Source organism: Ammodytes marinus (genome assembly GCF_949987685.1).
Source record: "Ammodytes marinus genome assembly, chromosome: 21".
Taxonomy (NCBI): Eukaryota; Metazoa; Chordata; class Actinopteri; order Uranoscopiformes; family Ammodytidae; genus Ammodytes; species Ammodytes marinus.
In genome coordinates this window covers 4,314,560-4,421,610 of record NC_137225.1, presented here as the reverse complement: position 1 = coordinate 4,421,610, position 107,051 = coordinate 4,314,560, and the positions used below count along the sequence as shown (strand labels likewise).

General features: G+C 40.3%; 2 protein-coding genes across 2 annotated transcripts; both read left to right on the top strand.

The window, feature by feature from the left end:
• Positions 1–7,735: 7,735 nt before the first annotated feature.
• On the top strand, positions 7,736–75,167 carry LOC307267520 (uncharacterized protein). Its single transcript, XM_080049856.1, has 31 exons — positions 7,736–7,823; positions 8,054–8,190; positions 8,678–8,797; positions 10,088–10,204; positions 10,486–10,672; positions 11,034–11,199; positions 11,292–11,514; positions 13,326–13,499; positions 14,691–14,768; positions 14,888–14,899; positions 15,003–15,077; positions 15,849–15,902; positions 16,015–16,068; positions 17,383–17,436; positions 17,529–17,573; positions 18,513–18,566; positions 18,949–19,002; positions 37,922–37,975; positions 44,827–44,874; positions 44,970–45,023; positions 49,569–49,622; positions 52,946–52,999; positions 56,689–56,760; positions 57,115–57,150; positions 59,839–59,883; positions 64,678–64,710; positions 65,841–65,987; positions 66,275–66,329; positions 67,766–67,960; positions 70,169–70,246; positions 72,224–75,167. Exons 1-31 carry the CDS (start codon positions 7,745–7,747, stop codon positions 72,409–72,411), a joined length of 2,796 nt encoding a protein of 931 aa, XP_079905982.1. The 5' UTR covers positions 7,736–7,744; the 3' UTR covers positions 72,412–75,167.
• A 10,318-nt stretch (positions 75,168–85,485) lies between these two features.
• LOC307267567 (C-C chemokine receptor type 3-like) lies at positions 85,486–92,358 on the top strand. The gene is made up of 3 exons (XM_080049923.1): positions 85,486–85,556; positions 85,845–86,037; positions 90,628–92,358. Exons 1-3 carry the CDS (start codon positions 85,502–85,504, stop codon positions 91,484–91,486), a joined length of 1,107 nt encoding a protein of 368 aa, XP_079906049.1. The 5' UTR covers positions 85,486–85,501; the 3' UTR covers positions 91,487–92,358.
• Positions 92,359–107,051: the final 14,693 nt, after the last annotated feature.

The following is a 107,051-nucleotide window of genomic DNA, read 5'->3' as shown; positions in this document are numbered from 1 at the left end:
TGCATGTGCTGTTGTAATGAGAAAGTTTATGGAGGATCCAAGTCAGACAGAACTATTTCATATGTCCTTCTAGGCTGGGATCATATTTTATAATTTTATAAATCACACTAATCAAAATCAGTGTTACAGAGGCAGCATTAGAAAAGCATTTTTTTTAAACAAAATATAAGTGACTTCTTGTTGTTTGTTGAATCTGCGGCTGTACATGTGCGATCCATGCATGTTATCGTCACTGTTTTTAAGCCTTGTGTCCCAACTTGATGCTGCCATGGACTGTGTTTGGTTTGGCCATGAGTGACCGGCCATCATTACAATGAGAAGACCATGCTAAATATACAACTGCATATATAAATGCACGTCTGTGATTATGGGTCAGAGAGAGTCTTCTTCTGCCTTAAGGGCAAGGCACCAGTCTCTCTCTCTCTCTCTCTCTCTCTCTCTCTCTCTCTCTCTCTCTCTCTCTCTCTCTGTGTCTCTTGGCGTTTCAGAGTTATGCTGTTTTGCTAACTCTGTAGCCTGAAATTACTTGTATTTCCATCCTAACTACCCTATGTAGGCTGGAAGAAGTAGGAATGATGTCAAAGGTGCATGGGATGTTGTTCAAGACTTTAAAGGGACGAGGCAGATATATATTTGGTTTGGTTTTAAGACATATAGTTTCACTATATAAAAATTGTTCAGTGCTGAATGTCAGAAAAGTATAGGTCTAGTGTTCAGAAGTAGCCACCAATTACAGAAGTTCAAGCGCTTTTACATGACATCTAAAATACATTTGTGGTCACTGCAGTTCATTTTTTCTTCTTTTTTTCTTTACTATGCATGGCAGTTATTCATACATTAAATACATTAAAGCAGTATATATGTAGATTTCTATAAAAAGTTATTTTCCAATCTTCCACTTTTAAATGAAAAGTGCAGTCATAACAAGCTATGAAACACTGGCTGTCTCTTTTTTTTGGTCTGGTGTGTCCAGTGGCTTATGGTGGCTCATGTTAGCAAACTTTTGATAGATATTTCTGTGAGTCTGACATTACGGAGTATGTCTCTATTTAATCTATATTTTACATTTGAGAATTCACCATTACCCTTTTAAAATGTTAGCAGGGGCTTTATAATCCTGCCATATCTCATATTTAGGTTTAAAGGTCCATGTCTGTGTTTAGTTAGCCCTATTTGTGAACTTAGCATTCCCTTTGTCATTCCGTAATTAGTAGCTACGGCAAGTTAGCCTGGTCCAACCAGACCATCGTACTTCATTTCATTTGTACAGAAGGTCTGGATGTGCTGTAATTGGCAAACGTTCACTCACTTGGAGGCGGGTGTCTGTTGAAGTTTAAAACTATTGGATCTGCCCAGTGCCACTCTGGATTAGCCAACCAATCGCATAACGTTTGGTCGTCACGTGTGTCATGAGCCGGCTTCTGACGGGGCGTTCAAGTTGGACAGGGAACTCGGAAATTTCTGACCCCTCTACATATTGTGGTCTATGGATCTACCGGTACCTGGCAACGGTAACTTGCTAGAGCCTAACGTTTAGTTATTTGGACGAGAAAGGTTGTCGGCGCCCATACTTTCGCGAGCAGATGCACTGGAACACAGACAGGTCGGAACTCGGAACTACCAAGTCGGAAATCTCCTTCTTCCGAGTATAAAGGAATGCAGCATTCAACTGAAACTCGAGCGCGACTTCAACGTCATCGTTCTCAGCCACTCGCTCTGTTCGCTGATTGGACGGCCGGAAATTTTCCAGCTAGATTCCACTAATACCACCCAGCCCCAGACTGACTACTGAAGGGAAAATGAGATTTGTCCGGAAGTAGGTAGGCGGGCGGAGCCAGGCTAACGGCAAGTCGGACAAGGCTAGAAATATTGGGTTATTGTGTATGTCAGTTTTACCCTGGACATGTTTGATTATTCTGGGTAGACAGTAGACAACCGCGAGATCACAAAAATACATTTGTAAAAAAACAACCATCTGCCAGAAAACACATTTGATTTTTCCATAAAGATTTGTCGCTACAAATTTGCAATAAGCCGATGAATCAATAACGCTGTGAATCTCTAGCCCATCCATTTTTCTCTCAACATTCAGCTCAAATCTCTACAGAAATGTACAGAAAACATTGAGAATGTAGATAAAAACACGTGGACAGAGGTTTATTGTGAATCGTTTCCCAATGGTTTTTATTGCATACATTTCTTTCAATTATAGTCAGTTACACATTGTATTATAACAAACTTGTGAGCAAGTAAGGGGCCTTATGAATCAACCAGTTCCCTTTTCATCTACATAACTATGTAATGATAATGAGCACACCGTATGAAAAATAATGTAATGATTATTTACAGGCATGTTTCAAGTCACTGCAAGTTCATTTGTTAAACCATGAAGTAATGAATGGTACGCAATTACAAGAAAAGTTGTAAAACTACATTCAAAATGTAAAATTATACAAAACATGTTCTTACTGACACTGATCTGTAGTCATGTAAAGAATATGTTAATTGCAGTAAACAGGTTTTATCTTTGTTTTCATAAAGCAATGAGAAAAAAGGCACTGAGCGATCCCAACAACATCTGTGCACAAGGAATGTTCTGTGATGCTGCAGCCAGCGGAGGCGGTTGATGTGGTCGCTGCACATGCGCTTCTGGTTTGCCCAAATGTATGTGTGAGTGAGGTCTGGTAGGAATTCAGGTTCACTGCCCACCTATCCACACCGTGTGTCTGTAATGACTAAATGAAAGAGTGAGCTACAGAGGAAAGACATATGGATGGATCTGAGGAAGGAGGGGGAAAAACAAGTCTTTTTGAGGATCCATGGTACAGACACTTTTGGAAAGTGTTATTTTTTGGTTTGTTTTCGAATATATCATCTTTTTGCCATGTATTTGCTTTAGGAGACAGTTTGGAGAGACATTGATGAAATGGGGGTAGAGAGGGGAATGACATTAGCTTTATGGGGGGGTTGGGGTGAAGGGCTCTAACCACTTCACCCACGAGAGCCCCCGAAAAAGAGTGGAATACATAGAAACATGACCATCTACAAGCTGTTTCCTCTACTCTTTCTATCAGCTATGCTTGTACTAAGTTGCCCTTTGGTAGGAAATATGTAATGGTATACATTTCTATTAGTATGATTGAATATATGATTATGTCATGGAAATCAAAGGAAATCTGAAAAATTGCACAGTTGTGCTGGTCTCAGGTCAGCTGCAGAAAAAATACACTAGGAGGCACCAGACATTAATGAGTGGGCACAAGGATTTTCAGCAGTAGAATTGGTTTGGATTTTCAAGTGTTTAGAGTGCGCTGTACAGCTGACCATCGGAGACTATTCTGGATATAAACTATAAATAGTGAGAGAAAACTTGATCCAGCCATCTGTTATGCAAATAGTAGGAGTGAGAAAGGATCAAGTCTCCTCATTGGTCCACACAGATCTGATGTTTATTTGTTGTCTCTCCGGTCCAACGGAAGTTTCCGTGGACGTTTAAGTTGCATGCTTCCTGTACATCATGGTTTATTTAGCTAAGACTGTTTCCAGTCTCTCCTAAACATCCTCAATTAGTCCAGCTGTTATAAACTAAATAACTAAAGAGAACTAAAGAGAATGCAAACATTTGAATGGTCACACCAATGTTAAACAACATAACAATGTAAAATACGTGCTGAATGGACGATCTACAGCCATCTACATACAGTTTTACCTTCCCTTTGCCTTGAACAGTTTCCTACAAAGTGGTCCAGACACACACACTTTAAAGTGCACCGTAACAGCTACCTTGACGCCCCCCCCCCCCCCCCCCCCCACCAAGTGCCCTATTAGCAGATGAAAGAGCATCACTCTATTAGCATTAGCTCCCCGCTAAGAGGTTTATACCCACCTGGGGCTGAAGATGGACACAGCTATACGCTGGAATTATGCTGGGTCAGCAAACTACATGAACCGATAAGAGTGATAAAAGTGCCACTCTCCCAACCTGACAGCTACGAGGAAAGTAAGAGGAGGGTGCGAGGGATGTTAGTCAAGTATGCGCTATACAAGCCCGCACAGGAGATAAAAGGTCTCATCAGGCAAGATAAATGAAAATACCTGTGAGGGTGAACCCAGGGCATTTAAGGTCAGACACTGCAGTCAAAAACATTGTTTTTTCAAACACTGGTCAATTTTAAGATATTTGGGCCATTTTGCCTCAAAATATGTCTGATATCATACCAGTCTAAATATAAGGATCAACATATCATGTAGGTGTTTATTTGACTAAACCTTTTCTGTTTACGTCATTTATAGTATATTCATCCTATACAAACACATTTGTTTCACTCTATAAGAGAGACAGAGTTGAAATGGGGCAAAGAGGGGAGGGTATGCAGAGAACGACCACAGGTGGGATTGGAACCGGGTCTGCTGTGAAGAGGACTGAGCCTCGGGGGGGGGGGGGGGAGGGGGGGGGGGCACTCTAACCACTACACCACGAGCGACACCCTATACAACCATCTTCAACTCAACTAAACCATAATCCTTTCAAGCATTATTATTATTACAGAAGGATTTGTCCATATGTTGTTAATGGTCTGATTACCATTTCTTATTAAAAACATAGTGAAAATACATTCTATAGATAATAATGTATGCATAATTAGTTAAATATTGCCACATTTACATACTTATTCAAACTTTTCAGATTGTTTTTATTACAAGAAATAATTTTTAATGTGAGTAATCAACTAACAAAGTTTCATGATTATATCTATAATTCAAAAATGTTTCCTTATTCACCTGGAACGGGGAACAACAGGGAACAATTCAAGAAAACAAAGAAAAAAGAACATTCAGTTGTTTTTAGCCTAACAGAAAGGTAACGGCAGAAGACTAATAGGTTTATAGAAAGCAGCCGGCAGGTTTTTGGCAAACATGAACTGTATAATAAAGTAAGAATGTGAGAATCAATTTAAACGGGCGGGCGAAGTGCCAGTCAATCCAAAGACATTGTATTAAATGAGACAGCACCGCTAAAGAGGGCCTATGAGCTTCTCCTGGATATTTATTGCAGTAACTTATCTTATAGATAGCCTGATGAAACTGGCCCTAATGGATGGGCCTGCATAAACTGGCCAGTCATTAATAAAGTTTACAATGAGCTGTTATGCTACTGGCCCACTAAAAAAAGTAATGCCTATTATAAGGGACCCTTTGGTAGGAAATTTCACTTTCCCCACATGAAACCCATGCAGTCCACTTGTGGGATCCATGTTATTGAGCACATATGGTTCTAGCATAGTGGACCCAGTCCTGATTTAGCCCGTGTGGGGGCCCGGTCGGATGCCCACAACCCACTTGATACCCATGTTGTGCCCATTTGTAATTTATATGGGGCACACATGTGCAAGTTCACTGGCCACTGTGTTGCCTTTATTCGGTAACCTTATTTGTCAGTGTTGTAGATTACTTCTTAATAAAGCTTTATTAGATAAACAGTATAATATTGGCATATTATAATGCATGTTTTAAAGCAGGAAACTGTACTGGACTGATTTACATTTCATTTCATTTTTAAGTAATATTAATTGAACATTGAAATGTTTATTTTAGGCGAGACACTGCAGGTGAATAGGATCAACTGTTTAACCTGTAGATATCATTATTAAACTTTGTCAGTTGATTACTTACAGAAAAGATTACAGATTATTTACAGCATATTAGTATCCAAAGTACAGAACATATTTTGTATACAGCCTTTATTCATTTCATGCATCATAAATTAATGTTCAGGTCTTAAACATGCATTTTCAAAATGTTTTTTGAGAAGAAAATGTATGATAAATCAGACATATGAACAAATTCTTCTTGGTTGAATAATGATCATGGAAAGTCAAGTTGATGCAAGTGCTTTAGAAGTTGAGATGTTCGGTTCAGAGTATTAAAAAATCCAGTGTTGAGCTAATGACCGTATGAGAAATACACAGATGCAAACAGACAAGGTTTGGTCAAATATACACCTAAATATACATGTTGCACCTTTTTATTTATGTCTCACCTTAAATTGTCAACCAACTGTTTCGTGGAAGTACCTTGGCTTAGTTGCACAGTAGACTGTCAAACAAGACAGAGAGAAAGAGAGAAGCAGAATGAGGGCTACAGGAGCTGGGAGGGGACTTTGTAAAATAAGGGTTTTGGTAGCCGACTGATCCTCCCCTGTCTTTAAAGCCTGTGCCAGCACTCTGCAGACCTCTCTGCCATGTTGGTTTTCCTCTCTTCCCATCCCAAGCAAAGGGCTCCTAGTGTTATTTTCTCAATCACATTTGACAGGGAAGAGGAGGAGGAAGAGGAGGAGGAGGAGGGAGGAAGAACAGTGAGGAAAAGAGACATATGGTGATTTCACAAGGCAGACAAAAACGCTCAAGCCATACACGTGCCAACTCAACATTACAACACAGTCTATAAATTGGACTTTGTAATGGACTGTTGGAAAGAGCCCTACTAATTCCTGGAAACACATACACCTACAGTATGTAGTATTACGCTGTGCATTATGATGAAACGTGACGGAGGGTTTAAATCACACCCAAGTGATGAAAAGTGAACGGTAACCACTGAGCTGTTGAGACTACTGTGCATGTTGTAATTAGTAGCCTACGTAGGATGCCACGTCTTTATGGGAACAAGTTACAACAATTAAAGAGTGACTTAAAACCAGCGGGAAATGTTTTCGGCTTGACCTCAAGTTGTTGAAAGATGTGCACCATGTTACACATTATGCAGAGGTGTATATATAGTGTGTTGTTAACAGCAAGGAGAGGTATCAAGTGCATCCTAACACAGCATCATTTAGAGCAAAATAAATGTAATAGCAAAGAAAAGGAAAACTAAGGAACTAAGGATGTAAGAACCGAACGTAAAAACTAAACTCAACTACTAGTCCCTCTGATGGATTCCTGTTTGCATTTCCACATCCGAATCAGAATGCAATCAAATCATGGATTAAAACACGACAGCGGCATTGAAATGAAACATTTACACGTGAAGACAAACACAGTGTTTTTTTCTGTATTAACTGTGGAGTGTTTATACAGGAGCTTCAAAGCAGCATTTGCGAGATGAAGAAATGAGACGGAAAACCAAGTAGCAAACATTGGCGGATTGATTCCTGCATATTTATTTTGGTGTACTGTGTAACTAAGGATATGATACATCTTTGTTTTGATATGCTCTTATAGTGACTTTATCTCTCACTCACTTTCTCATTGGCTCTGGCTGGTTCCTGTTCCCGCCCTTCTCTCATTGGCTCAATCCTTTTACACACACAGTGAGACAACAAACAAGGTTCCCGGGTTTTCCTAGAATCATTCCAATGGTGGAAATATGTTCAATTCATTGCATTAGGTATTCTCTGTGTGATGCAGACATTGTGTTCTAGGACTGTGCTATGCGTCAATATGCGGATTTGGTTGTATTTTCGGTGGACATGTTGCTGATGGTTGTGCTAGATAAAAAGGTCAGGGGGTTAACAAACAGTAAGAGTGATCATCATTGGGTGTCAAAATTACCTGCAGCAATTGTCATTCAATTCTGGCCATTATTTCAAGATATATGGTCAGGGACTGAAGTTTAGGTTGTTTCAGAAAGTGTGCCTGATAGTGGCTATAGGTAGGGAGGTCAGAAAAATCAATTGTCATCATTGTTGAAATATTTCCCCCCCCCCCTTTCTTTTAACACTAATTTAACCAGGTTGGAAGTGACCATGTTGCTGTGGTCAGTATGGAGTGCAATGTTGCTACTGACCCCGCTGGAGGCTGCAGAAGAGACCGATGTCCGAGCAGGTTTGGAATGACTCCATTAAACAGAGCACTTGCATATACCAGCAGCCAGCACTCTAGTGTCACACTCTCAATTGGTTAGGGATCTACTTGACATTAAAGCAGCATTAGATACTGAGAAGCTCCTGAGTCTAAAATGTCATGGGAAATGTAGATTTAGTTTCTGTGTTTAGGATATTTGCCTTTGATTACTGTTTTTGTGTGGTTGTGTGTGTGTGTGTGTGTGTGTGTAGGCTGCAGCACAGCTGTAAATGACCTGGTGTATATCGTCGATGGATCGTGGAGTGTCGGCTTCCGTGACTTCGACACAGCCAAGCAGTGGCTCATCAACATCACCAGCCAATTTGACATCAGTTCCACCTACACACAGGTAATGAAGAACACATCATACTCTATGTGCTGAGCATGAATTGAGATACAGACATTTTAATTTCCATTCACATTTAGCAGCAATTTACCATTGCACTTGTAGAGTCTGCTCCTCTCATTTGATTTTTGAACACTGTATACAGCTCCGGAAATAATTAAGAGACCACTCCAAATGTTCAGTGCCTCTTGCTTTACTCTTTTGAGGCATGTGCTTAGGTAAAATGAACATTTTGGTTTTGTAATATAAACTACTGACAACATTTCTACCAAATTCCCAATAACAATATTGTCATTAGGAGCATTTTCAATAAATTACGTAGAGATAAAGATCTAAGAAAAATCCAGACTCGTCTCCTATTTTTTTCCCACGGCTGTCAGCTGCCAGCTTTGAAAAAAATACATTTTATTCCAGCATTTTTGGTGGGACAGAGCATCAGTAAATACACAGCTCTACACCTGCATTGGGTTTTTGCTTGTGTCTGCTGTAGGTGGCTGTGATCCAGTACAGCGACACTCCCCGTCTGGAGATTGCTCTGGGGAAGCACCAGGCTGGTGCAGACCTCATCCAGGCCATCAAGAGCATCACCTACATGGGAGGAAACACACAGGCAGGACAACCCTCTTCTCTCCTTCTCTCCTGTCACTCTCATTTGCATGCAAGGAGTATTGTGTTTTACCCCAATATATGAGCGCAATGAATGTTTAGATGCACATAACACATCAAGAAACACATAATGTGTACATTAAAGGTTACATATTATGCTCACTTTCAGGTTCAAAATTGTAATAAGGGTTTTTACCAGAGCATTCAAAAATCCCTTTATATTGCTGAATCTAAACTTCTCAGCCTCTGTCTGAAACACTTCTTTCTTTATGACATCATAAGGGGAGATAAGGTGGAGGCGTAGAAAAAGAGAGGGTGGTTTTTTCTCATACTTTAGAATGACCAGGGACCTATATTAATGTTGAAAAAACATGAACAATTGCAAATTGCATAAAGAGTGATCTTTAATCTGAAGCTAATTCCATTAAATTAAAACAATTATTAAATGTTTCTGTTTTTAACAATCACTACATTTGTTTTGTAGTGACTAGCCTACTCTTGACAGTAAAAAACCAGACATGGTAGCGAAACGTGTATTCATCTTAGAAGTCTGTGCACGCTCTGTGCTGGGCACCACAATTTCACACAGACGGCCAAAGCTGAAAGGTCAGGAAATTCAGTAACCGTTGGAATGCTGTTTGCCCCGGTCCTTGTGTTGCCACAAAAAATATGGAAGACAGATGTGACTTAATTATTTCAATAACAGTGGGACAGCCACTGCTCCAGATTGTATCCAGCACCGGTGAGCTCGAACAACAACATTGACAAAGTAATTCAATTACAAGATAAAGTTTCTAAAAGTTATACATAGTATAAACTAAAATTTTATTTGGTTTAATTAGCTTAAAAAAGCTTGCTTGTGGGCTAACTAGCTTGCTGGGGTTGTGAGCTTTGTTTATTTCTTAACATAAAAGGAAAGAGACAGGAACTTGATAGTCCAAGAAACTCTCCTCGCTATTTGTTTTACTTGATTCTTATTTCATTGTATTCTACCAAACTATTTGATCTGTTATAAAACTAGTGCCTGCCATTACAGATATAGCTAGTGAACGTCATAGCATGCTTTGCTTTATTTCCCATGCTCTTTGAAAAATAGAAAAACACATCCAACCTATTTTAGCTTTGTCTTTATCATGCTGTTATAATAAGCACCTTTGTACGTTTTTTCTATAATTAATTTTGCATTCTGATTCCCTCACTGGTTGTGTGCTGCTGAAATCCCATGTTCCCTCACTGCATCATGGCGATCATTCCCATCCCCAGTTCATCATTGTTTTCTGACATTTTCTTGCAGACTGGCAGGGCCATCAGGTTTGCAGTGGACCATGTCTTCGCCTCAACCCAAAGAACCAGCCAGGTCAAAAACCGCATCGCTGTGGTGGTGACTGATGGCAAGTCTCAGGATGACGTGGTAAATGTCACTTTATGCTTGAGTGAATCCAAGTCAAGATGAGTTGGTCGCACTAAACCCTATTGGCAGTGTAAAGGGGGCTCAGAAGTAATACGGTGTGACAAAAATAATAGAATAAACAGTATTTGGCATACGGTATCCACACTAAGGTGCTTACCTGGAAGCTGTTTGATGTGATAATGTTTATTGGATTTTTGTTATACAATTTTGTCGAAGGCCTTAAATGGAAAGCCTCTTATCCATGGAAGGCTCATGTTCAACAGACCACCATGTTTCTTTAGGTGGATGCCAGTATGGAGGCTCGAGTTCAGGGTATTAAGATATTCGCCGTTGGAGTTGGCAGTGAGATCACCACCTCGGAGCTGGTATCCATCGCCAATAAACCTTCATCCACCTACGTCTTGTACGCCGAAGATTACACCACCATCGACCGCATCCGAGACTCCATGGAGCAGAAGCTCTGTGAAGGTCAGGATACCTGCTTTAATCTGTATCTTATTGGCTTGTTCATCAGACATTTTCCTGGCTGTGGTATAGGGTTGCAAAGCGGTAGGAACTGTTGGTTCTTTTTCATCTGTTTCTATTTATTTTTTCATTTAAGTATTGGATTTATTGGATTGCTGTAATAAAGAGATCCAGTGAGTTATACTTTCCCATTTTCAATTAAATAAGAAAAAGATGTATCTTTTTGGTTGACAAAATGAGTTGTCAAAAAAGAAAATCCAATCAACACACCATTAATTAACACAGTGTACCCAAAAATACATATATTTTCATATAATTTTACATGTTAGCCTAAATGTGTGAATAAATATCCCTTACTCTCTAGAGTCCGTGTGTCCAACACGTATCCCGGTGGCATCTCGTGATGAGAAAGGCTTTGAGCTGCTATTGGGCATGAACATACACAAGAAGGCCAAGAAGATCAATGGCTCCCTGAGCTCCGAGACAGCCTATGCTCTGACTGCCTCCTCCGACATAACTGAGAATACCAGGTAGAATGCGGTATTAAGAGTTTAGTAAAGTTTACATTTTGTGTATTCATTTGATCAACTATTTCGTTTATTCCTCTTCATCCTCATACTAGGGAGATTTTCCCAGAGGGCCTTCCTCCATCCTATGTCTTCGTAGCCACTGTGCGTCTGAAGGGGTCGTCTAACAAGCTGACCTTTGACCTTTGGAGGGTGCTGTCGAAGGACAAGGACATCCAGGCTGCGGTGACGCTGAGCGGGAAGGACAACAGTGTCATCTTCACCACCACCAGTGTCACAGAAACTGAGCAGCGAGTCGTCTTTAAGGCCGGCTTTCAGGTTGGTATCAGGTTTGAGGTTCATGTCTATACCAGATCAATATGGGAGGAATCCTCACTTGGCTACTTGGCTTTTACCTGGGCTTTGGTATCAAAGTACAGAAAAATACGTTTTTCCCGATATGCCAAGGTTTGAAAATGCTAGATATCTCTCGGTCTGTTGGTAAATCCATTATGGTTCAAGAACCATTAATCTACCCTCGCCTCTGGAGAGAGCTACAAAGACTACTGCATCACTTTGGGTCAGCTACTGGGTTGCTGCACAGATTTTTGGGTGACTTACTTGATTTCATTACAAAGTACAAAAACTGTTGGACAGGTTAAGAAAGGGGTAAAGCCCCACAAGGACAAATCTTTACGTTGACCATCCCCAATAAACTGTATGAAAACAGAAGTGAAGTGAAGGATTTGGAAGAAATGGAGAGACGACTGGATGCCTCTGTGGAGGCCCAATTTGACCAAAACTAATTAAAAATACAAGGCGTGATGAATAATAGTAACATGAAAAAATTTGGATATTCTTAACAAAAAATAATTGAATTCAGCTCATGATTATGAAATATTATTTATATTTAATATATTAATGCTGTTCATTCTCGTGCAAAGCTTTTGCCTCCAAATGTTCCAATTTGTCTCCATTTCACAACAGAATTTCCCCCAAATATTAATTATGGAATAATGCTGCTCTCCATTTAAACCCTTCTTCTTCTATGAATAATGTGATTGTTTGTACTCTTATTGGTACTGTGTTTTGGGGTGTCAGTTTTCCAATAATTGTCTCTAAATCCCCTGCACTTGTGTGATGTATGGATGACAAAAAAAATTGGAAAGACTTTTATTTGGAACAAATTTGGTGGTTTATTTTGGTGTTCTATAATGGTTAATATAAAGAGTGTTCTGTGCTGTGCTTCCGTTCCCTGCCCCTGAAAGAACATATTGTGTCTCTTCCAATCTGGGCTTTCCCTTCATTTTGGTTGTTTCGAGTCAACCTGACTAGGACGACTTGCAGGGAGCCAAAACTAGCAGTTCTGTAAATACCGTTGCCTGTTCACTTCAATTGACAGCTGAAGCGCTGAAGATGTAATGTGACGGAAGCCAGGAGGAGGCTCAAAGAAAAATATTTCCTGCTCTCAAACCCACTGTGTTTCCCCCAGTGGAAACTAGTTGTTGGACATGTAGTTCTTGGAGCGCATGCCTCAGTTTCCATGGCAGCAACAAGGTAATAATACATCCTTTTGGACACGCCAGGCTGTGTTTTCCAAATGGCACCAGCCGCCTTCCATCCCAAAACACACACCTAGACTTTAGCGTGGAGTGTTGAACAGGGTGGTAATTATGTTTCTATTTGTGTTTGCACATGTTGGATTTGATTTGGTTTTGAAGTCGGAAGCCTGTGATTCGTCATTTGGAAAAGGATAGCGGTGGCTAAATAAATGCAACAATACTGCTCTGTTTCTCTCTCTCTCCGTCTGTGTAGTTTGAGCCAATACGAAGATTGTGAATGTAAAAAAGGAAGGAGTTCTTGAGCATGTTACCTTGTTGGTCATGTGGAGCGTTCAGGGTACCCACATTTATGGCCTTAACTGACAACATTAGATTAGATGAAACGTATGCACACATAGGACTGCCAAGAGAAAAGGAAGGCTGAGTGAAAGAGGGTTTTGAAAGTGATTTATTGTTTTCAAATTCATGTTTCGAAGCTTGGACAAAGACAGTTTAAATAATGAACAAACTCTCAGTCGATGTGTCTTTTATAGTTGAGATAACCTTTAGGTATTAATGAAATTCATACTTTTGGCTGCCTCCTCTCAGGCTCTGTATGATGGAAAGTGGCATCAGCTCAAACTCCTGGTGAGGCCACGCCAGGTCACCGGCTTTCTAGACGATGAACAGATCCAAGAAGTGAAGCTGGACCCGGCGGAGCCCATTTACATCAATGGAGAGACACAGGTGGCTAAGAGGCGAGGGACCGACGTCACTGTGCCTGTGAGTAATAACATCGCAAACTGAGAGCTCCATGCACACTTTGAAAAAAGAAAAGACGTTGACTGATTGTATTTTGACACAAAGTGCACGCGGTTCATAAAGTGAAAAATAAAAACAGACTACGGCGGGGAGACATATTGAATAACTGATGTAAGGATAACTCTGCAATAGTGAGATGCCACTTGTAAGTAGAGATTGTGCAGCGCTTTGCTTTTGTTGTAACACACACACAAGCTATTGAAATGAATTGCATAATAGACATGGATGTGAAGGGAGAAACAATCTTTTAAAATTCCTGCTTTAGATTATTTATTGATCACGTCTCTTCCACAAAGTAACATAGGTATAACAGTCTTCATGAAATCTATACAGTATGCATATACTGTATATGCAATACATATGATGCCATTGTACTACTATTACTACTACTACTACTACTACTACTACTACTACTAATATTTATATTGATGACAACTATATTTATATAGCACATTTTTTAAACAAAATGCAGCTCAAATATTCCAGCACTTGTACTCAACTTCATAAACCATCCTCGTTCATATAAACTATGCAGGACAAACAATGGTATCTTTGCATTTATTTTAGAAGAGTAAGAAAACCTCCCTTTTTATTTGTTAACATAAAATAAATCGACACACAATACAATAGGTAAGGGTCGGGGCACCGCAACTGGCACAATGTAGTAGTAGTTAAACACACAAATGAAAAAATAGAACTGAATACATCAATGAATTATCCTGTCAGTATTGCTCACTGTACCCTTTCCCTTGACCTGCAGTCAGTTAGTAAACACATTTTATTTATCTTTCAATAGCATATTTTACTTTTCATCTCCTTGGTTCCTATATTTTTGGCGTCTTTACATTACATTACATGTCATTCAGCAGACGCTTTTATCCAAAGCGACTTACAACTGGAACACACATTCATATACCGAGCAGCTACCACACAGGGTGCAAGCTAACTATCGGGAGCCATTTGGGGTTCAGTGTCTTGCCCAGGGACACTTGGACATGTGGCGGGGAGACGGGGGATCGAAGCAACAACCCTGCAGTTGTGTGTTGAACACCCTACCCACTGAGCTACATCCCCCATACATTTAATTTATTTGTCTATTCACTTGTATTCCCTCCGAGCAACATTTGACTTTTCCATTTGCTTTCTGTTCAGGTGGAGATTCAGAAGCTGCGTCTATACTGTGATCCTCATCAGAGTGAGAGAGAAACAGCTTGTGAGATCTACTCCGTGGTAAGAGCTCTCAATGGTATCTCCACTGCAAAGGTCACACTTTGTACCTCTGTATAAAGCTGCAAGTAGCAGGCTAGAATTATAATCACTATCATTTTTTTCTCTTGTCTTCTACACAGGATGACGAAAGGGTGAGTGCTGTTTCTGTTCTCTGCACTTTGACTTTGCTTTTTTAAAGTATTGAGCCCCTTTTGAATGACTAAACCACATTAATAAGTTTGTCTGTTTCGTCAGTGTCCTTTGGATCGAATAGCCACTGCAGAGGAAGAGGGATGTGTGGTCGGACCACCTGGACTGCCAGGACGCATGGTAACACACACACACACACACGCATGCACGCACGCACGCACACACACACAGCTTTGTCCAATTGGATTCAACACTATTTATTATATCAGAGGTTATCGCACATTTGTAGCTATTTACGCATTGAAGCACAGTGGCATTTATTACCTGTAAAGGTTAAAACCTAGAAATTAGAACATAATTTAAATGTATTTGACCTGGAATCATACCAGAAATATAATTTTCCAGTCCTCAATCTCAGCTATCTACTATGACCTCTCATGACTTCTAGTTGCAATGACTTAGTTCTGACGAGTCACAGTAATCTTTACCCAGGGTGAATTTTAGAAAATCTCTGTGTTATTGGAGAGCTGCCTAACCATGCAGTACTTTTGACAAAAGGGGCGGCCGTAAAACTTAACTAAGTCTGAGATTTTAACAAAATACCGCAAATGGTTGTCTCTCTGCAACAACATAACATGTTAGGAAAGTAAGCTTCAGCTGTTCGACTTAGGATATCTCATATTACAGGTTTTGGTAAAAATAGTTTGGAGTGGAAAAGATCACGGGGCAATGTGCTGCTTTTGAAAGAAGTAATAAAAAAGGATTTCCTTAATATGAAAAAAGACTTCTGAGTAATAAAATGCAACTTTTCTAAATTGAACACATTCGTAAGTTCTGGCTTTAAAATATAGGTATTTATTAAAGCCAATTTACTTGAAATAGCGGTACTGATTTCCAGCTGTACAATGCAATGTGTCAAAGGGACATATCTCATTTTTTTTAATGCTGCAGGGATTCAGAGGCGAGAAAGGGGGGGAAGGACCACCAGGACCTGATGGTAAGCCTGTAAGTGCTAAAGAGTTTCTTCATCAGTGTCTTCATGCTGTTGTCAGCAGTCTTTAGTAAACATGTCGTCTCTAGGTGAAAGAATCAGCTCGGATTGTGTCTCTTTCCCCAGGGTGAAGATGGGAAACCTGGGGGATTGGGCTCTCCTGGATTACCAGGGTTGAAGGTAAACCATCTCTTGCATTACAAAGCTTTAAAGGTGTTATACACCAAACCACATGATATATGATGGTGGTCCATCATAATATCATTTGGTATCTAATCTCATACACAGCATTTAATATACCCATCAGAACAATATCTGTAAGTGGTGCTCTATTCAAAGATCACAACCTATATGTGGTCATCAAGATTTTGCTGACCTGGAAGTGTTTGATTCCCTGTGTCAACAGATTAAAGTGCTCTACTGACCAGGGCCAGCTGGACATTAGTGAAATAGTGCTTTAAAATTTCACAGACATGTATTACAAGTAGGGTTGCAAAATTCCTTGAATTTTCAAAGTTGGAAACTTTCCATGGGAATTAACGGGAATTTATGGGAATTAACGGGAATTTTGGGAATTAACGGGAATAAACGGGAATTTACTAAATTTAAAGCAAACCAAATGCACTAAATTCTCCTAACTATTTTATTTCAGTCCAGGCAAACGTTCTAGACTGTAAAAAGCAGTTTTTTCAACCAAGTTTTAATATATTTATGAACATTTATTTTCAAATCAGATTTTTTTTTAAAGTTTATTGAGATACCGAACTTGATATCATAAATTGATTTTTACTAGACCAGGTTTACAGAGGCTTAAGCTTTGATTTTAAATATAATAGTTGGGGACAATAAATTTTAGCATAATCTTGACTAAAACAACCAGATTTTATGCAAGTACACTTCGCAAATTGCACATAGCACACATCCTACTGCAGGGGTACTGAGGCCACGTCCCCTACATGCTCTGTGCATTCCTCCATCACATGGTGGGGGGACATTTGACTTTATTTATTGAGTGTGTGGGGTCAGACAGATGAGTAATAATTTACTCAACATTCATCTTTTTGTTGTTCAGTGAAATTATTGATTGTTCATAAAATAATCAAAACTTGATAAAGTTCTTCTTACAAATAAATCTGTTCAAATGTAATGTTTTTTGATTGTATTATTTTGCATGGATGTCTGCCTATGACCAAACATAGTGTTTAAAAGTTTGGTTGATTATGAAAAAAAATTATTTAAATTACCGCCATTTTGTTAATTCCTATAATTTCCAATTTTGAATATTCCCAAAATTCCCGAGCGAAAGTTCCCGTGGAAAGTTTCTGGAAACTTTCCGGTAATTTACCGGAAACTTTCCACCCCTTTGCAACCCTAATTACAAGCCAAATGCGATAATGGGCTTTAAAAAAAATGTTTATTCCGTTTTTGACTTCAGTGACTGTGTTTCTGACTTTGATTACATGCGTTTACCTAATGTCTTCCTTGGCCGGGCAGGGTGAAGGTGGCCCAGCAGGATTAAGAGGGGAGCCTGGTCTAGGAGGTATCAAGGTAAGTCTTTAAAGAAGCTGTTGTATCAGTGTTGTGACTTTTCTCATCTGCTGCCAGTACTGATAGTGTCCGATTCTTCTGATACCGCCCAGGGAGAAGGAGGGGAGCCAGGAGAACCAGGACTCCAAGGACCCAAGGTACGATTATGATACCAGTAGTCTTATCGACATCCAAGGGTTATATAGGAGTGTGAATATACAAGTCAAGCTGAACACAACAAGGCTTTTAACACGCTTCCTTCTCTCCAGGGAGCAGCACAGACACAAAGGTGTTTAGTGTACAGGTTTATTGACAGTTTTTGGTTTGACAGTTTCAAGCCCGCCCTTTTTGGCCCTGCTAACCAGCGGAATAGTACAAAAGTTATAGGCTTTTGCTAAAGACTCTTCCTCCAACATACACAACCCAGTGGTTGCCAGTTGTCTACCTCTGTTGGGGATGATGATGGACTTGTTTTACCCAGGGAGTTCTGTGTCCCTGAAATTTTAAGTACATCTTTATGTACAGTATGTATTCATATATTGTACAGTATATGAAAGTGGAAATTACCCTGCCACTACCCATATATACATGGGGAACTTGAACTTTACCAGTAGTTAGAACTATTGGTCGAATCACCGGGCACTGTGGTCAACTTGTTCCAAGGATGAATCAATTTGTTTTCTTGTTGGTAATAAATCTTCCTGGAGGGTAAGGCTTCCTTGGCTTTACACCTGACTACCGAGCCAGCTGGATGCTCATGTGAAAGTCTGAACTGGTCGTTCAAGGAGTTCTTCTATGTGTCCCTTCAACAGAATACCATGATGAATGATGGCCAATATACTGTATGGATGTTCTAGTCTAATTCAACTATTTACCTTTGTATAAAATGTTAAGCAGTTCACCGGTTTGTCATTTTAGTTTGACATATTATTACTAAAATGAGATTTTATTCTGGGTGTGCAGTGATGAGGTTTAGTGTAATGAATTTTTTTTAAACTATGACTTGGAATAATGGGATATGTATACTATATAGCACATTAAAACAATTATAATATTAAATGTCATTCCAAAATAATTGCAGATTTTGTTTCATACAGGGTCTCTCTGGTGAGAGAGGCGAGTTGGGACCTCCAGGAAAAGCTGGACCAATGGTAAGATCCAGTTCTGTTCAACAGTCAAGTGAATACGACATGCATTTAACCAGCTTAACTGAGTAACGGGATGTTAAAGTATGAAATCTGAGGTGTCAGTTCATGCAATGGAAACATTATGATTATGCCAGATGTAAAAACCTAAGCGTGTCAAGCCAGATGTATACAGCACATGACTCTACTATAAATAGACGGGAAGAACATTTCCCTAATTCTGGAGGCTTAGTCTACTCTGTGCATGTGTGTAGGGATTTCCTCCTGTCACAGCAGTCTCTGCAAAGTTAGTGCAGTGTTTGAACTGGGACAGATAATTACTGTAATAGGGTTGAATTTGGCTGCTGCTGCTGCTCCACTTTACAGAGTGTGTTCATTGTCCAACCAGGGGGAGCCAGGACTACCAGGCAATGGCGGACTTGTTGGGCCACCAGGACTAAAGGTTGGTGCAGACTGTAGCTACTTGGATACATCTCTATGTACGAAAATAGACATCGAAAATCTTACTTCGAAAATTGTTAGCAGTGAATGCAGAGCATACAGTATATGATTTGCAGTAAAAGTTTTACAACTTGAAATGCCCTTGGGAGGGGTCTGTAAAATTTAAGCTACTTTTCACATGGCCTGTCTGTAAGAATCTAAATTTGTGCACTCAAGACAATGGAGCAATTACACGCCACATGTAAATCTTAATGCGAGAACACATTCTAGCCTTGATGCAGCAACATGTCACTGCCTGACTGTACTGTATAATGTGGCCTTTAGACCCTTTGAAAGGAGCCATAACGGTGCTCAAGATATCCATCTCTTCTCTTTATTGTTTTTTTTCTTTTCTTTTTTAACAAAGACTAGTAGTTTCTTCTGTGCAAGTGAAACTGACAACCTCAATATACTATACTTTCCTGTGTCGGGGTTTAAACATTTCATATATCAACAGAAAGATTGAACACAACATCATACAGTACATCTAGAAACACTCTCTCTTCTTGCAGTTAATTAAATTAACACCCATGCTGGAGCACAGGCCACATAGGACTACTGTATTTTGGGATGTTCCCCTTGCGGTAACTTGAAAAGAGCAAGGGGCTAAATGAAAGAGCACATGCACACATCTGCAAGCAAGTGAACACGCCTGCGGGCAACAAGTGTGCAATGCTATTTTGAGTCTTCTTTGAGTTTGACTGGCATCCAACCTACTCAGTAATTTGGGAGGCTTCCCGTTATCACAATAAACAACTCTACCCAAGATATCTGGAAGTGCTCCACACCAACTAGAGGGTGGTGGTACAGGGAGCTGAAACAGCACACAGTTGGTGTCCATGTGTGGATGTCTGGGCTGGTGGTGTGTGGTAAATGTGTTTAGGAAAAACAGCAAGTTAGTTTGAATGACACAAACTCACACCAACTGCTAACCAGTGTGTAACCCTGATGATTTTTTACCCATGCCAACCAGGCACGTGCACAAATAATTCCAAAGGGGGGCTTGGGCCCATGCACCTGTACCCCCAGAGTTCAAAAGTGCCCTTGATAAAAGAAAAAATGTAATACAAAAGTATGTAATTTGTCAATTCTATTAAATATGAAGACAGAATGTAAAGCAGTATCCCAGAAAAATATTCCTTATCAATTTAAAAAGTACTCTGCTGCTAGAAATCCCTCTCCCTCTTCCGTACAGTATTTTAAAAAATGCAGGGCGCTCATTGTGTAGGGAGAAGCTACACTAAGGGTGTATTCACACATGCCGTGTTTAGTTCAGTTGAAACGAACTCAGATGCACTTCCGCCTTCGGTGCGCATCTTTCAGACAGGTGTGAATACAGCAATCGCACTCGGGGGCGGACCAAACAAACGCTCCGAGACCCAGTTGAAGAGGTGGTCTCGATGCGCTTCAAAACGTACTCTGCTGCAGTTCGTTTGTGGTGTGAATTTGGCCGGACTCGATCCGACCCAATTGCAGGAAGCACTGTGCCTTTTCTTTTTTAATAAATCGCTGTCAGCTTCACATTATAGGAAAGTGTTGTTGTCGCCATTGTTAGGAAGATTAGTTGTGGTTTGACCGGGAGCCCCGAGCGAATATATTACATTTGATAGACAGGACGCGTAAACATGCTGATGTGTTCAGCGATCAGATGAAGGAGAGGGGAGCGTCTCCCGCACAGTGACAACAGGTTCACGCTGCGCTTTGTATGAAGTGCGTGTTTTTACTTTGCATCCCATGTTACGGTACCGTCAATATCTACCCCTGTGTCAGTTTGGAGCTGAGCCGCGCCGAACTCACACCCAGCTGACACACCCACGGCTAATTCAGCTGTGTCAGCTTGAGCCTATTCCTCGCGAGCCGCGCGTCCAGCAGCAAAAACACAGTAAATATTATGTTTCACATCGTATAGGCTACAAGCCACACATTGACACAGGCCTACATATTATAACCATATGAAACAACACTAATTTGATGTTTTTTTAAATTTTATTTATAGGCTAGATGTTGGCCTATTTATTTATTTATTTATTATTTTTAACCCCATATCGTATCAGTTATATATTTCGCAGTTTTTACTTCGTTTTACCTGCTTCTCTCCACCCCAGAATGTCTGTCCAATGAATGAATGACCTCAGATCACGTGTGGTTTTGCTTCGTGATGCTGGTTCACTTGCAAAAGGGGCAATATGAAAGTGGACCACACCAAACAAAAAAAATCTAAACTCTATTTGGTCTGGACCAAAGCAAGTGAACTAGCGGACTTTCCCAGTGTGAATACACCCTAAGGGTGTATTCACACCTGCCGTGTTTAGTTCGGTTGAAACTAACTCAGGTGCACTTCCGCCTTCGGTGCGCATCTTTCAGGCAGGTGTGAATACAGCAATCGCACTAGGGGGCGGACCAAACAAACGCTCTCTGCTGCAGTTCGTTTGTGGTGTGAATTTGGCCGGACTCGACCCGACCCAAATGCAGGAAGCTCTGCGGCTTTTCTTTCTTTTCTTTTTGATAAATTGCCGTCAGCTTCACATTACAGGAAAGTGTTTTCGTCGCCATTGTTAGGAAGATTAGTTGTGGTTTGACCTGGAGCCCCGAGCGAATATATTACATCTGATAGAGGACGCGTAAAATGCTGATGTGTTCAGCGATCAGATGAAGGAGAGGAGAGCGTCTCCCGCACAGTGCCAACAGGTTCATGCTGTGCTTTGCATGACGTGTGTGTTTTTATTTAGCTTACCGTGTTAACAGGACCGTCAATATTACCCCGTGTCAGTTTGGAGCTGAGCTGCGCCGAACTGACACCCAGCAGACACAGCGTGAGTCTATTCTTCTCGCGAGCCGCGCGTCCAGCTGCATGAATACAGTAAAAATTATGTTTCACATCGTAGGCTACAAGCCACATAATGTGGCATTGACATACTGTAGTTCTACATATTTCAACCATATGACAAAACAATCAGTTTATGTTTTTCTTCTTTATTTATAGATGTAGGCCTATTTATTTATAATTTTTAACCCTATATTATATCGAACTGTAGATCAGGCAGTAGCCCACCGCCTCCCTCTCTCTACAACGTAAATGACTCGCAGTCTACCCTTCAGATTTTAATGATGCACAGTTGTTATTTGCTGATGGCACAAAATAAACACGATCGCAGTATGTATCTCCATGATTGTTAACAATTTCGCAGTTTTCACTTTGTGCTTCCTGCTTCTCTCAACCCCAGAGCAGTGTTGCCAACTTAGCGATTTTGTCGCTAGATTTAGCGACTTTTCAGACCCCTTTGGCGACTTTTTTTCAAAAAAGCAACAAATCTAGCTTCTTTTCTGGAGTTATTGGTGACTTTTTCGCCGAAGCAAATATCACTTTTAACGCTTCTCAACGAGCAGCGGGAGCCTCCCGGCCCGTCCCCCGTCACAGAGCATTGACAGACGGCCCGGTCCTTGCGCAGCAGCCCCTCCCAGCTGTGGTCAGAGCAGGAGATACACCTCTCCGCTCGTGTTCCGTTAGCATCATTATTAGCAGTTAGCAGCTTTTCCCACCTCTTCTACAGTCTACGAGTAGTGCAATTCAAAATGTTATGCAGTGCTTTTTTAAACCATGAGCATGTAGGATTACTGCTAGACTTAACATTACCACGTTGGTTGTTTATGCGATTGTCACGTTCATAACACTAGAACCTCATCTATTCAAATATTACTGTATAAAACCCCTGTCTACAAATATGCAAATTAGGCGATGACGTCATCTACACATATGCAAATTAGGTGATGACGTCATCTGGCGACTTCTAGCGACTTTTTGGACAGCCAATAGCTACTTTCCTTACTGAAGAGTTGGCAACACTGCCCCAGAGTGTCTGTCCAATGAATGAATGACCTCAGCTGGTTCACTTGCAAAAGGGGCAATATGAAAGTGGACCACAACAAACAAAAAAAATCTAAATTCTATTTGGTCTGGACCAAAGCAAGTGAACTAGCGGACTTTCCCAGTGTGAATACACCCTTAGACTCTGTCTCTACTGAAAAGACAGTGGGTTTGCTGGAGCTTGACAGCCACTTGAAGCTAATGTATTGCCTTTGAGAGTGTCACTGTGTGGGTAACTGTGTTGTGGCTGAGCTAGCAGCTCTTCTATAAGAGCCTCTCAGGTGTGTTTGTGTATAGAGGATGTTAGAACCATAGCTGTAGCGGTTTAGTGACGTTCAAACTACTGTTTATCAGCCCTAGATATCTGGGTAAGCTCTCTATATAGAACAGTTATTGTTGGGCCATGTGTAGTTTTTACTGCCACTGCAAAGGAACAAATTGTGTTCACTTACGTAGTTGTTTCCCTTGCTGGTGGTTATCAGGCTTGCTAATGCTAACACAACCAAAGGCACAAACTGGGACTGTGGTTAGCCAGCGTTCTGCTTTTTATTCTTGGTTTGGCAGCTGCTACCACAGTAAAGGAGGTTGAAGATACGTAAAAAAAGGACCAATTTGGTCACAGTTAGAGAGGGGGAAGAGAATTTGGTTGAACCAAACTTTCAATTATAAGCAGAAATATACAAACAAATGTTTAGTAGACCTGCATATGGCAACCTGCTGGATATTGCCCTGTGCATTGCTTTAGAAATGTAGTTTCTCGCAAATAAGAGATGGGCTAGAAAAATAATGAGGATAAATTAATATGCATTATTTTGGGTCTTAATGGGTCAGGGGAGCCTGTTAGCCAAGCCTCAGTGTGAGGTGACTGTTGAAAGGTCACATTTCAAGGTCAAGTGTATATCAAAAAATCTTAAATACAAATCAAATAAATGCCTTAAAGCAGCTTTAAACTTTTATATCTAGTTATTTTATTACTTTAAGGACAGGCTGAAAACATATTCGAATGTTATCAGCTTATAGAAGTGTTATGGCAAATGTGTTAGCCAACAGTTGCCTATTTGCTTTTTTAAATTTAATTTAGTTTAATTCCTTAAAGCTTCAGTCTTCCTAGGGAAACAATATTTGGCTCTTTAGATGCTAAATGCTCCATTAAGTACAACAGCTAGCCACTAAGTTTGTCTGTTTGCTGTTGGTTGTGTTGTGTACAGTGGGTTAATCATCGGCTTTAACAGAGATCATATCACTGTAAACATCTGCGGCTGCTGGGAACAGTGCTGATGAGAGTGATAAGAGTGAACCAAACCAGCAAAGGTTGTGGTCCGTAAAAACCAGAACACACCGTGAAAGATACTTAAACAATTTGGCGAGCTGACGGGAACTAGGCCTACGTAGTTTAATGATGGTTCTTTGTGAGCGAAACCTCATGTTTCACCAAGTTATCTGATCTGTTGTTAGCTTAAAAATACTGTATTAGTGCAGCTTGACCTGATTTGTCAAAAAAAAGCCCTCAGATTCTGCATGAAGAGATACAACCTTAGATTGTACGATCAACCCTTGAACCACCAAAGGGTTGGTTCAGTGTGTAGGCTTTTTCCAGATCATTGCCGATAATCACCTTTCTTCTCTAACAAATGCATTAGGCCTATGTGAATACACAGCTAAACAAAAGTGCATATACAGTAAGACTGGCTACACTGCCAGATGCCTACATTTATCTCAAATTCCAATCTGGTGTTGACATGACTTGAGTGGCATCACAGATGTCACGAGACCAACAACGCAATGTCAGGGAACATTGCACATCCTAATGATTAACAGGAAACAGCAACGTGTGCTGGAAAGTAGTTGTTGGTTGAAAGGGCAGAGTTTAAATGCAGAGGTTTGCCTACAATGTCAAGAGTTGATGTCTAAGTGTTGTTATTGACATTTAGTTTTAGATGTACAGCGGGCACTTCATAAAAAGCTGGGTGATTCATTTCAATCATATGGCATGAGATCCAATGTTTGGCATAAATAGTTTTGAAGTTTTCCCTGGTTATGCCAACTTGCCCGCTCATGAATCACTGAAGCAAACACATGAAGTCTTCTGGCTGTATACTTGTTTGAAGTATTCTGGGTTCACATGTTAGTTCTTCTCTAATATTTGTTGACAAGGACATTTATTCTGGAGCAGTCCAAATACAAATGCACCACAGGTGAGCTGAGGGCTTCACAGAGGATCTAACAAGGTTTCAGTTCAGCTCTAGCACAAGAAATCAATTGAGCAGAGCAGTTAGTTGCGTCTTTCTCTGGCCACAGTGAGGAAAAAGGTGGACTACGGTAGGCTAATTTCACAAACGTATCACAGGGAGGGCTCCATCAGAAGGCGACAAAATGCAAAACAAATAGCTCTAGTGAAAGAATAACTGGGCTTTTGAATGTGAGTCTTTGTCTGCTCATTTTTCTTCTCCTGTTTTTTTTTTCAAAACAAAAGTAATTGTGCAGTATGAATATTTGTTATGTTTGATAGTTTGTGTATCAGGTAGTGCAACAGAAAAACAAAACAATGTGAATCATGTGTGACTGGCGGAGTAGCCAATCAAGGCCTCACACTATCAAATATCTACTTGTAGTTACTGTTAGAGAAGCAAAAAAGTTATTTTCGACTAAATACGTATTAAATAGTATTAAAAGTATTAAACTGCTCTAATATCAATGCAGTTTTGAGTTTATTCAGCACCACTGGTCCGGTCAATCCAATGGCAACAACGTAAAAAGAAAAACTATAGAAAGCTGTTATGGTAGGCTAAACAGGCCTTTTTCGTTATGCAGTAAAGTATAATATGACAACCATTCTCCATTCGCTGACCTTTATTACCATTTAATTTTCTTCACCACAGAGCCTGTGACTATATGACCAGTGAGGCTGGGCCACTGAGGTCATGTCCTCAGTATTATTTCTGGGAATATGGGGAATTTAATGGCCCGAAGAGGAGTTTACATTGTACTGTTAACACATGGTGGCTGATTATTTGAAACAGCATTAAGTTCATCACGTATTGAGGTACGTACATTACAAACAGAACATACCCCCTACTTTTTTTCTATAAATGATCAAAATCATGTAATCTAAGAAAAGTGTCTTTTTAAACATGTTCTTTTAGGGAGATAGGGTTCATTGGGAGAGTTTTGACTTACAACTTCCAGTATTTCCACAATCCTGGCTACAGCCGTGCAACTAGTAAATTATTTTAAAATCACAGATGTCTTTTAACAGAGTTGTGAAAAATGTTCTCGTCGGAGTATGGCCTGTAAATACTGCTGTGTAAGCCCAGCATTATAACAGCTCCTATTCAACTGCCAGGGGGGTGAACAGCCAATGATAGTAAAAAAGAAGTAAAGAAAAAAGAAAATCCAGATGTGATCCGTGCAGAACCAAATTAGCTCCCAGTGTGGTCGCCCGCCTGCGGACAAATCTTCCATCAACTGTGAAGAATTTCTGTCCACCCACCCATCCATGACAGCTCCATTGAATGTTAATGAGGCCTAAACTTAGATATGCTGTATAAGGCTTAAGGGCTGTCAGCATGCTCTTTAATCACACACTCCAACACACACATACATACAGTATGAACCTGCCTTCTATCGGCAACTAGTGTACATCCAATTTCAAACAATGTTGGGTTTGATGTTTCACACTCAAGTCAAGCAAGTGCATTGATGAGCTTTGTGGCAGTTGTATGTCTATCATTATCACACATTCTGTCCTCTACTTCTCAAAATGATGGGTTTTGATAAAGGGCTTTCGTGTCACAGGGAGATAAAGATACACATTCCTTCCCTCTAGTCACTAATTGTCTAACGATTACCTTTAAGAAAAAACATTTGGAATAATTGCCATAGTGTTTAAAATGGGGGACTTTCTTATTCATAATTTTCGGAAAATCCAACAGTAAAGAACATAAAGACTTTAGCATCATCATTAGCAGCAAGTGAACTATCAAGGTCCTAAGAATCTGTATGATGCTATAAATTAAGTTACTTAAATAAGAAAATGTTAACAATAGTGCCCCTCTACTTATCAGAGGGAAGCAGCTGGGTTTCAGTGGGGTTTACTTTTAACCCCTGTGCTTGTAATTTAGCAGTGAGTTCAGAGACTTTCCTAATTACATACTGTATGTAAGTTACGATGTATCCATCCTGCAGGCTGTAAGTTCTCCAAATCATCAGTGGTTCACCTCAAGTACAACATGTACAGAGCTTCCTGGGTGTCACCATGGCTCGAGAAGTGGGTCTAAACAGATTAATAAACTGCTGCTCACGTAAACAATAGATTAGAAAAATTGCAAGGCTGGACCATATTCATTTGGAAACATTTAGCTACATGAGGTATGCCTTCTGTGATCATGCATGGATTTGATACTTTCTCCTATACGTCTCTAAGCAGTAGAATAAAAAACATTCTGTCTGCACTTTTTTCTAGATTTTTCTGAGCTACTGCGCCAGTTTGTAAACGCTGCCATACTCAGAAGAATTAAAGAGAGAGTTTTGTGGAGCTGATCAGGCTTAATCAAGTTTGTGTCAACTCATTTGACGATGGCTTGAATGTAACCGGCATTCCATTTTTACGAAAAAGTTACGCACTATAGCTTTAAGTTGGATCTTGACCAGTCCAGCTGTCCACCAAACATTATCGATGAAGAAAATATTGAGGCCTTTTTGTTTATGAACCCTGGACGTCCATAATAACCCCTCCCACTTCGCTACCCATTGAAATATCTCTAGAACAATAAATTATACTAAAGACGTATAATAGCTGTACCATCACACATTAAGCTTTTTAATGTGGTGATTCATCATGGTGATTAGGAAGGCACATTAGGTGCTGCTTTACTCACGTAAATGCTCTGAGCGAGGCAAATGAGGCACGTCCCTCGACACGTACTGACCCCCCTCACCCCTAAACACACACACACACACACACACACACACACACACACACACACACACACACACACACACACACACACACCCAGAATATGCTATTTATTTATAATGGCAGAGTGCAAAGACATGCTTCATGGGCTAGTGACATAGTTTGAGGTGGCAATTAATCAGCCAAGCCTGCACTTGCTGACAGTACGCTGTTTTTCCTTCTATTTTTGTTATGGAGGGTGGACAGTTGCTTCTGTAGCAGTTGGCAGGTTTAATAAAGGTCCTATATAGTAGGAAAGGCACTTTGTAATTATGGGGTTGAAAAATATATGCTATGTATGCTCTGTTGATATTAGCTTTTTCACAATTATAATTTCTGAAAGAGACACCAAAATTGACCATTTATTGAAAATGATTCCATAGATTTGGTGGAGAAAGTTGTGGGCTATGAGCAGTTATAAGTTACATTCATAATACTAAACTCCTGTATAAGCACATTAGGAGAAAGGGCGATGGAAGCTGCAGCAGGTTAATGGTTATTATGACCGCCTTGTGCACCTGCATGAATATGTTTGGATCGTACCAGTCAGCTGGCTGCCAAACAGCCAATGAATGGCTACTGAAGAACGAGTGGAGCGGCATCAAATGTGCGAGTGCACCGTTAGTGTTCTGAACAATCACTTTACTCTATTCATTTCATTTCTGCTTGTGTAACTAATTATGGAGACATTGGTTTTATTTATCCTGACCCACTAAAATGTAGATGAATGGAATTTTGATGGTTTGCTCTTAGCATTAAAAATGGCATGTTAAAACGTTAATGGCAGGGTCTCCTTCCAGAAATGATGTCCCGGTTACTCTGGAAAATGCGAGATTCTTGTCTTCTAGCTGTTTTTTCTTTTGTTGGGATCAGAGAATGTCTTCTTATGCCCCAATACCTGTCCATGATGTGTGTGTACTAAGGGGTTTACTGTTTACATGCCAGTCTGCAGAGCCTTGACCGTGTACTGACATTTGATTTATTATAATCTCTTTTAACATATATTATGTTTCTTCTACGGAAACATCTACGGTGTGAATCTGAATAACACATCGGGAAGATCTGTATGTACAGTATCTCACAAAAGTGAGTACACCCCTCACATTTCTTCACATTTTTCTTTATATCTTTCCATGGGACAACACTGAAGAAATGACATTTTGATACAATGTAAAGTAGTCAGTGTACAGCTTGTATAACAGTGTAAATTTACTGTCCCCTCAAAATAACTCGACACACAGCCATTAATGTCTAAACTGCTGGCAACAAAAGTGAGTACACCCCTTAGAAAAAATTTACAAATTGGGCCCAAAGTGTAAATATTTTGTGTGGCCACCATTATTTTCCAGCACTGCCTTAACCCTCTTGGGTATGTAGTTCACTAGAGCTTCACAGGTTGCAACTGGAACCCTCTTCCACCCATTTATGACAGCATCACAGAGCTGGTGGATATTAGAGACCTTGCGCTCCTCCACCTTCCGTTTGAGGATGCCCCAAAGATGCTCAATAGGGGTTAGGTCTGGAGACATGCTTGGCCAGGCCATAACCTTTACCCTCAGCTTTTTTAGCAAGCCACTGGTCGTCTTGGAGGTGTGTTTGGGGTCGTTATCATGTTGCAATACCACCCTGCGGCCCAGTTTACGAAGGTTGAGTGCACATGGTCAGCGTCGTACATAGAGGTTGGCTTTGGAAAATAGACGTATGAGTGCTGCCAGCATTGCTGAAGGGCTTGAAGGGGTGGGGGGTCAACCTGTCAGTGCTCAGACCATACGCCGCACTCTGCATCATACTAGTCTGCATGGCTGTCATCCCAGAAGGAAGCCTATTCTAAAGATGATGCACAAGAAACCCCACAAAAAGTTTGCTGAAGACAAACAGACTACGGACATGGATTACTGCAACCATGTCCTGTGGTCTGATGAGACCAAAATACATTTATTTGGTTCAGATGGTGTTAAGAGTGTGGGGCGGCAACCAGGTGAGGAGTACAAAGACAAGTGTGTCTTGCCTAGAGTCAAGCATGGTGGTTGGAGTGTCATGGTCTGGGGCTGCATGAGTGCTGCCAGCACTGGGGATCTACAGTTCATTGAATTCTAACATGTACTGTGACATACTGAAGCAGAGCATGATCCCCTCCCTTCATAAACTGGGCCGCAGGGCAGTACTGCAACATGATAACGACCCCAAACACCCCTCCAAACGACCACTGGCTTGCTAAAGAAGCTGAGGGTAAAGGTTATGGACTGGCCAAGCATGTCACCAGTCTTAAACCCTATTGAGCATCTTTGGGGCATCCTAAAACGGGAGATGGAGGAGCGCAAGGACTCTAATATCCACCAGCTCCTTGATGTCGTCATGAATGGGTGGAAGAGGGTTCCAGTTGCAACCTCTGAAGCTCTAGCGAACTACATGCCCAAGAGGGTTAAGGCAGCGCTAGAAAATAATGATGGCAAAACAAAAAATTTACACTTTGGGCCCAATTTGGAAATTTTTTCTTAGGGGTGTACTCACTTTTGTTGCCAACAGTTTAGACATTAATGGCTGTGTATCGAGTTATTTTGAGGGGACAGTAAATTAACACTGTTGTACAAGCATTACACTGACTACTTTACATTGTATCAAAGTATCATTTATTCAGTGTTGTCGCATGGAAAGATATAATGAAATATTTGAAGAAATGTTAGGGGTGTACTCACTTTTGTGAGATACTGTATGTGGACATGTGTGGATATATGTATGTATGGATATGTATATGTATGGATATGTATGTGTATATATATATATATATGTAGGTATATAAATGTGTATGTGTATAGGTGTGTATGCATGTAGTTATGTGTAGATATACTGTATACTGAGTGTATGCAACGATTCCCCCTTTGGGTGTTATAAATTGCCCTGTGACAATAAAAAATATATTATAAAAAAAAAAAAAAAAAAAAATGGAAAATGCGAAGGAAAGGCTTCTAGAGCCTCGTTTCCATGAGCGGTGCAGTTCGGTTTGGTACAGCACACATTTATTTGCATTTCCACTGTCAAAAGTGGGGAAAGGTAACAAAATCTGCTAACTGTTCCGAACATATTTGTGTCACCCTTTCCTTGGGGTACTAAGCCTCAGTGCTCGGTGGAAACGACCCATAACAGTTTGTTTTGGGACAATTTATTTTGTGGAAAGTAGTAATTAGACACACTTGATCAAACCAACCCGTTGCCCTCCTCCAGGACTATGATGTAGTGTTTTGTATGTGATTTGCTGATCGACACATCATCAGCAACAACATTTGGAGAGCAAAGATTTCTGCCAACATGTTGTAATGTCATGTGTTCCTGGTGGTTTCATACCATGTATGCAAACTCGGGACATGTACAATGAATATCCCTTCTTTGTGTATGCAGAGAGACTTCTAAGAATAAACCCTGTCAAGCCACATCTTCCGTCTCCTTCCAACTGAACACATTATTATTGTGTACTGAACATTGGGCAAATTGCATTTTGATACATTGGCAAAATTGTTTTCAAGACCTTTTGGCCAATGAGGACACTTGATTTTGAATTTGATGGAATAAAGTTACACAGATGTCTTTCTGAGATGAATTCATGTTGGTGATTAAATGAATAAGGGCTCTAGCTACATGGTGCAATTGAAGTATAGGCTTTACCAGGCCCATGGAAAAACAGCTTTAGTTGAAATCTTAATCCATTCTAAAGTTTGACTACACACTGAAACCTCTCTTGAACTGTCAGCTTCTGCTTTTCTGGCAGCAACTGACTCCTAACCCACCGAGAGCAGTACGCAGTTTACTTTAATCCTCTGTTGTAAAAGGATCTGGTCAGACAAAGACTTTTTTCTTTTATTGTATCGTTTTGCTTGCTGTCTTTATCTTTTATTGACTTTTCGGATCCCTCACTAGAATTCATTCAAGTGTATTCCAGCAGCGCGGGGATGTCGAGCACTCTGTCTCTTCCGTCTAGTCTCTTTTCCCTTGTTCTAGACACCCAGAGATTTATGTCATCTTGTCATTTATTGGGCCATGGTGGGCGTCTTGGCTGTATAATTATGAGGTCTGCTGCTCCCATGGGTTTATGTGCGTAGTGCGGCTAGACTCTTCAAAAGGGAAACAGACAGTGTTGAGCTAATTCAGTTGTTTCCTCCTCACTGCCAACATGCAGAGCTCTGCACTTTAAAATATACGTTGGTGGGACCTTGTAACCTGTGTCTGCCGAGACAAAGAAAGTGCTTCAAACCAGGCAGTGGTATACTTAAAGCCCTGCAGAGCAATGAACGAGGGCTATAGTTAGACCATAGCTTAATCCAGGTTAATGGAAAGACCAGGTTCACGTCAAGACCAGGTCCATATGGGGTGAACACCAAGTCAAGAGCCAGACAATTTCAAAATACTTCAGTGGAGTTTGTTTGAGATTAACCAGTTAAAAGACATGATCTATATTGAGAAATTCATGGAATTGACTTTATGTAAGTCTACACCATTCCGGAGCTTTGTTTTTGGTCCTGTCACACTTTTACCCACTTTGGGCTCATTCTTACTCTCATTTGCAAGTCTTGCATCTCAAAGTCACAGCAACACCACGCCCACAAACAGGAATAGCTCAAACAATCAATTTATATTTAGAAAGGACCAGCACCTTTCATCTATTTGGCCTAAGGATGAAGTTCTGTTTTTCTGCTGTAACGTTTTAACTAATCTACTTGATGAATATTACGGTGTTTTCAGCTTCTAGGGTACGTTTTTTTTGTTGGGGTAATTGTTTTACAAAACATGCTTTTTTCAAATCTGACGCTGGGTTTGCTAGTTTTTGTGTTAGCAGGGTTGGGTAGCTGTGAAGTGGCATTTATTGCAATATCAGAAGATGAGAGTGAGAAAAGAGTTTGGTTTGAATATTCTTCAGCTAAAATGATCCTAGGGTGATAGGAAACGCTATGAGATCCCTTGATAATAGTTGAGAGATGGAGCCTCATTAATCTTGACAAAATAGGTCAACAGTTTTCTCTCTACTTGAACTTTATCTAGACAGAACAATGCTTTAGGCTAATTGTTAATGTCAGTGTATTAAAAAGCTTGTAATGGCAACATGTTGATGATTTGCAGAGATTGTACACCAGTGGTATCGTTTGACAAATTTTGGCCTGAGGATGGTGCTAGATTACACCTAAGAGGATCATCAAAAGTCAATAGTTTGTCCTGTCGGGATTGTGTACCAAAATTCAAGACAATTTATCCAGTAGTGGCTGAGAAATTTCCCTCTGAACAAAAATAAATATATACACGCTGTTGGCTCTTGATGGAAAGTCAAGCGATCTCCAACATTATTACACCTTGACCTTTAGGGGTCTTGAATGTATCCACACCAAGTTTCATTGCAATCCATCCTACTGAAATATGTCAGTCTGCTCTGAAGTGTGGAACCGACGAACCATTCATCCACCACTGTTATCCTAAAAGCCATCACACCAGCATGGGCCATTTGGAGAAAACATCTTTATCGACAAACATCTTGATGCTGATGACAGTTAAATGGTCTCTTCCCAGTGAGACTTCTGGTTATGACGTAGTAAACTCTCTTGACCAATAAACATGGACTAGTTTCATCCCCTTCAAACACAAGGCTAGAATAAATGTATTTTTGTCTCGGACCTATAGAGATTTCAGATAAATATACAGGACTCTGATAAGTGCCTGGAACACCTTCCTAGGGAGGCACCCAGGGAGGCATCCTTACCAGATGCCCCAACCACCTCAACTTGCTCCTTTCTTGCAAAGGAGCATCGACTCTACTCCGAGTTCCTAAGCTTTTCACCCTATCTCTAAGTGAGACGCCAGCCACCCTCCTTTGAAAACCCATTTCCACGCAATCTTATTTGGGTCATGACCCAGCTTTCATGGCTATACATAGGTGAGGGTAGGAACCAAGGAACCAGGAGCTCCTTTGTTTGTGGGAACTCCAATATCAAATTGGACCTGAACAATCTTTATCAAGTCATGTCACTATCTCAGCCACATGTCTACCTGTAGTGTTATTCAATATGCAGCGCTTCAGGCCCCATTTTGTCCGTAGTCATAAAACGACAGGAACAGATGGTCCTAAGCCAGTTTTTAACCTTCCCCGCCTCTCCTTCCACTTGGGCACATGATGACTCACATGTACTTTTTGACATGGAACATAATAATAATAAAAATAATAATATCTTTATTTATATAGCACTTTTAAAAACATTGGTTTACAAAGTGCTTTAACAAAATACATAAGAGCAAGTACAATCAAATGAATACATAAAAAACACACATACAAAAAGATAAATACACATACTCATATATACACACACACACAACAAACCAAACAAGATTAAAAGGTGCTAGGATAAAAAGACATTGAGGAAGAGAATAAAAAGAATAAATAGACGGCATCACGTAAAAGTAAGTCTATAGAAATGTGTTTTAAGAAGTGATTTAAAAGAGGTTACTGATTCAGCCAGCCTTATCTCCGCAGGCAGGTCGTTCCAAAGCCGAGGCGCCCTTGTGGAGAAGGCCCGATCACCTCTAGTCTTGAGCCTCGACCTTGGGACAGTAAGGAGGGCCTCGCCCGCGGATCTAAAGGCCTTTGCACACCAGGCGCGTTTTATTTGTGCGATTAATCCGTTAATTAACGAACGTATACAGAGTCAATACAAGCCTCCACACCAGCGCCGTCATTTCGCATCGCGAATTTGCGTTTTTTATTTTTTCGAACTGAGTTCGATTTTTCTAGGACGTCGCTTCTAAAGTGGGACGCGACAAAATTCACATTTCAAAACATTCGCTTTTACGTTGCGTTTATTCGCGTCGCGCCCGGTGTGCAAAGGCCTTAAGGCTGCGAGCAGGCTCGTACGGGGTCAGCATGTCTGTGACGTACTCGGGGGCAAGACCCCGACAAGCCTTAAAAGTGATCAATAAAATCTTAAAATCGATTCTAAAACGGACAGGGAGCCAGTGCAAAGAAGCAAAAACAGGAGTGATGTGATGCCGTCTGTTAAAACCAGTGAGAAGCCTAGCTGCTGAGTTCTGAACCAACTGGTGGTGGGTGAGTTATTTGTGGTTGATGCCAGTTAACAGAGAGTTGCAGTAATCTAGACAGGATAATATTAGTGCATGGATGACTTTTTCAAGGTCGGGTTGTGATAGAAAATGTTTAATTTTGGAGATGGTTCTGATGAACATGTTTAGCATAGCCCTCAATAAGCATTTAACCAAGAGGTCAGGTCATATCTGAATACATGTTGTCCCTGCAAGCCCCTTGAAGTTGCGATGGGGACTGCTACTATCATCAATGATCTCCTATGATAGTCCGTCTAATCTATTCAAATTAAAGGTCGAAGGCCTGATATGTAGGTGTGATTTTCAATTCCCCAAATTATTTTTCTCCTCAACTGATGAATTATGGGCCATCATGTTTTCCGCAGCTGAGACAAATTGATGAAACTAAGTCCTTTTTATGAGTTGAAAATCTTGAAAAGGTCATTTGTGTTTGGATTTGCTCCATTGTCGATTGTTGTAATCCCATTCATTCTGATGAGGAGCGATGTGTCCTGTCTGCAGTATGTGTGAAAAGCTGCTGCCAGGCTTGAGCAAACCCTTAACATGGACAATCGCATTACACTAATCTTTGCTGCCCCTCACTGTTTCCCTCTGAGTTCTAATTGATTTTTAGATTTTATGGATAATTTTTCTTTGAAGTCGGTCCTTCATTGCCCCCTGGCAACAAAGCTGTATAATTTATCTGTCGCAGGCTTGCAGGGCTGAGAGAGTGTCCACTTTAAAATCCATTGTTCACAACCCATTACTTAAAATATCTTCATTTGTAATTTTATTTTTTCAAAATTGCTCCATAGACAATGTTGTTTCTGTGATTATAATACATAAAAGGACAGACTTGAAAGCATACTGACAGCTGTTCTAATTATTCATTCAATTTACAAAAGAGAACTGCCACATTTGATCCTTTTCAGAGGAGCTGTTTATTTGACTGTTTTAATCAGGCACTTTTTAAAGAAGTGTATACCACAATGTTACATACTCTTTTCACTTTTTACCTTTTAAGATTGTCCTTGTTTTGTATGTTTAGGGAATTCACTTTAATTGTATAGTTTAGACTCAAATTGAAAGGAGAAGGAGTGGTATGTGCCAAAGGCCCCAGACTGGAATTTGAAGGGGATGTTGCGGTTACTGTTAAGGTTATGGGCTTTATAGGATCATAATAATTCCTTATTGTCAACCAATCCCATGAGCAGACCCACTATAGCAATAACTTGATCCCTCTAACAGGTATTGTGTGTGTATCCTAAGCCTGTTAAAACTATTCCTCTGGGCCACAGAGCTCCATTGTGGTCTAAAACTATTAAAAACACATTATTGGGTGACACTGTTGAGCTAGGTGACATGATTATTTGGTCTATATCCCACTTACACTGTCCTGCTGCCCCAAATACTCACTAGAGCATCACATGTGGATTAATTTGCCACTGAAAATAGTCCCAATTATTTATAAATCTATCAAAGATGTATACCTTCAGGACAAACCATTTAACAATTTAAACATTTAAAAGTGGAGTCAGCGATTCTAGCTAGAATGTTACTAGCTACGGTGGTACCTCCTTTGTTTACATACCAGTTTACAGAACCTAGGCTGTGCATTAACATTAAAAAATGTTCAAGCATGCTCACAGTACAGACAGGTAGCGGGTTGTGAGGAGATATTCACAGATTTTGACAAAAAGTGATTTTGACAACAAACGCTCTACAGAATCGCTGACTCCACCTTTAACTGACTCATGCAAATTTTAAAGGTAAAGTTTACGTTGATGATTATTTTTATGATCCCACAAAACCCAGATTATATATCAAGTGGTTTGTACAACTTTGGGATGAGCGTGCAACTTCACAAATGAATGGCTTGAAGCCCCACAGTATATTTAACAGCTTGTTTCACATATTCATTGCCAGCGCCACTGTATCGCAGCTGTACACACTGGAATCTATTCACATACCACTTAACAAATTAAAAAAGTATATAGAGGTCTGGGAGCAAAACCATACAGTGGTGTTTTTGGTGTCCTCGTGACGGTATAAACTTTATTTGCATATCAAGTCGTGGCTTGAAATATTGTTAGTTGGTTGCTTTTCATTTTTTATATTTAACAAGCGGCCCGACTCCGTACAACCCTCTGACCCTAGGAGTATAGCCACATAAGATGCAGCTTGTGCGCCAGTGACATGCACGGTCGCAGATAAACTCATGTCACGCGAAATTCAAACAATGCCCTTGGATTCCCTTGGACTCCAAACTGTTCCCACATTTAATGTCCCAGATCAGATGAAGTTCAAAGTGCTTTATATTGATTACAACTTAGGGAGAAAGCAAAAAAATGGATGCGGAGGTTCAAGCTAAAGTAGCAAAGTGTGTGTTGCAGTGTATGAATCTAAACCAGCTCATCCACTGCATAGTTCTACTTATGTGCATATTGTCCTTTTGTTTAAACCACTGGTCTTAACAGGTTTAAGGACAAATATGTTGTATAGTATATTATATTAGCATCTCACTGTTGAGCAATGTGCAAAAAATCAGACTGCAGAAGCAACACACATACCTTGTTATGTTGTGTGATGACTATGGTATGATTTTGCATCAGATGAGAATGGAGGAGCTTTTACATTAGACACTAGCTGGGAATTACTATATTGGTAAGAATCAACCATGAATTTTTTTAACCAGAACAGACTTAAAAGGTATTGATGGGTTTTTAAATCTACACTTGAATGGGTGAAAATATTTATCAGTGAGGCAAAACTCAACATTACCTGAGGGGCCCCCTAGTATACCAATAGGCTACTGTTTACGCTTGCAGCCAGACCTTAGTCATCTTATAAGCTTTTTTTCTGAACTTTCAACTACATCTCACAGCCTTCATCAGCAAATTGAAAGAAATGTAGATAATCAGATGCCGTCCAAAAAATGCTTAACTCGCCAATAACAACAGTTTTCTAAAATGGTGTATGTTTTGTCCACAGGGAGAGAGTGGAGACCCAGGGCCTGTCGGCGCTGATGGAACTCAAGGTGCTCCGGTAAGTTGATAGTGATTTAATGTGATATCTCTCAACTGTTTGAAGGGGTTAGGTTGTTTAATATTGAAGTTCAAACACTTCTCTGTAATGAAACCAGTCAGAATAATGTCTTAATAGAGTTTATTAGAGCAGAATTAACAAAGTGTTATGGCTGCTGCTGGTGAATGCAGGGAGAGCACCGTTCCTGTTAACTCAGCAGTCTGTGGACAGAACAAGCGGCTACTTTTTTTTACAAGGTCCCATAAAGGTTTGAAGGAAAGAGCAATCAGGATATAAACATGAGAACTCGGATTCATTGGCGCTTTTTACACACTGCTGCTGTGTGCTAGTAAACCCGTTGCCCACACACACTCACACTGCAGATGTATAAGTGAACTCAATAGGACACATTGAATGTACAAAACTGTCGACTCATCGTTGTGTCTGCACATTGGCAATGAGGTAACAAGCTAGATAGAAAATGAAATGATCTGGCAACATGTAGACAATATTTCTTTTGGCACACTTTTCTTTTTATGGAAACGATTACAGTAATTCAACACAAAAAAAGTCAATTAAACTAAATAGAAATAACTCTAATAGACTAAGTGATTATCCTGGTTTGACTGTTTTTAAAATATTATAAAAACTTTTGAAAGGCCATGACAGGCCATCTGAAACGACCTCATATTATAAAGAGGCCCTCCACTAATTTCAAATGTCAAAATCAATTTGCTCGTCACTGCTAAGTACTACTCAGCCTGAGATAACCGCTGTATAATGTCTTCTGCCACAATAACCCTGATTATGTCCTTGGAGACCACACATTTACACAGAACACTGCACAACACACTTCACACTTTGCTCGTTCCAGAGCTCCCGAGCGCTCAACACGCCAAACTATTTAATTATTTTGCCTATGCTTTGAACAGGCTTTGGCTAAGGGATACACTATACATGCACACACATACGTGCACACACCACGCACGCACGCACGCACGCACGCACGCACACACACACACACACACACACACAGACTGCTTCAAAACCAACAGGAGAATACTCTGTTTAACATTGCTAGAGAAATTTGACCAATTTCACTGGGACCCCAGCTAAAATCTGCTGTGCTGCTCATCCAACAATCTCTTTACGTTGCATTTGGCCTCAGTTAACTTTGCCCCCTTCCATTTAGCAAATGTTGTATGTACACAAGGGAAGAAAACATAATCTGCATAGGGTACCTTTTACCCTCAGGATTCTGAAAAATGTCCTTCTTTTCATCCCCCTGGACTTTTGTAAAGCGTCCTTGGGTTTCTTGAAAGGCGCTACATAAAACTAAGATATTATTATTATTACAAATGAGACACCTCTGTAAAGGGAAATGAAAAAGGCTTTGTTATATGGGACAAATAACCAAGATATGATCAACCAAACACAAATCTCCATAACCTTTTTGACGATTTATTTCTCCCATCAAAACAAAAATATTGCATATTGCATTATGTGAATGTAAGCAGTTAGGAATGTTCCAGTAGAAGCTACCCAGTTATGCTTTGAAATGTGCCACGCTATTCCATACTCTGGCACTGTGTATGTCTGGCACATATTGCAGGAATTGACAGTAAAGTTTGGCTTGACTTGACTACTCTTCACACACAGCCTGTGGACTAAGTGATTGGCCATAATTTTGGGCGCTTTTACTTTTACACTAAGGGGAAAAGAAAAGACTAGAAGAGAGCGCAGGTCCAGCTGAAAGGCTGCCAACAGAATGGTTGAATGTTATGGCGTGTTTATGTTCACTAAATGTTCACACTTTAACATCCTGTCTGTCCGCGCGCGTCAGGCTGGTAAACTCATCACCGTCACACCCCGCAACCTCACACTCAATCTTTTAGGAGGCGGTGTGTGAAGCAAAGCACACGCACACACACACACACACACACACACACACACACACACACACACACACACACACACACACACACACACACACACACACACACACACACACACATTTCGACTTATGTACACATAAAAAAACACACTCTTGAAGATTGTTATTCCTGTCTTTGTTAATTACACTGCCTCGAGTGTTGATATCCAGACACACAGTGACACTGCTAAATACATTGGACAGCTATGTTAACATAAGCGCGTGAACCCCCACACCCTCACACACACACACCCTCACACACACACACACACACACACACACACACACACACACACACACACACACACACACACACACACACACACACACACACAGACAATAATACACACACACAAACACACTTCCGCAGAGCCACAGCATTGCGTGCAGAGCAGCTCCCCACTTCATCCCAGACCCAAACCCTCCCTTCCTAATCAGACTGCAGTTTACATGGAACACTTGGAAACAAACACAGTGTATGCAAGCGTTTTTATTATTGCAAATAGTTTTACTATACTAAATTGTCCCAGTTGTTATTGCCTTGTAACAGAGGCTGTATTAAACCGTCTCCACATCTATTGTATGCTGTTGGATTGGCAGACTAACACAAACAGGCAAACAATGCTTAAATACATATATTTCAATATATCCCTGAATGAGGGTTGGTGAGCAAAGCTGAAATGCTGCAGAAAATATTATGAATGAATTATAATAACCTGAAAATGTTGCCCTTTCCTCCAGCTGGGTCAGAGGTGATGTTCTTTTGTGTCGGATGGGATTTTCGGGCGTTTTGTGCCTCTACAGAAACGTAATGCAATTAGAATCTACACAGATCTTCATTGGCATATTTATACGTAATATTTTGGGTGGACAGGTTTTTTTTAGTTTGTTTGTACTCTGTGCTAAGCTAGGCTAAACATGTTATACCAGTCAATGACAGCTGAGAAACCAGCTCCTGCACATGTCTGTAATGTCCAGATCAACTCTTTTCCTGTTCAATCGCACACACTTTTGGAAAACAGTTATTTTATATTCCATTACCTGGGGCTGACTTATGAGATAATACAAGTCAAATTGATTCTGGCTTTCTAATGTATTGCATTAGATTTGTTTTACAAGTTGAACATGCAGACAAATTGCATCGGTGTGTGGCCGCATTTCTGCAACAGGAGGCAGAAGGCAATGACGAGAGCGTGCTTGACCCTCTACACACATGCGACTGCTCAACGGTTGCTTTGTTGTCAGACTATACGTGCACTGTCAGTTTATGCGCATGCGATGTCCGTCGCTTGACAAATTGACTTTCGAGACATCGGAGGCGGAGTTAAAGTAGAGTGTGGCTGATTCCGCCCTCCTCTGATTGGTCGATTGAATGCACTGACCATGACCTTCTGATTGGCTATGAAGTTTGTCCACTGCCACAGGTAGCCCCCAGAAGAAACTGACACAGACAAAGACTTCATTTTCATTGGGACATCATGTCGGAGCAACTAATTATATTCTTAAAATGATTGATTTAGTTTTCTCTATCCATTAGCCTTTGTAACCTGTGCTGTGCTGTACTGTACAGATACATTATTTATATTTTAAAATGTCTCTGAAAGATGCTTATAGTGTAAGTTACTGTATAAGCCCCATACTTGACATTGATTGGGTTGTAGAAGTGCATGCGTCTGACGTTGTCAATAAGGTGGTCGAAACAACCTGTAATTGGTCCGAAGGTTTGAACCATGCAAAAACAAATTTCACACGGGATACCTGGTCTGGGAGAGGTTAACTTTAGTTTTTGTTTGTCTCAAATGGAAAAGTCACAGAGTTGGGACCAACCAAAGTAGGTGTAAAAGGGCAATTATAGTCAAGAATTTAGAGCACTTGGTCTTATTGGTTATTTTCTCCCCTGGTCTCATAGTGCGTCTGTCGTCCCACCCTTCCCCTCTCTGCCCTCTGCTCACCTCAGGGTGAAGGTATGATGGTGTGTGTTTAACCCCAATGCGCCAAGAACAGATCTCATATCCTCCTTAGTCCACAGGCTTGCGGGTACGCTGATGAGGGACGGATGAGTGAGATGAATGGTATGATGCAGGGCCCGCTTCGCCCTAATGTGATTTTTCCCAGGTGAAATATTTGTTATCGCCCTTAATGGAGCTCATGTTTTCAAAGGAAAAAGTGATGCATCTCATACTCTAAACATCCGACGAGGAACTTTTGAATGTTGACGAAAGAGTCACAATGTTCCTCTGATGGTCATAGATGACCTGTAACAGCAAACAACCCCATACATGTACATTTGTACATCGAATTTATTACGTGAAAATAATGCAATTTTCATATAATAAATGTATATAGTCGAATCTGTCTGCTCAAATTTTGTCTAGTCAACTAATCGTCAAATCATTTTTTTCTGTTCATGGATCCAGATTCTACTTTGCGACATTAACAACCATTTGTGTAAGCTAATGAACAGTATTATAAACTGATATGTATACAATACGCGATGTATCATTATTTATTGGAAGAAACCAGGCAATTCCATTCAAAATCTGACATTCAATACCCCCATATAGCCAGTATAGAACAATGCTTGTTTCACAACCACAATTTGTGACTATTCTGTGATGATGACATGAATCTGACATCACCTTCCTCCATGGTCTGGCGAACCATTTCAATTAAATTAGTGCCGTCTATAAGGAATTGCTAACATCGAAAACACACAGGAAGTCTTCTATCTGTTAGAAAATGAAAAGCCCCGATGTTGTTACTGAAGTAAAGCCACCATGTCAGACACCCGCTGACATCCGGATCTATCAGACTTATTTAAACCCCGAGGATTATACTCCATTGACTTTATCACACACACACACACACACACACACACACACACACACACACACACACACACACACACACACACACACACACACACACACACACACACACACACACACACACACACACACACACACACACACACACACACACACACACACACACACACACACACACAGTCAACTTATCTGCAGTGGAATCATCAGTGCAGGTTCACATAGTCTGAATCCAAAAGCACTTTGATCCTTCAGTATGATGCATTTGTATTGGCACGGCAGGTAGGGACTATTGAACAGAGCCTTTTAACCATTCCTTGATCATAGGCTAACATCTGACTGATGGTGCATAACGACATGACAGGGCATCACTTAATGTGACCCGTATTTACATTGACTTAATATATCAGTATACCCTCTCCAGAGGTTACGAGAGGTTATTGCGAGGATCTACTTGTCGAGACACAGTAATGGCAGCAGAGACAGGCTTTTCTCTTCATATAAATTGGAGTGGCATTTCAATCAGTCTGTTTTGTATTTCAAAAGAAACAAAATTTGAAAAACCTGTCTAGATACCCCCCCCCCCCCCAAAATGACCAAAATTTTGCAACCTGCTTTGCATCCATTATTTCCTGTGGCAGAAAGCACAAAAAGCAGTGCTGTCACACAAAGTGGTGTGGCAATGTTCCATGCAAGCAGCATCATACCGTTGGGTTTTTACTGACCTCTTCAGTTTTCAGGAGTGTTTAAACTCCGAAAGTGTTGACTTGGAATGGAGAGGTGCATATCATTTATCTGTTGGCTAAACAACAACACTAACCGTTGGAGTGTTTGATCTACTTATGTGGGCAGTGCAGCAACAACATTAGCACAACATAAACACGACATTAACATTTTATCACCTTGATATGCCAAATGCTTAAGTGAACTGTTGCTTATTAAAACATCCGGCAGTCACAGGCCAACATTAGTATTCATGTATCTGGTTCTTCAGCTGTTAAATGTTTCACTTTCTTCACTAGCTAGTCGCTAACTGTGTTGGGGTCTTCCAAATGATCCCAGGGCTCAATGTTCCAAGATTTTATACGGCACCAAATGGGGCGTTTTATTATTGTCATATTCCAGTGGAACGGAAAGTGAAATAGGATTTTGTGGATTAAATACAGTTGTACAGTAAAGAACACTGACTTGATTTTCATGATACATTCATGATGTGTTAACTTTACCTGATTGATAGATCTCTATACCCTCGGTTGAGATTTGATACAGAAGAGTAAGTAGACCTAGTTTTTTGCATGACTTATTATCCCATTGGGCACAGGGAAGGTTTATACACTACCACTGTCTGTATGTCTGCAGTTTCGTGCTGAGCAGGTTGTGCAAAGTGGACTTATCAGAGATAATTTGCTGAAAAAAAACAATGGCTTCTTCAGTTGGCTATTAGTTAAAGCAGTGTACAAGTGTCACAAGGTTACAGTAGTATGCATCCAAGAGTACTGAACCTGAAGCAGTTGCAGCTGACAACTGGTTAGAATTGCCAGAATACGGGAGCTTGACGGCCCATTCTTGACCACGGAAAACATCAGTTTACAAAAACAATCTCCATCCAAGGTCTTTTTCCGATGATATGCCATATTCTTCATTTTCAAAATGATGCCAGTAAGTGGACCTTGAGGCGAGTTTGGTTCTGTCGTAGTAAATAAGCTGTCAGGCTCAACGTTAAGGCCAACATTGATGACAAGTCCAAGAAGAGCTCAGAATAATGGGGGAATCAGTACACAGTACAGCACAGTGCCATGCCATCTAAACAGACATGAATGGAGACTGTGTTATACGGTCAAAAAGTGAGTGAGTGGACCTTGGGTGGAAGGATATTCTGTTCTATTACACCATAGAAATCATGGCTAAGTGCTTCCAGTGTGGACAATATGTGCATAAGAGAGCGAACACACATGGTCACAGAGATGCCAGAATGATTATGGATTCTATCCTTTGTGTATTAGAATGACAAAGGTCACACATTATGGTGGATTTGAATGTTAAAAATGAGATACTTCAAATCCCCATTGAAACTGTGTTGAATACTTGACATTACATAACTCTGTCTTCCATAGGGTGTCCAGGGACCTCCTGGCATGGAGGCGGGCCCAAAGGGACAACAGGTAACAAGTGACTGGAAAATAACTTGTTAGAAATCGTTTTTCACTTCATTATCCCATCGGTTGTTTTTATCCTGCATTCTTGGTTGTCTTCCCAGGGAGAGAGAGGGTTACCTGGGCCCCCAGGACCATCTGGAATAAGCCAAACACCGGTTGGTAAAACATCCTACTCTTTCAGTTTTCTTAAGCATGCTGACATTTGTGTACCTCCAGTCAACGTTCTGCATGACAATAATTATTGAAAATAATCAAAAATGTTCTCACTTATTGACAGGGTTACAAGTGAGATATCATCCAAGCGTGCATTTTTGAATGATTGATTACTCACATGAGTCAATTTGTGGTCCAACACAACTCCATTAACAACCCATCTGGGGCCAAAATAGACTTAATAGGTCAGGGAAAGGGTCTGTTTGATCCATATTATAGCTTTTTACTGTCCCATATTCACCAAAACATACTTTTGAATTATAATGGGGGTTTCTTAAATGACCTGGTACTCAATACATGTAGAACACTGCCATAGCTATAGACGTAACTTAACATGAGCCTTGTAGTTATGGTAACAGCTTCTGAACCTCCCGGTCAGAATGAGGAATCAATCATTTTCTGTAACTTTCTATAGAGGACAGTCACGCCTGCTTTAAGGAACAGTTGGCCAAGTTTACAAATGCGTGAAACGTCTCTTTCAACCCTTTCTCTTACAATACAATGACACATGATTCTTGTACAAAGACTGGGTAGAGAGATGCAGTCAAACGAAGGCAATGAGGCTGGAATTTTCAATTGAGACCCTTTGGAACAGTTGGAAAACAATCTTGCCCTCGGACATGATCAAATGTCCTGTGAACTAATTTGTTTGAAGAATATGAAGGCCTTTACTTCAAGCTCTATGCTGGATGGTGAAAAGAAGCAGCTGGCAACATAGAGGTAGCTATGTGTAACTCTGTTCGACCAAGGAACATGCTGTAGGGAATTTGGCATTACAAACTGGGAGTCAACAGTAAAACAAAATCAACGTCCAAAAGAATGTCCTAATTGGCGATGTGGGTAGGAACATTGGTCAAATGTAACCTTGTCCACAAGAAACCTAGCAGGTAGCCACATGGGCTTTCCATGAGGCACCTCGTTTCTGATCATTGTAAGTAGTCACAACAAGCACACAGGACCGTGAAGGTGTAATGTTTATCTTCTGACTGTTGGCGGAGAGAGGCTACGCATCCCATTGACTACCAGTATTTCAGCTAAGCTAACTAAAAGATTGGTGTCCTTTGCCCATTTTTTCTTCAAAATCACACAAACAGTTAATTGAACGGTTTCGCTGGCCTTGTCTTTAACCAGAGATTGAGGCTAAAAAATAAATAATTCAACTCTTCCTTTAAATACATTGTTCGTATTGTTACCTCTGGGACAAGTGTGTAACAGAGGCCATCTGTTTACACATGTGTCTTTGAGCAATGCAGTCTTATCTCCTACTCTACAATTCCAATCATTAAAGCGCTCACATTACCCTCTCTGCAGTGGGCTCATAATGAGATCATTAATTTTGCTAAGGCACCATATGAGTCCTTTTGGTTTATTTAGCAATGCCATTAAGGTGGGGGAGTGGTTGTTAATTTAGAGCCAAAGTCAGATGAGTGTGTGTGGGGCTACGGCCGTAAAACACAGTAAGGGCACTCCCCTCTGGTAAATAAGATCACACATGGCCAGATGCAATTACAGCAAAGCATTGTGACACACACAGTCCTCCTCCATGTTGCTCATTGGAGAGTGCTTTTGTAGCTATGCCGCCCTCTTGTGGTCATAGACAGACACTGTAGATAGAGTAGAGCGGAATACAGTGTATAATTAATGGATAGCCATTAAACAAGGACACATTTGTAATGTGGAAACCTGTTTAGATTAATTGTATATGCATGATTCAACATTTTAAACTGTAAATAAGTCATTATATTTAGCTAATCCTGAGCCTAAATCAATTTCAAACTTAAGGCGAGACCCTGAAGGTGAATAGAGTAAATATTTAAAAATGATGAATATCATCATGAAACTTTGCTAGTTAATTGCTTACACTATGACAATTTTTCAGAAATGTTTGAGTTAATATAAAGTATGTATGAAAACAAAACAAACATTGAGACGTAGGATAAAGCCAGGATTAAAATCTTTATTACATTTTTTACAAGATATTAATGTCCAAAGTTTTTATTGAACAGCTTTTGGAAACAGCCTTTTTTATTTTATAAATAAGAACAAAATACATGTAAAGTTCCTAAAAAAAAAAATGTTGGCATGTTTTTCAGATTTTTTTTTATCATGAATCTGACAATTAACAACATATGAAGAGATCCTTCTGTAATAACCATCAGGGTATAGTGCTAATAATGATTATGTAACGTATTGTTGACATAAGTGCTAAGAAGTTGAGATCTAAGGTTCAGAGTATTGAAAAAAACACATGTTGAGATTATTGCCGTTAAAGATGGTTGCATAGGAGAAATATACAGACGCAAAAAGACAAAGGTTAAGTCAATGAACACCAAAATGTACCTTTTGGACCTTATATTTATACTAGTATGAAAGAAGACATGCTATGGAAGCACAATAGCATGAAATCTCAAAATTGAGCAATGCTTGAAAAAAACAATGTTTTTGCCTGCCTGTGTCTCGCCTCAAATTGGACTGAATGAAAATAAAAAATATTGTTTGAATTTAAATGCGGCCCCTTTTTAGACTGCATCCTGCTTTCTCTTCTGGTTAACGTCAGTGTGGCTTGCTGCAATGATCTAAGTGGACAGAGGTCACCTTTCCACAAACACAAGCTTCATCTTCATCCCCTTCTTTCTATTCTTGTCAGTGGAACAGAGCACTGATATGACATTATGCCTGCAATGGGCCGCTGACCGCTGAACACACACACACACATACAGGCACACACACACACACACACACACACACACACACACACACACACACACACACACACACACACACACACACATATATACAAACACAGAGTCAGGGGGAATAGGCAGGATGAGCCACGACTTGTATCCAGGCAACCGCATACAATCGCGGGATAATAAATATACATAGAAGTCAAACTAATTGTCAGTTGACCTGCCGACACCAATCAAATTTGGCATTTCAAATGTGCACACTCCTCGCCTGCCTCCTTGTTAATCAATAGACAGGAAATTATGTATTTTTTTTATGTCCCTGGCTTTATTGTCACGACTACTGCTTTTCACTTATCACATTTAGTATGGGGTTCTCCAACTGGTACTACGGGCTCCCATACACTGAGTAAACACTCTCAATCAATGCCATACTAAAATAGTGATGTAATATTTTTCCGAAATCAAACACACAATTGAGTTAGCCTGGTCCTACCAGACCATCGTATTGCGTTTAATCTGTACAGAAGGTCTGGAATCGCTCAATTGACAAATGTAAACTCACTTAAAGGCGGGTGTCTGTTGAAGTTTAAAACTATTGGATTTGCCAAGTGCCACTCTGGATCTGCCAACCAATCGCATAACGTTTGGTCGTGACGTATTTCATGCGCCGGCTTCTGAGCCACTCCCTCTGTTCGCTGATTGGACTGGCAGAAATCTGGCTGAGAAAACCTAAAAATATACCGCAGACCCAGACTGACTGCTGAAGGGAAATGAAAATTGAGCAGAAGTACATAGGCGGGCGGTGCCATGCTACAATTGAGTATGTAATGGATTAAGTCTTTTCTCTGATGTAAACTGTTATCATTAGCCCTTAATAACTCCTCTCTAGCTTGCCTACAGTAGAACTTGAAAGTTGCTCCCAATGCCAAAGCGCACATCATTATTTCTGTATTTAGGTTACAGGCTAAACTCAAAATAGACCAACTTACAATTGGAATATCCATTGTTTCCACAGTATTTACAGCTGGTGGAAATTTGGTAATGTTTTTTTCCTGGTATGTATTTGATTCTAAAATGAAGAAGTGCAGAAAAATATTGACCGAACATAACTTGGTAAATAAAAGAGTCAAAGCAAGCACACATGACCATTAAGTGACGTTGTATAGATTATCTTCTGATTGTCAGCAGAGGCAGGCTAACGCTACTCATCGACTACCAATATTGAGCTAAGCCGAACTAGCGATTAGCGTCCGTTGCCCATTTCTTCTTCAAAAATGATGCGCAATTAAATAAATGGTTTCTCTCGCCTTGTCTTGAACACGAGAGTGAGGCAACAAGCAAAAATAAATAAAAATGTTTAGGTTATATTTAGGTTAACGTCAGCAACCTCAGCAACATTACCACAGACGTTAAGAACTATCTACATCAACTCCTCTGTTACTTTTATTTCCATGTTATTTCCATGATATCTACATCTGATTCAGCCTGGCTAAAAATCACAAGCCCGGCTTTTTGTCTGTAATCAAGGGGGGGAGGGGGGGGGTCGTTGTTTGGAACATTTGTGTAAAAATGTGGCTGCCGTGGATGAGTTTGTATGTGAATGTGAATGTGTGTGAGTGGACCTGAGCCATCTCATTTCTCCCCCAGTGCCTCCTGACTAAGCCGTCACGCAGCCTGTCTCATTGGGGCCCAGAGCACTGTGTCTGTCTCTTTCATCTCATCCATTCTCTCTCTCCCTCCCTCTCTCTCTCTCACTCCCTTCCTCCCCACCTCTTCCTCCTATCTCTCTCTGTCCAGGGAATCCATGGGCCCCAGGGTCCACCAGGAGAGACCGGCCGAGATGGTCCCAAGGTCTGTGTGTTGAACGTTATAATTACTTATTATGCTAATGGCCCGCTGCTCCCTAGCCACTCGGGCTATTCTGAGCCCGGACTAACGTCGGACCATCCCTCCCTGTTCTCTTGATGTTCCCTTGGAGAAAAGTGAATTATTTTTGTTGCGAAAGAGGGAGTCAACTTGTTTGGTATAAAAGTGTTTTGAATATGTTAGTAGGCCATTCGGTTCATATTTGGACTGTTGGCGTGTGTGAATGTAGATTTGCGGCTGGAGTCAGCAATTCTGGCGAAATCACGTTATGTCAAATGATCGATTCTCTCCTCACGATCCCTCACCTCAAACCCTGTGTGTGCGCTGAAAGAAATCTGGTGTTCATACACAGCCTACCCTCTGTAAAGAAAGGGTATGTAAACAAAGGGGGCCCATCATACTGTATAGCAACATGCCTGTTTACAGAGCCTATGTATTAATACCAGATTGTTTTCATTGCACTAACAGTTCCTACAGGTAGCAGATCATGAGGAGATATTCACTGATTCTAACTTAAAGTGATTTTGACAACAAGCGTTCTCCAGAATCGCTGACTCCACCTTTAAGTTTTTCCTTTTTTTAAACAGTCATGCAAAGTGAGGTTCAAAGATACTAAACTTCATTAGATGGATTATTTAAGATTGAGTAAGTTAAAATAAGAACAGTGGAAATGAAAGCAACAGACACCGCTATCTCGACCTTAAGCCCCAAAACTGAGAGGTAAGCTAACCTTCACCTTTAAATCACCCATTTAAAGGTGAAGGTTAGCTTACCTCTCAGTTTTGGGACTGCTCTGTTTTTTTCTTTGCAAAGACAAGAGCACGAGGACATATTCATGACCTTGAGATGCGTTTTTCTTGTCCCCCTTTGGAATTTGTATACTCAGCGCGACACACGAGATGGAAGGAGACGGGGAGTAAATGAGTTTCATGCATATGAAAATTGGCTCCACGACTGTGTGTGCCGGGAGCGAGGAGCAGGGGGCCTATTTTCAGCACAATGGCACCTTTGCACAATTTGGGTGATTTGATCCGTCAGGACACGCACACATAAATAAATAAAAACATACCCATAAATAAGCACTTGTAATTACCCTAGCATTTGTTACATGAATTTAAAATAAGCAGTCTTGTACGGAGCTAAGGATTCTATGGATGAGTCTCACCCAACGTGTTTTAATCTGCACCTGCTTTTTACACCTGCATGGAATGGAAAGCTCCGTGTCAGCTGATTTAAGTCTTGAAGGCCGCGCCAGCTCCATCTGCAGCTGTAATTACAGTTGGGAACAAACAACGTATGAGAGGGAAGAGCGCTGTGACACACAATGATCCACCGTGGTTACATTGATTCAACCAAGCATGACCAACATCAGGCTGATGCAAAATGAACCCAAAACAACTGTCATTCTGCCATACGTCACATTCTTTCTTTCCTGCCAATCTTTAGCTCCTTACATTTGAGCTGTTACAAACAGGATCATTATGAAGAAGTGTTGTACAGCGTATATGAGACTGAGTAACCTTTGCTATACTGTGGCCAATGTGGCCTTAATATACAAAATGGCGCTGTGTGTACATCCTTTACTCCTGCGATAAAACCGCCGACATGTTTAAGTGTGATATGTAATACAATCATGAATTAAGTAGTGTCATAATGTCGGTAACACAGTATCATCCATCTAACGTTTCCTAATATAAGCTATTATTAGTCACCCTAAGTGGCCATAATACTCATAGTTGACCAGTGCTTGATTTTTTTTTCATTTGTAATAGAGACAATGTGTTGTTTCTCTTTTGATTGTACCAGATTCACATGTAACCTTATCAATCACTATCAGTCAAAGTTACTCAAAAATGATACAAAAGTGCACTTATCAAGGCTTTGACATTGTGGTATGGATCATTTTACTGAAGAAAAGGATCCCTTTTTTTAGTACTTTAAAAACATACTCACTAACTAACATATAACAACTACAGTGTGCACAATTTAGTTGCAAATAAGAAAAAAAAGTGTATTACAGTACACGCTCAGACTCCCTACATTGTCAATTTTGCTTGCGGCAGCACTGTATTCGATCTGCTTCGAAATCTGCACCCCCCCCTCCCCCCCTAACCTCTGCGGTGTCTGGTATCCACACAGCAGCAGTCTCATTTTGGTGCTTAGAAAAAGGCTACCTCTCCCCCTTAAATGTGTTGTGTGCGCGTGCTGCACCACTGTCATACCTATAGTGCGGGGTTTGGCACAGCTGTTTAACAGGGAGGAGAGCTGCAGCAGAACTGGCGGAGAGGATAATGATTAATCACCACACACTGTGATTTATATTCCACTTCAGTCGACCCTCTTTGTGAATGCCCGCGCGCGCCGGCACCTATATGAATTCAAATACCAGGCCGGGCTCTGATAATACCCGGGGTTTTTGACCTGTGTGCTGCTGCTCTTTTGTGATGGTTATTGTAAAGGCCCTGCAATGTAGGATTAGGAGTGGGAAGGTCCCTCAGACGAAGGCTATTGTCAGACTAAGGTGCTGTTTATACGAAAACACGAAACGGTGCATGAAGCAAACGCAGGCATGAAACCACAAAGTTATCAGATCAACTCCCAGGGAGGAAACTTTTTTGGTATCTTGTAAACTGCGAAACCATTTCCCCTGGTAACGCTGACGTCACGGCTCCACTTCACACATGCGTAGTCTATAACATTTGCTTTCAAAACACACGAGTTATAAAGTTAGAAGACACCATAACATGCACGGTGTCTCCGCGGCACCATCACTGTAATCAGCGGAGAGTGTTGTGCAGGGCTCAACTATAACACTCGCCAATTTAGTTTAAGCGATTAGTAAGTTGTTATTGAGACCACCCGTCACTTTGGCTGGGGAAAGATTTGTGCTCTGCCGGCTTTTCTAGCAAAATAAACATGTGTCACCACCTATATGCCAGGGACACGGCTCTCTTTACATTAAACAACACTATCTATGGATCAGCGTGCAGCGGTTAAGTTACTGTTCAAACAAAAGGAGCATTAAAGCTACGGCTTCACAGTAAAAGCATTTCACTGGCTAAATATCAATAGCATTTCACTGGACAAATGTGAGTTGACTTTTATTTAGAAGTACGCCTAACAGGAAGGTAGCCGGCGATTTCGTCCCGTTTCCTCTGAAAACATGTGTACGAGTGAAGATTTCAAATAAATTGCGTCTGAACGGGTTAACTTTTGAAACCAAAAACGGGAAAACTGTCACGTTTTCACCGTGTAAAGGGCGGTGCTGATGTGTGTGTGTGTGTGTGTGTGTGTGTGTGTTTCTTTAGGGGGAGAGTGGAGATCCAGGGGTTGCGGGTCCTCTTGGTCCACCAGGCCAGAAGGTGAGTGGAGCAGCGGATTAAAGTGTGTCCTTTAACCTTAAAGGTGCTGTAAGCGGAATGGTTCTTTTAGCTAACTACCTGTCAGTTGCTGCAGTTAGCAGTCCCCTTGCTCGTCCCTACGGCACCACATTAATGCACTGCGGTCTTCAAGCAGCAAGTTATCTAGCATCATCTCAGATCTATAAGTGTGATGAAACATGACAAAAACCATCCAAACAGACATTGGGAAGGATTTTCACCTACTCCGCCGTTGTAGGCGCATCCACATTCACCCATCTGTTGCTCTGGCGTGCACCGGCAGTGAGACCATGGAGTGTATATACTATATATGAGTGAGATGAGTGTTGGTTTGTAGCGTTCTCTCTTCTGATTGGATAAAAATTTCGGGATACTAAAATAAGTTTATTTGCCGATTACATGCAAAGCAGCTGCCTGAGAGATCGGATTTCTGAAACGCGCACATTATGTAAGTGATCACTGTATGAATAAAGTCCGACTAACCCATTTTACACTTATATTAACATAAATAAACCACTTACTTCACCTTTAAGCTTTCACTGCTGTCCAACACTGCATCTTCCTTTCCAGTATGTAGTATACATAGCCTATTTTCTTTCCTTCTGCCTTGGTCTATTTTCTAAAATGCCACATTTATTTTTTAATTATACCTCCTATAGCTTCGGCAGTACCTGAGATCTTGTGAGCAAAACAATTTAGAATGCTTTGAGGGATTTTTTCAAAGCATCAAAGCACAAAGCACAAACTTACTCTTGGATTTAAAGTTGAACTCATCAGATTTTGGAGGTCAAAGGATACTGCGACTTAGCATATTGTTAGTTGGCAGTGACATTGTTCCATATTGTAGCTTCTCAGGAGCGTCACCCTCTCTGAAGCATTGCCTAGCACTTCTGTACTTTCACTGTTCAGCTACTGTATGCTTAGCTTAGGCATATAACCACCAGGCGGTATTTCTAGTTTATTCTGACATCACGGGCCGTATTCACAAAACATTTTAAGGCTAAGAGTAGGTCCTAACGTGCTGATTTAGGAGTAACTCTCAAAAATAAGGGGCGTTTCACTCCTAATTTTAGGAATCCTAACTTTTTAAGATAAGTGTAATTCACAAAGCATTTTAGCGCTAAAACTAGCTCCTAAATCTATGAAGAGCTCGAGGAGTCCTCGAGAAGCTTAGGAGTCCTCTCGAGGACTCCTAAGTCACTAAGAGTAAATCACTGATAACCATTTGATGGCATTTTGGAGAGATTTAATGCTATTGAGCTTTACAAAAGGTACCTTTAATAGCTGTAAGGGTTTAATGATCTTAGTAAAGCTATATTTAGAAAGTATAGGCACATTTATATTTATTATATTTATATAAAAAAAATATTTATTAAGTTCCTTTTCCTGTAGTTGCTTTGGGTTTACGATGCACTGAAAGTTACTGTTGGTGTCACGTTTGGGTTTAATTTGTTACTAGAGTAGGCCTAGGCGCTACTGTATAGTTGTGCGTCTCGCCTTTTTCCTTCCGAATGCACTTTACGATTTTGACGGCTGTTGTTTCTAAATTCTGAATTTCCTGGTTTGTCGCTGTCTGACTATTGCTACATAGTCCACCGTAGCGAGAAATACAGTGAGAGCGCACAGCGTGCAGCTGTTCAATGAGGATATTTTTTCCGATTCAAATCATTGTAACATTTTAAATTAATAGACCTATGTGGCGCTATTGTAGGTTAATTGTGAACAAATGTGTGGGAAACCCTGCAGTATTTTGGTTTCATGTTAAATCAGTGTCACTTGTCATTAATTGTATATAAAAACTCTTTAATTTAATACAGCGACACGATATGGATATCTCCCACAGTGTTTCCATCATAAATTCACTCTTAGCTCTCATTCCCTCTCAGCCACTGTGGGCATAGAAGGTATGAACATGCCATCATCCATAGCAACAGGGTCAACACCGCCCTCTAGTCTTAGCTTAGGAGTCCCTCCCATTCCTTAGTAAAAGTTGGTCATAGCAGCTTTGTGAATAGGTTTTAAGAAATTACTCCTTACTAAGAACTGTTAGTGCTCCTTAGGAGTACTCTTAGCGCTACGATAGAATGTTTTGTGAATACGGCCCCAGATAATTACAGGCATTTACAGACCAAGTTTTGCTAGATGATAAAAGTGTGTGGTTTTCAGAGTTAGCTAGTTATCTCAGTTAGTTAGTTATCTCAGATACAGGTAGATGATCAAACACTTTGGTTTATTTAGGGCTGGACAGAGACCCAAACAGTCTACTAGCACGTAACTCCACCATACATGTTGGAGACTTTTGGCAAAAGAGCAAATCTGTTGCATTCCAAAAATGCGGTAGTATTCAAAACCAATACGAATGTATGTTGTATGACGTTTTTATTAGTCTTCTGCACAATACCTTTATTACAGCTTCACTCAACATCAAGAGACACTCCAAAAGACTACTCATTGCCCTCTTTCTCCTCTCCTTAGCTGAACAGTTTGTGTGCTCACATGACTCTCCACGCCTCTGCCCTGCTACCATCCACTTTGCCTCAAGCATGTAGCACTTGTTTTTTGCACTTTTTTTTTCTCCGCCCAGTTCATCTGTACTAATCGACACATAAAAAAAGAGAGAGAGCTTTTTAAACATTCAATATGGCGGAGGGATTCGTGTGAGCACCACACTGATTCCTGCAGGGGATCTAGTTGCCATCAGGGCCACGGCTTTTTTCCCTTTTCCTCCAAAGCGACCTCATTCTGCCTCTTCCCCTCTCCCAGCCACTTCCACCAAGCCCCGGCAGCGTGGATAATGCTTCTTGACTGGCAGCTCCACCACTTAGAATGCCACTTCTTTTTTCTAATTGACTTTTTTTTTCGGAGCAATTACGCCCCATAAATGTCAGCCATTGCAGCGTTTCAAAAAAATAAAGATGAGTTGTCACCGCCTGCTACTTAATTATAAAATAACCTTGCCGTATTTTTGAAGGGGCCCCATCCTTCAAAGACGAAATTACTTATTTTGTTTTTTTTTCCGTCATTATGATTTCATGATTCTGAAAAGGAAAAAAAAGCTTGAAAAGTTTACACTCGAACACATCTTCACAACCCATATTGAACTAGCCTTGATTACTACAGCGGAACATGTTTTCCTCTTCGCTGTAACATGGGATAAAATAGAAGGTAACATGCGCACACGCACACACACACACACACACACACACACACACACACACACACACACACACCTGGAAACTGCTCAAGTTTCATATTTTTGACAACTTGTTAAATATTTAACAATTTGTAGTTTTTTCCTTTTATCTGCTAGACTAGAGTCCCTTGTTGGATTTCAAACAAAGCCATGGCGGTTACTTCCCTGTTTTCTATCTCAGTGTGCAATAAATGGCCAGTTTGAAAAATATATATATAGGCTACCACATAATTTTGAAAATGTTTCTTTCTCAAGTCTCTGAGTTGAGACCTCATCCAGAATGTTGCTAATAAACTCTGTTTAAATAAATGAAACAAGAAAAGATTAGAGAAAGAAGTCCAGATCTTTTGTTGTCTTTGTATGTGGAATAGAGGATTGTTTACATCCTGTATTAGACAATTTCAATGATTTTCAATACATTTCAATTGCCATCCACTTATTGCATAAAACATCCACTACTCCTTCACGTTTTTTCCAGGGCGAGGCAGGAGAGTCCGGTTTCCCAGGGCTGCCTGGTTCCATGGGGCTGCCAGGGTTCAAAGGTCACTGGGTGAGCGTCAATTCATATAACCTGATACTACTGTAGAAGAAACAATGACCCAAATGGTTTTGTTTGGTTTTAATGAAGTCTATGATTAGCAATGGAAGCGGCCCATTATGAATGATTTATAGCTTTGGCGGTCAACAGTTTGTACATTTACATGTTGTACCATAGAAATGTTGACGGATACATACACACTTGTTCATGTTTAATTCATTTATCTGGCTCCGATGGCAGGCGTGATTCATTTTAATGGCACTGAAAGTTGTCCTTCATACTTCAAAAGAAGTAGAACACATCCTAAACCGGATTAGTCTGTCTGACATGCTGTATTTGTCTTATGTTGTCTCTTTGTATCTTTAGGGGGAGAGAGGAGACAAAGGCTCCAGAGGACAGGAGGTATTGTCCTTTTTTCACATTTGAACACATTAATATCCACAACAACAACAACTATCTGGAATTTTATATATTTTTAGGGCTGTCAAAACTAACGCGTTAACGCAGGGTGATTAATTTCTGGAATTAACGCATTAATTTTTTTATCGCAATTAATGTTTTAATCTGCTAACGGTCACATCTGTGTCGGGGGCATAGATAGTATATAAAATCAACTGCCGCGGGTGACAGTTGATGTCGGGAGCAATAGGAGGAGAAACATTGTCCGCTCTGTTCAGAGCCCGCGAGGACACAAACGTCTGCAGTTTTCAGAGGTGTGTGTGAGTAGACATCAACATAACGTCGGCTTCCTGGCACAAATGAACAGTCCCCTAGGACGTGTTCACACGTACAAACAAACACACACACACACACACACACACACACACACACACACACACACCGCGGACTGTAATCAAGTTGCATTCAAGAATGCACAACCTATAGATTCACCAAATACATGCCATAATATAGCCTATATTTGCCCAAAGACATAGTAAAGAGACAGACCAATTGAATTATGGTGTGGTAGGTATATATTTTAGTTTGATTTAAACTTATTTTCAGTATTAAAACCATCATTTGGATAATTCAATTAATGAAAATACTAATTTTAAATGTACATATCCACCTTCTGTCCTTTATTTTTCCGTTCATACAACAATACACAGAGAAAATTTGAATTTTCCGGGCATATTTCGAATGGTAAAATTAATCGTGATTAATCCACAGAACCCTGTGATTAATCTGATTAAAAATTGTAATCGTTTGACAGCCCTCATTTTTTTGCAATTCTCAAAGTACTAAATGAGCTGAGATTTATGACATTGGACAAAGTGTAAAGCCCAGTTCAGACCAACGATTCGCCTTGCAACTGCTTGCGACGAGACGGTTTTAGAACGTTGCGGGGGATAAATCGCAGCGGTGTGAACTGCTCGTTGCAGCGCGTTGCAAGGCGTCGCAGAAGATTCAACATGTCAAATCGCAAGGTCCAGTTTTAGAACGTCTCAGCCGTCTCGACGCAAGGAGTTGCATCTTTGGTCTGAACTGGGCTTAAGCCTCCAGGTGAAGTTTTGAACATTCTATTTTGAGTGGTTTTTCACAAGGGTTTACTTGTTTTGTAATTTTTTCCCCTACAATTTTGCTAGTGAAAATACAGGTTCCTTTAATCACATATTCAAAAATGATATTCATCTTAAGGACCAGATAGACTGAAAAAAAAAAGATTTCCCAGTGCACTTCTAGGAAGAGATAATGATGAGGTATGATACAGAAAGTTATATGAAAATGTTGGGTACCAAGGTATTCAGAAGAACTTCATACATTACATTTTGCGGAAAAAATAATAATAATTTTTTTCATATTGTTATCTCGCCACATGTTTTCATTTTCTCTTTCTATCTCCAATGCAAAAAAATCTGCAGCCTTCAATTTATGGGTTAACTGTACACTGTACATGAGTCCATAGTTTAGTCACACAATATCAAACTTAGTTGAGAATGAATCCACAGGTGGAAACTATGTTATGCCTGATATTAAAGCTAACGTGCGTAACTTTTACTCATAAATGAATGTACATTACTTTAAAGCCATTGCCAAGTTTGGCAGCGTTTACAAACTGGTGTCTAACAGTAGACACAACCAGATATAAGAAAACCTGAAATATAACCTTGATAATATAAAACATTTCCCATATAAAGGACACTCACTGTAACTGTAACCCAACCATTGCAGCATATCACTGCTTTGGTTATCTACTTGATTCTCCTTCACTATGAATAGCGATTTTGCAATATTGTTTTTTCCCCTTCAGCTCATATATTTTACGTTGCACTGACTTACATCAGCCTCTTAGTGGTAATTAGGATATGTGGGACATTTAAGCGGGCTTCAATATCCTCAAATTAGTGTAATTGTAAGAAAACCAATCCAAACTAATGCAGCATTCATTCACTGTGAATAGACTCACTACATCTACATGTGGAAATTGTGAATGCAATTTATTCATTTGTTTTTGAGTATCCATCCCCTTAGCTGCGTACCTGCTCTTCCACTCTTTCTAGCCTAGCATGAGCACATTTTGCTCTTTCGTAATTTCTGCCATTGTGAACACATTATCGGTCACAAATTGAACAAGCAAAGCATGTGATGAGGGCATCTGATTCAGCTGCTTCCTTTTTACATTGCACTAATGGAAAACATGAGAGCGAAAGAGAGCGAGAGGGAGAGCTCAGAGGAGCAGGGAAACAGGCAGAGCGGTGTGTCACCCGTGCTACTGGATGCAGTTAGTAAAAGCCACACGAGATAAAAAGTCAAGTTTGTTAAAGGTCACCGCTAGCCAATTCCTATCCCTTCTCTCCCTGGGTTTCTCTTATTGGCTGCTAGTGGTAATCATGACCTTTTCTTCTCCACTTGTTTCTCACACACGCACACGCACACGCACGCACACACACACACACACTCATGGAATGAAGACATGGACCAGCACACAGTAATACTACACACTACTAACCCACACTACAGTAACGCACTAGTTGTTGCACACAATTCAATCCCACCCTCGCATGCACACACCACAGGAAGCCGTGCCAGGGCCCGTGTGTAAACAAACTCACACAAACCTTCAGTTAATCAAGATGTATCTCTTTGCAGGGGGGCAGAGGCACGGACGGAGAGCCAGGGACGCCCGGTGTACCTGTGAGTGTAGAGCTATTGTGTTTCCACTGGGGGGCAGCCAAGCTTATCTTTCTATAGGTCTAGCAGGACAACTGGGTCTAAATATGTGTGTTTGGTTGCATGTACTGTACGTGTGCTAATGCAGTGACAAAATGTCCCCACCATGGTATGAAGATTAATAGTGATTTTATCTTTGGCCAATGCTCACTAGCAAGGAGCTACTTTTGGGTTAGATTTCGAGTTTACATTTTTAGTTCTATTTTTTGCAAAGTCCGTATGTCGGCATAAACCCCCCTGATACAAGATACCCTAACAATTCTGTCACAATATAAAAATGAAGAGAATAGACTTAACCAATATAACACCTTTTATGAAAGTGACTTTACAAGTTGCTTTACAAGATTAAAATCAGACGGCGTATAAAAACACATACAAATGCAATAGAAGACCAAAAGGAGCAAGCTGACAGCAGTGTAGAGCAGGATCTAAATAGAGATGAAAACAACCAAATGAGAGAAAGACAAGCATAGAAGCTCCTGACAGTCATGTCAAATCAAATCAAATGTAGTCTTAAAAAGTAGCTTTCAGCAGGGACAGGGAGGAAGGTAACTGTTTTAGCCGAGCTAATCTGTAGGCTACAGGGCGATTGTTCCTCAGGACAAAGCTTTGGTGTTAAAGCTCAACTTCAATGAAACCAAAGCATCACTATTCAGATCCATGGCAGCAGTGTGAAGGACACTACAGTAAAGGGTAATGCAAACATTTCACTTCAGATCAGTGGTCAGATTACAGACTAACATTTGGCAACTGCAAGGCATTCTGACCAGGCAAACTACAGTAATCTGACAGGTCAGAGACAGCAAGTCTAAGAGAGCACTCACAGCATCTTTAGAAAAAATCTATTATTTCCAAAGAATCAGCACGATCAGTGGGTGTCCTCTTTGCTCCACAAGGGAGGCATGGTTGAGTGCCATGCTGTAAGTTTGATTATTTATTTGTTATTCCAACAGCTCAACAGTCGGAAATGAAGTGTTACCCATGTTCTCCCTTGCTTCTGTGATATATCTTCAGAACGAGTGTCGCAAAAGTATTTTGAGCCAGTTCGTCAGAGGGCATCGCAAATTCTGGGCTAGCATTCAGCTAGGACAGACTGACAGACAGACAGACAGACAGACAGACAGACAGACAGGGAACAACCTTTCTTGTTACACCACACTATTGTATGTGAAGGGTTCATCTTCATCTTTTGCCTGTGGTAAAAATAAGTTTTTTTCTCAAAATATCAAACAATTCCTTTAATATGAAAGGCAAATGACAGGAGTGGCTTTTCTGAGCGAATTATAATCCTGGGACCTGTGGAATGAAGAAGAGTTCTATTATTAATGAGAAAGTCATGAGAAGATGGGCTCTGTGAACAGAATGTGCTCCCATAGGGAAGACATCAGTAAAATCTTAGATGCGAATGTGAAACACTCCAGTAGCCAACAGAATTAAGCAAAGGTCAATATTTTCCAAATAGTCAGCAGAGACCATTGGCTCTTGGCTACAAGATGAAATAAGGTTTCGTAAGGTGAGAGAAGCAGATTTACATAATTGATTTAACATGTTTATCCACGCTGGGATAATCCTCCTCGTCAATAATTGGTAATGAACAAACATAATGGTGTGAATTACTGTGTGATCGGAAATTTCCAGCTTTCCAAGCCACACTTTTTTAATTGATACTTTTTTATAGATACAATTCCAAATGAGTAGCATTTAAGAATCAATCGGTCCGTATTGATCGCAGAGGCATCGATCGGGCAGATCCGTGGATGGAGTTAAGACAATGAATTCAGTCGGAGGTGTGTACGTGCTTGTGAGTGTGTGTGTGTGTGTGTGTGCAAAGCAGAAGCTGCATTGCATCATGTGAAGACAGTTGTTTAGTGTTGCCTGTGTCACTGTAAACGGATGGAGCCATTGTGTTCCTCAGTATGCACTTAAAATGTTCACACGACCCCATGCGACACGCTCTCAAGGCTAAATGCATCGGCGGTGAATCACCAGTGTGTCACCTGCGGAGCTATATATGACATTTTTGTCTTAAGACAGACTTCCTAATTCCTAGCGGGTAAAATAAATAGGACTGGAGACAGCGTGTTCTCTTTTCCTTCCCTATTACCAATTGTCTCCTACGGGGAAGTAATGTGGTTGTTCAGATCCCAATGCAAAAGAAAGATTTGTTGTGTATGTAAGCTCGTATAGGCGCATAACTCAGTTTGTTTTAATGTGAGACACTGCAGGCAAAAATCGTTGTTTTTTGTCAAGCACTGGTCAATTATTTTATTTTTGGCTGTTTTTCCTCCATTAAACGTCTGCTTTCATACAAGTATAAATAAACGGTCCAAAATGTACATGAAGGCCTTTATATGAATAAACCTTGTTTGTTTGCGTCTGTATACAACCATCTTATATGGCATTTATCTCAACATTAGTTTTTTTCAATACTCCAAAAACCTCAACTTCTAAAGTACTTACATCAACTAAAGTTCCCATTATCATGTTTAACACTACTTTGAAGGTTATTATATCATATATCCTTACAAACAGACATCTTCAAATTGGCCAGTTCTTGATAAAACAATGTTTTTGTCTGCAGTCTCTCACGTTACTCTTTGACGTCTTTACAAGCTTTCCTGAAATAAAACCATGCTACGTACACAATAATTCAGGACGCAAGTACAAAGGTGCTTTCTTGCAGTTATGTGAGACGAACTGAACAATGCAGAGATTTTAGAGAGAAACGGAGGGCGGGGTTAGAGAAGGAGGCAGAAGTGAACTGGATTGCGAGAGTTGTTGTTCATGTCCATTACAGGTAAAGTGACCCTTTTACCACCTTCCATATAATGCATTTCCTTCACCGGATGTGCGGACGTAAGCAGCATGTCAGCAGCAGCTTCCGTCCCCTGTTACTGTCTGCACTGGATGGATTAGGCTACAGTGGTGCTAAAGCTTTTAGACAGTGTTTACACGTAGAACTTAGAAAGGGAAAATAAACTTGTTGTGCGTGCACAGCAGAAAAGAAATGAGTGAAGCAGAAGGCATTACATGGTCTGTGCTTACCAGTGTATCGATCCAATTGCGTTGAAGTGCATGTGTTCTTTTTAGATACATGTGGGATTGAGACCTTAGCTGAGAGGCATCTGGCAACAGGAAAAAAGGGTCACTGAAGTTCTAGACTGTTCGTTATCTCTGTTTGAATGTAACATATTGTGTAACAGAGCAACTGAAGGCCCAAAACAGACAATTGGGCCATCAAAGACACATTAGAACGTGCCCACCAATGCTGCTATAGGTGATCAGTGTGGATAATATATTCCACTTTACAATGTGTGTACACGTGGTCAAACAGTCTTCGGACGTGCATGCAATTTAAATTCTGATTTCAAAACAGCCAGGTATTCTCTGATGTTGCCAAAGTGCCTCCCCCCTTATGTGTATCCATGTGTCATTTTTTTTTTTTGGTATGCAAGTCCCGGGAGCTTGTTGAGGTTTTTCATCAAAGAGAATTGGGAAGTAGTGAAAGAGAAAAAACATGAATTGTCTTTCTTTTCGTTTGAAGTTATTTAGTGAATCAAAATGGCGATGTTCAGTGCTGTGCATCAACGGACAATTGCATAAAATTTAACCTGTTTAAACTTTACTCACATTGCACTGGGCCACAAGGTGTCTTTTGAGTCTCTGAGTAGTGCTGGACCATGCCTGACAATAAATAGCATATCGTTATGTCGTCCCACGTTTGAGTCGGTATGTGTATATGGGGCCTTCAAGAATGCTAGCTGGGCCGAGCAGGGTATTTGTTTTGGACGTTATTAGGCTTTATCAAGTACTCTGAAGTACTCAAGTATGTATCATTTGGAATCACATGTAGCAGTTTATAGTTAAACATATTTGAAGCAATATATTACATGTCATTCAGCAGACGCTTTTATCTAAAGCGACTTACAGCTAGAGCACACATTCATACAGCGATAGCAGCAGCTACAACGCAGGGTGCAAGCTAACTATCGGGAGCAATTTAGGGTTCAGTGTCTTGGCCAGGGACACTTGGAGAGGTGGCGGGGAGACGGGGGATCGAACCGCCGACCCTACATTTGCGGGTCGACCACCCTACCACAGAGAAACATCCCTCTTATACTCACAAGATTCTTGCTGCTCTAAAATGTCTTACCCTCATGGTTAAAAGCACCTATTGGAAGTCACTTTGGATAAAAGCATCAAGTAAAGAAAATGTCATGTATAAAATGTAGCTTTCAATAAAACCTAGACAAGGCTTCTTCTCAGCAGACTGAGGAAATTCTGTTTTATTTGTTTCCTCAAGCACTTGGATGGCTGAAATCACTTATCAGGAAAGGAGAAGTTGTGCATTGAAAAACAATGAAACATTGCAAAGGAAACAGAACTCAACCACAGCTTCAGATATACAGTATGTGCTTACAGAATGTGTTTTACCACTGGATGTGTTTTTTTTATGGACTAACAAATCCACCGGTGCATTTTTCATCACTTTACAAGTAGCAAAGAAACTAAATGGATAAAAGACTTTAGAGAGTACATTTCAATAACCTAATATCTGAAATGTTTTGTAAGCCAGCCGTTTCGACAGAAAAGAGAGTGGTTCTGCATCAGCAATGCAGAGCAGTGAGCCTGGCTCCTCTGACATACTAACTCAGCCTTTGATATGTAAGCAGAAGTTTCTAACTGTCTCTCTCTATTTCTCCTACTTCTCTTTACCTCCCCACCCCATACCCGCTTTCTTTTCTTTTCTTCCGTCAGGGCGAAGTGGGACCCAGGGGATGGAAAGGAGAGGTTTGTCGAATTAGACTGTGCGGTATTAGATATAATCCATTCGGTCTTATTCTGCACCACATTGGGAAGCCCTGTCAAGCCTGCACGCCCGCTATAGAAGACTTACAGACCTTACCTCCAGGCCTAGGGGAAATCTGGCTCCCTGGGCAATAATATACATCACAAAAGCCCCTCTTTTCTAAAGGCACACACATCTGAAATATCAAACACACCATGTACTGTCTACAGAATCACAATTTATGGAGATATAGCCTCCCCTCAGTTGTCCAACTGCTGTTCCATTTGTAGACTATCATTTGATACATGCCCATACTGTATACACATGCTTTTTGATGGCTCACAAAAGAAACTGTGGAAGCTTTAGAATGTGGTGTATAGATTACATTGATTGAATTAATTTGCATCAACCCCCTGACCCTGACAGGGTCTGAAGCTACATGTGTCACACATGAAGTCAGCAGGCTCACTAGTTGATAATCCGTGTAGATCACATGGGAATACGGATACAGCCATGTTCTGTATAACAAACCTAATATGCTAAATGCACTTTTTCAGGGTTTGTCAACATTTATATGGGTCTAAACCACGCCCCCTCATTACCAACCTAATTTAGCACTACCTCCACTTGTGAAAAGCCACACCCCCAGATCCCCCTCAATCTAACTGGAAGTTAAATTAAAACATGCAGATAGATTCAGGGCCAATCACCGCAGACTGGGCTATTTTTGGAAGGCAGGGCGTAAAGAGAGGCTCTTAAACTGAGTGTTTCAGACAGAGGCTGAAAAAACGGGTATTCAGCAATGGCAAAACCATCCGAATAGTTTCAATTAAAATCCCAAATTGCAATTTTGAACGTTATTAGCATAATATGTGATCTTTAAAATAATAACCTGCACCCCCTCAAACAAAAATAACCTAGTCAGTAAATGCTATGCCCCTTAAAGTTGGTACAAAATTGACACAACTTTACAATGAGCAGTAAGCTACTTTGACGGACAGGCCTGCCGTACCGAGTTATATTTGTTCAGCAATGTAAATCTCATGTACTGTATGAGATACAGTAGCATCAATTGGTAAATTAATGTAAAATAAACCCTTTTTCTAATCTGGGATTTTCTGTCCTTTTCCAGAAAGGAGTGACAGGTGACGTAGGCCCCAGGGGGTCTGAAGGAAAGAAAGGGGACTTGGGTCATACGGGGACTGTTGGTCCCAGGGGATCTCGTGGACAGGATGGGTTGCCAGGACAACCGGGACAACCAGGATACCCCGGGAAACCTGTAAGTGAACCCTCCACCTAACCATCACCTCAGAGGGAAAATAGAGAAAGGGAAAATGGACTGATAGAAAACAGTCAGTGATTTCCTGTCTGGGTTGGGGAGTGATGTCTGGGAGTAATGGGGAGGGCGGCTGTCAGTGTGTGTGGGCCACGTGAAGACGGATAATGGGGGCATTGAGAGGATCCTGTAAATCCGCAGGCACACTCAATCACAGGTTGAGCCAGCATGCTTTACCCTGCGTACCTGAGTTGTTTCAGCTGAATTCAAAGTGTAATTGTGTGTTGCAGGGCAAGCCTCCCTCAGATGAACATCTTCTAAAGCTCTGCACTGATGTCCTGCGTAGTAAGTATCTTGTTTGTTTTGATGCTAGAGAGCGTTTGAGAAGGAAGAGTAGGATAGCCAGGGTGTGAGTCTCCCCACACAACTAAAACGGATGTTATCAGATGTTGAGTTGCATAAATCAAACCAGTGGCAAACTAGATTATCTGGTGAACATCTTAAGTGATTACTCGTCTTGTAAAAGAAAAAAACAATCAATATATAATAATGGATAGTTTGAGTTGATACACTGTAAATGTAAATGATCTACCAAGTCATTAACTGTGTACGTGCTAAAGATGTTTTTAGATGTCTGAAGCTAAACTACGGTATGGGCGCTTTCTATTTTTACTTTCCTCACTCACGTCTATTCTAGATGTCATAGCTCCTCCCAACAGTGATTCAATGCAAAAGAAGCAACGATGGAGAAATAACTATTTTTTTTTTCTTCTAGTTTTTTGGACTTAATGGTATTGACATGGTCTTTATTTTGTTTTATGGAATGACCATACATACATTTTCCAATAATGTTTTCTATATACAGTACACATTTATAAGACACAGACTGAATTAATGAATAGAATGTATGTATAAATGCAGATTTTAACAAAAACATCTGATTTCTGACTGACACATTTATCATGTTGGTGGTGATCAGAGCCTTTTCTCAACATCAGTGACCTGATAGACATAACAGAAATATGCCGTGCAAATCTATAATTGGTTCATGGATGGCTACATGTATAATGAGTATGGATTTTTTTTACAAGACTGATAATAGCTGCGACTATGCTGCTATGAATGATAAATGTGTGGAGCCCATCACTTTCTCTAAATTAGCAAAAGTGAACTTATTAAAGCAAGTCTTTTGTATAATTTATGTCTGTCTTATTTCTACTTTATGTAGAAGAAGAAGAAAAAAACAGTAACACATGAATACCATGAATTTGGGGTGAGGTTATTTCTGTCTCCGCAGGTAGTGGTCTCAATTTGAAGTGATGCTCCAAATATATGCAAATATATTGGCCAATTTCTCAGTGTAGCTGTAATTGGGACACCCTCCATTATGGTCGACCTTGATCGATTTCTAGGTCATGGGCTGGATGAACAAGGATTTGAAGGTGCATAATTAGCTGAATGGAAAAGCGCCAAATGAAGCACCATATGGGTTGCAGATTCCCTGTCATCTAACAGGAGAACTCCGTAGAGGTTTGAAATCCTGAATATATCACTGAAATGGTCATTTTTAAATAAAGATAGACAGATAATAGCATTTTGAGATCATTGCCATTGCCTGGCACCTGCACTCACGAGGCCTAAACAAATTAACAAATAATGTTTATAGACACTGCAGACAGCCTATGTGTGGCATCGGTATTTGAAAACCCATATCGTACTATAAAACTATAAAACTAGTTTTGGATAGGGATTACCCAGCACCTTCTATCTTTGCCCTGCAGATCAACTTCCAGCACTGCTCCAGAGCCTGGCCCCCCCGGCTCGATGTGAACCCTGCCAGACTGTGAAGGGCCCCCCAGGGGAGCCGGGAACACCAGGACACAAAGGATCCATGGGAACTCAGGGCTACCCCGGCAGGAGGGGCACCCAAGGTTACCCAGGGTCTCCTGGAATTCAGGGTCCCGCGGGGCTTAAAGGTGATGTGACCCATTGTGTTGGATTTTTAAAGGAAAAACATCAAAACCTATTTTATGCTCACTTTTAAAGGTCAACTAGAATGCACAATGCACATTTTCATGATTGTCAATATCAATCTAGAGACTCCTAAAGTACCAGTAAAAAACAAATGTCTTTTTTTCTCTACCGCCACCTTTCTGAAAACCACTTCCTCCACCTGTGATTAGCACTCCCTCAGTTATCCTTAAACTAACTGGCAGGTAGATACAAACCGGAAGTTCGATTCAGGGCCAACCAAGTAGCCTGGGCTTTTTAGCAGCTGGGGCTGAGACCGGCTTTTAAAGAGACAGGTTCACAGATGGCGCGTTTCAGACAAGCCCCAACCTCAGCGATTTTTACCGGCATCCAATAAGGAAGCGACCTACAACTGTAGTAACCAGAAAGTGCCACTGGGGGTGGCGCCAAGAAGAGCAGTTTTTCTTTGACTCACTTGTTAGATAGGCCGTTTTCAAAGTCTTATTAAACCTATTTACAGCCTGGGCCACAAAACCATTTTAGTCTGTACGTTTAGGTCATATCTCCATGACAACACTGAGGGGGGTGAATTTTTTTGGCCCACGCTAGTTTTTATTCTTTTGGAGGTTAAAATGTATTGGCGCGATTTCTTGAGTGACAGCTCTCCGCCCGTTGTCCCTCACTTTGCCTCGGAGGTATATGTCAGCTATCTCCCTCCCCCCAACGTGACGTCGATTCCCCTTTTCGGCAAGAGGAGTGAGGCGGAGTAAAAATCTCACAAGATGGCGACGCGCACAAACCAGGATTATTGGATGCCGTGTGAATAACTGAGGTCAGCCCGGATGCTACATCCATATTATTTACTATCTATGGTTTCAGACAGAGGCTGAACAAAGGCAATTCAGCAATGGCACCACGAGAAATAAAAATCCATGAAAACATTTTCTATTAGAAACCCAAATTAAATTTTTTGACACTGAAAATGAGTATAATATATGTCCTTTAAGAAAGTGGTGTCTGATCTACTGTCTGACGCGATGAACAGAACCTCTCATTCTGTTTCTTTACCCTCCATGAAAACACAACAATAGATAAAATCACTTCATGAACAAGAGCTAGGACACAGTGTATCGCTGCTTCCATCAACGATTAAAATCAAAACAGTGTCGACGAGTAACGAATTGGATGTTTCGATGTTCACTGTACCCAATAAAACAATATCATTAAACAAGTGAACATCAGCAAAAGTCAGCAGAGCAAAAGACAACAAATACAAAATGCAAAGCCATCTCATTGAGCTCTCTTTTGTTTATCATCACTTCGAGACAGGAAGTGGCTAATCAGCTGTGAAATATGCCAAACTGTACCACTCAATCTCTATATACAGTTTCCACTTGTTATGTCAGGGTTTTTTACGGCTAAAAGACTGAAAGCTGGACTGGAGTTTTATCAGAAAAGATGCGTCTCAAACTGGGGAAATGGCGTTTTAAAGAGAAGTGGAAATTTGCCAGACAGAGACGGTGTAATGAACAACTCTATCAAGTTAGATTGTTGGTAGTGTAGGATCCAGCATTTTGGAGCTTTTATAGTCACATTAAAATAAAATCCAAATATTTAAATGAATACCACCGATTCAACTCGTTTTAAAAGGACTTTTAAGCTATCTGATCAGTTTTATTATACAGCCCAATATCACAAATAGCCATTTGCCTGAGTTGGTTTTACAATCTGTATTTGTTTGTTTCTGTTTTCACATGAGAACAAACCTCTTTGGGGTAATGTGGGAACCCTCTCATGTTGGAATAGAGTGTTTTTCTTGTCCTACCAATTTCTGCGGATATTACTGAATGCAGCATTAGCATTTATTTTACTGTAGTTCACCGTTGTTTACGAAGAGGATATATAATTAATTAGAATGAAGGACGATTGAACTTGATTCTTGGTCACCGAGGCCAGGCTATATGGAAATTTTTGAAAATAGATATGATAATAAAGGAGATACACACAGTTAAAAAATTATCCAGGCTAAAATATTAGTGACATAAACTGCTGCAGTATTACTGTGTAAGATACTGCTGCGTACTCTTCCACGAAACTGGACATAGCTTAGAGGGAACAATAACCTTTAGGTTCCCACAGATTTTCAATCTGACAGTTCATTTATAGGAGCTACAGGATAATGGCTTTTTAAAGCAGACATATGATGTCCCCAGGTGACATGGGAACAAGAGGGCTCAAAGGAAGCAAAGGAGAAGGTTACAGTGGACCTCCAGGACCAGCTGGACTGCCAGGTATGTAAAGAGCCCGCCTCACAGCCTTTTCTGAAACGTCTTCATCCATTCCGCCATTTTGTGAAGTTAGCACTATTTAAACATCCTAACCACGGTATTCCAACATCTCAGCTTTCAGATCTTTGCACGAGTGCATCTTTAACCAAAATGCTGTTCCATTTGTAGACTATCATTTGATACAAGAGTGTTTTAGTGCGTCATTTCTAATAGATATGTTGGAGGACCCTGTTTGGACCAAATGCTCATGGAGTAATTAGCAGAAGACTTACCCTGCATTCCAATACCCGTTCAACATGCTCTCGTTCACTTGCCCTCGGGGGAATCCCCGCCGCCATCATAAGTGTCGTTCCAATTGTCTGGAAACTGAAGTGAACTTGGTGAGATAGACCCTCGGAGGGCTGAGTGATCGAGTGAACATCCATGGTCACTCCGAGGTGGATATCACCCACAGTGCATTGCAGTTCGTCTTCTTCTTCTCCTTTTATTTTCCGGTAGACTGTATGCTTTTAGGGACATCGCGGCCACCCACAGGACAAATATATATATAAATATAGTCCAAAACGCCTCAATTAGCCTATCCTATTCCCATAGGAACAATCCAGTGGATGTATTGCAGTTTACACATTGCTGATATAACACCTACTAACTAACAGAAATAAGAAAATACGTCGGAGCAAACCATTTACATGTGTAAGTAACAATATCTTGATAATCTGAGTTACCATGTCGAAATTCAATGTTTGTTATGCTATGGAAATGGCTTTCTGCAATATAGGCTACCTTAGCAGAATGTTATAATTCTGTATTATTTGCATTCAGAACTACCTATGTAGACTGACGGTCCATTGCGACTACAAGGGCAAGTGGGTTCCATTTAAATCCCCTGCTCCTCCTCCCCCCCAATCTCCCTCCGCGCTCCAAGTTCCCTCTGTGCAACATATGCTGGTACGTCATACCAAGGGCTGAGGGTAAATGAACGAGGGGAATGCAGCTTGTGTCATAGTTTGGTAGTTGGGGTGAAGGAGAAGAAAGGGCGAGATAAAGAGTGCTGTATTCATCTGTGGAAGCGAAAATATAATATATCTAGCATGTGCTATTTTTAGGTCATGGAGCATGAGCCATGATCACATGTAATGGAACCTTGAACTTTATTTCTATACATGAGGGAGACATACGACTAAAGCTGTGCAAACACTGTACGATTGTATCCCATTATTGACCTGATTTCAGTGCCTTTTTTCTCACTGCCCTGTGCTATGTGGCAAACAGAGCGCCTGAAAATGCCATAGTGATAAGATAAATAAAGGATCTGTACATTTTTAAGAGCATAGCTGACGTAAGATATCAAGTAAACAACAGTAGAAGTGGCTAGCTGTCCTCCAATTCTAGCTGCAACTTCTTTCTTGATGTTAGCATTGTTGCTAGTAAGCGAACTTGACTTTGAGCTATCAAACCAAGCCTCCAGGATCAGCACCAGCTTCCTATGCAACCACGGGCTTAGCAGCTAAAACAGCCGTAGTGAAACAGACTTTGAGCAGTTTAGATTCTGCCTCCGAAAGGGCCCCGTTCATGGCTCCGTCAATGAAACATGCTTGACTTTAATAGGTGCTCCGACTTTTCGTTCTATGTCCAAGGTTTTTTAATTACATTTTTTTCAGGTTTTTACTCGGACGAAACATGCACGTTAGTATGCTCATGTTCAAACATCACAATTTGCCACTGAGCAACTTTCCATATAAATAAAAGTTTCCAGTATAGACTTCGAGTCCTTCTTATTATAATATGTCCATGTTTCAAACAAATCTTGTCAGTTGCTAGGAAGGCTCCAGGGGCCTATACGGGCCATTTTTACACGTACAGTGTGAGTGCTCAGGTCGTGGCTGACGATGTGAGCACCTACATATTTACATTGCTGGAGATTAAATCGCACAGTTTATGCTCAGCTGAGTTTTTCCTTATCTGTCATCATCACTGCAGGGATTCAGGGTCCTCGGGGGTTCGATGGACTCGGTCACCCAGGCAACGAGGGAGTTCCCGGAAAACCAGGACCAGCAGGATATCCTGGTAAACGGGGCAGCCCTGGGTTGCCGGGTGTTTGTGATGCCTCCATGTGTTATCAGACCTACAACCTGAGGGAACATTACAGCAAAGGACCCAACATCTGAGGACAGAGCAGCATGGGGGAGGCTGCTTTTGACCTAAACACCCAAGGGTTTTGTGGAAGCGATTTACTGTATCACTGATTTACAGAAATTTGTGGGACTGTCGACTCCTTTAAGTCAACGTGTGTGTGTGTGTGTGTGTGTGTGTGTGTGTGTGTGTGTGTGTGGAGAGCAGCTGCACTAGAGGCAGAGACAACCTCATTAGTTGAGTTAAACTGGAATAGGCAGGGCATTGATTCATGACTATGGAATTCATGATCTAAGCAGTCAGCAGGCTAGCGACCTAGCTTACTGAGATACCAGACTAACAATGCTACTTTACACTTCAAACTTGCAGCGTTAGTAAGTCATATTCATACCAAGGTGGTTGTAACTGAGTTGTGTTATTTTGTGGTACTGGCAAGAAATCTAGGATTTGAAATAACATTAAAAATAGCTACCTCCTCTTTTACCTGAGTTACCCCTTATGTTTAATGTAACCAAAGACTTTGCTAACAAGACAAGGTGCTAACAGGCTAACCTCACCAGCAGTTGTATAAAATCTCAACGCAACACAAACATGCACAGTTAACTGAAAAATCTCTTCAACAAAATGTAGATAATATGAGTAAAAATTCAAGACATTTTTATAAAAACCTAATTATACGCTGGGCAAAAAAAGATAGGCCCAGTCGTTTCATTTATTTCGGACCATGATAACAAACGCATAAACCAGCACATTCTTAACAGAAGTGGACAAGCATCGGGCCCCATGCTGTGCCCTTGGCTTCACCAAATGAGATCTCTATTAAACACTAAGATTATTTCTGCCTTCAGTGCAGCTCGGCCTCAGAGAAATGATTGTATCTACAAAATGATGTGAAAAGTGTACAGTACATTCCTCACAATGGAAGAGCAGGACACACCATGTTCACATGATTATGTTGTGAAAGGTTAGCTATCAGGAAGCTTGTGCTAGATAAGATAAGAACCTTGAAAAGTTCAAAAGTTCAACAAAGGGCCTGAATGAGAGAGAGTCACTGTTCAAATGATTGACTATTGCAACTTTCACAGTTTGCAGTGCATTCTTTTACTCTTGCCCTTCTTCAAGTGTATCCAACACATAACCCCTTCTGCTGGAAAAAAACACATATTCCTATCACCTATTGTGTACACAGAGCATAAAAGGTTGTGCTAATCCATCACTGTGACACACAGGGTTGAAAGATTCTGTCACTGTCTTTTGACTTGTCACATTTATTTTCTTGTTTACCAGTATCAAATATACTTATTTTGTATTGCTTCGCCTCCGCGTGTCTGTGAGTGGATTTCCAGAAATTCTCAAATTGTGGCCTTTATTTACCTCAACTGCAGATTTATTATGCAGGCTTAGATCACTGACAGGCATTTATTTTGCGAGTCCTTCCATTTTTATAAGTATATCTGATCAAGTAAGTTATCTGATGATTAAGTAATATCTTCTGGTTTCTTGCTCTGCTCCCATTTTAATTTGCTGTTGATGCTCTTTCAGGCAGATTTCCTCATTACCTGTCCTCATAAATTCAACAGCACTAATTCCATCAATCTCTAGCAGAAAAATACTGTTTCATTCAATACATTTTTTTCAGTTTTTGTTCACTTGTCAATTCTATTCGATTTAACTTCTTTTTTTCCAGACACACATATCAGTATAAGTATAAAAACACAAAATATAACAAACAAAGTTATATTAATTGCAGTGCACAAGTTCACATTAAACTCAAACACATATAAACAAGTTACGGTCATTGAAACAATGAGATATCCTGCAATGATGTTTTACAGTAAAGGTCACCATTATGAAATCCACTTTTACATGGTTTATCAACAGTAACTTGTGTCCCCGGTTTGACTAGAGACTCCCACAGTATAAGAAAAAAACACTCTCTCTTCTTTTCTCCAGTTCTCTGAAATCCTTTAGTCATTAGGAGCCCCTCACCCCCCCCCCCTCCCACAAGCATCACATGAGACAAAAACACATGCAATAATAAGCAGTAAAACAATGCAGTGACAAGCAGAAAGACAAAAATTATATTTCGTTTACCATTTTCTTAAAGTATTGGTTCGATAATGGGAAATGTCCCAATTTTCCAAGAAGAGAGCCTTAAAAAAGCTGTGTATGGTTAAATATGATAAGAGGAAAACAAAAGTCTTGGAACCCATCCCATAAGTCCTTGTTGTGTAGCAAACGGGCAAGCAACTCTTTCTGGGGCACAGACTTTGATACCAGTTTCCAAAAATGTTTTTTGTTGCTCTAAAATGTAGTTTGACCTGTCAAAGCAAGGGTAAACTTAGAAGGTTCCAAAGTATCACTGTTGTGAGTGAGTAGTGGTGTATAAAGTCTCAAGAAGAGGGAAGATTTCAGGTGCAAATTAAACCAATAGTCCTGCTGTGTTAGTGGTGCTTTTAGAGGGACTATAGGCTACTTTGTAATACTGTTGTTATTTTTTTTTACAGTGCATTTATTTCCAGATATTACTGTATGAAGACATCACACAACGTTGCTGTATGTTGTAAAATGATGTGAATAGCTTCCAGCTTTTTCACTTTCTTTGTTTTCTACCTTTATGTTATTTAAATCACATGTTTAAACAAAATTGGAAAATTGTGAAGTGATAGGTAGCAGCCTAAATAAGAAATGTATACATGTATGGTTACTGTCCTATAGTGTCTTGTAATTTTCCTCGATTTACTCCTGAAAGACATCAAAATACCATAATAAAGGTCTATCATCTTCTGACCATTAATGTGCTAAATGAATTAGTTTAGAATAAAAAGCAAAACATACAATGAACTAACGTTAGTTTATAAAGTTGCTATTTTGATTCTCAGACTGGGTTCATGGATTCATCATGCTCGTCACAGTATTCTAATAAGCCTGTGAAACCAGTTGTAAAATGCTATATATATATATATTTTTTTTTTGCTTTGTATTCAGATATACTATTAGATGCAGTATGGGAAATGTAGGCTCCAACCAGAGGTTGGTCAACACCATACCACATCTTTACTTTGAGTATGTATTTCTAACTGGAATCCTGCCTGTAACTTTTGGAAGCGCCCCTTTAGTTTAGTTAGTTTTGTTAGTTTAATCCTAACAACACATGGGACAAATTGAACCAAAGCCTTTGAGTTAAACATTTTTTTGTCCTCTACATAGTTTTGTTTCTAGAAATAAGGCTACACTCCAAATGTGCAGTAGTCATGAGTGACATTTACAACTATCATAATGTCTTTTTTAACAATGATGATGACCATATAAAAAATACATTTAACGACAAATCCTCAAACCCAAATGACAAACAGTGGCCTGTTAGTACACTGACTGTTGGTAGTAGATGGGACAAGGTCTCAGGCATCAAAGTCAACTGTTTGGTAAACCCATCCACCCACTCCCCACCTATAAGGCTCTTTGCAGCACTATATCAATGTCATGCTACTTCCGCTTTTTGCTACTGGGTAAGGCCCTGTTTCTGCTGAGTTCTATCTCACATTTAATGCTGAGACTGAGAAGGAAAAGTGTAGCTGTGGTTGGTTTTAACACAGTATCACCGGTATGCTGAAAATGCTTTTACAAAAAAAAAATTCACAAGCTATCTTATGTAAGATCTGTCATGTCTGAGTGTACCGACAACACCTACTATAAAAGGTGTTAGCTTGTCTCTAACCATTTGCGGAAAAAAGTCCATGCTGTATAAAATCTTTATACAGCATGATTTTTCCACTGAAAATGGTGACGTCATTCCTGGCATTCTGAGTTCATCTATGTAAGCGTCTTATTCTTTGAGATTACTTGGGGTTGAATTCTGGACACTTCATGAAACACAACACTTGGTTTTAGTTGCCTTATGTCTATTCTCTGTATTTGTAGTGTATTCAATTCATAACCTTATCAAAGTCTAACATCTGTAAATGCTGGAAAAAAAGGCAATGTTTACAATGTTTTTTTTTTTAAGATATTTTTTGGGCATTTTTAAGCTTTTTATTGATAGTGTAGAGACAGAGTTGAAATGGGGCAGAGAGGGGAGTGACATGCAGAGAACGACCGCGGGCTGGAATGGAACCCGAGTCCGCTGCTGGCCGAGGCCCATGGGGGGGGACGCCCTACCAACTGAGCTAAAGGCGCCCCTACTACAATGGTATTTTTATATAAATATGTTTTGTACAATTTGCAAAAACATTGCATTATTTTTTCGGTTGTAATATAATTTTATATTAAAATAAACCTTAATTATGTACCGCTGACTACTTGCTTCTTGGGCCAAGTTTTCAAGGTTGCAAACTTTATTATGATGGCCCCAATTTTTTTTTGCGTTTGTGTTGAAATCGTTACAGTGTTAACAGGCCCTCGTCATATTTTTGTGAGTACACGTTTTGGATAAATGGTACAGCTTTATTTAAACTGAGCTGTCGTACAGATCCACACTGTGTTTTGACATTGCTCTTTCTTCTTGGATCCTGTCTGGATGTTACAATGATACACCATTGGGTTCTGCGCTCTCACACATTATAATGTTAGATCTGCTTTCATACATTGGTTCGTTTAGAAACAGCTGGCTAGAAAGTTTGCAACCAAACAGGGTTTTGATTGTGGACAACACAAGCAATCGTTTCACGCGATCACTTTTGGTTTGGTTTCAAAAAGCAACTGTGCCAACCACAAATTGTATGATATTAGATACATTCCTAAGATTTCAAAAGCTCAAATTACTATTAAATCCATGAGCTGGTTGTGGACTGTTCAGGTTCAAGTTATCTTGTAAGAGATATGTTTTTATACAAGCGGTGTACATGTTTGTGCATATTATTCATGGACACATACAGTATACACACACATCAGTATGTGAGTGTGGTAGAAGTCAAACATCTTTTTAATGATTAGTCACTTCGATCAGATACAAACTGTGGTCTGCTGTGTTTGCATTGCACACATCATGGCGTTAAAAGACATGTCCTTATCATAATGTGTTGACAAATACACAGTTGATTTGCAGTCAGATAATACCAATAAGATAAATACTGTTTATATGATCTGTTCACACATAAGAAGCATTCAAGACCTGCGGTCACTCACAGGATTTTAATAGCGGTGATCCACAAAGAGTGTATGGTAGTGCTCTTTTTATGATATTGGGCGACAATATCAAAACATATATAGAATAACACCCCTTTCCTTAAGTTTATTTTTTCTTTCTTGCACTGCCGCTCCCAGATTGTTAAATGATCCCGAGTCACTATAGCAGTAAAGTGAACACACAGTGCGCACTGAGTAATTCCATCATGTGCAAGCTAATGTTCATCTCTTAGCGCGTGGACGAAGAATGGAGGGAGAAGGGTTTGCTTGTCCAAATCCCCCAGAGGCCTGTTTCAGGTAGCTGGTTTTACATACTCTGAGTTTAATCCTGCGCTCTGAGTTGGTCAACTCAGAGCGCAGGGTTGACAAGCAACTCTGGGTTTTCGGTTTCAGAACAGTGGATCAGCGTTGGGTTAATCAACTCTGAGCGTGTTCACTCTGGGTGGAGCGTGTGCATAAAAGCCATCGTCAATGGATCGCAGATAACATGATTCACCATGGAAACAGAAGAAACAAATGCTTGATCCTCCCACTTCTCCACTTCTCAAAAAAGAAAAAAAAAGAAAACTTCTCCGCTCCTCCCACTAGAGTAAGAAATATTAACGAATGAGCTTATGGAGAATAATGAACGGGGATATTGTCTCATAACTCTGATCTAATCACCTAGGCAATTCAGAAAAAACGGTGCAAAAGTTTTTTGTCAAGAGCATCATTGCTTCCGTATGAGAAGCAAGTCTATTTTAAGAATTAAGTTACGCATATCAGCAGCAACAAAATTATTAAGCTGCCGCTGCACAGCATTGCTGACAGTGTTTTATATTCGCTGTAGCCTATTATGTAGGCAAGCTATAATAGGCCTACTGTGCAGTAAACACTGTCGCTTCTTTTAAATGGGGAGTGAAAGATATTAACGTTTGACACATAAGGTGACAGTTTCCATTGTAGAGCCTGATTGTTTTATTACCAGATCCCTTGTCCTCTAGTGATCACAGTTTAAATTATTATATTATTTCTATATTCATATTGGGCTATTTAACGAGGCTTGTCTGTGACTTTGGGATGACACAAGTGAACAGTAACGATCGCGTGCAGCTGCAGAATTACATTTCAACCTGACATAAATAGCCTATGTTCAGTGGCACAGATGTTAAAAAACTCATGATGATAATAAAAATAAATAACGAGATACATACAATACAATAGGTTTATTAATCTGAATGTAGAGCATGTTCACGATGTGTAAGGTGGCCGCATATGAATGGCACGAGGGCTGAGAACAAGGCTACTGATCAGATAAATGATCGATCAAACGTAAAATCATCAGGAAATGATAAAAACATCCCGATGGAGATTTCTATGGAGTGATTTTGCTTTAAACTGTACAGGGTTGCGTTGTGACAGTGACTCTTTCTTCAGTCGGAGCTGCAGCGTAAAGTGAAAACAAACTCAGGGTAGGTCTAACCACCTCCCGAGCAGGTTAGACCCACGGCGTATGTTACCGCAGTAACTGACTCTCGGTTGCGCTGAACCTGCTTCTTGAAACGGAAAACCGAGAGTTTCCACTAACTCAGAGCGAACAAACTCTGGGTTGCCTCAAAACCAGCTACCTGAAACAGGCCTCTGACGTAGATCATTTAAGATTGTTAACGTGCCTTTTAGAACCACATTTAATATGCAAATCCCCCCACCAATTCGTGAACCTGCCACACACACACACACACACACGCTCCAGCACACAAAGACCACACACATAGACTCCTGATACCAATGTGTTTCCCAATAAACCTTGCTCTTGAAGGGATCGCTAATAATGCTCACTAGAGGGAGGCATTCAAGTTCAATCATCGACATGATTGTACCCCTTTTTCATGGCACTTTTTTTGTTTGTGGAGTGTAGAGACAGAGACATTTTGTCCATACTAAATCCCTGGCTCTGTGCACCCACTAAACATTCACCACATTCAACTTTAAATCATTCTAGGAGCTTGACTGCTGATGCTGATTAACCATTGTTTTCCTAATGCCGCCACATTAACTGGATCACGCAGTGCTCTTGAGAGATGGAGGTTAGGCTGCTAGGCTAGATTTCTTCAGAAGGGAATGGTTTCCAGAAATAGAATTTCTCTTTATAAAATCAGCAGGGAACACAATTGTATTTTGATAAATCTTTATATACTATAAATGTGATATATAATATTAATAATGTGATATACAGTTTATTCAGATTTCAGACAGAATCCCAGATGGCAGTAGCATTACTGTTAAAAGCAAAGTCAACTCGGCGAGACCACTGCATTGGGTATCATTTTAAACTTATACATTCCATCAAGAAACTTTGAAAAATTGACTACCTATTTAAACAGTGATCTTCAAGAAGTGTGCAAATTTGGCAATATCTAACTAATAAATGTACTCATTGCACATTTGCATCTCCTTAAAAACCAAAAACCTAGATGTTGGATAAAGTCATAGTTAAAATCTTCATTTAATGTTAACAAAATATTAGTGTACTAAGAATGATTATGGAAAGTTAAGTCTATGTACGTGCTTTAGAAGTTGAGATCTTTAGTCCCAAGAATTGAACGTTGAGATAATAGCCGTTAAAGATGGTTGTGAAGGAAAATACACAAAAACAAACGGACAGAGTTTAGTCAAATAAACGCCTAAATGCACATTTTGTACATTTTTATTGATACTTATATGAAATAAGATATGTTATTGAGGCAAAAATAGATTACATTTATTTTGCTTTCAGTGTCCTAACCTTAAACTATCAACACTATCTTATTTTCTCTTTTGTGATTATTTATTATTTAGGTCTCATGAGGCTCTCTTTCCTAAAGCTGCGACTGTACTGGCCGCGCGGCGAGATTACATACAAAGTCAATGTACAATGTACTAGCGCGTGGCCGCCCGTCCACCAAAGAATCGGAGTCCAACGGCGGGCAGCAGGCATTTCCGCGGTGCGTGGCCACGCCTCATTGAAGCGTGTGAATCGAAGGCGCGACCATTTGCGGTAGCCAATCAGCGTTGAGATTGCCCGGTGGCCTGCAAGACGAGGTGGGCGTGTGGAGTGAGGACATTGTGCTTCCAATACATTCTGCAAATATGTGTATTTTGCATCTGTTTAGCTGTTGGTTGTACTTTAGCAAGGTAAAGCAACCCAGCTGTGTGCTGTTCCGGAGGATAATATGAACCCAAACTCGACGGCAGTGTCCGTGTAGAATTCCAATATAGTACAGTGAAGCACCGGTGTTGTCCTCCGTCAGCCGGCACACTTTCACTTTCAGGTAGGCTGATGTCTGCCTTTATTTTTGCCGCTGAGCGAGCACACACTGCTGTTGTTAATGTATTTAGTATGTTGCTGAATTGCTGTTAATGTGTGTGTATTTGCGATTTTACAACCAGGACTAATGCTGGTAAGAGTAAAAATAAATAAATACACAGCCCATGAACTGCATGTCAGAGCCAGGTACAAACCCATAGGAACATCATGTTCAGTGCAACAGAAACACCAATAGAGAGTTGTTTAGTGCTGAAAGCTCTAACAACACACCGGAGAGAGGAAGCTGGCCTTTCCCTCACCTGCACCAAATAGGGTCAAACACAACCAGAACTACTCTGTACTTTCATTTGTGCTGCTCTGCAATATTGTTCCACACCCAGTGCCCTCTCACTGTGAACAGTTAAAAAAGAATTGCTCCAATTTTCCTCCTCTAGTCCTTTGTATTGGGTCCGCCAACCTTAACTGGCACATGTGTCATAGCCTCCAACAGTGAACCATAAAAGGCTGCAAACAACTGTTTTCTTTATTTAACAACACATCAAGCTTATGTTGATGTCCAACAGTGCCATCAGCTCAGAACTGGTAGAAACCAGTAGGGCCAAGGTACACCTATTTACTGTCCGGACAAGTCTGGCCAGAAGTGGTCTTCATGGAAGAGTTGGAAGAGTACGGCGAGGTTCAGAATGAATTTAATCAAGAAAAATAAATAAATGGATGAATAAAAATGGCTTCAGGAAAAAAACTAGATTGGACTCCTTACATTTTTTCTGTAATTTGTGTACCATTTTTCAATGTAGTTTCAAAGACTTGATTCAAAACTGCCCTGGGTATCAATTTCAGTGTACAGTTCAATTTCAGCCATTTTTGTCAGGTTCAGTGCAGATGTGTCTCAAGCTGAAAACCTTTCTTGATTTTCTTCAAAATGTTATTAAAAAAAGACGAACATAAAAAAGGTTATCCACTTCAGGTAAGCTGACCTTAAAGTGGACATATTATACTTTTTCGACTTTTATGACCTATAAACGTTGCTATAATGATTTATAGTCATATTTAACCATACTAAAGTATCAAATAATGACTTACTGTACATGCATTTAGACGTATTCCCTGCTGACCGTCTGGGATGGCTGTGCAGAGCGCTAAACAACAGGGCAGCCGGTAGAGAATTCACTTGTTCAAATCGGTTCAAATTTCCTGCAATCGTGTCGTCACGATTCCGGATTTTTCCAATTATGGTAATGCTGCAACGTGGTGGTGCGCTCCGGCCATGCCCCCACCTTCCTGCTCTAATCTGCCCGCGCGCTGCTGAAAATGTTCCGGAAGGAAGGTAACCAATCACAACAGAGGGGGGTTTGCAGGAGGGAGGGGGGGGGGGGGGGGAATGATGGCCGAAGCGCAGTGTTGACAGAGCATACTGAATTGCCCAGATGAGAGGAAGCGTTTCCCGAAAATCTATATTGTTTTTTGTGATGTGATTCGTGTCAGGTTGCTCTATAGCAGTTTTTAACAAGAAATTAAGACCAGAAAAGTAGTATAATAGGAGATCTTTAACAGTATCTTTCAAACCTCTAAATGTGTCATTTCTTACAGTAAACGCAATGTGGGAAATATGAAGTATGAACAGGGGAGTGAAGTGAGCCAGTGAGTAAGCTGTCTAGCTCAGATGTGATGAGATCACCAAATACCAAGTAAACGCTGCACCACCCTTGCGGTTTAATGACACAGTAGTGGTTACTCCTACCCATTTGGGTGCTGTGAATGAATGAATGTATTATGCGTTGGTAGTGGCCTATCATCAGTGACAATTCATTTTTTGTGGGGGAAATGAATGCCCTCCTTTTCATTTGGTTAACCACAGACAGTGATATATTCATTTCCTATGATATTAAACGTGAAACCATGCAAAGAATAAAAACCTTTTCAGTGAGGATACCAAAAGGTGAGATTACTGTGTAACACAAGATAATATAAAGGAAAGAGGTTAAAGTTTGATGCGGTAGCTGGGTTTATATGCACTACTGAGTGAAAGAGGAACAGAATGAGTAATGTTTTAGTTCATGTTACGCTGGCTATACAGAAACATAAAAGAAGCCCAGATGTGTATGTTTAAGTCACTGTAAAATCAATATATCCTCATCAGACATATAGCATTTACAGTATAATATATAAAACCTCTTGACAAACTGAAAGGAAAATGCCACCATTATTTTTGACAATAATCTATACAGTAGCTTACTCATAGTGGGTAATACTATGTATGTTCAAGCCGTCTCATGCTGCATTCATGAGAAACAATTGTGAGTTTCAGGCTTACCTAACATTCACCTACCTAAACACATCTCAAAACATTTGATACCAAATCATTCAGATTAAAATACTATGGATTAGCATATGTTTACAGTACATGATATTAATGTATAAATTATTATAATATTTATATGAGATTACTTCATGTGACAACAAGGCTGGTAAACTTGGCCAACTTTACTCGTGTCAGGGGGCGCCCTTAGCTCAGTTGGTAGGGCGTCCCCCCCATGGGCCTCGGCCAGCAGCAGACCCGGGTTCGATTCCAGCCCACGGTCGTTCTCTGCATGTCACTCCCCTCTCTGCCCCATTTCACCTCTGTCTCTAAAACTAAAAATATCTTTTAAAAAAAATGCCCTTTATGTAGCAAATCAAGTCCAATGGTGGTAGCAGGGGCGTAGCACCAAATTCTGGGCCCCTATACAAAAAGTCCTGATGGGCCCCCTGAAAGGCGGTCTTACAATACACATGGCTCTCTGAGCCAGACAACTCCACAATACATTTATTTGAGGAATGACCAAATCATTACTTTTACCGGTGTTTCCCCCAGAAAATGTCTTAGTCAAGGTGGTCACTGGCCAGGGTCACAGGAGGCGAAAATGTTGGGGTATTTTGCTCAAAGATGCCAATGCGTACTATAGAAATAAACAACTGTTTATTTGAATACAAAAATACAACAGACACTGACCTTACAGTTGTGCAATTTTGTTTGCTATGTGCAGGTAAAATTTTACGGACAGTTCAAAACACAATTAAAGAAAACTTCTACAGTTTTGGTGCAACAAGTGCAAATTCAACTGTTTAAAGTTCCTTTATGGATGGGGGGCTGTGATTATTGTGGACAATAAGCCTACTGTGATGTGATAGCCTATAATTCATTAATGGTTATTATACTTGCTACCTACTTGCTTGATTTATTTTTAAATACAAAGGTTATTGGTCGTTTTGGAACATGTCTTTCCCAATTTAAAACGTAAAAATAAAGCAGCATTGAAAATTCATAAAATAAATCTTGTTGGCCTACACTAGCATGCTGTTCTACAAATAACTCAATAGTTGAAATAATAAATACAATGTGTTTTCCCCTTAAAATGTCTAAATGCATTTCAATGACAGTAACAGTGTCTTTAAACTTACTGAAACTTGCCTAGCCCATCACTCTCATGTATTTATCAGACTTTTCTCTGCGCTGTCTGAGCTGATAGATAGGTTGTGTTGCCACAGTGATGTGGAGTCTTAAAACTGTTCTAGCTTTGCCAGCACTTATTTCTGTACAGCTAAATATCCCCATAGAAACATCGCTGCGTTTATTTTCGCCACCAGTTCAATTCAATGTCGGCTTGCTCCTGCTAACTCTCCCGCACACATGCCTTAGTCATGCGCAGGCCCCACATTCAGCTTAAAAAAAAAAAAAAAAAAATCTTTCTGATGGGCCCCCCTCTGCCTTGCTTAATTTGACACAAAATAACAGTGGCCTTGAACTTTGACGAATGATCTCCAGAAAAAAAAAAAAATCTGAGCAAACTTTGAAAAGGATCCCTCAAAGCGTTCTTGAGACATTGGGCTCAAAATATGTGAGTTCACGGTGACCTCGCCCTCTGACCTATGACTTCCAAAATCAGATAATAAATTAATCTGTGAGTTAGAGTTGACATGCAAAGTTTGAAGAAACCCTTAACCATAGTTAGCTGTTACAATAATCTTTCCCCTTAGCCTGCAGTGCTATTTTAGGTCTGAACAACTGATTAGGCTTAGTTCAGACTATACAAAGGTGTGCTGCTTAGCCTTTTAGAATACTAATGCTAGCTAAAGTGTGTCTACTCAGCACTCTGCTGTGTTCCCAAGGTCACACCGTTGTCTGGGACCCACTGGGCCTTGTCTTTATCAAACATGCTTTATAATTCTGTCTGTAATCTTCTGCAGTCGTTTGCCGTTTCGTGGCGTTGACTCGTTTAATTCTCAGCACTGTTCCAACATCCAGATGGTCATTACATTGAGAAGGATGTGATTTGAATGCCGTATTAACATGCGATGTACGCAGACGTACTTGCCCTGTCTGTGCAAATGTAAACTTCGGAACCTCAACTAAAACAGTCCAGGGAGGAGACTGTGATTAAGAGGGTGTGTTGCAGTATGTTGTGCTGTCAGGCCATCCCTCCCCCCTCCTACACATACACCAAACAGACACACACAGGAAGCACGCACGCACGCACGCACGCACACGCACACACACACACACACACACACACACACACACACACACACACACACACACACTTTTGCTGTACTTCCTCTCTGACTTATCATGGACTGACTTGAACTCAATGTGAGTCAGACAGCTGTGGCCCTCAGAGTCAGACAACAGGCAGAAGCATCTCAACCGGCCAGGTGGTAAGTCAGCTCTACTTTGCATGATCCTCCTTCCCAAGAACATCTTGATTTCCTTTGCTCCTCCAAGGTTCTCAGGTAAATTGTCTCTCTCACTCAAAGCATTTTTGGTTAATTTGTTGTCCCACACAACAGGCTCAAAACTAAGGGGCTTTTGAGCCAATGGCACCGAAAATGTTGGAACGTTCTCCTACTGGATTTAAGATCCCTAGAGTCTCTGGAAATGTTTAAGAAAAAGCTAAATTCCCACCTTTTTAGACTTGCTTCTACCTTAGGAGTATTATAATTATCACTTTATTTCCTCAAATTCATACTGCAACATGTTGTAAAAATCACGTTTGATGGCTGCATTTCTATTCCCGACAGATTTTGTCCGGCTAACATTTGAGATGGAAACCTCGACTTACGACTACGATTACAGTGATGGGCCGTTCACGCCCGTCTCGCCATGCAACAGGGACAGTGACAACGACCTGGGGGCTCATCTATCCATCTTCTACTACTTTATGTTCCTCTTTAGTTTTTGTGGCAACGGGCTGGTCCTGGTCATCATCCACCGGTGAGTTGACCAAAACAACTACCTTTTAAGCAAAAGGAAGCAAGTATATGCCTTGCCCTCATTTGATTTTACCATAGGAAATTGTTTAACCAATTAGGAATTTACCTTTACCTACTGTAGAAAATACCCATGTATTACATTTGAATTATAGCAACTCTTTGCCTATTTACGGCAAGAAACTGCAGGTGATTAGGGTAACATTTCTTACTATAGATATCACCATGAAACCTTTCCAGTTGATTAAAGAACCTTCTTTGAAAACCAAAAATAAAGATGTTGGATGAAGCAATGCGTATATCTTTATTTAAAGAGGACCTATTATACTACTTTTCTGGTCTTAATTTCTTGTTTTACACTGCTATAGAGCAACCTGACACAAATCACATCACAAAAAACTATGTAGATTTTCGGGAAGCTCTTTCTCTTATTTTGGCGATCCAGCACGTCCTGTCAACACTTGAGTGTGTGTGCATCGGCCATCTCCGCTCCCTCCGCCTGTGCTTCGGCAATCTCCGCTCCCCTCCCCCCCCTCCTGCAAACCCCACTCCGTTGTGATTGGTTACCTTCGTTCTGGAACACTTTCAGTGGCGGGAAGCGCGAGCATGGACCTACAGTCAAGTGCGAAAGTTTGTGAACCCCTTGAGCCTTTTGGAATTTTATTTATTTTAACCATTATTAATTCATTTTTATCAATACCAGTATTTTTTATATGAAATAACAGATGTTTGTTTATCAATTCAACATTTTTCTTTTCCAGAAATCAATTGTTAAAACAGATAAAACTAAGTATTTGACGAATGTTGTATGTGCAAAAGTTTGTGAACCCTGAGCTGCATTGCTTAAATCGAGCAGGTTGACACAATCAGGTGGGCCAAATTGGTTGATGAAATAGACCAATGTAATGAGAGATCTTTAGGAAAGAAATTGGGCGGCACTAGATAAAACAGAGATAAAACCAGGTCAGTTTAGGCTCACCAAACTGAACCCATACAGGTCAGACATGCTAAAAGGGAAACAAATCTCAGAGGATCTCAGGAATAGAGTTTTGATGTTGCACATTTGTCTGGGGACAGTTATAAATTCATAAAAAAAAATTTGAGCTCAATCGGTCCACCGTGAGGCAAATCATCTACAAATGGAGAGCTTTAAGAGTGACTTAACATCTGCCTAGAAGTGGACTTCCTTCAAAAATATCCTCAAGCGCCACAAGAAAAGTGATTTTTCAGGTAAAAGCCAACCCAAACATTACATCTGGAGATTTGCAGACAATTTGAAACCACCATTATTCACTTGGGAGAAGGTTCTGTAGGTGGTAGGCAGAATTGCGTTTTTGCCCAAACATGGCGGTTTTGGTTATGACCAAACAGTTCAATTTTGGACTAATCTGTCCACAGAATAAGACTTCAGGTATCTCCAGGTGCTCTCTGGCAAAGTTGTGACAAGCAGTTTTGTTCTTTTTTGAGAGCAGAGGCTTCTTCAGCAACCATCCCATGAAAGCCATGTTGACTGAGTTTTCTTCTTATTGTGGAACCATGCACATCTGTCCCAGATGCTGCAAGAGAGGTCTGCAAATCACTAGATGTAATGTTTGGGTTGGCTTTTACCTGAAAAATCACTTATCTTGTGGCGCTTGTGGATATTTTTGAAGGAAGTCCACTTCTAGGCAGATGTTCAGGCACTCTTAAAGCTCTCCATTTGTAGATGATTTGCCTCACGGTGGACCGATGGAGCTCAAACTTTTTTTTAAATAATTTATAGCTGTCCCCAGACAAATGTGCAGCATCACAACTCTATTCCTGAGATCCTCAGAGATTGGTTTCCCTTTTAGCATGTCTGACCTGTATGGGTTCACTTTGGTGAGCCTAAACTGACCTGGTTTGATCTCTGTTGTATCTAGTGCCACCCAATTTCTTCCCTAAAGATCTCTCACTACATTGGTCCATTTCATGACTCAATTTGGCCCATCTGATTGTGTTTACTTGCTCGATTTAAGCAATGCAGCTTAGGGTTCACAAACTTTTGATCATACAACATTTGTCAAATAATTTGTTTTATCTGTTTTAACAATTTATTTCTGGGAAAGAAAAATGTTGAATTGATAAACAAACATCTGTTATTTCATATAAAAAATACTGGTATTGATAAAAATGAATTATTAATGGTAAAAATAAATAAAATTCCAAAATGTTCAAGGGGTTCACAAACTTTCGCACTTGACTGTATAAGGGCGCGAGGCAGACGCGAACAGGGAAGTGACAGCATTACCATACATGGAAACATCCGCGTGGTGACTTCACAAAGTTACAAAGGGTAGACCGCTTTGAACACGTGACTTCTCGACTGGCTAGAATAGTGTTTAGTGCTCTGCACAGACACCCCAGATGGTCAGCAGGGAATACGTCGAAATGCATGTAAGTCATTATTTGATAATTTAGTATGGTTAAGCATGACTATGAATCATCATAACAACGTTTATAGGTCATAAAAGTCAAAAAGCATCATAGGTCCTCTTTAAATGTTTACAACTTATTGGTGTCAAAGGATTTTACAGAACAGGTTTTGGATACATCTGTGTTTAGGTCTTGCATTTTCTGCATGTTTTTAAGAACATAATGTATCATAAATCAGACAATTGACAACATACGAATAAGTCCTCCTGTTAAAACATTAAGAATGGTGCCAATAATGATTATGGAAAGTTTAGTTGATGTAAGTGCTTTATAAATTGAGATTTTTGGTTCTGTGCATTAAAAAAAACTAATGTTAAAAAGGAAAACATGAACTAGTCACTACCTACACCTATTAAAGCAAAGTAAACTTTGTCACAGGGCACTCAGCGAGTTTCTTACGTCGTTCAAGGTTATAATGCTTCCATTCACATGGCTGGCTGTAAGACTGGAAACATAAAAGCAGAGAAGGCGCACAAAGGCGAAGGATTTTGTCATTGATGGACATTCGCAGAGGCCTTTACATTGGCTAAGAAAGTCTATTACTACTATGGACCGTGCAGTTTTATAAAAGGCATCAGGTCTAGAACCTTTGGGCCACTGGTTTGGCTGGAGATATCAGGTTGTCACACCATGGACAGTATAAGATGAAGTCATACTAGGTGCTGCTTATTCTTGGACCCGCACAGGGGGGAATACAGTATATTTTCAATATGTAAACGTCCTCTCTCTAAGCCCCTCTCCAAGAGTTACCTCTGCTCTGTCACTGTCTACAGACTTTCCTTCCCCTACCCTTGTCGCCACCACTGCTCTGTACCTTTGTGAGTGAGAGAAATGTGAAAATACTTCTGTTGTTTATGGAAAAACAAATGACAGTGTCAGAGATGGAACTCAGCAAGTTTCCCTGGGCCTTTGACTGGAAGGAGTGTTTATAATGCAGCAGGCACAGCATTATAGAGGGCTGAAGAAATGCAATGTAAGCTGCATGCTGACAGGATGAGAGCTCAAGGAAAGTAAAGCCCAATTTCTATGGCACCATTCATACCTTGAGAAATAACCACAGTATCTCACACAAACTTAGTTACAATTCAAATGAACATTTCTACACGTTCTAAAAGCCAATCAACAAAAATCAACACTGCTTCATTGCTGCTTTTTCAACCATAGACAAAATAGAAATCGTATCAAATCAATATCATTATTACTCCTTTGATGCATTAACCTCTGAGAATAGGGGTTACGATTCATTAAAGCTGGGCATGTTTTCATCCTGCTTCTGTTCGTTGGCTTCCACTTCAGATCTTAAATTTGCAGCTCCTCAGGGCTAAACAATAATGAGAGAAGTGTTGCTCTGTAACAAAAATGTGATGATAATCCCCCACTCGTAACACCCCTTCAGGGTTCTCAACACAGTGTAATGCTTAGGATTTAGGAGTTTATAAATGTTTGACTTTAGGGAGTTCTAGTGGTTGTATAACATGTTTTTTCCAGCCATCACAACACACTGCTTGGCCAACAGATAGAGACTGGTGTTTTTTTTTTTTTTTACCAGGGATGTAAATATTATTGATTTAAAATAAATCAGGACATTGTGGTCCTAAGGTGCAATATACTGTAAGGACATGATGACAATTGACGGTATCCTCAATTTTAAAGTACAGCAACCACCAAGTGTTAATAAACGGATTTCAATTTACTTAGCTTAAGATCTGAATGTTGACTTGACTCCCACCAACTTTTAGCCTGGAGAGACCAGCTTGATCTTTTGTCAATCTCTGTGGGGAGGGAACCCGGCCCCATCCATTAGTAGATGGCAGCCCCTGATTGGTTCATGTAGTCGTTGACTTCAATATAGATCGAACGAATAAGCTTGTTAGATATGGCTGTAGTTGATTGATGACAAGATGAACCAATCAGAAGCTGCATTCATTTATAATGGACAAACATTCGCTCAGAACGTGGGTCCTTATTTGCCAGGGCATTTTTGGACCAGACTCCTCCCCATGGAGATTAGAGAAAAAGTTCTAACTGATATGCGGGTGTGAAATGAATGTGAAGATCACAAGATCATGCTTGTGCGACCCATAAGCATTTCTGTCCATTTTGTCTCTCCACCTAACGGTTGAAATGACCACTCTCCTAGGTTTGAGAAGCTGACCACTGTGACCAACATCTTGCTTCTGAACCTGGTGGTGTCTTCCCTGATCTTCATGAGCAGCCTTCCCTTCCTGGGAGTCTACATGCAGCTCTCCAACTGGATCTTTGGAAAGGTCATGTGCAAGATGGTAGGCAGCGTCTACTACCTGGGCTTCTACAGCTCGGTCCTCTTCCTGACTCTCTTGACCTTCGACCGGCACCTCGCAGTCGTGTACTCCTTGGGCTCGTCGCGAGTGAGGAATCGAAAGTACGCCGCCATCTCCTGTGCCGTGGTGTGGCTGGTCAGTGTCATGGCGTGCGCCAAGCAGATGATCCTCCATACCACTTTTATTAGTTTAATGGACAACAAAACATACTGTCAGGACTACGGGGGCGACTTACCTTTTATTGATGTGCACAAGCTGAGAGCCTTTGGATTTTACATTCAGCTTCTCCTTTTCCTGATCTTTCCTCTGGCTGTTGTTATCTACTGCTACGTTAGGATCGCTATCACTGTCATATCATCCAAGATAGCTAGCAAGTTCAAGACAGTCAGGCTGATTTTCATCATTGTATTGTTGTTTTTTGTGTGCTGGACCCCATTCAACATTGCACTGCTGATGCATGACGATGCTGCGACCTGTGCGGAGAAGAAGAAATGGGCTTACGCTCTTCACGTCACCGGTAACTTTGCCTATGTTTACTTTTGCATCAGTCCCATCTTCTACACCTTTGTCGGAAAGAAGTTCCAGAATCATTTCCGACAGATGCTGGTGAAACGTTTCCCAGGTTTAAAAAAGTATGTTTCTGTGAGTCAACCAAGCAGAACCAATAACTCCACAAAAACTACACCGAATACACTTTAGAGAAGGGGTATTTGCACCCTACCAACCAAGCCCCTTTACAATCTAAACTATAGTTTACCCTTCACACTTTTTATGGGTAACAAGTGTTTTGTTATAAACCCATTGTGTAAAAGCCTAGAAGAAAAATACTGAGGAGCTAAAAACACAAAGGGGTGGTTTCACAGACATGGATTAAGCCTAGTTCTGGACTAACTTGTACTTTCAATGGATAATCTCCATTCAAAATTCTGTTTAGTCCAGGAATAGGCTAAATCCATGTCTGTGAAACTGGCCCAAAGAGTCCTCTCACCTCAAATTCAGCAGTCTAACTCCAAGGAAGACTATGTAGGTGACCTCTGATCACAATTCTGGATATTTACATACGAAAATGTCACAGACAGCGCCTTCTGGTTCCGAGATAACGATTGTGACAACCAACCCGTGCGACATATAACCCCGTTCTCCCCTACTAGGCTCTGCGGGCAACATTCTTTTTTCTTCTAGGGGAAAACTGGGTCAATGGCAAATTACCTAAATACCTACCTACTAAGTACCTTGTATTACCTACCTTCAAATATACAGTAAGTAAAGAGGGATGTATAGTTCTGCGGTAGCTAGCCGATGTTCACCTCCACATAAATGTAACTACACATTGATTGCTATCGTTTTACCACACCAGATAAACTCACTTTATCATGTTGCACATGTTGCTGTAAAAGGCTTTGCCACGTTTCTTAAAGTGGTTTGTGTTTAACACAGCCTTAACTGAAATATAAAGAATTTACTGATTACACTTAGTTTTGATTTTCCAAAACTCATATCTTCTCTTTTACTTCTTACTGAATTGTTTGCAAAATAATAAAAATATTAACAAGTCTGGCTTGTTTGTTGGCACCTGCCTCAGTTGAGCAGCTGATAATAATCCTACTGTAGTGTGCTTCTGCAAATGAATGACTCAAGCGTGCACACTCATTTTCCAGTCATTTTCCGCTGCCTATGACTAAATATTTTTGTCCATGTTCAATCTTTATGTTTTTAAAGTTTATTTTCTAAAATGGTTTATTGTGAATCATGTTCTTTGTAAAAGTGCTTTGAAGTAATATTAAAAAAGACCCCCCCCCCCCGACACACACACACACACACACACACACACACACACTCACTCATGTCATTCATTCAACCTTTATTCATACTGACCCTCATTTTTAATGATGTAGAGTCAAACAAAACAATGCAACGCAAAAACAACAACACTAACACAATTTTCTATGCAAATACATCACACACACACACACACACACACACACACACCAATATTTTCTGTATATTGGAGCGGCTCATTATTTTAAGCCTAAAGAACAGATATAACCTGACATATCAATAATAGTACTAATCATAACTTAGCTTATCCTTTCACCACCCTTGCTTGTAAACACCTATTATTCATACTTTAATCCATTCTCCAAGTGCGGACCGTAGGGTTCTGTGTTAAAGCTCTGGCAGATCACTTCTTGCCAAAGTGTCATTCCACCCCCCCCCCCCTCTATGGCACTTCTACATTTCACCCTGCTCGCTGCTTGGTGATAAATTGTAACCCAGGTTTCAATTTTTGCCATTCTTTCCACCGGAGGAGAGAGGGAGGGGGAGAGAAAAAAAAATCAAGCTGTCAAGAATGAATAGGGGCTTCAGCAGAAAATAATGCTTTCAGATAAGAGTTCCTTCCTTCCATTTCTCTCCTATGTCATGAGAAAAGTCAAGGCCAGAGGAAAGTTAGAAGAGTCTGACGCTGTTGCCGTGAAGATTATCCGATCAAACAGGTTTTGCAAACGCAATGGGAAGAGGAAGTGGAGTCTTGTGCAATAGAAATTCAGCATAAGATTTGTGTGTGATAAAGAGTGTGCACACACAAACACACACACACACACACACACACACACACACACACACACACACACACACACACACACACACACACACACACACACACACACACACACACACACAAATCAATTTTGTTAGCCTGTTAACTGCAAACTATTCCCATATATTCACAGATAATAAAGAAGCTTGCAATTTGAATAAAAAAATGCCTTAAACTACAGGTCAGCTACTATGTGTGACCTGTGTGTTAATAACAAGCTATCAGCCTTCTGTTACTGCATGCAGCTTCTCACTAGCAGCCAGGGAAGCTCTTTATATGATTAATGATAGAAAACTCACACATCCAGGAGGCCTAGTGTGCTGTGTAGCTGCCGAAGCACAACATACAACAACGGTATCTCATGGGTAAAAGTGCAGAAATAAAAGCTGTAGTGAAATGGTCCCAGTGAGTCCCTGTTTAATAATATTTTTTGGTTTGGTCTCATCTATTTGTCCTCTGTTTTTCTTTTGTAATTCTGATATTTCATGAAATCTGCAGAAAAAGGAACTTGGGTAATTATAACTTCCACTTCTAGGGAAATTGCAAAACCAGAGACACACACAAAATTAAAATGAAAAAAGGCTGTGGGTGTCAGCAGCTTTCCTGACCCTTTAAATGGATAGTTCAGTTTTCTGTATGTAGGGTTGTATGAGGTACTTGGATATGTTTAGTCTTTTACCTTATGGAGATGGCTATCAGACCAGTTACTATAGGGAGTTTGGGGGAGACACCTCTGTATTAGAAGTCAGCCCTGTGCTGTTGCTGAAGAGGCCAGTAGAAAAACGTTTTTTTTTGCCACATAAATAAATTATTCCCTAAGGAATGAATATCCATGCTATTGTACACCAAATGTAGGAATATTTCACTGAAATTATAAATGTAGTGCACACTTTAACGGATATAGTCAAGATCAAGTTTTTTTTTAGGTGACCATTTATATATGTTGTGGAAAAAAAAGTGTTCTGCTGCCCCCCTCTGCAACAGCACAAGGCTGCTACAGCAACGTCTCCCCCAGACTCCTTATAGTGACTGCACTGATTGCCATCTTCATTAAGTAACAGACTAAATATGAACTAGTACCTTATGCAACAAACTATTAGTGTTCAGGGCAACATTATCTACCATGAGGCCTTACACCCGGCCAGTCAAGACTCACACCCGGCGGGCAGCCAGCTCTCCAGTGCAGCAGCCAGTGTAAACCCCAGTGGGGACCTTCACGTATACCACAGCCAGCTCCTCCTGCCACCACATCAATCAGGATGAGGTATAAAGCCCAGAAGCTCAATGATATGTGCCAATTAAAAAAACATATTTAATCTTCACGCTCACTCACTCTAGGCTCTAGTGCTTCGGCAAGGCACGGATGGGCATGTATGAGCAGGAACACGAGTAAAGTAGACAGCAGTCCTGCCGTCAATCTATATGCGACTATTCCCGTTGACAGACATGAAAAGAATGCTTTTGCTTACGTGTTGGTCTGATGCAGAGTTGGAATTTTAGCTGCAGATAAAAAAAAATTTAAATTCAACTTTAGTTTCATGACATCAGCATTTAACGAGCTTGAGACTTTTACAACAACTTCTTTTGACGGGTTTCCTCAGGAGCGTGTTTCCTTAACATCAGTGTGTTTGTAATAATTGCAAGCATTAATCGCTGACATCAAGGACACAGATTTCTGACAGAAAACTAAATTGCTCACTTGTTTTTTGTTACCCTCCCGGTACCGCAGAGGATACTTTGTGTTCCGAAATACCAGCCCACCCCCGTAAACCTTTTCCCAAGAAAAAGAAATAGGTAACTGTTGGCCAAAAGCTGTTGTTAAACTTTGCTCTCCATGGAGATGGGCAGAAGAAAGAGATCTCTCTTACTTCACCTTCATGCTGTGTTTCATTTTTACTTTTTAATAGAAATGTCAAGAAAGCTCTCTGGGGTCCTCCACTTGTGGGGAATGAGAATTAATTGGAGGATTAGAGCTACATGCACCCTCCACCCTGGCTTGACTTATAACATTGCTTTAGGGTCTGTAGTACTGCCTCTTCCGATTGCTGACTGTGCGCATATGTGTGTGTGTGTGTGTGTGTGTGTGTGTGTGTGTGTGTGTGTGTGAAAGAGAGCGAGAGAGAGTGTGATAGAGAGAGAGAGAGAGAGAGAGAGAGAGAGCAATTCTTCATGTGTATTTGCAGGGATTAAGAGTTTCTTCTGATTAGGTATCACTCTGGTGTCAACTTATTTTAAGAATGTGACACAGGTAAGTCTTTGTCCACAATGACTTCAGATGCAATATATTTTGTACCTGCCCGGGATGGAAGTAACCAATTAGATTTCCTTGTTTTACTGTAACAAATACATTTTGTGTTTGTATTGTCTGTCATTACTATTAGTTAAAAAATGAATTACCCATTGTGGTGGAAATACCTTGATCACATCTGTTGAAATAAACGACACCATTATTAGTCAAAATGAACGAGCTATAGGCTACATCAGCCAAAATGTTATGTATTATTTGATGCTTTGGCAATTTTATTTTAATATATGCATGCCAATAAAGCTTGTTGAATTTAAACAAATATAAGGAGAAGAGAGTGAAAGGGAAATCTTTATTTTATGGGTTTGCTTTTAAGACTGATCATCAGTTTATTAGGCTGACTATATCTCACCCCCTTTATAGACCGCCAGTGCAGTGTTTTTACTTGCTCATATCACCAACAGAAGCGCTCTCGTTCAGTCAGCTGACGGCTCCATGAGCGTGCGTAAATGCGACCTGATGCGAATATGAAAGCCTTAATAACCGCACTGATAACTTAGCCTAATAGAAAAGCTCTCTCTCATGTGAAATTGTTTGAATCATTTCAAGGTGATTTAGATTTTTCGCTTCGTCTGCTTATGTTGGGCACTCCCGAAAGGTGGAGGAAAAGATGGTCATGATGAGCACACTCATGATGGTCATGACCGACCAGCGGAAAGCGCTAAATCCAACTGTTTATTCCTTTTACCAGCGCCGAGGTATGAGCAGCCCTTTATGTTGGTAGGCGGTTTCTTTTTGATTAAGTGCATTTTCAAATTTGATTTTCACTTTCCCCGAATGGGCAACTATATGTCACATTTTAGTTGCCGGTACACAGAGTTCACCTGCCCCGGCCAAGCAGGCAACCATTAATCTGGAGCCCTGTGGCTGGTGTCACGAGGTTAGACTGATGACTACATGGAACAGACAGAAGCTGCCTTCCACTATAAGGGATGAACGTTAGGTTAGGAGGGGGGTTCTGATTGGCCCTTTTTGACCAGACTCCTCCCAATGGAGATTGGAGAACGTCCATACTGATCTGCGGGAGAGAAACACATTGTTTTCTCAGCAAAGCACTTCATATCATTATGATAGGATTTCTTCGGATGTTGAAGTAGGGTTTGAGATGAAACATCTGGCATCTAGGTGGCAATAGTTATTCTTACATTATTTGTTCTAAAATAAACAATTACCGATTTTATTTGATGAGGATTTTAAGCAAAGAGAACATCCACTTGTATACAATTAGTTATTGAAATGGAAGGGGCTGGAACTTCCTATGAAAGCAAATGTGTAGTATAAGTTCTGTTCCATCGCACCCTTTCTTTTGATTGGTGGCCTGAACATTGCCTTGTATTTTAGTTTTGTATACATTGGCATATCATGCTTATTCTAATGCGGCTCGCAGGGTCAGGCAGATACTGCATATAAAGAAGGGGAAAATCCTTGGAATGCTAAGTCTGGAGGGAATACCGGACTGTGTTCGCTTATTGTGTTATATCTCATGTAGCATCCCGCATTGGTGAGATATTTTGTATTTGAAAAGAACAATTTTTCTATGTTTCAGTTCCATTTTGTTTGACTAAATATGATGCAATTACACTTCATTTCCTATTGATTTTAGTGGACATTTGAGCTGTGAGGTCTTAATATCAGCGCGCAGCAGCACCATATACCATTTCGTCATTCAAAAGCACTAAGCCTCAGATAGCAATCTCTTCACATCAGTGGGATATTCATGCAATGGGACTCGATTTTATCTGCTTTGGAAAGCTCACAGGCCGCGATAAATTGCCATGATTTGTTTATGTGCACTGCATTCATCTCTGTGTGAACACGTTGAAAAAAAAACCCTTCCCTCTGCTCTGCTGTGTCCTATTTCGTGAGCCACCTCCCTTCAAGTATAATGAAAGTGGTGCCATGGTTTTCAATTTTTTTTATGAATAAAAAACTGAAAAATGTAGTGTGCAAAAGTATTCAGCCCCCCTGAGTCAATATGTTGTAGAACCACCTCTCGCTGCAATAACAGCTCCAAGTCTATTTGGTTATGTCTCTACCAGCTTTGTACATCTACAGACTAACATGTTTGCCCATTCTTCTTTGCAAAATAGCTTGAGCTTCAGATTCAGCGTCAGATTGGATGGAACGCGTCTTTGAACAGCAATTTTCAAGTCTTTCCAGATATTCTCAATTGTATTTAGGTCTGGACTTTGACTGGGCCATTCTAACACATGACTATGCTTTAATCTAAACCATTGCATCGTAGATATGGGTTAGGGTTGATATGTCTCCAAATTTGAACATTATTTCCCAAAAAAGTGTAAGGCAAATGAATGCCTGTTCAACCCACTTCTGTGTAGGGAGAGTATGCAACCACATGATGTTATTAAAGAGCACAGTCTAAAAGGGTATATTTCTGATTGTAACTTTTGTCAAATGAGCTGTTTTTTGTCATTTAAAGTCTCAGTAACGTTAAAGTCGCTTAAGTCTGTTTTAATTGCACTTTGTCACCTCAGCCAATAAGTAAGACGTTAAGGCAATGTTTAAAAGAAGGTAAAGTTCCTAAAAAGCTACAATATGGTACAAGGTCACTGCAACCTGACAATATGTAAGGTCGGAGTAACCTTTGACCTCCAAAATCTTATCAGTACATCATTGAATTAGAGTCGACATGTGTGCAAAGTTTGATGAAAATCCCTCAAAAGGTTCTTGATATATTCCATTCATTGGGAATGAGGTCACAGTGACCTTGACCTTTACCATCCAAAATGTATTCAGTTCATCTTTGAGTAGACATTTGTGCAAACTGTAGATGGATGGGAACTCCCTTACTGAAAATGATTATTTGAACACATCCAAACTGATTGAAAACTGACATAACCATATCACCAGGAGACTACAGTCCAATACAGGCACTGAGTAAGTGCATTGAACAAATCAATGATTGGATGTGCCAAAATTTCCTTCAATTAAACAACGATAAAACTGAAGTAATTGTCTTTGGTGCCAAAGATGAACAATTAAAAGTCAGCGCACAGCTTACATCCATTATGTTAGAAACTACACCCCAAGCCAGAAATCTTGGTGTTGTTGTAGACTCCGACTTGAATTTCAAGAAACACATAAAATCAATCAATAAATCGGCCTACTACCACCTAAAAAACATATCAATAATTAAAGGGCTTATGTCTCAGCAAGATTTAGAAAAACTTGTCCATGCATTTATCTTTAGTAGACTTGACTACTGTAACAGTGTCCTTGCTGGCCTTCCAAAAAAATCAATCGGACAGCTTCAGCTAATTCAGAACGCTGCTGCTCGAGTCCTCACTTGGACCAAAAAGGTGGATCACATTACCCCAGTTCTGAGGTCTTTACATTGGCTTCCAGTCACTCAAAGAATTGATTTCAAAATTCTGATGTTGGTTTATAAAGCACTAAATGGTTTAGGGCCAAAATACATTACTGATATGCTGATAAGTTATGAACCGTACAGAGCCCTTAGGTCGTCTGGGACAGGTCTACTTACAGTCCCTAGAGTTAGGACTGAACGAGGAGAAGCAGCTTTTAGTTTTTATGCACCAACAATCTGGAACAAACTCCCAGAGAACTTGAGGTCTGCTGCAACTCTCAGTTCTTTTAAATCGAGTCTGAAGACTTTTTTGTTTCCTTTTTAACTTGCAATTTTCATTTTATTTGCTTCTTTTATTATGTTTTTAAATCGAGTTTTAATTTTAATTTTATTTTTATTTGCTTCTTTTATTCGCTTTTAAATGTTTTATAATGTGTTTTATGTATTCTAATCTTGCCCCTGTAAAGCACTTTGAGTGGCCTTGTGTCTGAATTGTGCTATATAAATAAACTTGCCTTGCCTTGCCTTGAAAGCAACAACACATTTCGTGATCTCCACTTCTTAAGACAACAACACTACAACCGGTTTCATTGTTACAAACGTCCAAATTAGTAGAAGGAACAATAAGGGAAAAAGAAGGCAAAACTATGGTCAAAGAAAGGCTATAGCCTATCCCATCATGGTAACTTCAAGCTTCGGACTTTCTACAGACTTCCAGAGAGTCTCAATGCTTTCCTCTGTCCTTTGGTCAAGGTCTGCCATCATTGAGGATGTTCTAATCCCTGAAATGCGTCTCGCAGGAGAAGCGAATAATATTGCATGATTTGTAATATTGTAGATAACACTTTATATGTGGATACAGGAATAACAGCACCAACTGAGGCCCCAAACCACATTCACATGTATTCATAAAACCAAACAAAATGACATGTGTGTGGAAATCTATATCACGGTGAGATTAATTATTTTTTATTTTTTTTCCAGGAAAAAAAGCCAAGAAGCAGCACAAGGCTGCAGTGGTTGGCAAAAGTTCATAGAAGAAGAAAAAACATTGGCAAAGTTGCAGTCATTATTATTGCTTCTATCATATCAGCCTGAGCCTGCAAAAGCACATCAGACTTTCCCGAACCTGTGGACTAATAAAATGATTAATAACTGTCTTATTGCCTCCTCAGTATACATATAATCACTCGGGCAGCAAGTCAGACGACAGGTGTTCTATCTTTTAAACGGTTAGTGATGAGCTGATGTGCACCATAGTTACGTCTACTCAAAATAACGCAGATGCTAATGAATTAACCAGTGTGATCTCCAATCCTCTCATATTCATGGTTTGCGGTCCCATGTCATAATGCACTTCATGCCCTTATATAGCTGAGCGCCCTGTGATAAAGAGGCCAGCCATATTGGTGGTTTTTGGAGTAGAAAAAATATATTGATGTCTACTTTGCATCCAATAAATCATTACTGAAGATGCAACAACAATAGTTCCACAATAGGAAAACCCATAGAGTGAGTAATTTATGGCAATTTCACATGCTGTCCAATACAAGCCTGTATAACGACTGCAGTTTGCGGCGTTGCATCAGTCTTAACACAAGGAAGAATTTGTCATTTTAAAGAGACCTTTCTGTTGACTTACTCCTCCAGTTCTCCTTTATTAGTCTTGGTGCATCGACTCCAGGCCTTCTGCCGTTTGTGTTCCTTTAAAAACAAAATGGAAAACACTTTATGGTAGCGCTGGATTTATTTCGAGCCCCGGCAGTTATTCTATTGACTCGGTTGAGGTAAAGAGTGCTACATTTTTTGCACTCCTCTACTTTATGGAAGTTACCTTGAAATCCTGTCCTTTTCTAATGAGTGATTTTATAGAATGTAGGAGGGGGGCAAATGTTTAACACCTGACTGGAACTCGCAAAGAACTGTAAACAACGAGGTCCCTATACTTCATATTGTCTTGTAAAAGTCAAGACACCAAAATAATTTATTGTATTCTACTTTTGCCACAACTACTGCTGCTTGGTCCAGGAAACATACTGAAGCATAGGCTGGGATATAATGTGTATCTTCATGATTCAAAGACATTTAAGATGAAGGCAGTTCTATGCATAAGCTCTCCAGTGCTTAGCTAGCAGTCACCATTTTATTCAAGCCTGTGGATCTTCTGTTTAACAATGAATTACTGGATGATGGTAAATGCTAAAACAGTAAATGCTAACTGTAGCACATGGGGGTCGCCGTTCTCTGTCCGTGGTGCTGAAACACGGTGTCAGAATGAAGTGAAGCGCTGTCACTTTTCTCTCCAATATGCATTGTGAATGTGATATGTAGGCCTAGGTTGTATGTTGGTGATCAGTGTGAGAGAGAGAAAGAGAGAGCCAGAGAGAACGACATATAAAACTCTTTATATGTATATATACTCTTTGTATTTTAGTGTGAGAGAGAGAAAGAGAGAGCCAGAGAGAACGACATATAAAACTCTTTATATGTATATATACTCTTTGTATTTTCGGAATATTGGACCGTCGGCCTAATGCGCCTCTTGTTTGACTATTCGGACAAATGGCATTGCACCAATGGGTTCCGTTTTCGTAATATTGAACCTTCGGCATAGTGGCATGGCGATCAAATGGGAAATATTTCGGAACATTGAAATGTAGGAATAATGAGGCGTCAGAATTACGGCATGGCACCAGCACATGTACAATGAAGTCTCTCTACAGTTGGCTAACACTAGCTAACGTTAGCCACCATGGGAGTTAAAAAAAGGCTTTAAATAATAACAATAGTGATGCTTTAAAAATGATCAGAACTTCACATACAGCATTCCATTTTGTCTGTATGGTTTAGAAAGCCAAACTTGCTATACTTAATGTTACACCTTGCTAACATTTCTTCTATTGGTATGTTAATGTTAGCAGCGAGCGCTAGAGACTAAAGGTTATTTTCGGGGGTATGTACCCCAGTAATTGTGGAGTTGGAGTTGCACCATGTTGCCATCGATTCCACGCACAGGCTTTAATGGCCCAGAAGCAGCACAAGGCTGCGGCGGAAGGCTATTGAATGGAGTACGGCTGAGTCATATTGCGCATGATTTCAACTTGCCATTTGTCAGAAAATGAATGTGCTCTTTCTGTGTTCAGAAGATATACTGTAGTCTTGCTTGAACTTTTATGACGCTGCGTCCACGCACACCTCCGCACAAGAGGCAGCAGCCAAAGCTCACAATAGGAGAAATCATTAAAAAAAATTCTCTATTTTCCTCCTTCCTCGTTATCATCAGCTCCAGGATGAACTGCCTTCCACTGCACACCGACTTATACTTGAAACGGTAAACGCCGACCTCCATTTTAACTTTGTCTGTGCAACAAAAGTAAACATGGATGCGATTTACTTGGTATTGCTCTTTTGGTATTATTGCTCATATTTAAAGAATCATTTCAAAAGTCAAACAAGAAATGGAATCAGAGCATTACATCTGAAATGAGCACCCAAGCTCGCAGTGGGAACATAGCGTAAATGTTTCCATATGGTTATTTGTGCTGTTTAATGGTAGATACAGCACATGTATATTCATATAAATATGTAATTATACCATGTTCTCAAACTTTTTAAGGGATCCTTCTCTTACTGGAATTTGAAAAGTCAAGTCCTAAACACCATGTGGAATTGCATATACTGTATATTTTGTCCTTTATGCTTTAATTGATTCTATGCATTGTCCATACGGATTAGTGGCTCATTATGACTAAGCCAATAAACCAGACGATTGGATTGACATCTGAGCTTGTTGCAACATAGCTTGTTATTTAGCACATAGGCCTACAGGCGAAAATAGCATGGCTATGTTAAATCCTATTATAGCTCAACATGCCACATTAGAAACACAACACAGGTCTCAGACTGAAAGGGATTTGCATTATTAGGACCGATACATCTTTATTCTTTGTATTGTTTTTTTTCAATAAAGAAAACCCTTCCATTAATTGAAATGCTTATTATCTTCTTCTTCAAATACAATTAATAATTCGACATGGATTCTCAAATACACATACAATCTCAATAGCATTATTAATTGTCCTTCCTTGTGTAAACACATGGCCAATTACTTACAGAGTTGCATGACGTTCATTTCAGGGAGATGTGCCGGGAACAACACAACAAGCAGTTAAATGTTGTTTAAAAGTTTAATACGTTTCAACTAGTAACAATTTACATTTTCCTAAAAACTTATTTGACATATTTATTAGGTAGGCCTATATACTGGGTTGATACAGTATACTGTGGTCGCTGACATTTCACTATTAATATCTCAACACGGTAAATTTTCACTATGGGATGCATGTGTGTGCTGAACAAACAAGCCATGCAGATAATCCTGTGCTCATCCCAGGATTGTAATTTAAAGACAGTTTGACATTTGGAAAATGTGCACCTATTTGTATTCTCACCAAGAGTTAGATTGATACAATTCTCATGTTTCTTATGTTCAATATAATACAGTGTGTGGAGTATGTGTGCGACCAAGTAGGTTGGAGCAAAACTGGACAGTGCAGGTAAAAGAAGATAAAAATAGTGCAAAATGAGGGGCACCGGGGGCGCCTTTAGCTCAGTTGGTAAGGCGTCCCCTCAATGGGCCTCGGCCAGCAACGGATCCGGGTTCGATTCCAGCCCGCGGTCGTTCTCTGCATGTCACTCCTCTCTCTGCCCCATTTCAACTCTGTCTCTACACTATCAATAAAGCATAAAAATGCTAGAAAAATATCTAAAAAAAAAAAAAATTAGGGGCACCCACAGCACATAACATTGGGACATCTTCCCTTCCTGAGTTGATTTTATGTTTTAAAAATCCCATAAATTATATAGAAAAATTAAGAGATGTATCGTCTATTATTTAACAAACCGTAAAAAGGTCGACAATCATCATAGGAAGATTTTTTCAAATAACATCAAGGCGATACACTGAATGAATGAACATTGTTTTTTCAGGCACTGGTCAAATTTGAGATTTTTGCCTATTTTTCTTCCAATGTCTTCTTTCATGCTGGTATAAATGCAAGCTCTAAAATGTACAGTTACGTGTTTATGTGACTAAACCTTGTCTGTTTGTGTTTGTATATTTCTCCTATACAACCATCTTTAACGACAATTATCCATGCATTAATTTATTTCAAAGCTCTGACCCAAAAATTCACACATCAACAACTTTTCATTCCTGGCACTATCTGAAGGTTACTACAGAAGCACTTGCTCATACAGTACGTTGTTAATTGTCTGATTTATGATACATTTTGTTCTCAAAAAAGTGCAGAAAATACATGTCTAAAACCTACATATTATTTTTTTGATTAATAAAATTAAAAAAGGCTGTATCCTGTTAATCCTAAATCTGTTCTGTTAAAACCATAGATAGTATATAATATGGATGTATCATCTGTGCTGACCTCAGTTATTCACACGGCATCCAATAATCCTGGTTTATGCGCGTCGCCATCTTGTGAGATTTGTACTCCGCCAGACGTTGGGGGGAGGGAGATGCGCCCAGCTGACGTATACCTCCGAGGCAAAGGCTGTGTTCGGAAAGCCATACTAGCGTCCTACATCCTACATACTCACCATCTATATACTACATACTGTCTACTCAAAGATCAATTGTGTATGTGAGGTGTGTCGAAACGTTTTCAGTTGAAGTATACTCAAGCAGTAAAGAATTTTTATAAGATCTTATAAGATGCAGGCCGTTTAGAGTAGACGCTGTTTAGCGTATTACCGCCCTCCACAGGTTAGATATTGAACTAGATTTTTACAGTCCTGTGTTCATCATCTGTGTTTTAGACCTCTTCTTTTATAATCTAAGTAGGCCTATCTTTAAGAACACTAATCACGTTTCGTGGCGACTCAGTAATGAAACTGAAAGTAGGCTAGATACAATATCGCTAATAGCCTAAATGAAAACAGACGGTCAAAACAGCGTTCGAATGAGCTAAAATCATGAATACAATAAACAGTAACTTGGCACACTTATTTTTAGGTAAGCTCTGATTGATTATTTATGAATTTTTTCACACGTTTATGTTTTGAGGCGGAGGATCCCTCCGACGCTCTCTGTCCGGCTCATCAGACAGCACTCAGCTGTCTGTCAGTTGAGCTGGACGAGCGGTGTGTGGAAGACAGCGCTCAGTTCTGATCTGATTTAACATACTATCTGGTTCTGATCTATCACCAAGTATCCAATCGATCCATACCCAAAATCTTCCCGGAAGTCAGTACTCATCCGGGAATTTCTCGCATACCCAAAGTCGCATACCCAACCGTCACATACTCAAATTGAAGTCAAAATTAGTATGAATACGACGTTAGTATGGCTTTCCAAACACAGCCAAAGTGAGGGACAACGGGCAGAGAGCTGTCACTCAAGAGATCGCGCCAATACATTTTAACCTCCGAAAGAGTAAAAACTAGCCTGCTAGAAAAAAAATCACGCCCCTCAGTGTTGTCATGGAGATATGACCTAAACATACAGACTAGAATGTTTTTTTGGACCAGGCTGTAAATAGGTTTAATAAGACTGTGAAAACTGCCTGTTTAATAAGTGAGTCAAAGAAAAATTTCTCATTCCTTGCACCATCCCCAGTGGCCACCGGAAGGTACTACAATGTGTGCCACTTCCTTATTGGATGCTGGTAAAAATCGCTGAGTTTGGGGCTTGGTTAAAACTTTGTGATTAACACTCATGTGATTAAACATTTATTACAAATTTGAACTCTGACTTTATCCAACATCTAGATCTTTGGTTAAAAACATTTGACCCTACTTACCTGCATTGTCACGTCTTAAGGTGCCAACACACTGCACATCGCCGCGCGGCGAGTTTACATAGAAAGTCAATGTATTTCGAGCGCCGCCGCGCGAATTGGCGGCCAGCGGCGAGCGGATCACGCGGCGCGGCGCGAATGCTGCGGCCGCCGCAGAAGTTGAAAATATTGAACTTTTCGCCGCCGGCCGCGCCGCGATAGCCAATCAGCGTTGAGCTCCTCCCGACATCACTCGGGTGAGTCTGCTGAGCTACAAGACACGTGAAACCTGGCTGGCGGTGCAGTCGGGAAAGGAAGGATGAAGGGAAAAAAGAAGGAAAAGACAGAGAGAGAGAGACAGAGAGAGAGAGAGAGAGAAAGTTCCAACACATCGATAAAATGTATGACAGCAGTTTAATGAGACACCTTTTAGTAAAAGGAGCAAGGAATAGACTCACATTATAGAAGAGAGAAGGAGAGAAAGCCAGGGAAGATGTACTGCAGATGAGTGAATATGCAGAGACAATAAAAACTAAATACGACAACTGACACTTCCAAACATTTCCCTAAACATCTGAAAATCTGTTTGGGTTTTCTCTACATGTTGATATGCCGGCGTGAATGTGTATATGCACGGCCATGGATACATATGTGCGTGTGTGTGTGTGTGTGTGTGGGCGGGTTGTGTGTGTATGTGTGTGTGGGCGCATGTGTGGGTGTGTTTACGAAGCTTGGGTGGCAGGTGGCGGGGAGAAATGTGTGAGAGGTGCAGTGAGACCAATACAAGGGCCGATGGCAGAGATGATGAAGGCAGAATAGCCTACTTCAGAGACGCTCCCAACAAAAACAAATCAGTGAGGATGACGACGATGATGAGAGAGATGTAAATAGCGGGAAGAAACTGGGCGTGCACATTCAATGAGTCATCGGGCGGCGGCCGGCGGCGGACACAAATGAGCCAAAATGATCACGCGGCGCGGAACCTGCGATTCGCGCGGCCTACCGCCGCGCCGTGCAGTGTGTTGGCACCTTTAATCATGGAAGTGAAACTGACTAACTCCTGAAATGCTGTTTTTTTATGAAGCGTTTTGGTGTGTAGCAATAAAACTTAAAGATATGTAACTGGCATAAACCACACAATAAAATATTCCACTAAAAGACTATAAAAGTTATTTCAGAGTATAAGCCTACAGACAATACTGTGAGACAATCAGAGACCTTAGAGGCAGCCCATGCTT

Bases quoted from the DNA above. Each gene is read 5' to 3' on its own strand.
- LOC307267520 (XM_080049856.1), top strand. From the start codon at position 7,745: ATGTTGCTGTGGTCAGTATGGAGTGCAATGTTGCTACTGACCCCGCTG. The intron at 18,567-18,948 runs GTAAGATCCAGT...TTGTCCAACCAG, and splicing joins CAGGAAAAGCTGGACCAATG to GGGGAGCCAGGACTACCAGG. The intron at 37,976-44,826 runs GTAAGTTGATAG...TGTCTTCCATAG, and splicing joins ATGGAACTCAAGGTGCTCCG to GGTGTCCAGGGACCTCCTGG.
- LOC307267567 (XM_080049923.1), top strand. From the start codon at position 85,502: ATGATCCTCCTTCCCAAGAACATCTTGATTTCCTTTGCTCCTCCAAGG. The intron at 85,557-85,844 runs GTAAATTGTCTC...TATTCCCGACAG, and splicing joins TGCTCCTCCAAGGTTCTCAG to ATTTTGTCCGGCTAACATTT. The intron at 86,038-90,627 runs GTGAGTTGACCA...CCACTCTCCTAG, and splicing joins GTCCTGGTCATCATCCACCG to GTTTGAGAAGCTGACCACTG.